The sequence below is a fragment of the Vigna umbellata genome, chromosome 4 (assembly GCF_029865625.1).
Source record: "Vigna umbellata cultivar VRB3 chromosome 4, Vumbellata_1.0, whole genome shotgun sequence".
Taxonomy (NCBI): Eukaryota; Viridiplantae; Streptophyta; class Magnoliopsida; order Fabales; family Fabaceae; genus Vigna; species Vigna umbellata.
In genome coordinates, this window is record NC_142168.1 from 21,667,157 (window position 1) to 21,811,335 (window position 144,179).

Sequence of the window (144,179 nt, forward strand, 5' to 3'; positions counted from 1 at the left end):
TTAACAAGGCTGCCCATGGACATAGGATTCTTCCCAGACAGTTTATGGTTGCTTAAATTAAAAAAAAGTAACCGATCTACAGATTTCCAATGGGAGTCGTCCCTTCAATTGATTATTCGATAAATCTAAAATGGCAATTGCAGAAGTGCTTCGGTCACATATGAATGAAAACAAATATGAAATTTGTTGTTTGAAAGCCAACTTTGAAGATTGTAGGAAAAATGAAGGAATTTTGCCTTCAAACTAATTTGAATTCAGAATTATAAATGGCTTATTGAGAAGCTTCAATGATAAATTAGGAATTGCACCAGTGAGATTATTCTGAGCCATATTCAAATATTCCACATTTTGCAAGTTGTTCCAAAACAATTTTGGTACTAAACCATTAAGCCCATTATCAGAAATATCCAGAAAAGCTAAGAATCGTTGAGTCTGGAGCCAACTAGAAAAAGTGGGGCCCATCATGCATGAATTTAGTCCCAAGTTTATTATTTGAAATGGAGAACCCAATTAGGAAGAATGACTTAATTGTTTACTTGGTTCCTACATTTATTGGTTTTTTCACTTTAGTATCCAATTTTAAAAGTGTATAGATTGTGTTCCAAAGTTATAAAAAATGTATCAATAAAGTTCTATCCGTTTAATTTTGTTGAAGTTGATAACATTGACTTTATTGTGGATTGAGTTGTGCAAGCATTGCTTTCGTGACATTTAGTTAGAATAAATTAAGTTGACGTGTCAGACAGAGAAAAGGTTACATGTAAATTGAATTTTTTAGGGTTTTTAATTGGAAAAAATAATAATTATGAAAATTAGGTCTTATCTAGACAACAAATTGGAGATTTTTGATCGAGGGTTGATTTGGTGTGAGAATTGGTTCTGTAGGTAAAGGTGGATGGTCAACGAAGGAGTTTGGTAATCGAAGGAGGTTCGTGACCGAAAAGGCTTGGTGAACGAATAGGGTTTATCAGCGACTACGGTTCATGACCGAATAGGGTTCGTGAGCGTGGTATTTCGAAGCAAAAAGGTGCAAGGTGCGTTTTTATCAATTATTTTATGTAGTTGGGGTCCCCCAAATAACGTTGCCTTTGTTGTGGTCTCGTTCTTTATTGTGTTTCATTTTGGTGGCGTACTATTGTTTCTTTGTTTTTGGTCCCCCATTTGAAAATTAAATTGTTTATTGTATGGTTGTTGTTGGTACGCTGCATATAGTTGGTCTGTGTTACTCAGTGAGTCATATTGTTAATGCATATTGGTTTAAGGATTAAGACAAAATGAAATGTTGTAGGTGAAACACTCAGTGCGTGTGGTTAAGTTGTTATAACTACACGTGTAATAGTTGTTGGTAATGTGGCATGTTTAGAATGTAGATGCATGTGAAGGTCATTAAATGATAATAGATGCATGTGAAGGTCATTAACCAAGTGCATGTAGTCTGACACTTACTTTTATATAGGATGGTGAAGGGGATGGTCAAGATGATGTTGTTGGTGGTGAAGGGGATGGTGGGGATGATGTTGTTGTTGGTGAAGGGGATGGTCAAGATGAGTTTGATGTTAGTAGTTGGATTGGGTCCGAAGAGGATTTTGTCAGTGAAGATGATGTTGTGGATGTTAGTGTGCATGAAGATGAACAACCCCAAGAACAACAGTGCCAAGGTAATGTGTTTGTTGAAGTAGGTACATCAAGTGGATCTATTACTCCATGGAAGCATGTATAGGCTAGGGGATTATCTGACAGTGAGTGAGAATTTGATACCTGTCACTAGTAAAAAAAGTGGTTTCTAACACGCCATATACGCTTCGGTTACGCAGAACCCGAAACATAAAAAGCTATATACCTCGGTTGCACCTTGACCCGAGGCGGAATGGTGATATTGTCTCGGTTAGTAGAAAATCTGAGACCTATGCCTCTGCACTAAGCATTGCAAATCAAACCTCTTTGTCTGACATCTTTTTAAAAAGACCCTATTGCCTCGGGTTGCCAGGCAACCGATGCTAATACACATGTCCAAGTCAAACTTTTCGCCTGAAAGTCCTCTGCAAGTCATGTTTTTCGCCTGAAGCACTGACAACTGGCTTATTGCCTCAGTTTTCTAGGCAACCGATGCCTATACGCTAGCCTATTGCCTCGTTTTGCTAGGCAACCGATGCCTATACCCTGGCTTATACGTTTCATTTGCACAGCCCAACAGCTTCTTCCTCGTGCTCTCCCATTCTTCCTCTGCGGTTTCGTCCACCACTACCACTCCTTGCCTCGCCGAGTCGCCCCCTGTGCTGCCAGTGGTCTCGCCTGCTTCCTTCTTGCCAGTGCTCGCGCCATTTGTGCCCCACCGTCGTGCCATTCCTCCCACATCTTCATTCAGTCTTTCTCGAGGTTTGTCTTCGTGCAAACCCTATTCTTCACCTCTGTCTCTCATCTAATTTCTTCCCATTTTGGTCGTTTCAACCATTGAATATCTCCATCCCTACTGATTAAATGCCTTCCTCCACCGATTTATTTCCCCTTTTTCATCTTCCATGGCCATCTTCATGAAGCGCCATTGTCACGGATGACGGCCTGTCTACTGTCATCGCCAAGCCCAACGACTACGGTGGCGAGTTCTTCTCCTCCTTCATCGTCACTGCCAAAGGATGGCAGATCTAGTTCGCGTTCTGAATTTCTAGCGGTGGTGCAGCGTCAGAGTTTCTCGTTGGCGAATCTAGGGGTTTGTCGTTTTGTAACTTGAGGTCTTGGTGGAAAAGGTTGGAGAGGGTGCTGCGGACGTGGATGCGGATGTCACAGGATTTGCGCTGGGTTCGAAGGACACAGATGTCGTACGATGTGGACGTGACGCAGACGTTGCACATGATGTGGAGCCATAATGGCCAATTTGTTGGCCTATATGTCTATGACTTGGAGCTCACTACAGTGAAGGACAACACAGAGTTGAGGAAGCTTCTGATTGAGACAACAAGTAAGTCTATAATTTTTATTGAAGACATTGATTGCTCTCTTGATCTTACAGGGCAGAGGAAGAAGAAGGCAAATAAGTTGTTGGACGAGGAGACTGATAAGGATGTTGTTGGAAGGAAAGAGGCCAAGGAAGAAGGAGGGAGTGGCAGCAAAGTCACACTCTCAAGGTTGTTGAATTTCAATGATGGGATTTGGTCTGCTTGTGGATGGGTTGATTGTGTTCACAACCAATTATGTGGAGAAACTTGATCCTACACTCATTAGAAGGGGGAGAATGGACAAACACATTCAACTCTCCTATTGCCCTTTTGATGGCTTTAAAGTGCATGAAAATAATTACTTGAAGCTACAAACTCATCCATTGTTTGACTCCATCAAGAGGCTAATAGAGGAGGCCAACATCACCCCAACTGATGTTGCTGAAAACCTCATGCCCAAGTCCTCACTGGATGATCCTCATGAGTGCCTCTCCGAGAGTTGATAATATTTTGATTATCCTCATTACAGGTGAAACTTGTTGAATGGCTCAAGATGATGGTGGGGAGGAGAAGGGCCGAGGAAGTTGTGGGTTCAAGGCTTGAAGTGAAACCATCAACACGTGCTTTAAAGCGTTCTCTTCTGGTTGCACTTAAGTGTGTTGATCCTGAAGTAGAAAAGAGGCCTAAAATGAGTCAGGTTGTGAGAATCCTTGAAGCTGATGAATATCCATTCTAAGAGGTTCATTCTTTGTCTTATCTTCTCATATAACTTTTGCTACATAATCTGATTTTTTATCACAATTTAGGACTCTGGATGTTTGTTTCGCTCCTTGCTACTTGACAAATCATTGGGAGTACACACTAACTCAATAGCCTTTTTGTAATTCTAGTGTGTTAAGCTTCTTCTCTGTGTGGAATTATTTTTTGAACTTGATATTTTGAATGACTAGTAATCAATAACATGTTCCCAAATTTATTCTCAGAATTCATTAGCCAGTATGCATGCCCTTTTCATGATTAGTTACCAGTTACTAAATGTTGAATGCCATGGATCCTTTGGTTTTGTATGTGCATGCTTGAATGTATGATTTTCTGGGTATTACATGAACTTTTCATCAGTCACTTCTATTGGATTTATTAATTTAAGGCAAACATATATTCTATATCACTTCCAGGATCGAAGAAATAGAAAGAGCCACACAACCAGCATGGAAATTGAGTGTCTGAAGGATATTTCTGGCCCATCTGATGCTGAAAAGGTGAAGGGTTCTGAAGGCCATGCACCAAAAACAACTCAAGCGTAGGATTGATAGCCACACTTGACTTAACCAGCATGTACAATCGACATTGTTTCAATTTCTATAACCAATCAAATACCATATATGTTCGATTGTACATTGTTTCAATTTTTGTAACCAATCAAATACCATATATGTTCAAAGCTTGTCTTGAGATTTTTCTTTTGCCGCAAATCCGAGAAGATAATGAATTCTGATAGGAGAATTAAGTTGGAGATAGCTTATTTGGACAATAAAGCATTTTTTTATATATAAAAAAAAACCTTATACTGCCTCGGTTGAACTCCAAACCGAGGCATAAGACCCAACCACGAAAATAAAAGTAAATCCTATACTGCCTCGGTTGCATTTGAACCGAGGCAAAAGCATACACTTTTTTGCCTCGGTTGAGAACCGAGGCAAAAAGTGATAGACTTTTTACCTGGCCTGTATATGCCTCGGTTACAGAACCGGTGTCTATAAGCAAAAATAATCGTTGTCATTTCCCTTGACGACACTAGTGTGTGCCAGTATTTATTTAAGTGATTTGTTAGATGATGAAACAACCCGATATGAAGATTATGGGATTTTCTCAGAGCCCATAAGTATGAAAGAATATGAATGGCAAGTGGAGACATACTTCCCTGAAAAAAAAGACTTCATTGATGCAATTAGAACTTATGGAATACATAATGGTAGGAATTTGAAGATTTGTAAGAATGACAAGAGAAGAATATGTGTGAAATGTTGTGGCTCAAAAGGGAAATGTCCATGGTATGCTTATTGTGGATATAGGGCTACCCAAATTACATGGTAGTTAAGGAATATTATAGACAACCATACATGCAGTAGAGAATTCAATATTGGTTTAGTTACCTCGAAATGGTTAAGTGGAAGGTTAGAGAAGAGCATGAAAGGAAATCCATATATTAATCTCAAAATTCTGCACAATAAATTTTGTAAAAAATGAAACATTAGTGTGTCTTGGTCTACAATAAGTAGGGCAAAAGCAATGGCATCTGCCAACATTGATGGTTGTTTCAAACAACAATATGAAAGATTATATGATTATGCACATGAGTTACTAAGGTCACCCTAGCTCAACAGTCAAACTTAATGTAGAACCTAATGAGGATAAGGCTATATCAAGAAACTGTATGTGTATTTCAAAGCATGTAAGGACAACTTTGTATCATGTATGCCTATTATACATTTGGATGGATGTTTCTTAAAAGGTAAATATGGAGGTGAGCTTTTAACTGCTATTGGAAGAGATGATAATGACCAGATGTGTCTGTTGGAATATGCTATTGTTGGAATAGAGAATAAGGAAACATGGACTTGGTTTGTAGAATGGTTAATTGATGATCTTGGAGGTGGTGAATTTTGTTCAAGATGTACATTTGTGTTAGATCAACAAAAAGTAAGTAAATGTGAACCTTTTATTCATTACTTTGATTGATTATTTTGTTCAACATGTTCAACAAAAAGGGATTTGTGCATAAAACAATTGTCATGTTTCCGTTATGTAACATCCCAAAAATATAGCTTAAAACTATATACAGGTGTCAACAAATAATAATATGATAGAACAATTGCTGCATTAATAAAGTTAAACTTACAGTTATTACAAAATAACCATAAAATTTAAAACTTTACAAAAGCTTCCTATACTACTACAAAACTACACACATAACCGATCGGTTATTTACATGATTAAAGTGGTGACCAAATGGTTCACCCAAAACTAATACTACTCACATGACCGATCGGTCATGATCTATTCAACAGGATTTTTGACATCCAGCTCCTACTCCAACATACAATCTTCCCCCTCTGCTCACATCCAAAAAGGATTATCATGGCAAGAGAAAACGGACGGAAACATGAACGAAACAGGAAATAAGGGTAAGCTACTATAATTTAATTGGGCATACATACATACAATTCATACAAGTACATATGATACAAAACCGAACACTATAGCATACCAAAACCATTGCAGATAGACATATACAAATTGAACCCTATATTACATGCATAAATCGAACACCTGACTTGACCATCCGGATTGTATGAATATGTAGCTTGAAGTCGTTCATGCACTCGAGTGGTGTAGTAACTGGAAAATCATCAGCTTCCACCCGAGGTTAGTCCGTTATAACTCACTCAAGAACCTATAGGCTAGGACCTCCTGCCATTCTCACACAATGCATTACCCATCTCTACTTGAGAATTAGTAATCATCAGAATATCAGGATGAACTTCGTGAATTTCACTATCCATATTCATACTTTACCACCTCAAGACACATTTTACTAAGACATTCCTCCTTGGAATTCTCTTCCACATTACATGAAATATATACCTTATTTTCATAACAATATAATTTCTCATGCTCAATAATCCATACAACTCTCTCAAAGAATCATAGTCAGATGATAGAATTAACACATAAAGATCAAACCATTATTCATAAAGAAAAACTGAACGATAACAAAACAACCCACTGAATACGACCGAACGGAAATTCACGATCTATTACTAAACTGAACACTAGAACTTTGACCGAACACTTATAATTAACTGAACCCTTGTTGTAAGACCGAACGTTGTTTCACTATTCATCAATCAGGATCGAACGGTATTTTACTATCCATAAAACAAGACCGAACAATATTTCATACTAAGTAAGGATGAGAAATAGCTAAATACTATAACTAAATAAAATACTACCACGAAACCAAACGCTATACTCTAAGACGAACCCTTACAGTTTAGTCCAACCACTTAGCATTAATCTTACATATTATTAATCAAACCTAACACTTTTAAGGAAACCGAACATTAAAATAGTATAACCGGATTATGTACAGAAACCTTTATCTAATAATAACCGAACATATTTTTAAACCTATTACACTTATAAAGTCTAACTCTAGTATAAGAATGATCGTTAACAAAAGACTACTAAATCTGATAATACCAACCATTATTCCAGAACTAATTACAATTAGGAGGCCGACCACTCAACTAAAACCGAGCGGTCATACTCAGATAAAACCCAAGGAATATAATACTCATTGAAATCTTATTGTTTTGACCATGACCGAGCGGTCAGCATCGAATACTCAGTTTTCTGCATAACTCTGCAGAACCCCTACAGACTTATACAAAACCACCCAAAACCCATGAATATAACAATTCACACAAACATATACAAATCATCAAATCATTCAATCTCACACATACAAGAATCATCACACAAACAATTAAATTAAATAGCTTCCCTTACTTCGTAACAGAAGAAACGCTCACAGTACATAAATTTGCCCAACACCAAAATTCTCAAAAGCCAAGATTCACTATTTGAGAAAAATAGACCAACCACAAGACCATAAACGTGATCATAATCTTAGAAGAAGAAGAAGATAAACACATGCAAACAGAAACTTGGTTTGCATGTGCCAGAAACTAGATTTTCTTAGAAATAGAAAGACCTACCAGCTCAAACCACCACTTGATCGTTTGAAAAGAGTACTCCTGCTACCAACCAATCTTAGACACAATCTGATGAATGATCAGATGAAGAAGAACGTGAGAATTTTGTAGAGAAAAGGAGGATAGTTTAGAGAGAAGTTAGAGAGAAGGAGGAGAAAATGAGAGTTTAGAAAGTTGGGGAAGAAAGTGCATGCAGAAAGTGGCACCAGATTTGAAATTTTTACTTAAATACTACCTAAAAAACCGATCGGTCCACTCTACTGCTCACACCTGTCTTCCACTTTCTGAATTTCTAAATTCTCACCCCTCCACCTGGCTTCCACTTTCTCTACAGAATTTAATGGTTCTGACACTTTATACTCATCATAAATTGGATTAATTTTTTCTTTATACTGAATTAAATACTCATGTTTCTTTTATATTCATCATAAATTAGATTAATTGTTTCCTTTATACTTCGTTAAATAATTTATACATGATTTAAATAATTTACACTCATGTTTTCTTTATATTTGTTAAATATAGTGAAAAACTATATATGGGATTAATCTCCCTTATGTTCAATATACACATAGAGTCCTTTATTTATAATAGAAGAAATATGGGCTATGCCTAAAATACAAATAAAAAATAATAACAAACTAACTAAAGTAAAAGATAAATATAAGGTAAAGATAATCTAACACTTCCCCTCAAGCTACCAAGCTTGTTACTAATATAATTCATCAAGTCGTAGTGAAAATACATGCTTCTACACCCGAGTGACACCAAAGTGCTAATGATTTGAAGACAACATAGAAGACGCAATACCAACCCAAAAGACTCCCCTTGAGCAACAAATATGGGAGGTTGCTCCATGTAAATCTCTTCTTGCAAATCGTCGTTGAGAAATGCCACTAGTGGATAAAGAGATAATTGTTGGAGAGTCACCACGACTATAAATAAACTAACAAAAACCATATTTTCCACGGAAAAAGAAAGCATATATGAATGGGTCAAATGCAACTGTGACAAAAGAGAAGTCAAAAAGAGACAACAACAGAATAAGTCATGGATGAATAGGAGAGAGAAATTATAAAAATCCAAGATTCTCTAATCAAGACACCTGAAAAAGGAAAAAGAGCAACCTAGATGCTCTAAATAGCTGCTTGAAAGGAGATGAGACATGCAACAACACATGATGAACCTGAATGAGGAAAACGAGCAACCTCGACGCGTTAAATTACTACTAGACATGCCACCATGTTTAATTTATATACTGAATTTAAATTCTTTATATTCATTATAAATTGGATCAATTTTTCATTTATACTTAATTTAAATAATTTACTTGACTTGACGTCTAATTTCGAAACATACAGGAAAATTCTTCATAAAGTTGAAGCTGAACATACAACACATGATAAGTGTTGGCATATATGAAAGCAGGAGATGAAGAAGAGACTTATGATCATAATGGTTGGAATGTTGAATATTTGGATTGAAATAGTGTATTTTGACCAAGAAGATGAATCATGAGTACATGAGCAGTTTCATTATTTAATTCAATGTATCATGTTATTCACATGTGAAAAGGCTTGAAGGTGAGAGCACAGGTGGGAAAAAGAGGATTGAGAAAGTCTACACTGCCAAAGCATGAGAAACGTTGCTTAATTTGCTTTTATACAAAGAAGTCTATGAAAGACTAACAATTTCGTGCAATTCTTTTAGTTTCCATTTTATGTGATTGATGACTCAATTTTCTAAAACGTTAAAACCAGTTAGAAAAAAAAATTATAATGTCTGATCAATTATTGTATTTTTTCTATCATTTACTAATTTTAAAAAAATATAAAGTATGATAATAATAATATATAAAGATAAATTAACTTAGATAAAAAAATAAAAAATAAAAACCTCTATTTTGAAAATAAACTTACCCAAATTTGGAAAAAAATAACCTTTTCGGAAAAATCTTTTCCTTCCTTAAAACATTTTTGAAATGATTATTTTTTAATATAAACTAACAATCGGACTAAGAACTATTATACCTAATGACTAATTTTTTAGTGATACAAAATTTTACAAATGTAAGTATTTTATCTTTTAAGAGACCTTATAACTGTAAGAAGTATTCGCTTTATATGTTTTTATTCCATGTATTTATAATCATTCTCTACTTAATTAACCCCGTAATCAAGTACATATATACATTTAATTTCCTTAATTTAGGACTCGATATCCCTAGTATTTTGTTTTATCCTTCAATTCCTTGATTTGTTGAAATACTAGTGCATATATCCGTGTTTAATAAATCTAAATTTAATTTACTTCATTTTAATTTTTTAATATTTTAATCTGAGTTTATAATTGTTTTCTTAAAACAATATAATTATATGTGAAATTAAATTATTATTATTTTCATAATAATTTCAATAGAAACTATTATATTATTATCGTTGTGTTATTATGAAAAAAACTTTTTAAAGGTAATAGAATTTGTAACATCTCAAAAAATACAGTATAAAACGACACAATAGAATAATCACATCTAATAATATTACAACTCAGTCTTCCAAAAGAGATTCAGTAGAGATATGGCCGAACGGCCTTACAATATAACGGGAAGTTAAAACTGCACACTAGCTACAACTAGGCTGAACGGTTTACAAAAGAAAAAGGGATAAAAAATGATCGAACGGTCATCGTACAATTAAACTAACTAATGACCGAACAGTTCTACAAAAGAAGTAGCCAAGAGAGGTACAAACGGTAATACAAAGAAAACCAACAGCTGACCGAACACTTCTACTGTTCGGTCTTAACTTCCACCTCGACCAGATTTTCTTATGCTAGCGTTTCTTCTAGCAACTCATCTCCTTCTGCTCACATCCACACGGATGATCATTGCAACAGGACAAACGACCGAACGTACAAAACAGACAAGACAGGAAAATAGGGTAAGCTTATGTAATTCAATTCAAGTATCAACATAGATTTCACACAATTTAATTAAACGAGCTAGTTCATTCACTTATACATGCAAAGCCTAATACTAGAGTCTGACTGTCCGGACTGTATGAACTCTGTGTAGCTATGATGTTCGTGCACCCGGGTGATGTACTAACTAGGATACCCTCAACAGCTACCACCCGAGGTTAGTCCTATCTATCCAAATTTACCATAAGGACTAGGACCTCCTGTCATTCTCACACATGACTTACCCTTCTTTACGTGAGAACGAGTAATCACGGAATATCAGGATGAACCGCCAACTTAGCATGTCCATATTCATACTTTACCAATTCCAATATACATTCATGAGATATTCCTCCCCGGAATACTCGTTCATAACCATACTCATTTCTTCAACATCATATTCCATCATCTTTCATTATAATTTAATATATATATATATATATATATATATATATATATATATATTATATTTTATATATTTTTTGTAATTTTATTTAAATTTTATTATAATATTTTATAAAAATATATTTTTTTAAATATTTGTGGGGTATCCGCGGGTATCCACGGATATCCGCGGGTTTTAAAATATCCGCGGATATTTTTTAAGCGGATATCCGTGCGGGTAGCGGGTCGAGTAGCGGGTGGATTTTTTTTTGTAGGGTCGGATTGCGGGTAGGCACTATCCGTGCCCGACCCGCCCTATCTACGTGAGACGTCATCAACAAGATAAGTATGTTTTGAAATATGAATATTTCATAAAATATCTAATTAATAATAGATATTATAACAACTATTTTATATAGATATTTTAAATATATATAGTATATAACTATAAATATAGTTATCTAATTATTATAACCGAAACATTTTTTGGCATGATTAAAATAGTCAAAGAAATTGTTGTGTTAGAGATAACTATCAACAGCAATATTATAAAATCTCAAGATGGTTTTTATACCTTATTTATTATATATGTTATTTATTCGGTGCAATTCATAATATCTGGTAACCGAATCATTTATTATACGGTTATATACCATAATATATATCATCATGAGAATTTCAGCAAGACAACATCTTGAAGAAATATATATCAAAATCCACGCCATCAACTATGCAAGTGCGGACTAAGATCTTGTCATAACTTCATGCTTAAAGTATCATGGAATTCAATTAACGAAGGGGAAGTCTCCTATTGCTGTTAGTTCCCTAGGAAGCACTCCTAGCTCAAAGCAGAGAGGTAAAGCCCTCTCAAAGCTGAACGGTAAAGCCTGTTCCCTATGAAACACTTCTAAGTCAAAGACCAAGCGATAAATCCCTCTCGGGAGAGAGGTAAAGCCCTCTCAAAGCCAAACGGTAAAGCCTGTACACTAGGAAGCACTCCTAGCTCAAAGCAGAGAGGTAAAGCCCTCTCAAAGCCGAACGGTAAAGCCTCTTCCCTAGGAAGAACTTCTAGGTCAAAATTAAAGACCGAGAGTTAAATCCCTCTCGGTTCATGTTGAAGGCCGAGCGGTAAATCCCTCTCGGTTCATGTTGAAGGCCGAGCGGTAAATCCCTCTCGGTTCATGTCGAAGGTCGAGCAGTAGAACGCTCTCGGTTAATGTCGAAGGTCGAGAGGTAAAACGCTCTCGGTTAATGTTGAAGGCCGAGAGGTAAATCCCTTTCGGTTCATGTTGAAGGACGAGAGGTAAATCCTTTTCGGTTCATGTTGAAGGACGAGAGGTAAATCCCTCTCGGTTCATGTTGAAGGCCGAGCGGTAAATCCCTCTCGGTTCATGTTGAAGGACGAGCGGTAAATCCCTCTCGGTTAATGTCGAAGGTCGAGCGGTAAATCCGTCTCGGTTATAGTTTTTCAATTGACATTCATATTATAAATTAAATACAAATAATTATTAACTTTAAAGAGATCTCGTGGTATATATATATATATTATATTTATTAGATTATTAGATATTTTATATAAATATTTAATTTTTAATTAATTTGTTATTATTTTTTATTTGTAATTTTAGTTTAACTTATATTTTTTTTATTATAAATAAAATATCTATATATATATATATATATATATTGTATCGTATAAAATATTAACCGAGCGGTTGGTGACTAAGACCGGTCAGTCCATCCACTCAGGTCAAAGATTGGGTCGCAATTGGGTTAGCACTTAAGCTATTGTTGGGTCAACAGTCCAGCAGATGATAAAATAATCAAAGAATATCTAATTAAATATATTGATAAAGCAGGTTATAAACAATCAACCGGATTTTCAGGTAATCTGTTTATATCTTATTCTGTTTATATTTTATTGGGCTTATATCAGCTTAGGATCCATGAGGTAAATTATAAATACAAAGCCAAGGCCGAAAGTCAGGGCTGAAAGTCAGGTAGGTTCCACCTACGCATTATTCACTCTACGCTACTCTCAAATACTCAATAGTGATAATCATTCACTAAATATTCAACTAAGAGCCGAGGCTCTTCAAATCGCACGCCTAACTTGAGCGTCGGAGTATCTTTTGCAGGTACATCCTCCCTCGTCAAGAAGGAGACCGATCGGTTTTTGCCAACACCGATCGGCCAATAGTAGGAGACGTCAGCAGGTTAGTCTCTCAGTCCCAAAAATATCTACCGAAACATATATATATTCAATCCAAAAAAGATTAATGTTATATATAGTTTTTGTGATATTAAATATTTACCTTCATGTGTATCTCTTACAGTTTATGAATAGCACATGTTTTACCTAGTTCATTTAAAAAGAACACTCTCATAACAATGGCTAAATACTAGTTTTACTGACCTCGAAGAATATGCCCAATTGGCCTTCTAGTTGCATAGGAAGCATCTATTACCAGAGTTGTTCTCAAGTCCGTATGTCTTCTAGTAGCAAAGCATTGAAAGACAAGGCAAGCAGAGACACACTCTATAAGGCCTTGAATGAAGCCATTATTCGCAACATTCAATCTATTTGCAAACTAAAACAACATACTAGTAGACAATATACATTTTATAACTATCTTTTATACTTATCAAAATTCAGCCACTATAGAAAGTGGTATAATGGCAATTTTGTAAATATAAAAAACTTTTTTACACCGGTTACAATAAAAATAAATATAAAAAGTTTCTTTATAGCCGTTAATTTTAGAGGAGGTATAAATTATTGATTTACACCGGTTAAATATTATATCTGTAAGACTCGTGAAAAATATTTATAATAATAAATTTTAGCATTTTATTTGTAATAATAATTTTATGGACAGAAAAAAATTAAATTTTTGGATATAAAATTATTGTAATTTTAGAAGGAGAGGTTCAAATTTTTTTTTTAACTTATTCAGGATTTTTTTTAAGAAAAGTGAATAGTGAATAGTGAATAGTGAATAGTAAAAAGTGAATAGTAAAAAAAAATAAAAAAATAAAAAAAATTGAAAGGATAAGAATTCCTACGTAGCATGGAAGGAGTTGGATCAGATTGATCAAGTTGTTCATTAAAATATTTTTTTTTAAAATAATATTAAAATAATAAATAATATTAAAAAATTAATGAATAGTAAAAAATTTTACCTATAAATAGAGATCAGAGGAATGGAGTTTTTGCACCAAGAAGTAGAGAGAATTATGAGAAAAGAAGAAATTAGGAAGTTTTTAGAGTAGGAAGAAATTTTAGAGTAGAGGTTCTGAAGAGTTTTCGAGGAAACAAATTCGGAGCAAGAGAAGTCTGGAATAGAGGTAGGGGAGCTAACCTTTCTAAACTTTTATATTCTGATTTAGTATTGTTTTATTTCTATTCATGTCTTGAAATTTTGTGTGAATACTCTAGATGCTTACTGTATATTTTATTGAATTTCTGTGTCAATATTATATGTTGTTATTTTGAATTTGTATATAAGAAATTTGTTAAAACTAGTTGAGGAACACTTTGGCTAAGGAAAGACTTGGTACTTAAGTTGTCCATTGTGACGCACCTCTCTTTCCTGGAAGTCTACTCCACAAACTTTTAACTTAAATATTATTGAACAGGTTATGTACTGTTAAACTATTGTGTAATATATCTCGTTGGAATGAATTCATGTTATTGTGGTAGATACGAAATTATGAATTTTAATTGTGATGATTGTAATTTATTATAATTGAATTTGTGCGTCTGAACATGGTATGAGAATTATGGGGAGATTTCATAATGGTATAATATGAGTTGAGGAATGTGAGCATGGTATGAGTCTCGTGGAGAGATTCTGTAATGATGTGGTAATTGTGTATATGTTGATGTTGAGGGTCATGAAGTTGGAGGTTATCCTGATACTCTAATAATCATCCAGTCTCAAGTAGAGAAGGATGAATTATGTGGTGAGAGGAGCAGGAGGTCCTGGTCTATGTGCCGGTTTTGGACATAGTGAGGGGACTAACCTTGTGAATGGTATGGAGGGTAGGATGTCCTGGTCTATGTGCCGGTTTTGGACATAGTGAGGGGACTAACCTTGTGAATGGTATGGAGGGTAGGATGTCCTGGTCTATGTGCCTGTTTTGGACATAGTGAGGGGACTAAGAATGACAACACAAGTGCGGAACCTCCCGTTGATCGCTCATCAACATATCGTCGGGATAAGTGCTTATTGGGTATTGTGGTGTTTATTGGGTATTGTGGGACGAGTGTCTAATAGTAATTGTGGTATGATGGTATGAGGGTGTATGACATAATTATTATATGATGTTAGTATCAAAGCAACTATGCATGTTTTATAAATGATTTGTTGCATGTTAGCTCACCCTACTTGTTTGTGTTTGGGTATGTACGATGATCGTATAATTCGTTATACGGGAGTAGATGAAGGAATGTCGTCTGATCCAGTACCGATGAAGAAAGAGATCGAAGAATAAGTTAGAAGAATTCGAGTTATATTTAGGAGTTTATAGTTGAAATCTGAGTTTAAAATACGTATAGACATATATCAACTATGAATTTTTAAGTGTGAGATTACGGGATGTTACCGTAAATCTAATGTTACAATATATAAATTATGAATTATCCATTGTGAGATATTGGGATGTTACATTAATGGTATCAGAGCAGTTCGTCCTTAGGATGACCTGCGGGTTGTACGTTTGACCTGTCTTTCAGTGAAGAGGGCTAAGTGACACGATTTGTCATGTGTTTTTAAGTTTAAATCGTAGAGTGAGTGCAACCCACTTAAGGTTTTAAGAACAGAAAAACGTCTTGATAAGAGTAATGAGGGTGCACACTCATGACTTTATCAGAGACGAATTTCCTTTCTTAATTCTTAAGGTTTCGGGAGGGAAGAGTTATGGTCTTAGTTTTTTTTTGTGTGGTGGGCTCTATAGTGGTAGAGAGATACATATTCAAGGATAACTTGACCTGTATACCTTTATTAGATTTAAGCAAAACCCTCTGAGACAAGTTTTTTCTTTTTCTCGAAGATGGGTAGATGCGGTATGCTAGAGCTTAGAAGTCAAAACATCAGAGTTTTGGTCTTGAAGTATAAAACCGTCGTTTTTACTTGGAAGTGTTTCAAGAACCGAGCAAGAGGGTTAGATATCAATGGTTGTATAATAAGAGTTGAGTTCAAAGGTTTAAATGAGAGGAGTTTTGGGTAAACATTAGTGTGACAAGGTTTGAGAAATCAACTTAATTCTTCATATAGGTGATGCTTGAAGATTGGAAGAAAGAAAATGATGGAAGATTTGAAGATAAAGTTAAAAAAAAAAGGGGGGGGATAGGTATACTGAAGTAGATTAAGGATAAATCAAATATTAGACGAAGAAGAGTAGAGGAGAAGTTGTATAAGGCATAAAGCGGATTGAGAGAAAGTTTAATAGGAGGAGAAAGTTATAAGTTAAGAGAACACGATGTCTTTAGAGAAGAATGAAGTATTGAAAGGATTCTAAGCTAAATGGATGATTAAAAGGAGATGGTTAGATTTTTCATGTATTGGAGATAAGTATTGAGAGTATGTGATTTTGGTATGATGAGCAGTGGAGAAAATCCAGGTACGAAAATTTTGGCTTTCGGCCTATGCAAATTTTTGGTATTTTTATGAGAGGATTAAAGGGTCATGATTTATGGTTTAATGGTTGTAAATCTTATTGATTTTGGAATATTAAAGTTAGTAGATGTAGTGTAGGTTGAATTAATATTATTATGAACATGGCAAGATAAGGAAGAAGAAGAGTTTGGAAATAGATAAAAAGAAGGGTTACAAAACTGATGTGATTAGGGAATTTGGAATAATTAAGAAGTTGTAGGTTGTGTTAGAGTAGTTTTCATCAGGTATAGTTATATGGTAATATTCAAACCTTAATGGTGATGTAAAGGATGGGTAAAGATTTATATGTCTCACCTTGATCTCTGGCCAGTGATGCGTGTGTTAGTAAACTTGTTTATACTTACTTTTAGTTCGCATAAGATAAAAATTTGAGATTTGGTTAACACTAAATATCCTTGGGATATGGTTTTGATCTCGGGAAGCACGTTATAATTGAGGTTGCGTTGTGGTTGATGGCCCTGATAAACTCACTAGATGAGAGGTGGGAGTTGCCCTGATAAGCTTTTTGAGTGGTGGGAATTACCTTGATAATCTCTCTAGTTGAGTGGTGGGAAGTAACATGCTTAAATGATTCGGAAGTGTACTTTCGTGGAGAAGCTCTTGAATAGAGTGATGGGAAGGGACACGATTTAATACTTGTCAATGAAACTATTGAATAAAGTGGTGGGAAGGGATACTTGGCACCATGGTTTTGTGCTATGACATGTTTTGATGACCCATAAATTCTTTATATCTATGGGAGTTATTGCAAGTATTAGAGGATTAATTAGTATAACCATTAAACTATACTTTAATGTCATAAGATGGATTTGACTTATGTGGCATAAGTGGTTTATTTAAATGAGTACGTGTAGTACTGATAAGGTATGATAGTTGGAAGTTAGTTAGTTTTAAATTCGGCCTTATTGAGATAAAAATAAGTGGTTTCAGACTTTATAATATTGTTGATTGAGTGATCTGCTGAGTCTTATCAGATATACACAATTGTTAGGTACTGGGTTACAAACAACATTAAGTTTGTGGATTCATATTAGGATAAGATGTGGGAAGGTATTTTGAGGACAAGGTTTATATTCCTAAGGTTTAGAGTTTATAAGTTAATTCTTAAAGAATGATTTAAGTTAGGCTAGTAATGTTTGCTAGGAAAATAATTAGATGAAGATTGAAGTAATTTGGAGTATAATCTTGAAAGAAGCTTGATTATTCTAGTTTTGTTAAGTATTTTAGAAGTGTTTATCAGGGAAAGAAAATAGTGGTTCAACATTTAGTGTGGGTAAAATAAAGGATGAGGATAAGTATTTTAGGGATATATGACCAATGCAAGTGAAGGATAGACATTGTAGTCTAGGGTATGATCGAAAGGATGGTTTGGTCATGTTTCAATATGTTTTTAAAAGTTTATCGTCTTCAAGAATTGTTAGTTGATTGTTGAACATTAAGTGTAGTTAAGGGTGAAGGCAATATTACTGAGAATCAAATAAGTTCATCAAGGACGAATGAAGGAAATGATGCATGATCTTAAGTATGGAAGAGTTTCTACGGATATTATAAAACATACTCAATATAGGTATTATTTTTGGACAAGTTCTTGTTAAGTGGGTATAGAAAAGAAAACATAAGGATGAATTGTTTAGTAATAGTGTTTTGGACTTCGTGTAATCATTAGAGTAGTTATAAATTTTACGGAGAATAGAAATAGAGGGTAAGGTGGAGCAATCTAGTATAATTTTTGGTAGACATAAGTGGCTTTTGGAGGCGTACGATTTCTATGAGTAGAAACTGTGTTGAGAAAATAGAATGGAAAGTTGTTACGGAAAAAGAATGATTCTTAAAGTTTTGCAGGGTCATGAAAGTCTTAAATAAGGATCTATAAGGGGAATCACTTTCTGGTTATAGTGGGTATGAAAAGTTTTCTGGAATCTTGTGATTAATAGTTTATGAGTGATGAGTTCTTTTAAAACATTAATGGATTATTTTGAGACTAGTGAAGTATGTTTAATGGTGGTTTTGATGGGGCTAAAAGTGACAAGTAAGAGTGTTCTGAAGGTTTATGATTTTAATTTTTTCGTGAGTAGATTTCAATTTGAGATGCTAGAAATTTTATGCATGAAATAAGTAGAAAAATGATTTAGGTTATGAGTGTGAGACTTTTCTAGTGGAATGCGTGCAAATGAGTATTAAAATAAAATTTTTGTTGTCGAAATTTTTTTGTATACTATTGGTTTTGTTTTAGACAATGTTTTTATAAAATGTGCATTTTCTTAAGGCTGTGTACATTTAGTATGTTCATACATAGTTATATGTTGTAATTATAAATGTGAAAAAAAAAAGAAAAAAAAAAGAAAATTTTCAAACATTCATTCTGTTTAGAGGATGATTTTGAATATTGGATCCTTAATACTGTGGGATTGTGAAACGGTTGTTGTGATGGTTGATAGTATATGATATTTGATAAGTAAAATTGGATGTTATCTTTAAGAGGTATAAATGGTCTAAGGCATGCGTATTGTGGTTGAAAATAGAGATTTCAAGGGACAAATATGTGAGATTGAGGTTATTTAAGTAATCTAGTTTCCTAAATTTGTTTTGGTTTCGAAGTTTAAAAAAAAAAAAAAAATCTAGAACCAAGGGTAGTTCATTAGAGATTAGAGTACAAAGTTGGAAGTTTGTAAATTGAAGGTTTTGAGTGATAGGTGATTATTTGTCATAAGTTATTACTATGACTTGTTAGGTTGCAGAAATCAGGTGTGGAAGCTAATGGTTGATTATTTTGGTGTTGTTTTTAGGTGATGAGATTTTGAATTAGAAAAATTTTGCAAAAGGAGGAGATTTGGAGTCTATTGTTAAGTTAGTTATGACTTAGGAATCTTAGTAGGTAGAAGTCGTGTGTTGATCTTGGGAAAAGACCATTAGAGTTTGTAGTTGGATAATGTTTTCTTGTGGGTGAATTCAACCACGGATGTGGGGGAACCTATTCACTTGAGGAAATTTTCTCTTAAGTACATTAGTCAACCTTCATTTAGTTTTTAATGTTACTTAACTAAGAAAGTATGTGTTGGATCTTTCTCACATTTTAGAAGTAGATGCGACTACAAACAGAGAAGATATCTCATTAGAAGGGCAACCCATAAGTATAGAAAACCATCAAACAAAACGACTTAGATGAAAGATCATCAACTTAGTTTAGGAAATTAGAATGAGTAAATTTACAAGGAAACTAGAAGATAAGGTGAAATAATTTTATATTGAATTTTCGAGGTCGAAAATTTTTGTTGTTTGAGAGAATGTAACACTCGTGAAAAATATTTATAATAATAAATTTTAGCATTTTATTTGTAATAATAATTTTATGGATAGAAAAAAATTAAATTTTTGGATATAAAATTATTGTAATTTTAGAAGGAGAGGTTCAAATTTTTTTTTAACTTATTCAGGATTTTTTTTAAGAAAAGTGAATAGTGAATAGTGAATAGTGAATAGTAAAAAGTGAATAGTAAAAAAAAAATAAAAAAATAAAAAAAATTGAAAGGATAAGAATTCCTACGTAGCATGGAAGGAGTTGGATCAGATTGATCGAGTTGTTCATTAAAATATTTTTTTTTAAAATAATATTAAAATAATAAATAATATTAAAAAATTAATGAATAGTAAAAAATTTTACCTATAAATAGAGATCAGAGGAATGGAGTTTTTGCACCAAGAAGTAGAGAGAATTATGAGAAAAGAAGAAATTAGGAAGTTTTTAGAGTAGGAAGAAATTTTAGAGTAGAGGTTCTGAAGAGTTTTTGAGGAAATAAATTCGGAGCAAGAGAAGTCTGGAATAGATGTAGGGGAGCTAACCTTTCTAAACTTTTATATTCTGATTTAGTATTGTTTTATTTCTATTCATGTCTTGAAATTTTGTGTGAATACTCTAGATGCTTACTGTATATTTTATTGAATTTCTGTGTCAATATTATATGTTGTTATTTTGAATCTGTAAATAAGAAATTTGTTAAAACTAGTTGAGGAACACTTTGGCTAAGGAAAGACTTGGTACTTAAGTTGTCCATTGTGACGCACCTCTCTTTCCTGGAAGTCTACTCGACAAACTTTTAACTTAAATCTTATTGAACAGGTTATGTACTGTTAAACTATTGTGTAATATATCTCGTTGGAATGAATTCATGTTATTGTGGTAGATACGAAATTATGAATTTTAATTGTGATGATTGTAATTTATTATAATTGAGTTTGTGCGTCTGAACATGGTATGAGAATTATGGGGAGATTTCATAATGGTATAATATGAGTTGAGGAATGTGAGCATGGTATGAGTCTCGTGGAGAGATTCTGTAATGATGTGGTAATTGTGTATATGTTGATGTTGAGGGTCATGAAGTTGGAGGTTATCCTGATACTCTAATAATCATCCAGTCTCAAGTAGAGAAGGATGAATTATGTGGTGAGAGGAGCAGGAGGTCCTGGTCTATGTGCCGGTTTTGGACATAGTGAGGGGACTAAGAATGACAACACAAGTGCGGAACCTCCCGTTGATCGCTCATCAACATATCGTCGGGATAAGTGCTTATTGGGTATTGTGGTGTTTATTGGGTATTGTGGGACGAGTGTCTAATAGTAATTGTGGTATGATGGTATGAGGGTGTATGACATAATTATTATATGATGTTAGTATCAAAGCAATTATGCATGTTTTATAAATGATTTGTTGCATGTTAGCTCACCCTACTTGTTTGTGTTTGGGTATGTACGATGATCGTATAATTCGTTATACGGGAGTAGATGAAGGAATGTCGTCTGATCCAGTACCAATGAAGAAAGAGATCGAAGAATAAGTTAGAAGAATTCGAGTTATATTTAGGAGTTTATAGTTGAAATCTGAGTTTAAAATACGTATAGACATATATCAACTATGAATTTTTAAGTGTGAGATTACGGGATGTTACCGTAAATCTAATGTTACAATATATAAATTATGAATTATCCATTGTGAGATATTGGGATGTTACAATATCAGGCATACATTATTTTACATTTTCAGTTTGTTTTTCCCGCAATACTTTCTTTTCTGTGCAAAACTTCATTTCGATTACCATTGTTGTATGTTCAGTCGTGTTGAGGTGGTTGGGTAAAGCTCTTGTTCCCATTTGAAGCTGCTCGTGTTTCTCATTCACTGTGCGTTTCTCATCTTCTTTTTCGCGTTTGAAGTTGTTCACGTTTGGGTAAAGCAACATTTCTCTGCGTCGTCTTTTTCTCTTTCGCACATCAGAGAGCATTTCTCAGCGTCGTCTTTTTCTCTTTCGCACATCAGAGAGCATTTCTCAGCGTCGTCTTCCTCACTTTCAATGGCTCGAGAGCTCATCCTTCACCATCACAAAGCATCTTCCTCACTTTCAAGTTAGGGTTTCTCCCGCACTTCCTCATCTTCCACCGATTATAATCTCATTCTACCAATTATAATCGCTTTCCACCGTTTAAAACCCCTTTTCCACCGATCAATCGGTCCATTCTAGGGTTCCTTCACGATTTTGCATTGATTAAACAAGTTCTCTTGGGGGTCTGAGGCAAACATTTTGTATTTTAGTTTCTTTTTGCCGTTTCAATTTACGGTTAGAAGGTGGTCGTGAGCGTGTGCTACCAGGGAACAACTCTTACAACTCAGAGAGGTATTTTTTATGTGATTGCTGCTTTAATGATATGGTTAATTAATTATACTTTTTCCTGAGAAAATATGTTTATTGCATCTGCTGCCTAGATGTTATTCTTTTCCTTTTAATTTGAAAATTGTGGCTAATTAAAATTCTTTGATGTTTACTGATTGGATTCTTCTGTGCGTATTGCTTTCCTTGATTACCCTGTAAACATGATTACAGATATATAAATCCACTTCCATTCACATTTTCTAGATATATATGAATGATTTCTAGAAAGCAACGATATATATTAAAATATTATTCTTATTAGTATATAATAGAAAATCAGTTTTTTTATTTGTAGAGTTATAATTATATATTTTACAGCATGTATCATGAAAATTTTAAAACATATGTATTCCATCTGGTTAGATGCATGAATATGTTTTACTGCTATGTGTTATTTACCTTAATTATGGTTGGATGGTTTCTTCGTTCTGTATTAGAGAAAACTATGAATTCTTCATCAAGTTGTAGTGGAATTTGTTTCCTTGTGACATCTTGAATTTTGAGGATAAGATTGTCATACATATCCTGCAGTTACAATAGGATATGGAAGTGACATCATTCATTGATTGAAGAGGAATAACCCATATAAATCCTAAAACCATAACAAATAAACAAACCCTAAAACCCTAAAGTATAAACTCTAACAGACAAAATCCATAAAATTAAAATAAATTAATAAAACCATAAGCCATTAAAAATAAATTAAAACAAAATTTTAAAAAAAAAATATTAAAATAAAAATTTTATATATATATATATATATATATATTTAAATCCTTAACCCATCCTAAACCCTAAACTCTAAACAACAACCTATAAAATAAATAAAATTAAAAATTTAACAAAACCATAAGCAATTAAAAATAAATAAAAAAATTAAAGAAAAATTAAAATAATTATTATATATATATATATATATATATATATATATATATATATATATATATATATATATATATATATATATATATCGGACTTTTTGAAATTTAGTCTAATTATTATCGAATTTAGAGATAATATCATATTTTAAATAAGGAGTTCATTGGTTCTCAATGAAACATGATAATAGTTTAGGAAACGAAGGTACCTTATATAGTTTGGTGGCACGAAATGCTTGAAGGTTGATTGTGGGAGTGTATGAAGATGTGCTATGCAGAGTAAGTGAAAGAAGTGATGAAGAGGAAGAGGAAAAGGAAGTAGGTGATGCGACACTAGAATTTAGGAGAAAAGATGAGTAAATAAAAGTGAATGGGTGAAGGTAAATATAGAAGAGAAAAATAAATTGCCTCTGTAAAAAGGACAGTTTAAATATTTCAAAAAGTTTGAAAGTATATGAAAAAAAACTTCCAAGTACACAAAGAAAGTCCCAGAAAATAAATGTGTAGAAACCTTTCTATCCTCAAATCCAACTGCCTTTTCATCTCATAATACCTCTTTCCTCTGTTTTTTTTTTCAACAACAATTCCATTTTTGCACGTACCACCAAATAATTCATATATCCTCTGCCAAAAATTAAACAAATAATTAATTTGGCCAAAAATAGAAACCATAAAAAGATAACGTAAAAAAACAGAAATTCAAAGAAAACTCATGTTAAAAGGCAAAGAATAGAAAACTCCAATAATTTAAGTGACTACTAATTAAATTCTTTTAGTTTTTTTTATACTTTGCAACAACAAAATTTTTTCATAAGAATTATCTTATATCATTAAAAAAGAAAATAAAAAAAGTACTTTTACAAGCAAAATTAAGACTAGAAATCATCTAATTCATATCGGAGATCTTTATTTGAATTACAACTTACCATTTACTATAAAAATGTATTTATACAAAAAAAACAAACATACTGGATTTATCACACATCACATTTCACACATCACATTTCATACAATAGTTAAACAAATATCCTAAAATATACCATGAACCTAAACCCAACCATCCGGATATATGTATTGATGTTAAACTATGATAAGTTTTTGCACTTGTAGTAGTGGAACAACTACCCCCCTCCCCCAAGCTACCACACAACGCTAATGTGTTTACCACCTATGGACAAAGAATACTAGACCATAAACTAGGACCTTCTGCTACTCCTCATCACATAATCCCCTTCTCTATCTGAGATGGAGCGATTAATATTAGAGTGTTAGGATAAATTCCAAAACTGAGTCCCTACATCAATACATCACTTTACTTGAAACCACCACCAACCATTTCACCCTACAATTCTTGTCCAATCACTCCTCAATTGCATACTCAACATCAAGTATAAAACATCATACAATTCCATAATTACTTTTAAACAAACTTAAGTCCATAGTATAGTTCATAATTACAAGAAATTAAAAGAAATAGAACTTCCAATCCACTTTTAAACAAGTTCCTCATTGTATGCATCACCCAATTCCCCCTTGCTCAACGAGCCATCACTCGCTCTACGAATAGCAAAACAGAGGGTTCTCGTTGCTCAATGAGAACTCTCACTCAACCACTGCTATACTCATATTTTTCACCCAAACCAACTCGCCCAATAATATGGCTCGCTCTATGAATGCAGAAATAGAGAGAGTTGCTCGCTCAGCGAGCCTAGACTCGCTTAGCGAGTTTGCAAAATTATGCAGAACCTGCACTCCCTAAACCTCACATATCCTAACTTATACACTTCTACAAACATCTACAACTTTCATATGATATTTTAAACCTCAATTGACCTATCCAAATGTGCATTATCCAACTTAAACCTTATTAAACTCATTTTACCATGAATTTCCAAACTCACTCCAACTAAAACACCACTCTATAGTCCATAAATCAATCCCACTCATCTATCATCATAATTTGTTAGTTCAGACTCTAGAAAAGTCACAATTGACCCAAAACCAGATCCTAAACCCTCACTTTCATCACAAACCCTGTACTTTAAAATCTCACTAGTCAAAACCCCTAAAATGAGCCAAATACCATACAAAATCACACCCTATTAACCACCAACCAATTCGACGTCAGATTTCTACTAATTTAAAGCTAGAACAAGCTTTAAATGACCCTAGAACAAACCCAAAAACTCAATTCTTCCCATTCGACCCTTACATCAAAATCTCACCTATCAAAACCTCCTCTTAAGGTTCAAAATCAACCTACAATTTAGCCTACTCTTTACTTCTCAATACAACATCAAATTTTTAACATTGCTCTTCAAAACCGATAGACGCACAAGATTAATCAAGTACAAATCAACATCATCCATGGCATCATACATCAAATAACCAAGTACTATCATTAAAGAACCAATGACACTAAAACAATCATTGTAATTAAAACCAAATTAACATAACTTCGTATCAACCACCACTCATACCTGTAAATTAAATTTATAAAAATCACTAGTTTCCCTCACCTGATTGGGAAAACTGTCACAGCTCTATACAACGTACTACCCCTACCTTAGCTCAAGAAACTCTAAAAACACCTACAAACCATATATTCATGATTACAGCAAGTCCTTAGGACGTTTGATCGATATGGAGCTAGAAATAAAGATAAGATGACACATGCGTTCAAACTATTTGATGTGCTTTAAACATAAAAATTAAAGAAAAAAAGAGTAGAAACTAACTTACTCAATAGGAAAAACTGATTAGTAAATAATAGAGAACTCACTGTTGTTATCTCCTAGACACTTTATCATCATCAAATAAATGTCTCAGAAAGCTTATAGAGAAGGGAAAATAAATTCAAAAAATGAGTTAGAGAGACAACAAGTATTTCAGATAATGAGACGCGTTTATGAAATCTTATTTATATTATTGAATTATTTTAACATTAAAATGTCCGGTCTCATTATTTTAAGATACCTATAATACTCTATTTTCTAGGTTCTTACAAAAGTAAAGTAAAGAGACTAAAAATATGTCTTATACTAACGATTTTTTATTATATTATTGTATCCATAGACACTAGTTATTATGTTTAAATATTCTTATTTATAATTACATTGATAATCTTTCAATAAGTTTCTTTTTGTCCAATAAAAAATCGATTTAACCATGATATTTTTGTAATTGTTATTATATGGAAATGTGAACCATTTATGACAAGAAAATTATTAAATCAAATTTAGAAATCCAAATAATTAGTCACTATATTAATTATGTAAATATTAATTAAAATTTTTTGGTGTGTAAAATAGTCTTTTTTATAAATAAAAAAATTATAATTAGTTAGTTAATTAGACTTTAAATTGGTTATTGTCATGAGTTTTAAAAGTTTTAGATATTTAATATTATTGATTTTAAATTAGTCTCAAATTTTAAATTAAAAACTAATTTAGTGACAAAAAAATGTAATAATATTAGAAACCAATTTACACTCTAATTATTATGAATAATAATAATTTTTTTAGTTTATAAAATAGTATTTAAATTAGTTAATGTAATGACTAATTATCATTCATTTCTTAAATTAATTATTATTTATAAAATAGTATTTAAATTTTTTTCTTTACGCTCCTAAAATTTTGTTTTCTATGTCATATATTTTCTATTAAATGGTGATATGCTGAATTAGAAAAATCACTAAGCCATCACGAAATACAGAATAATAAGAAAAATAAAGGATAAGGAAAAATAATATGGATGAATACACCGGAAAGAAAAAACATATTTTAATCTAAAATCTTTAGTTACTTTTTTTTTTTTTTTTGAGATTCCATTTACAAGAATTATTTCTATATTGAAAAAAGTATACGAATATTGAAATTTACCATAAGAATGGTCAATATTGATCTTAATATCACAGGAGAGTAATTCCTATTATAAGGAATATGAAAATTATTTATTTAAAATAATAATAATAATCATAATAATAATAATAAGAAAAAAAAATCAAAATTTAAATACAAGTTTAAAATAATGTTACCTGCTTTAGTTTGTACCGGATCTTGAAAACTTTCACTATTGTCATGTCATAAAGAGCGTCTCCCAAATTATTTAAGAAGTTAAAATATGCATCACACTAAGAATGTCTTATTAAGATTGAGCCAAACACTCCCCCAAAAGCTTATATTATGTCATTAATATAATATAAGTTTTTGGGGAAGATTCATTAATCACATGCAAGAGAAAGAGAGGAAGGCAGTAGAAAGGAAAAAAACACATAATGTATTAATAGAGAACATGACTCAAAAATCAATAAATGGTTAGAAATCTTCCTCAGTTATCGATATCCAGAGTACCTCTTTCCTCTGTTTTTGTTGTCCTTTGAGCATGGTACCCTCACAATCATTCTAATCTTCAAATTCCATTTCCTCTGCCAAAAATTAAGCAAATTATATTAATTTTGCCAGAAATAGAAACAATAAAAAGATAACGTAAAAAACAAATTCAAAGCAAACTTATATTAAAAGGCAAAGGAATAAAAAACTTCAATAATTTAAGTTATTACTAATTAAATTCTTTCAATTTATTTTATACTTTGTAAAAAAAAAATCATTTGTCATAAAAGAATTATCTTGTATGATTATCAAGGAAAATAAAAAAGTGTTTGTAGAAGCCAAATTAAAACTAGAAATCTTCAAATTCATATTGGAGATCTTTACTTGAATTACAACTTACCATTTATTATAAATAATGCATTTATAGAAATAATTATATCTATCATCCATGAAACTAATATTGCAATGTTTAAAAATACAAAAGAAAAACCAACTTATTATGAGAATGTCAACAATTTTGAGACAAGATTGAAAGAGATAAAAATAAAGAGACTGAAAATATGTCTTATGCTAACGATTTTTTATTATTTTATTCTATCCATAGACATTAGTTATTATCTTTAAGTATTCTTATTTTCAATTACATTGTTAATCTTTCATTAAATTTCTTTTTATCTAATAAAAAATCGATTTAACCATAATATTTTTGTAATTGTTATTATTTGGAAATGTGAATCATTTATGACAAGAAACTCATTAATCAAATTTAGAAATCAAAATAATTAATTATGTGGATACCAATTAGAAATTATTAGTATGTAAAATAGTCTTTTTTATAAATAAAAAATTATAATTAATTTGTTAATTAGACTTTAAATTGATCATTGTCATTAGCTATCAAAGTTTTACATATTTAATATTATGAATTTTAAATTAGTCTCTAATTTTAAATTAAAAACTAATTTAATGAAAAAAACTTAATAATTATAATAATAATAAAACAAACAAAAAAATCAAAATTTTAACACAAGGTTAAAATAATGTTACCTGTAGCTATGTTTTGTAGCAGATTTTGAAAACTTTCACTATTGTCATGACATAAAGAGTGTCTTTTAAATTATTTAAGAACTTGAAATATGCATGACGCCAAGAATGTACTATTAAGATTGAGCCAAACACTCCCCAAAAGCTTATAGCAAATCCAATTGTCATACTTATATAATATTCACGATTGAAAATCAAATTGTCATCCTCTTGAAATTTAATAATTGGTCCTTGTCTTGCCACTCCATCAATGCACAATTCCTTTAATGGTGGTCCACAGAGATCAACATTATCTTCATATTTCGGTGCATCGAAACTCTGTAATTGTGTGCCAGTTGGAATTTTTCCAGATAAATTATTATGTGACAAATCTAACCCAGTGAGTCGGTCAATTTGAGCAAGACTCGAAGGAATAGAACCAACAAGTTGGTTTCGTGACAAATCAAGAAATTCAAGTGATGTTAACTCTCCAACCTTTGAAGGAATATTCCCTGTCAATTGGTTTCTTGATAGATTCAATGACACCAATCCAAATAAACCCTCTATTTCTTTTGGAATTTCTCCTGATAATTCATTGCTTGAGAGATCAATGCTATTTAAAAGTGACAATCCCCTGTTTGTAAACATTTGTTCTGAACCTTTCCACATCAATAATGTATTCAAATTGTATGAAAAGTTACTTTTTATAGCACTAGTGTTGATCAAATATTGATGACCTTGATAATAATCTCTCAAAGAAGCCATTCGAGTCATTAAGGAAAAATATTTTATGCATTTAGGAATTTGTCCAGATAGGTTGTTTAGCGAGAGATCTAAGAGTTGAATGCTTTTTAGATAACAAATTTCCAATGGTAAACTTCCATTCAAATAATTTCTTCTTAAGCTTAAAAATTGCAACTTTGATAATTCCTTCCCAATCCAATTTGGGATATATCCTGATAATCTATTTTCTGATATATCTACCATCACTAACTTTGTGCAGTTCCTTAGGGAGGAAGGGATTTCACCTATTAAGTTATTGCTTCTCAATAACAAAACTTGAAGTTCAAGGACTGATCCCATTGAAAAAGGAATCTCTCCTGAAAACTTGTTGTGACTCATATTTAAGTAAGCCAATGACTTCAAATGGGTCCAACAGTCTGGAATTTGTCCAGAAAACTTATTATTTGAAAGGTCTAATTGGTATAAAGATTCAGCTACACCATTAGAACATAAAAATGAAAAAGAATTTGTGAATTTATTGTTTGATAGAACAAGAGATATTGAGCCTCGTAAAAATGGCGGAACATGACCTTCAAATTGATTAGATGCAAGACTAAGAGAATAATAATGATTCTCTATTGACAAATTTGGAATCGTACCTTGTAAATTATTAGATGAAATATCAATACTTATCCAATTTGACAATCCAAATTTGGTCCAAAACCATTCTGGAACCGTACCTGATATTCCACTATTTGAAATGTCAAGGGATTGAAATACATTTTGTTTCTCTAGCCATTTGGGAAACAAAGGACTTGCAAGACCTCAATTCAATATTATCCAATTGAAAAGTTGAACCCCAATTTTGACTAACTTCTAACGTGAGTGAGTTATCTGACAACATCAATGTCTTTAACTTCGTCATATTATAGAAATGGGAGTCAGATAACACACCTTTCAAAGAGTTTGACATCAAGGATAATTCCTCAAGTTGTGTTGGAAATCGAAGATCTTCAGAAATTGTCCCATTTAGCTTGTTATTATCAAGGTACAATTTTTTTAATGATGGGAACAATTTGAGGGTGTTAGGCAAAGTACCGCTAATTTGATTGATACTGAGATCCAACGTTTCCAACTTTGCAAATATTGAGAAATCAGGTAATGTGCCATTGAATTTATTTTGATGAAGATATAGTTCTGGCAATGAGTATCTAGAACATCCAGACAAATGATTAAATATCACTGTGAGATCTTCACTCAACTTATTATCAGACAAATCCAATAACTCCAAAGTACATGTGCTCCCAAATGATTTTGGAACACCACCTTCTAAAGAGTTAGAACTAACTGATAACTGCTCCAAATGAGATGGCAATCTAGTGTCTTCAGGTATCTTTCCACTCAATTGATTGCCAGAAAGATCCAACGTGTTTAAATTTGAAAACGCTGAAAGGTCAGGTAGGGAGCCTCTGATTTTATTGTTTCTCAAACTCAAATCTTGTAGTGAGTATCTAACACAACCACTGGAGAAATTATGAAGAATTAACGAAAGGTCTTCGGTCATATTGTTTCCATACATGTACAATAAACGTAGGGTGCATATATTCATGAATGATTTCAAATCTTCACCCTTGAACACATTTCTAGACAGGTAAAGGTGCTCAAGCGAATTCATGGCCAAGCCAAAATGATTTGATGTCAAACCCTTCAAGAGGTTCCAACTAAGGTCAAGCTCAACAAGGTTGGAAGTGGTGTTTGACAGCCACGGGAATATCATCGGTTGTGTGAAGGAGTTACGAGAAAGATCAAGGACAGATAGAGAAGTAGAAAAATTGAAGTTGGAAGGGTTGAATGAAAGGAGGAAATGATCGGAAAGGCCACATTCAATTAAACTCAGTTCTCTTAGTTTTGGTAGCTTGGCAATGGTTCGAAGGCAGCTAGGAGAAGTGTTAAAATTAGATATGGAAATGAAGGATAGATGGGTTAAAGAATTAAGATTAGATAACCATTGATCACTACTGACAATCTTGAGAACACTATCATATCCTCCAAGATAGAGTTTATTCAAATTTGAAAGGTTTCCAAGTTGGGGAGGAATGTATCCTTCAAAAGAATTGTAGCTGAGATCAAGATATTGCAGCCGAGAGAGATTTCCAATCTGAGATGGCACACTTCCCTCAAAATAATTGCCACTGAGAACAAGATACTGCAACCGAGAGAGATTTCCAAGTTGAGGAGGAATTGGACCCTCCAAATAATTATGAGCAAGATTCAAATATTTGAAATGAGAAAGAGAACTTATCTGAGTTGGAATTTGTCCGCTAAAATCACATGAAGAGAGATCAAGATATCTCAAGTTGGTAAGAGAGCCAAGAAACTCTGGAATATTAGTGTCGAAAAGAATTGAAACTGAGGTTCAAATACTGTAAGTGTTGTAACTCCATTAACGACTTGTGGATCTCTCCGCTGATGTAACGCTGAGAGACTTCATAATAACCACCAAGAGAAAAATATTCATAATGAACTTCTGCGTGAAGGTCCAGGCTTATAATATGAGCGGTGAGGTTGGTGCAGCGAATCCCCTCCCATTGGCAACAGTCGGGAATGGTCCAAGACGAGAGCATGCCGTAATCATCAACAATGGCAGCCTTGAATTGAAGGAGTGCTTCCCTCTCCTTTGGAAGGCATCTGATATGGTGTTGTTCATAAGCAACCTGCAACACCACACTCACCATAAACATAAACATAATTACTTTGAGAATATTCATGATGATGAAATAGAGAGAGTGAATAGTATAGAATTAGATTGATATGTGTTGTGAATTAAGCACTCCCAATACCCACATTTATACTCACACCAACTCCTTCATTACTTTATTCTAAGTCCTCGTCAGTGTCGTGTTTGCCTGTTTTCATTCATCATATCAAATAATTTTTGTGGTCCATAAATAACTTTATTATGCATTTCATTAATGCATGCAAGATTTCAATAGTATCAATTGACTTCGAAGAAAACTTATGTATTTTTATTTTAAACGACAATATTATATGAAAAAAAAAACATCAAACTCGACCTTACAAATAATTAATGAATTGGAAGTTAATATTTGAAAACCAAATTAAGAAAGTGCTCTGAAAATGCACTTCAAAATCACTAGTAAAAAAAGGACTAGAAATCGCCATATACGCTTCGGTTTAAGCGAAACCGAAGCGTATAAAAGCGCAGTGACAGGTTCGTAAATATTTATAAAGAATATGCCTCGGTTGCCATAAGACCGGTGCATAAAGCCAGATACTAACTCGGTTCTTCTTAAAACCGAGGCATAAACCTCTAACCCCAGTCTGACAGTTGATGGGACTTCCAACCCTGATGGAGCTACTAACTCGGTTTCCCAGAAACCGGTACCGAAACTGCACTACTAACTCGGTTCTGGGCAAAACTGAGGCAGATAACTCTGCTCCAAACCTGTCAGACCTGCCACTGCCAGACCTGCCACCTGCTTCGTCATCCAGCTGATTCAAAACAATGGAAAATTATTGATCAAGAATTCCCCCAATTTGGTGAAGAATGTAGAAATCTAAGGTTTGGCTTAGCTACTGATGGAATGAATCCATTTGGTAATTTAAGTACCAATCACAGTTGTTGGCCCGTCATACTGATAATTTACAACTTATCTCTTGGATTGTGCATGAAAAAAAAGTACATAATGTTGTCAATGTTGATATCTGGTCCAAAGCAGCCTGGAAATGACATCGATGTTTATCTAAGGCCACTAGTTGAAGACTTGAAGTTGTTGTGGGTTGATGGGGTTGAAATATTTGATGCCTTTGCTTCAGAAATTTTCATGATGCATGCCATGTTATTTTGCACCATTAATGACTTCCCAGCTTACGGTAATTTGTCGGGATACAGTGTGAAAGGTCATAAAGCATGTCCTATATGTGAAGAAAACACTGCAGCTCAACAATTAAAACATGGAAGGAAGACAGTGTATATGCGTCATCGGCGATTTTTACAATCTAATCATCCATATCAAAGGTTAAAGAAAGCATTCAATGGAGAACAAGAGAAAGACAATGCACCCATTCCACTTACTGGACTTGAAGTTGCTGAGAAACTTAATATAGTACATCATATATTTGGGAAAACGTCGAAGAAGTCTTCTGTAACGACCCCTTGGAAGAAGAAATCAATATTCTTTGATCTTCCATATTGGTCAAAGTTAGATGTTAGACATTGCATAGATGTCATGCATGTTGAGAAAAATGTTTGTGATAGCTTGATTGGTACACTACTAATCATCCAGGGAAAAACAAAAGATGGAGTGAATGCGCGTTTGGATTTGGTTGACATGAAGATCCGAGAAAAGTTGGCACCAAGAGAGATTGGTAAACGTACTTATTTGCCCCCTGCATGTTACACAATGTCCAAACAAGAGAAAATAAGTTTTTGTCTTTGTTTAAAGAGTATCAAGGTACCACAAGGATACTCTTCAAATATCAAGAGCTTAGTGTCAATGCAGGACTTAAAGCTTGTTGGACTGAAGTCTCACGATTGCCACGTCTTAATGCAACAGTTGTTACCAGTGGCAATTCGTGGAATTTTTCCCAAAAAAGTTAGGCTGACCATAACTCAATTGTGCTCATTTTTCTCATCAATTTGTAGTAAAGTCATCGATCCTACAAAGTTAGATGAACTTCAAAGCGAAATTATCATCATCTTATGTCAACTAGAAATGTTTTTCCCTCCATCCTTTTTTGACATCATGGTGCATTTACTTGCTCATTTGGTCAGAGAAATAAAGTTGTGTGGACCAGTATACTTAAGATGGATGTACCCTATTGAGCGTTATATGAAGATTTTGAAAGGGTACGTCAAAAATCAATATCGTCCAGAAGGTTCAATGATTGAAAGATATATTGCTGAAGAAAGTATTGAGTTTTGCTCTGAGTATATGACTAAAGCAAATCCGATAGGAGTACCTCGGACATCATGGTTGAGTAGATATTCTACAAGTAAAAGCATCCGAGGTGTGAATGTGGTGACGAAAAGTCGTGAAGAATTGATGCAAGCACATCTGTACATATTAAACAACACAGATGAAGTGATCCCATTTTTGGAAGCACACAAAGCTGTTGTAAAGGACAACTATCCACGACAATCAGAGAAATGGCAGTTGATGGAGCATAACAGAACATTCTTGTCCTGGTTCAAATCTGAAGTTTTGAAAGAATCACGGTCCTCTAAGACTTTGTTGTGGTTAGCAAATGGCTTGAAGTTTGATGTTGTATGTTGTACAGGCTACGAAATTAATAATTGCACATTCTATACAAAGACTTTGGATGATAAAAGCACAGTACAAAATAGTGGCGTCAGTCTAGAAGCTGAGTCGCTACAGTTTTCCACATCCAAAGATCAAAATCCTATAGTTGGATCCATGAGATACTATGGTAGAATTGAAAAGATATTTGAAGTTGATTACACTAAGTTTTCCGTTGCACTCTTCAAATGTAAGTGGGTAGACAATAAGAGTGGTGTCAAAATAGATGAATCTGGTATGACACTTGTTGATTTTCGAAAGGTTGGTTATAGAGATGAACCGTTCATCATGGCATATCAAGCAAGTCAGGTTTTTTATGTCAAAGATCCTGCATCTGACCATTGGTATGTTGCTCTCCAAGGAAAAAGGAAAATTGAAGATAAAGAAGAGAATCTAAGTAATCTTCATATCGCTGACAGCCATCCATTTAAAACGACAATAAATTTGGATGACGACCCTCTAATTGATGATATACAAGCAATACGAGAAGATCACAATGAGGGAATATATATATGACCAATCCATATGATTATGTATGAATTTCATGTTTGTGTAAATATATATGGCTTTTGTTAAATAATATATGTTATTTTATAAGTGCTTGATAAATATTTCATCTTATTTATCTTGACAGATATATGGCTAAGTTACCTCATTCGTCAGGCGATGAAGTCCCCACCACTTCTAGACGGACGAGAGGAGCAACGAGGTTACGACAGCTTATACTTAGAAGAAATGCAGGTGAGAGGACACCTGTCATTATTGACGTGGTCACTAGAGTTGCATCTGGCCCAAATGCAGATGTATTTATGTCTTACCTTGGAGTACTAGCACGTGATCGTATCTCTATACTTACTCCATCCTTTGACCATGTTTCTAAGGCTGATCAGAATCTCATCTGGCAAGATCTATTGGTAAGTTAAGCAATATTGCTCCGAATTCTATATTCATTATATTGATAAATCTGTATTGATATAAGGTTATATTTCTTTGTTGCAGATAACATTTGATATGCCAAACGTCGAGAGCTTAAGGAATAAGTGTTTATCTGCAATTGCAGAAAGATTTCGAGGGTTGAAGACAAAATTGACGTCTAGATATATATTTGGACCAAAAAGTAATGAAAATCCATGTTCCAAATATTCAGCACTTGACGAACAAACATGGCTTCAGTTTGTAGAGCTTCGTTCATCCGAGGCGTGGCAGGTAAGTGCAGTAAAATCATTCAATTCATCATTCATAATTGTCTACCATAACAATTGTTTCATTTTGTCACAGGAAAAAAGGTCAAAAGCACAGGGAATAAGCGCTCAGAATAAAAATCCACACCTACTGTCTCGTGGTGGATATAGGAAGCTGGAAGAAAAAATAATGAAGCAGAAGTCAGATAATAGACTTCCACTTTTTGAGGGTGGTGACCCTCCTCCTCCTCCTTCACCACCATCTCGGCACGACAAGTGGAAGTTAGCCCGTATAAGACCATCAAGCTCCTACACTTCCGAGTCTGCCAGATAAATATCTGAAAGAATTGTAAGATGTCATTTCTTCAATCTGTACATATTAATTTTGTTATATATATTACATAGATCTTTCAAATGATTTTGAACTTTTGTTATGTGACAGGACTCCTTGGTTGAGCAGAGTTCCCAAGGTCAATTCACACAAGAAGGTCGTCAAGATATTCTTGCCACAGCTATTGGACGACCTGAGCACCCAGGACGGGTGCGTGGTGTTGGGACTGGCATAGGCATACGAAAATTTTTTGGGTCTTCCTCGCGTCCATATTCATATGAAAAGATGAAGGAGGAAATAAGAAAAGAGATGACGCAGGAGATCACAAAGAAGGTTCGAGCAGAGTTGTATGATGAAGTTGCTGAAATGGTTGTGCGCCAGTTCAGCAGCATTATAAGGATTATGGCAATCGTCCTCCGCCATCTCCTGTAGCGGAACATGTTGTGCCCCCTACAAGTAAACTTATTTATTTTTGGTTACTAATTTACTTTTTGCATAACCTAACATTTAATTTGACAGGTAGAAGCGGTAAAGGAAGTTGCTCAGCTGCTGGTGCCCCAGGGGACGACATGGATGACACTCGTCCATGTCAGTTATATATTCTCTCTGATACTGGGACCATGCTAGTGGCTCGTGGTACAGTTTATGAGACAGCCACTGTAGTGCATGGTGTACAACTTTCAGAAGATGAGGTCAAGGTCACGGTGGATGAGGTTGTCATAGCGGATGTCGTTCTTCTTGTGCCTACAGATGAGTTCTTCATTGTGGAAGAAGCATTTAAGTCCTTTATCGCCTGGCCTAGACATTTGGTTGGTGATGTATCTAATCCCCCGGTAAACACTCGTACTATATACTTTTCAATTTTAATGTTTACTTCTAATTGACGTTATAACATAACTATTTTTGCATTTAACAGCAGATAGGTCAAGAGGGAAGTCCTCCACCGAAGAAGACTCATTTATCTGAGGATGACCCTCTTGGTGCGTTAGACGAGCTTGCTAAAAACATTTCAGATGTGCCGATGAATGTATACTGGGATTCTACTACATTTGGAAGAGAAGCTCAGATCCCATTGTACTTGCATCATCAAGATGTTAAGGAGCTTGCGTCGGGTAGAGAAGAAATTAATATTACACTCATTCAGCTGTGGATGATGTAAGTTTATGAAAACTTTTATATATAATTCTATTTTATCAACTTACTTATATCAGATTATTTCTTCATTTTAGGTATATGTTTGATGTTAGTAACAAGAAGGGGTTCAACGATGTATATGGGTTCATTGACCCCTCTATGACTCATGAAAGAAATAAATTTGATGATATCCAAACATACATCACCACCTGCTTTGGAATGGGGAAGGAGATATATTTTCTCCCTTATATACATGGGTAAGTGAAGTTTGTTAACTTCAACACATTCATTTATTAATTTTGGTATATGATTCATAAGTTATTACCAATTTCAGGTGTCACTGGCAGCTACTTGTGATCTGCATACCGGAGAACACTGCTGTCTAGTTTTGTTCATTGCAAAAGTCTCCTCCCAGCCCTCTTAGACATGTAGTAGATTGGTAAGAATCTCAATGTGTGGAATTTTTTGTTATATAAATGTATGCTAAAGGAATTTTTTTAATAGTTCCCTTGCAACACATATGATGTTATCTGGGAGATCTACTGCTACAGCTAAAAAGCTTGCATGGGTTGCCCTTAAGGTTTGATATTTTAGTCCATACTTTGTTACATTTGGTTCCATTCAAATGATGTTACTTAACATTTTATAATTATGATGATATATTGTAGTGTAATAGACAAATGGGGTCATATGAATGTGGTTACTACGTTATGTTTTGGATGATGACCATCATTCGTGCACATTACACCACTGGATGGGAAACGGTAATATTTAGGTTTGAATTTTATTTTCTCTATATTTGGATTTCATATACACTAATTGAAATCATTGTGTTTTATGTAGAGATTTAATAGGACTGCTCCAATTCCAGAGAAGTCAATTCAACTTGTGAGGAAAACACTTGCTAAATATGTAATTCATTTATATAATAGTATGTAGTAGATATTAGGATATAGTAAGTTCTAAGTTTATGTTTCTAAGTTGTTTTATGTTTTTCTACATTATTATAAGTTTAACATGTACATTGCATTGACTTATGCTTGAAACTTGATTTATGATTACATTGGATTGATTTATGTTTCTAAGAAGTTGATTTATGATTCCATTCAATATATTTATGTTTTAATATAATTTTAATATAAAATATACGTTTCTGCATTATTCTGGACTGTTCTGGTTATAAAAATATATGCAGGTCTGTTTCTGTGGTTGGGAATGTTGCAGAAACAGACATCATTTTAAAAAAAAACGTACTTATATGCCTCGGTTCAGGTCAAACCCGAAGTCGAAAGACCACTTACGGCCTCGGTTATGGTCAAACCCGAAGCAGAATGTGTTGCGGATGAGAACAAAAAAAAAAGAGTCTACTGCCTCGGTTGTAGCCTGAACCGAGGCAGTAGACTGGGACTAACTGCCTCGGTTAAAGGGAACCGAGGCATAAAGTCCTACGAAAAAAAAATTAAAAAAACCAAAAACTTTATTGCTTCGGGTATGGCTGAACCGAGGCCAAATCCTCTCTTTTTATGCCTCGGTTTCCAACCGAGACCAAAAGTGTTAGACTTTTTACCTCGCCTGAATATGCCTCGGTTCAGAAACCGCTGCCTATAGACAAAAATAATCGGTGTCATTTCCCCTGACTGCACTAGTGAATGCAATTGTGTCGAACAAATTGTACTATTTGCATTATATTTATTTGTGGGTACCAAGATGGTTAATTTTTCCTAACGACATAGAAAGAGTCCAAATTCATAGTTTTACATAAATAATAAATAATGTTATTTATTCTTAGTGACAAAACATTCTATGAAAATAGATAGAATTATAAATTCGTATATTGTTTGTGATGTTTTTTACAAAATTCATAAAATAGATATTTTTCTTTAACGAGATTTTAAAATATTTGTAAGTCCAGCTAAATATTAAGAAAATATTTTAATAGTGAAAGCTTATGTCACCATTTATATCTTGTTCCTATAATATTGTCATCTCATATTACTAGCAAATGACTTTGTTAAGTAAACTAGTTTGGGGTAATGGGACAAAATGTAAAAAATATTTCCAAATTAAAAAGGAAACATCAATAAATATAGTCATTATTGGAAAATTACACATTGGTCTTTATTCAAATAAAATGACAAGGGAACCCTCCACCTTTCCACCTTTGTCACTTTCCTCATTATCAACGGTGGGAAATTTTTTGGGATGATAATTCTATTTCAATCAATGACTTATTCAAAGACTTGTGAAAACAATGGTAACAAACATGAAATTGGAATTTTTAGATTAAAATACAATTTTATATAAAAAATAATCGATCAAATGTTAATAATGAAAGAATTATAAGTCAATATTCTAAACATAATAAAATTAAAAAAGTACTCTGAAAATGCATTTCGCAAGGCAATTGTTTTGTTAAGAAGTTGTAATATTTGCAATAGCTTCTTTTATGAATAGCAAGTTGGTTTAATTTGACATAGGAAGAGTTCAAAGACAGTTCAACAGTTTACATAGGAGTAAAAAATAAGTTATTTATTTTTATGTAGAACTAAAACATTATATAAATAAATACCATTAGAAAATTTTATATTTTGAGTGATTTTTTATAAAAAAAATGTTGAAATTATTCTTTTTTATTTTTTTTATTAATTTTTTAAGTTCTACCAAATTTTTTTATTTAAATAATAAAAATCCAGATTCGCTATGGTAAATTGTCTTAATTACACATTATAAAGAAATATTGACAAATAAAAAAGGAAACATCCTTTTTTTTAAGAGAACAAAATATAAATTAATTAATATTTAAGACAACAACAACAATTCTTTGTTACTTTTTCAAATATCAAAATTTGTAAACCTTGTGAATTTCTACTGTAACAATGATTTAAAAGTGATATTTCTAGACATTTTCTATTTTATTTTCATCATTTGTTTTACATGTAAAATTACTAATTAAACACGGATGATATATTTTTAATTTTAACTATTTTTACATTATATTTGAATATTTTAGTTTATAAGTGTTCTATTTCCCGTTCAAATGACAATGTTTTTCTTTTTTGTAGTTATATAAATGTGAGGGTCATTATACACTAATACTTTTCATTGTTTGTCATATCATACTTATGTGATGGGTTTACTTTAGAATTTTCCAAGTCCTCACCCCAAATGTCACTCCAACTTCTATATAATATTTAATTAGTTAAATACATGTTTATCTATTATAATTAAAACTGGTAAGCAGCAAACTTCGGATAAAATTTACTGTGGATTAATGTTTTTCTTTTTAAAAATACAATATCTATTCAATTTACATATACGTGATGCATAAAATAAACTACAAATTATATGGTGTATACTATGATATATAGACCAAATGGTAATCATCAAAGACCGATCGGTCAATCTACTGTAGTAACGTTTGTCAACCAGGTTAAACCGCGACAATTCTTGTCAACCAGGTCAAACCGGGACAATGCTCGTCAACTGTGTATTATACCTAGTAGAGATCAAATGATCATACACTCAGCATCGTTCGGTCACCACTATGGCCAACCAGGACAAACGGTTCTATTAAAGCTAAACCACAATTCGGCCAGTGCTTATATTATTATTGGGCCCGATGTCTAGCGGATGATAAAATAATCAAAGATATCTGATTAAAGATCTTGATAGGCAGTTTATGAGCAACCAATCGGATTTTAAGGTAAGTCTATTTATATTTTATTGGACCTGTGTCATTTTAGGGTCCATGAGACAACTTATAAATATAGGGGTCAGGACCAACAACCAGGTACGTTTCACTTACGTTCTACTCAATCAAAAATATTCCACAGTGATAACAAAATCACTTTCTTGAGAGCTATGGCTGCATAACCTACACCTAACTTGAGTGTCGAAGTACGTCTTGTATGTACTTCCCCTCTCTGTCAAGGAGGCAACTGAGCAGTCTTGAAGCCGAATAGTCTAGGTGGAAGGAGAAGGTGGAACACGTGATTCAAGCATCAGAAATGTCAGAAATGTTAGTGTCTCAGTCTTATAAAATCTCTACCGAAACATATGGCATCTACAATGAATTTGTTATCAAATGAAATGTTATTCGTTTTATAGAATGAACACAAATTAGATCGTCAGAAAAGTTTTAGAGCAATAATTCTATTCCAACGGACTTATCAAAAGCCTTTTGAAAAGAAAGGTAACTTACACTTGGAATTTTTAGATTAAAACATAATTTTATATTAAAAAATAATCCATCAAATATTTTCTTAAAAAATATTGACAAAATTATTATAAGTGCCTTTGTAATAAGTGCCTTGTAAAAAATAATCCATCAAATATTTTCTTAAATAATCATTTGGCTTAACAAAATTTTGATAAGCTGCTTTATAAAAGAAAACTATAAAAGTGTATTAATAATATGATAAAGTGTCAATATGATGAAGTTAACTATAAAAAGTAGTATATGTTGTATCCGATATTTATATATATATATATATATATATATATATATATATATATATATATATATTGTAGTTGTACCTAGTCATGCATAGTTAATAACTTCTTCAATAATTCATACATTAATGATTTCTTTACAAGGACTATGTTGAATAACCATTTTCTTTTGACATTTCTTTTTGGTGCACACATTCATTTGTATTATTCATCTTTTTTGTTTTAGATTGAGTGAAATCCTAAAACAATATCAATTAAACAAGTTAGGTAATAGATAAAATATCTTCATAAATATGAATGAATATAATTGTATAAACATACCTTATCAACAACCTGTATGAGATTGATTAGTCATGTCATCATCGACAATAGGTATAGGCAAGGATACATTTAGCTCCAAAGCAATATCTATACTAACTTTTACATGTCCCTTAGGCAGATTGAAAGTAATGTAGATTAGTTAGTTACCTCAACAAAACTATTTGATGACAATGTACAACTCTCTTGGCCACTATTGAGACCAAAATGAGCTTCTTCAATAGTATTTGGTGTATCAATTTTTCGAAGTGAAATAATCTCATTTTTCATCCATGTTATTCTTTCAGTCACGTCTTTTATTTGAATAGTCACTGTATCATGCTCATGATGTGTATGTCACTTTATTGACAGAAAATAATCTTTATAACTGACTCCAAATCTCATCCCCTAACATGACCTGAATACTCTTGGAGACATAAAGTTTGACTCAAAATGTGAGAGTAATCATTACTCATCTCTTCTGAATTAGTTTGTGACAATATCATCTAAACAACAATGAAACATATCACATTTATTCTCATTTCACGCACACAAATATATAATATATAAATATATTTTACTTACACATTTGTCCCAAACTTGTTAAACTTTTTCTTTTTCAATTATTTCGCTTTTATTCACATAAGCATGCTTCCACACTTGACGGAAACGTTACTAACATTAATTCTGATTTCTTTATCTAATTATTGTGAAAAAAATCAAACTAGTTAAAAAATTGTAATAACTGAAATTGGCAAAATTTGTAGTCTGTCACGTAACAAGTATCTAAAGTATGGATAATGGCATAAAAAAACCATATTTTTAATTGGACTTAAGGTAGAAGGTGTGACCAAAATAAATTAGTATCATACACCATTCGGTTAAAAAAATACTACACTAAGTGGTATTATTCAAGCATTGCAGATTAGTCTTGATATGTAACAGCTAACTTTTCATGTATGTTATTTAACTAACACAATAAATTCAATTAGAATTTACATCATACTGCATATTCAATAATATTCACCAGAAAGCCAGAGACAGGATATATAGGATCACAAGTATTTCATCCAACGAATACACACAGGCTAAATGTAATCTAATTAAGTTTATGAGCATGCATTGTGACACTTCAAAACAGTTTATTTCAGTAACTCAGATTTCCAAAACAATTTCCACAGCAAACATTATTAGTTGCATCACACTAATTGGAATTCACGATCATAAAAGACAATATCTCGTTTTATACCACAGAGAGAGTTTAACTTCTACTTACATATGTTCCAATCAACCATAATTACACCCAATTATTGTAAATCCGCTAAAATCTTTAAGTTCAAATCAGAATGGGACAGAACATATCACAAAACCCAGTCATACAAATTTAATCATCCAGTGCAGTTAACCTTGTTTAAATCTTTCTAATATATTTCTATTCAGTCTTTTCCATATGCCTACTAAACATCATGGTTTTATCACTTCATAACAACATACACAACATAAACTAGACCCTCAATAATCCCATATTCATCAAGTAATGCAGCATAACATTTTCACACATGAAATAAAATTCTGAACTCAAAACTGACGAAGAATGCTGTACAGAACCACCAAATCCTATAGGTGCACCTAGGCCAGAATCACTAACAACAAACTGTCATTCAGCCAATCATTGTAATAAAGAAAAAAAAAAGGATTATCAAAGTTGAAACTACATACATCTGTGTAAAGATCGGAAACGTATGGATAAAATCTTAATAAAAGAATAGTGCATTAATGTATGGTTGAATAATAGAATGTCATATTAACATATGTTTTGTAATAATGCTTTGAAAATACAATGCTCTATCCTTTAATTATACTGATACTTGATAGTCTACTAGATTTCCAATCATAATTAAGTAATTAAAAAAAAATTATATTTTATTGTTATAATCACATATTTCTTTTGCAAAATTGTCATCATAGTTTTCAATTAATGATAAATGATCAATGTCTCTTTATTTATCAATATTCTACATTTATATAAATTATTTAACAACCTTTTGCTAATGTATCCTAAATTTGAAAATCATTGTTGTGTCCCTGTACCGTCCTAATTCCATATTGTACCGTCCTAATTTGAAAATCATTGAAAATCATTGTAGGTTGTATATGTGCTTCATAGAATAGAAGGAAGCAAGATGACTGCTATTTTAAATATTACATACAACCTAAAAAGTTTACTCTTCATGTGTAAGTATTGAAGAATTAAAGAGAACCTCAACCCCACAAAACCAGATTATAAGATGAGGTTTACCCACTTATATACTCTAAATTGGTCTTATCTCTAGTTGATGTGAGACTTCCAACAAAAGAATTAAAAGATAAATATATATTGTATTTAGATAGTATACATTACCTTGAAACTTTTATCCATACGTTTTGCAATAAACTATCTCCAAATATTCACACTAATCATGGATGCATACTTTACAGAAGGTTGATTAGGAGGATTCTCTAAATAATCTTCATTGTCCTCCTTTAGATATTTATGGGCCAAGGAAGTCCTAAAACTCCTAAGCAACAACCATGTCTCCCTTAATACATACGTCTTGTGACATGTATCTACATTAAAAGTTAGCTATCCAAAAAATAAAATTAGTAAAAAAAGTTTGAAAATCATAACACATACTTTAAAATAAGTAGATTTAAGTAGTAAACATTACTTGTATATCATTCCAAATGATCTCTTTATAGGCATCCAAACTTGAATCTTTCAAATTATCACAAGTTATAAGCACATTTGATCGAGCAATGGATCCAAGATAACTGATGAAGTTTCTGCCACCAGGTAATGGGTTGACCTTTTGCATTCCATGAAACCTAATAATATGAATAAGTACATATTGAACAATAATTAGGAAAGTAACATATCTAATATACCAAAAAATAAAATATGTATATAACCTTTAATTTGTTCCCTTTAGCTTTGATGGGAGAAAGAATACCATCTTCAGTAAAAGTTGTCATTTACCTGTAATAAAAGTGATTCAGATAATAAAAAGGATAACATAAGTAAAAAGGGATAAACATACAAATAAAAATTTATAAATCCAACCTTTTCTTCTTTGAAGTGAACTTTACAGACTTAGGTTTCTTATGGACACAAAATGATAGATTTATCCAAATTCCTTCATCATGATCATCTCTCCTATACAAGATATCATCTATTATTGGATGATCATCCTATGATATTTCATACAAAGATTATCTTCAATATTAGTATCTTCATCTTCTATTTCATCATTGGAAAGATCGTTTATTTTATTAGTCAAAAACACAATTGACCAATTGACATCAATCAGACCAGTGACAAAAAAATTGTTGAGCTTGTGATGCTAAAATTAAGGGTTAAATATGTTTTTAGTCCCTTAAGTATCACACAATTTTAGATTTAGTCCCTACTCGAAACTTTGATGGCTTTTAGTCCTCATAGTTTTGAAACTATTATAAATAGTCTCTAATTTTGGATGGCGTTAACTTTTGTTTGACGTGGCTAACGGTCAGCCCACGTCTGATGCCAGGTATAAGTTTATTCTCTGCCACGTTTTCTTTTCTTTTTATTCCAAATTTGCACACAAATCCCTAATTTCTTCAATGTTTACACTTCAGAAGGAACACTAAAATTAGGGTTCAGAAGGAACACCGCAATGAGGTCCAAGAAGGTGAAACCCAAATCAAAGGGGCTCCAATGAAGAATTTTGAGGTTGAACAAAATAATTTTGAGGTTTCACTTTCAAAACTTCATCATCATCACCTTGTGGGAATGCTACAGATCATAATAATAACCCTGTTGGGCATTCTTATGATCCTAGAATAAGGACTTCTGCAGCTTCTAGCTCCTCATCAGGGATGAGTGATGGACCAAATATTGATCTTCCATTAGTTTATGCAAATTTCCTCAACCAAAACCCTAGTTCTGAATCTGGGATTGAGAGCAGTAATCCAGATCAAGTTCGAACAGCTTTTGATCCTTCTCTGGAGAATAATTCAAGGCTATCAAACACAGATGTTTCTGATCCAGGTACTTTGCCTGAAGAAATTGCTCTTACTGGGTGTTTGAATCTTCCAAAACAACTATCCACACATTCTGTTGAGGCTAATAATGGTGGCCAAATATGCTATGGTGACTTCAACTCTATGCAGACTATTCAAAAAGGTGGAATTCAGTAGTGTAGTGGTCATGGTGGTGTTGTGAATTTTGAGCTGCCGCCATTACCTGGTGAAGTGGAAGCGCCACCGACATCTCCTTCAAATCGCGTCGTCATCGTCGAGAGAGAAAACCAAAGCCACCAGATGGCGGTTTCATCTTCACCGGACCACCTCGTGCAAGCCAACGCGTCAACCTCCAAAAACCTGTAGGAATCAAACCAAGAAGCCAGAGACACAAAAACCCCATCACGAAGCCACTATCCCCATTCTCGCAAGTCATCAACCTCCAGACCTAAGAGAGATTTGCGCAGCAACTCGCGCCATCTAAGCAACCCTAATTTCAGTGTTCCTTCTAAAGTGTAAACATTGAAGAAATTAGGGACTTGTGTGCAAATTTGGAATAAAAAGAAAAGAAAACGTGGCAGAGAATAAACTCATACCTAGCATCAGACGTGGGCTGGCCGTTAGCCACGTCAAACAAAAGTTAACGTCATCCAAAATTAAGGACTATTTAGAATAGTTTCAAAACTATGAGGACTAAAATCCATCAAAGTTTCGAGTAGAGACTAAATCCAAAATCGTGTGATACTTAAGGGACTAAAAACATATTTAACCCCTAAAATTAATGGCTCATCTTTATACCCACTTTATTAAAGTTCACTTGCATAAATCATGTCTCATCTTATCAAACTCCATTATTGTTATCAACCCACTTGCAACCAAATATGGGTACCCGAAATGTGGTGTGATCCAATTCTCATATGTTCAATTACCCTAAAATACAAAATATTTTCATACATAGGACTTCTATCTTTAGCACTTGATATGTGCATAGATTCAGCCACTAAACTTACATCACTATTTTGTTAAAACAACGTGACCCACACAAATAATTTGACTCTTGAATTCACTATGGTTATTTTCATTGAACCTTGGTAGCTTTTAAATAAGTGCAAATAAGGTCTTGGACCAAGATCAAATAATAAAAACTAAAAACAAAATATAACTGAATCAAAATAAAACTACTATTTAATCTATCTCTATCTTATATCAACAAACTAAAATAATATTGCACCTAAATAATATCCAGCCAACTCCACGGTCTCCAGCACCTATCACCGCCACTGTCGCTACAGTCGCCGCCGCCGCCGCCGCTGTCGCTACAGTCGCCGCCGCCGCCGCTGCCGTTGCCAGAGTTCCAGAATCGACTGACGACCACACCATCGGAATCGTCTCGGCCGGGCGACCACCGTGGTACGAAGATCGCGACGAACGGACCACCCACGCGCCTCCACGCGCTGCCGCAATAGTCACCGCTGTCGCCACTTCCCGCCGCGCGTTGCCTGAGGGTTCTACTGCCGATCAGAACCGTCGTGATCGCATCCTCGCCCTCTTTCTGGATCTGTGGTCGTTGCGTCAATTGAAGCACTTTGAATTTTTAGGGTTTCCCCCTCTCCATGGCGTCTTCCTCGTCTACAAACACCTCTGTTGGTGGCTCATCTTCTGATCCTCAATATATACCAATTATGTGAATGTACACTTGTCCATTGACAAGTTAGATGGCACAAATTATGCAACATGGGCGTCTGACATCAAACTTTGGTTGAAGAGTTAGGGGAAACTTAGATCACCTTACTCAAAATGTGACTACTGCTACCATAGATGACACTTCCCGCTGGATGAAAATTGATGCTCAGTTATGCATTGTTATAAAGTCCACCATTCACTCGTCACTGAAACAAATGTTTTGATCATATGAAACATGTTCAGAAGTATGGGTACAAGCGAAGTTGTTATACACAAATGACACTCAGCGTCTTTATGGTGTTTGTCAGGACCTATTAACTGTTATTGGTCCGCGCAATCCTAGTCCCATGGCAGAATATTTGGGTAAAATTCATGCCCTTCTTCATGATTTTAATGATATATTACCTTCTGCTTCCACTCTTGTTGAAGAATTGGAACAACGATCAAAGTTCTTCATGTTGTTGGCATTATATGGACTCCTAATGATGTCTCTCATGTCCGTGATCAGATTTTGGGTTCTCCTGTCATACCCAACTTTACTTCTACTTGTTCTGCTCTTTTGCGTATACCGAGCAAACCCATCACTGAGACATCTCCTCATACTGATGATTCCTCTGTTATGGCTGCCCAACGTGATGATCGAAGTCAGTCTCGCAAGCCAAGTAAAGGACGTCCAAAATGTGACCACTGTGGCAAGTTAGGCCACAAAATTGATAGATGTTATGCGCTTCATGGACGTCCTCCTCGACCTGTAGCAATGGCTAATTCTGATCCACCTCCCCGATCACCGTCTGCAGACCATCCTACTTCATCTAATACCATAGAAAAACCTGCAATCTTTAACGAATTTCTCAGGTGGTATGAGGATCGTCAACACTCTAGTTTCACTACATCTGCATCTGTTGCACGTACAGGTACACCTTTTGTTGGTCTGACTCACTCTCACTCCCTCGGACCTTGGGTCCTTGACTCAGGCGCCACCGATCATATCACTGGTAACAAGTTCTTGTCATGTCCGGATAATTTACCCTCGGTAACAATGGTTGATGGGTCTAGAGTTTCATCTCATGGTGTTGGTACTGTTAATATGTTTCCATCAATATCCATTGATCATGTACTTTATGTCCCTGGGTCTCCCTTCAACTTATTGTCCATTAGTCGTCTAACTCGTACTCTTAATTGTGTTATTTCATTTACTAAAGATTTTGTTTGGTTACAGGACCGGAGTTCGAAACACATGATTGACACAAGTTGTGAGTCTCATGGCCTTTATCATCTCCGCCCTTCTCCACATGTTGGCGTAATCATGGAGTCACCATCCCTTCTTCATGCTCAGTTAGGTCATCCTAGTCTTGCCAAACTACAACAACTTGTCCCGAGGTTGTCAAAATTATCAAGTTTGTCGTGTGTGAGTCTTGTCAATTAGGGAAGCATACTTGTAGTTCCTTTCCTCGTAGTGTCTCACAACGGGCGTCGTCCCCCTTTTCATTGGTTCATTCTGACATTTGGGGACCTAGTCGTGTTAAGTCCACTTTAGGTTTTCAGTATTTTGTTACCTTTATTGATGACTATTCCAGATGTACTTGGTTGTTTTTAATGAAGAATCGTTCTGAGTTGTTTTAATTTTCCAATCTTTTTTCAATGAAATAAAAATACAGTTTGGGGTTTTTATTCGAAATTTACGCAGTGATAATGGTCGTGAATACCTTTCTCAACCGTTTAAACATTTTATGGCTTCTCATGGCATTCTTCACCAAACCTCATGTGCTTATACCCCTCAACAAAATGGGGCGACTGAGCGCAAGAATAGACACCTTATTGAAACAACTCGTACACTTCTAATTCATGGTCAAGTACCCTCATGTTTTTGGGGTGATGCAGTTCTCACGACATGTTATCTTATCAACCGCATGCCATCTTCCGTCCTAGATAACAAAATCCCTCATTCTATCTTATTTCCTCAAGACCCTCTGCATCCATTACCTCTTAGAGTTTTGTCCTAGATAACAAAATTCTCACGTATTTGGTCTACATGTTTTGTTCATGATTTTAGTCCTGTTCTTGATAAGTTATCTCCTAGGTCTCACAAATGTGTCTTCTTAGGATTTCCACGGTCACAAAAAGGCTATAAGTGTTTTTCCCCTTCCTTCAATCGTCATTTTATCTCTGTTGATGTCACTTTTGATGAATCTTCTTTTTACTTTTCACATCTATCTTCTAGTTTTGTACCTCTACCTGTTACTGTTGATATTCCTCTTATCTGTGATCCTCCTGGTGATGCTTCACCCATTTTGTCTCCTCCTTCTTTAGACTCCCATTCACCGCATGATTGTCCTTCACCACCACCCCTTCAGGTTTATAGTCGCCGCAATTGTCTCTCTCATGACTCACTTCCAGTGCCGCCTCCTATGTCTCCTCTGGCTCTAGCAAATGAGTCTGACCTGCCAATTGCCCTCCGTAATTTATACGCTCTACCCATAACCCTTCCCCCCATTATACTGTTCTTAGTTACCACAGATTATCTCCATCTTTTTACACTTGTCTCTCATCCATTTCTTCTGTGTCAATTCCTAAGTTTGTGGGTGATGCCTTAACTCATCCTGGCTAGCGTCAAGCTATGCTGGATGAATTAAGTGCTTTACAGAAAAGTGGAACTTAGGAGCGTGTCCAATTACCATCTGGAAAGTCTGTTGTTGGTTGCAGGTGGGTGTATGCTATCAAGGTTGGCCCTGATGGCACAATTGATCGTCTGAAAGCTCGACTGGTTGCCAAAGGCTACACACAAATTTTTGGTTTGGATTATGGTGATACTTTTTCTCTAGTGGCAAAAATGACCTTTGTTCGCCTATTCATTGCCATGGCCGCTCTTCGACAATGGCCTCTTTACCAACTTGATGTCAAAAATGTTTTCCTTAATGGTGATTTGCATGAAGAAATTTATATGGAGCAACCGCCTAGCTTTGTTGCTCAAGGGGAGTCATCTGGATTGGTATGTCGTCTTCGCAAATCCTTATATGGCCTAAAACAGTCTCCTCGGGCCTGGTTTGGTAAATTCAGCTATGTTGTTCAACAATTTGGTATGTCTCGCAGTGAAGCGGATCATTCAGTGTTCTCTCGCCACTCAAGTGCTGGATGTATCTACTTAATAGTGTATGTCGATGATATTGTTCTCACAGGAAGCGACTATCTTGGCATCACTCAGATGAAACAACACCTTTGTCATCATTTTCAAAGCAAAGATCTTGGCAAACTCCGGTACTTTTTGGGTATTTAAGTAGCACAATCCAATGATAGTATTGTCATATCTCAGAGGAAGTATGCGTTCGACATCTTGGAGGAAACAGGGTTAATGAACTGTAAATCTGTTGAGACACCTATGGACCCTAACATCAAAGTCCTACCAAATTAGGGGGAGCCTTTCTCAGATCCTGAACGGTACAGAAGATTAGTTGGTAAATTAAACTATCTTACTGTTATGCATCCTGACATTTCCTTCGCAGTTAGTGTGGTGAGTCAATTTCTAAACTCCCCATGTGAAGACCATTGGGATGCATTTGGCCCTAATAACGATCACCTGGAAAAGGTTTGCTATTTGGCCCTAACAACGATACAAAAATTGTTTGCTATTCAGATGCTGATTGTGCTGGTTCCCCTTCTGATAGGAGGTCTACTTCTAGATATTGTGTCTCTATTGGTGGCAACCTGATATCTTAGAAAAGTAAGAAGCAAAGTGTTGTGGCAAGGTCCAGTGCAGAAGCAGAATATAGAGCTATGGCATCAGCTACTTGCGAGCTTGTGTGGCTTAAAGAATTGCTTAGTGAATTGAAATTTGGAGATGTCACTCACATGACACTTATATGTGATAATCAAGCTGCTCTCCATATTAGCTCTAACCCTGTCTTCTATGAGAGAACCAAGCACATTGAAGTTGATTGTCATTTCATTCGAGAACAAATCATATCCGAAGATATCAAGACTGAGTTCGTTAACTCAAGCAACCAGTTGGCAGACATATTCACTAAGTCCTTACGAGGACCTAGAATTGATTATCTTCGTAACAAGCTTGGAACATATGATTTATATGCTCCAGCTTGAGGGGAGTGTTAGATGTTAAGATGTGTGTTTCTGTTATTTGGGCTCAGCCTATTCTTTATTAAGGGCATTGGCCCATATCTTATAATAAATAAACTATCCTATGTGTATATAAAACACACAAGGGATATTTTCTCCCAATCTTCTCTATTTCTCACAAAGGGCATTGGCCCATATCTTACAATATAAATAAACTACCCTATGTGTATGCAAAACACACAAGGGATACTTTCTCTCAATCTTCTCTATTTCTCACAAGTAACATATGGGAGGCTTTCAAAAGCTAACAACCATAAACCTGTAGGGACTTTAACCACCCTGAACAACAACAAACCTTAAGGGACTTAACTGCCCTAACAACAACGAACCTGCAGAAACTAAACTGTCTGCAGTGGCTAACAACAAAAAAGCTATAGGGACTTAACCACCCTACAGCAGCTGAAACAACAACAAACCTTCAGGGACTAACTACCCTGCGGTGGCTGAAACTTTTCTTCCCTTCACGAATGAACGGCATATGCACGTCAATGACAAAACGTGAAGGTGAAAGAACTAGTGAGAATCGATCCGTACTTGGGGACAAATCTAAAACCTCTAACATCGAACAAGCCAAATCAGCGGGCAGTCTCATAAAGCAACTCTCAATGAGCTGTTATAACAAAGCATTGACAGAAACCAAAAACACCAAAGATTGGGACTTATGATGGCATCAAAAGGCCAAAGACAGGTTAGAGGTCCAAAGTTCTCTGCTGGACTACTCCAAAAAGGTGATACTTAACACTGTATCACAAGAAGTATGGGCTAAACTCTAGACCAAAAAGAAAGTTCTCTACAGGGGTTGAAAAATATTTCCCCTCACGGTAAACAGCAAGAACGACGGCTAGTGCAATTCACGAAACACTCTTAATCTTGACCAAAGAAAATATGGTAGCTTATGGAGGCAACAACAACAAATTGCAGAGGTTACAACAACTGACTGCAGCGACAACGACATTAAAGCACCCGCCAACAAGGCTGATGAATTGTTGACTGGAGCTTTACAGCTACAGAAATAGACTCCCCTTCACCCTTTTATACAAACAAAGTAATTCATGTTGTAACATCAACACACGTCAATCAGATTCTATTAATTCTAAAAACACAATATATGTATACATGTTTCAAGAGGTTTAAACAGCGTAGGTATATAATCTGGTCCTTATAATATATACTTCCAACCAATTATTTAGAATCACTATATTGTACTACAGACATTAACAACAACATAGTCCAAATCGTAATCATTACAACACCTGTACATGCTAACTTAAACATAATTTACATAAAATCACTTCACCTACTACCCATAATTGATCCCTGGGACCATTAACCCTTACAAAACAAGTTATCACAGAGCAATATGACACACTGTCACACATTTCAGACCGTGAAATCAAGTTTTGTTATTCAAGTTGAGTGTTCTAACGTCATTTTCAATCAAAAGTCAGAACATCTATACTGATTCAGAGTGTTGAAGCAACATAATACTAGTTTATGATCATGCCTAAACAACCTAATGTTTAACAATACAGCAGGGCCAACATCCAGAGTATTCATATATCAGCAAGTTGACTAAAGCCCTGATGGAAACCCATTTAGGATTGCCGAAGCACCTCTTCCATTGCTGGGTGCTTCTATGGTCCAAGTCAGAGGTGCTTCTCTGAACAACCTTCAACCCACCAGAAATGTTCACAGCAATTTCACCACCTATAACAATTTAAAACCTAGTTCACTCTTATCATTCAATCATCTAGGAATTAAGTTCTGAAATAAACTTAAGCATGCACTGGAAATTCTTTCACACCAATAATTTCAGAGAAGACCATTTACCACCTCAAAGCACAAAACTTCCAGCAATTTATCATTTAAAAGCATCCCTCCTAATTAATCTACTCCTTATTGACACCCAAAATCATACCAATATAACATTTATAAACATATTTACTCTTTAAAACAAAATAGTGAACAGAAAATATGTTTTTATGCATTCCAATTAACATTCATTATTGAGATAAATACCTCCACATAGGTCTTGTTAAAAAATATCACTCAAGTTAATCCATAAATTATTTAGGCTGCTAGACAGGAAATCATCACATAAATTGGTTCATGTATAACTCTAGTTTCTCGAAAACGCATTTTAAACATTCCAAATTTATGAATAGAGCGTAACACTAATTTTGTTGTTCAGAAACATAGACTTCGGTAAGACAGTCACATTCACACTTAAGCAGCAAACATATGCAGATCATTTCTGACTCGAACCATTTGTACTACATACCACATTATATCCTAAAACCATACGAACATTATCATTCATAAGTCGAGGAAAAACATAAAATTTTCAGAAACAACCCATCACACACGCATACATCATGTGACCAGACCAGTGAAAGCAACAGACCATGATTCAATAATCTCGTGTAGTCAACAGAATTACCACACTCACAGCCATGATAAACCTTGGCAATCACCCATACAACTTTAGCATATCAAATTGATACTGCATGCATTGCATCAAGCCTGTCACGAATCAAAACATGAACACAACATATATCTAATGTTTTTATAACAAAATAAAACTATAATTACTTTCAGTATATTGTAAATAGCATGATAACAATGGCAGAGTAGCTTAATGTCAACCACGACATAACAATGCAATTCAAATAAAAATAAAAGAAATCATTAGCAGAGCATACCATTCAAAATGATAGATTCTCCATCCAACTATATTTTATCATCGAATCAAATTCCAATATTAACCAACCATTATCAAAAGCAGAGTAACAATGTGAGACTTAGACAATGCAGAATCAATCATATTATCAACACTCATTCAAGCAAGAAGTCGAAACACACAAAGGTTAACTCCCCCATACCCAGTTCTAGCTCTTCTCACGGTCAATACCCGGACACCAAAAACCTTCAAGCCTCTATTATCCTTACCCCCAATGAACTTCCGCCAGTTTAATACCCTCATTGCAGTAACAAAATACTCTGCAACCCTCACTTTCGTGCCTCTAGGGTTTTAAAAAAGAGAAAACAAAAGAGAAAAGAAGGAGGGAACATACCTAAACCCAGTACACGAACAGAGCAAAACGAAGCACGAAGAGAAACGAGCGAAACCAAGCATGAAGCGAAACCAAGCATGAAGCGAAACGAAGCAGGAAGCCGAACGAACGAAACGAAGCAAGAAGCTGAACGATCCTATTCGAACCACAAGCCAAACGAGCGAATACGAGCACGATGTTGAACGAGGAAAACAAAAACCAAGGAAACGAAAAAAAAAGAGGAGAACGTAAAAGAAGCATGAAGATACCACTAAACTAAAAACCTTTTTTCAAAATTTTTTTAAACGCCAAATAGGACTTACACAAAGAAATGTTATCTAGTGTAATAAACAGCATTTTTTTTAGAGGATATTTTTTTCTCTATTTTAAATTATATATTAAAAAAATAATATTAATTACTTATAAATAGTACTTTTCTCAAAAAGTGTTATTTATTATCATAGTAATTTTTTAAATAAACATTATTTATTGTTTCACATATTCATGAATAATATTTTTTTATATAAGCGTTATTTATTTATGTTAACACTTTTTACATCAATTAAATATAAAATTGGTATAAAAAAATATTTCAAACAGTAATATCTTTCTTTTTCAATCTTTCAATACTTAGTTGGATTTCATCAAAATTGTTTCTACCAAGCAAATAAGATATCTTCAAATTATTTCAACACAAGTAATAGCAAAATCCAAATCACCATTGAAACATAAATTCCCAAATAGGTGAAGAATATAAACAAAATTTGTTTTGGCAGTTTTGGGATGCTAGGGTTTTGTGAGGAATTGAATAGTTTTCAAATAAATAAAAATAAAAAACTAATTTCTATATCTATTATAATTAAAACTAATATAGAAAGTTTTTTTATTTATTACAAAAATGTTATTATGTTCAATTTCTATACAAGTTATAATTAGAATTATTATAAAAAAAATTTTATTTATTACAAAAATGTTATAACGTATACTTTCTATACGTTTTATAACTAAAATCAATATAGAAAGTTTTATTTTTTATTACAAAAATGGCATCGCACCCATTTTTTATACTTGTTATAAATATAGCCGTTATAAAAGTGTTACCATATTTATAGTTATGTCACCATACTATTTTTTATACATGATGGATTATAACTAGGATAATTAGTTGCTATAGAAAGTATTTTCTTTGTCTTATGTAAATGCTAAGCTTCACTTATAATATACTAAATAAGAAGTTTTTTTTCATTCTTCGTAAGGATTTAAAGGTATAATGATAAAATTCATAAAAGTTATAGAGAAAATAAAAATGGAAAACAACTAATTTGGTAAATTAGTACGAATGAGAAGTGAGAAAATGAGATAGTAAACTTTTGACACCTCCTTCCATAGGTGCATTGAGTTGTTAATTTGACTCATGGCCTAGGATCAGTCTTAACCCACTCTTGAAAAGGCCTTCTTTTATGAAGTCCTCTCAAGTGAGGGCTAGAAAAAAGTCGCAACCCCAAAAGCACCCTCTCAAGCGGGTTAGGATTAGGGTTAAGGTGGATTTAGTTTAGGGATGACAATGGGTCGAATCGGGCACAAATAGTGCTTACCTGTAGCCCGACCTGCAAAACGAAAATCCAATCCATTACCCGCGTGGATACCCTCTTAAAAAATATCCGCGGATATTTTGAAACCTGCGGATATTTTAAAACCCGCAGATATCTACAAAAGTTTTTAAAATTATATTTTATACATTTTAAAAATAAAGTTTAAATAAAATAATAAAAAACTATATATATCGCGAGACCAAGAACCCGAAAAATTCTTGAACCACAAAAGAAGATAAAAAACTCCAAACTCGCTAGAAGGTCAGGAAAAACCCTAATTGCAAGAACCCTAATCCTAAATCGCGAGAAACAACAACCCTAAATTCCCAATTTTAAAACTATCAATCCTGAATAAGAACCCCAATATTTCACCATCACCTACAGGGAAAAAACAAAGAAAAATCAATCCCAAAATCGTGAGCCAAACACGAAAATCGAACCCGTGTGCTGTGAAGTCGCCCCGAAATGTAGAAGTCCTCTCCCTCTGCAAGATGAACCAGAAAAATTGAAGGGAGAGGAAACTTCCCTCCTTGCACAGCGAACCATCACGAAGGGAATGAGAATAACAAGAAGGGCCATGTGCCCTTGTGAGGCACCAAGGAAGACAATAATGTCACCGGAGTCGTGACATCGTTGCACCGTCGTCTTTGCCACCACAAGGCCACCTTCTTTGCTTGAGCCACAGATAATTTTCCCCAAGCTAAGTTGTCTGTGTGAGAATTATTATAGAGAAGAAGCTTGAAACTTCTGAGTTTGCTCGCGAGAAATGTAAAAAAGAAGAGATTAAGGAAAGAAACTCTAAATAGAGCTTTTGAGAGAAACCAATTAATTTGACAATTAGGATTTTTAATTAAGGTTAGTAATTTTGAATTGAAAAACTTTCCCTTTTCTTAAGAGTAATAAAAAGAAAATTTAATTTTAAAAAATATAAATTTTTATTATTATTTTTTGTGCATAACGGGTACTCGCGGGTCGGATAATATAATAGCATCACCTAACTCGTTTAGAAATGGGTATTAAAATACTCACTATCCACTACCCGCAAATAATAAATATCTGTGTGTAATAACTATCCACCGCGAGTTTTATTTGTGGATACTTGTGGGTGTGGGTTATTTTTGCCTTCCCTAATTTAGTCTCACAACAAAACTTTAATTAACTTTTAGAAATAATATCATTTATATACACATATAAAATTATACATTTTATTAGATAGTTTAATATATTATAATTTTATTATATTTAAATCAATATTTTTATATCATACTTTTTATTTTATTATTAAATAAAATATATAATAACATTTTATACTTTTTGAATTTTTATATATTAAATAATATATATATATATATATATATTTATATATCATACTCATATTAACCATCTTCATGTATGAAATAACACTTCATATGTATTTTTCATATAGGTTTAATTGTTTTCTTTGTCCCTAGTCTCGGTGCAGTGTGTCAAGTTGGTCAAACCTTTTAAAAAGAGTTTCAATTTTGTCTAAACGTAGTAAAAAAGTTTCAATTTTTTCTACACCTGACATAATTTGCCGCAACCAAAGTCTCTTCCGTTAAATATGCAGAAATAGTATTAACTTTTTTTTTCTCTCTTCTCTACTTCTCTACCACACAACAGTTTTTTTTTTCAATGCTATCAATACTTCAAAATCAATCCTCTCTCTGTCAGTGTTATTAATATTTCAAAATTACTCCTTGTGGAAATTCTGTTTATTTTAAAAGCTAACTTTTTTTTTCTCTCTTCTCTACTTCTCTACCACACAACTGTTTTTTTTCAATGCTATCAATACTTCAAAATTAATCCTCTCTCTATCAGTGTTATTAATATTTCAAAATTACTCCTTGTGGAAATTCTATTTATTTTAAAAGCTAATTCTTCTATTTCATTTAAAAAAGTTTTAATCAATAATTATTTTCAACATTAATCTCGGCCAAACATGCTATACAAGACCAGTTATTTTGCCTAGTCAAAGGAAAATTAGTTACAGAAACCATATGAGACGAACATTAGTCTATGATGGTTGTCAGGACTTAAAAAAAAAACGTGCGCTAGTGGAGTCCACGTGGCGATCGCAGAACGAGCCACCTCAGCCGCGTACGTGGAGACAGCAGCGCCTGTCGGATGCCAGGGTGTGAACGTGCATCCGACGATAGTGGATTACACGTGTCCGGCTCAGAGTGGACGACCGTCCGGCATGGCCGACAGGAGCGTAGTGGAGTGCGCTGGCAGAGTGGGGACGTGCGCTGTCAGATTGGGAAGGTGGCTGCCAGACTGGACGTGCGCTGGACGGGAGTGGAAACAATCTGAGATTCTGAACTTATTCTCCACTCCCTCTACACGCACCTCTCTGTTTCATTTCTGAGAATTCTTTCTCTCCTTCTCTCTACATTCTCCGCACCTTCTCTCTAAGTAAACCCCCGTTAATATCCTCCGACCAGTATTCCAGCACCGTTGAAGGATGCTCAGCGTCATTGGCTTCCAGAGGAACCGTTCGGTTGGTGAAGCTGAACTGGTAAGTCTTTCCTCTCATACTGTCGTTCGTTTTCCAAGCAAGTCCTGAGTGCGTACGTTATTCACCATTCTTAAAAATGAGTAGATCTGATAGTGTTGGGTGTCACTCGTTGTAGATAGATTTAACGAGCGTTGACTGGCAGAGTCAGTGGTGGAGAAATTGTGTATGCGTTTGAGAACGTTCGGTCATCTAAGAGGTAAGGGAAGCTTATTTAATTTAATTCTGTATGATGTGTTTGTATGAACGATCGTATTTGACTGCATGAGTAAAATGCATGATATTTGATGTGATTAAATGGCATGAACGTTCGTTAATCTTGGTGAAATGAAATATATGAATTTGCATGTTATGGATCGTGTGAACCGTGGAAGTTGATTTTGATATGAACAAATGAAATCTATGAATATGTATGATAAGAAATGAACTAGAATATGAACATAAGAACTTGTTGTACGTTCGTCACTGAACGGTCATTGACCGTTCGGTTTGTTCCTTGTAATATAGTTGAAATGTTGATTCCCTTTTTCGAGTAGAACCCTGGTTGAGGACGAGCGTCCTCGTGTTAAAATACTATGCTTGAGCGTTCGGCCAAGCACAGTTGTATTGGGGTTTTCTGTGATAAATACTATTCTTTTAGTACATTTTACCGTTCGTAAATATTTCCTCAGTATTCGTTATTTTAAGATGATTGGCGCTCGGTCTTATACCCAGCGTTCGCTCTAATTGGTGCTCGGTCTTAAACCAAGCGCTCGTACTGAATAGTGCTCGGTCTTAAACCGACCGCTCTTACTGAATAGTGCTCGGTCTTATACCAAGCGCTCGTATGAATAGTGCTCGGCCTTAAATTTAGCGCTCGTCCAAATTGGTGCTCGGTCTCAAACTGAGCGTTCGTTCTCAGTCTCATAAAATTAGTCTTATTGAAATAGCGTACGTCCAACTTCGGATTACCACGTTCGGTCATTGACTGGCAGTGGGTTTCAGTATGAGAATTTTTATAAAAAACGTTTCCTGGAAGTCTTGAGAATTTTATTTCCTTGATGTAAATAGCGTTCGACCAATGAAGCAGGACATTACTTGGTTATTCCCCAACGTTAGTCATGCGTCTAGTACATTTATCTGAACGTGCGTCTTTTGGTCTCGTACACAGCGTTCGTCCTCGGTCTTATTGGGGACAGAACGTTCGATTTTTGATGGTCTTCAAAGTAATGATGAAAATGACTATGTGAATGCATGATGAACTGTTATGTTACGTACGTTGAATTATGCTTGTATGATGAACTGTTTACATGAAATTGTATGTGAATGCATGAATTAAATTACATAAGCCTACCCTGCGTTTTTCCTTGTGTCGTCTCGTTTTGTACGTCCGTCTTGTCATTGCAATGATCATCCCTGTGGATGTGAGCAGAAGGAGACGTCGTTTGGAAGAGGCGCTGAACGAAGCGAATCTGGTGGACGTTGAAGTGAAGACCGAACAGTAGTACGTTCGGCCAGTACTTATAGATGTTGGTTGTAGTGGTCGTTCGACCATCTTATCTTTTATTTTATCTAAATTCGACCGATCGGTATTTCCTTTGTAAACCGTTCGGTCAAGTTATCATTATGTTACGGTTTTTAGTTTGTAATTGTGGACGTGCGGCTTTGAGCGTTCGTCCTTATTGTTGTAAAACTGTACTCAAGGACGTTCGTCCTTGAGCGTTCGCTCTTTTTAGTAAAAAAAAAACTGTGCTGAATTATTATTTAAGTGATTTTTCAATTATATGGTTTATTATTGTATTTTTGGGATGTCACATTAGTGGTATCAGAGCAGTTTTGTTCTCTTAAGGACACTGTAGGTTATGAGTGCACTATATTTTGCTGTGTGCTTAATGTGTGTTTAATGAGTTATTCCTTCAACTCTTTGAACATGACTAACGCTCATTTTTCTCTATTTCCAGAGAACAAATGGCACCTAGACTTCCTCCTCCACCACAGCCCAATGAACATGATGCACCCAACAACACTAGATTGTTGGAAACAGTGATTGAGAGGCTGCAACGACAGAACACTATACTAATGGAGCAGAACGCAGCTGTCCTACAGAGTCTGGAGGCCGCTCACGCAAATTCTGAATCGACGCAGAGGCAATTGATGGAGATCATTGCCGCCACCAGAGGCACACCAGGAGCGTCCTCTTCTAACACTACCCAACCTGCTGAGTGGAGCTTGGAGAATTTCCTTCAGCATCGCCCCGCCAAGTTCGATGGGAAATGTCTTCCTGATGAAGCAGATCAATGGCTGCGTGACATGGACAGGATTTATAATGCGAAGAGGTGCCCAGATGAAAATCGTTTGGCTTTCACAGAATATCTTCTGACTGGAGAAGCGAGCCACTGGTGGGCGAGCGTGAGGGCTATATTGACGGATGCTCACAGTCCTATTACTTGGGAAGTATTCAGAAACAAATTCTATGAAGAGTATTTTCCAGACAGTGTTCGTTTTGCCAAGGAGGTGGAGTTTTTACACTTGGTACAAGGGGGAATGTCTGTTTCTGAGTATACTAACAAGTTCAAGCACTTGGTTCGTTTCAATACCATGGAGACCAGTGAGGAGTGGCAGTGTAGAAAGTTTGAAAATGGGCTGAGGAGTGATTTGAAGGTGTTAATTTCCAGCTTATGTATTCCGTCATTTCCTACAATGGTTGAGAGGGCCAAAGTATTGGAGAAAAATATGGCTGAGGCAGAACGACAGAAGAAGCAACAAGCAACCAGAGGACCAATTCTATCAAGGGCGAACCTGAATCGGAATAGGACACCGTACGCTCGTCCAGCTCAGTCTAGTGGTTCTCAAGCTTTGGTGGTTGCTGGACAATCAGGACAACAGGGGACGGTCAGATGTTTTCAATGTGGGGGACCTCATTTTAAATCCGTATGCCCTCAGTTGGGTGGAGGAAAATATTGCACTCGGTGTAGAAGAAACGACCATCTGGAGAACGAATGCAATATGGGCGGACGTGCTGTTATGAGGCCACCGAACACTGGAAGGACCCAACAAGGGAGAGGTGGTCGAGCCCAAGCTGTTGGACGTGTGTATGCAATTACGGGAGCGGAAGCAGCAAGTTCAGGTACGCTCATCACCGGTATCTGCTTAGTTTATGGAAAATCTTGTTGTGTGTTGTATGACTCGGGGGCAACACACTCCTTCATCTCGAAGGCGTGTGTTGAGAAATTGGGATTAGCAGAGAGTGAAATGCAGTTTGACTTGGTGGTGTCAACCCTAGCAGCCGGTGAGGTTAGGACGTCTACTATGTGTGTGAGATGTCCTATTGAGATAGAAGGGCGTAGATATAAGGTGAACCTCATATGTTTGCCTCTCAAGGAGTTAGAAGTGATTTTGGGAATGGATTGGCTAACTACCAATCACATTCTCATAGACTATGGTGCTAAGGAATTAATTTTTCCTGAAGAAGATGAAGAAGACTTGAGTGTGACGCCTGGTCAGTTGAAAGAAGATATCATGGAGGGCGCTAGCTGCTTTTGATGGTATCGGAGGGGGTATTTTTCGAAGAGTATAGCGCAGCGGAATTAACACTCAGAGAGCGGAAAGCGTATTCGATCACAATTAAACTTAATTTGGTCCTTTTAGTAAAAATAATTTTCTTTCAGAAAATTAATCAAACATTTGATATACGTAAAATAAAATGAGTGTAGGGAATAAGAAGATCAACACAGAGTTTTTATCCTGGTTCGAATCAAAAGATTCTACGTCCAATCGTTAATCACTATAAATAGTGATTAACCTTTTTCACTAAAAAATTGTTTAACAGATTACAAGATAATGAACAAGAATAAAATGAAAAGAACCACTCAACCAACTTGAGGAGAACCGCTTCAGCAATCGACCAACGATACACAAGCTTCTCCTTTCACAAGACCAGGCAGAGCACCTTGCTAACTTGAAGAGAGTCTGCTCCGACTATCGACACACGATACGCGAGCCTCTCCTTTCACAAGACTAAGCAAGGGAACAATGAACAAAAAGCTTTTCTGAGAACGTTCCTCTGACACACAGTGTTCTAAGCTTTCTCAGTTCAAAAAATGTTACTTTCTAATTTCTCCAAAACAAAATATATAGCCAAGTACACTGAGTGCCAAAGGTCAGCTCCCAACTGCCATGAATAATCGATTATTGTAAGTGATAATCGATTATTCAAGTCCGTTATAGGTTTTCAAAAATGTGATAATCGATTATACGAAGTGATAATCGATTATTCAAGTATGACTTGTGATAATCGATTATTGCTTAATCATAATCGATTATTGTAGTTAAAAATGCAAGTTTACAAGGTTTACAAGAATTTCCTACTACATTTAATTTCTACAAATTGCTTTTAACTAATTCTAATATCTTCTGCAACTAAAACTTCTTGTAGCATCATCAAAACAAATTTCTTCAAGATTTACCAATACTCCTTATTGGTAACAATCTCCCCCTTTTTGATGATGATCAAAAATTCAATTTTAAAAGCAAGTTTGGCTTACCTGCAAAACATACAAGCTAACAAACAACAACAAGGTTAGCAATACCTGTAATAATTTATACTTCTCCCCTTGTATTATTCTTCTCCCCCTTTTTGATCAGAAGCAAAAAGATCGGATGTTAAAGGCTCCCCCTAAATATGATGTCCCCCTCAAATAAACAAAGTATGCATATACTCAAGAGATCATTTTATTTATTGAAAATAAAGATTACATTATAAGAAGACACATAACAAACAGAATTATAACATAGATGAAATGGCAAGTAAACAACAAAACAGTCTAACATAGAACCTATATCTAAAACTCAGGACTAGGAGATCTCTCGGGAGGTTGAATGTTGAGATGATTCTCGATGTTAGATAGACGAACATCAAGATCAAGAAATTGATCAACCATGTACTCATCAACAGATCGTTGCCACTCATAAATCTCCTCAAAGTGAGTCTTTTGTGCAAGACTCATATCCTCCAATTGTTTAGATAACCTTGCAAAATGTTCTTCCATAGAAGTTGAGGAAGAGGAGGGTATGTTGGATGGTCCAGCATCAGACGGAGCAGCAGCACTTACTGGGTCAGCCATATGAGTGTCCATGTCATCATCTTCATCTACATCAGGATGATCATCATCTTTGTGAATAAGGACTCTTCCTCTAGTAATGAATCCCATTTGACGAAAGGTTGTATCTCCAATTTCTGATCCCACAGCTTCAATATTTTGAACTAGTTCTCCTTCAACAGGTACACCTTTGAATTCTAAAATCCTAGAGATAAGAAGAGCATAGGGAAGTTGATATGAATGGGATTTCTTGGCTTTTACCATTGTGTCAGCAATGAGAGCAGGCCAGTCGATGTGTATGTGATTTAGAATCCCGTACAATAGAAGTAAATCCTGCTCAGAGCATTGAGCATGGTTGGTTGCTCTAGGACATAAAATCCAGACAATCAAGTAGTGGATCATCCTTTCTTCAACTTTAAAACCTCCAACCAGTAATTGCCTTCTATTTGTTTTTCGTTCAAGATGACGTAGGAAGGATTGAAAAGTCATCATCCTGTTAAAATCTTCAAGTCCTAAGTGGACTTTGACAGCATCATCCCAGATGGGAAGTTGAGCAACATTGGTCCATATGTCATCATCTAAAATGATGCGTACTCCCTTGACCTTAGTAGATATGATCCCATCTCGATAGCGCATGTTGAAGTAGAAGACTCTTATCAGATCAGGATAAATGCAACCTTTTTGTTCTAACAGATGCGTTAACCCCTGCTCAACAAAAGTGTTTGGAAATTGAAAGCCATAGAAGCGGAAAAAGTCAAGACGAATAAACTTTACCGCCATGATCTTCCTTTCTTGCCAAGAATTAACAAAGTCTGCGTGTTTCCCTTGATCTGAAATCCATCCATCTATGTTTGCAAGACGTGGTTGAGAAGAAGAGGAGGCTCCAGCTGTTCTGCGACGGTGCCTTCTTGAGTCAGCCATGGAGGAAGAATGGGAAAATGAGATTTTGAGAAGGTGAAGGGAAATGAAGAAGATTTGAGCTCTAGATTTGATTTCAGCAGTATTTGGGTGCAAAGGAGTGTCTAATAATCGATTATGGGGGCTATTTATAAGAAAAATGGACAAACTAGCCGTTTATGGTCGTTTATAGCCGTTATGGGATGCTCCAACGGCTCTATTTTTGAAACTGTCAGCGTGATAATCGATTATGGCTCGTGATAATCGATTATCAGTTCAATAATTACTGCCCAGAATTGCATGATAATCGATTATGCATAATGATAATCGATTATCTGCTCAAGATTTTCCAGAATTGAATTTGATGCATGAATAATCGATTATAACTTAGTGATAATCGATTATGAAGCGTTAAGTTTACGAAAAATGCAAAAATTCGCATAGATTTTGATTCTAAGATATGTCTAACACTCCTAACTCTCTTCTAAGCTCAAAAAATCTATCTTTAGGTAGAGCCTTGGTAAAGATATCAGCTAATTGATGTAAAGTATCAACATATTCAATTTGACAATCCCCTTTTTGAATATGATCTCTTAAGAAATGATGCCTAATTTCTATATGCTTAGTTCTTGAATGCATTATGGGGTTCTTGGTCAAATTTATCGCACTGGTATTATCACATTTTAGAGGAATTTTGTCAAGGAAGATATCAAAGTCTTCCAATTGTTGTTTCATCCACAAAATTTGGGCACAACAGTTTCCAGCTGCAATATATTCAGCTTCGGTGGTAGACAAAGCTACACATGCTTGTTTCTTTGAGTGCCATGACACTAAAGAACATCCCAAGAAATGACAGGTTCCACTAGTACTTTTTCTATCAATTTTACAGCCACCATAATCTGCATCAGAGTATCCTATTAAACTAGGTGAGGCATCAGAGGGATACCAAAGTCCAAATGAAGTAGTTCCCTTAAGATATTTTAGAATTCTCTTAACTACAGTCAAATGAGATTCTTTAGGATTGGCTTGGTATCTAGCACATACACAAACACTCTGCATAATATCTGGTCTACTAGCAGTTAAGTATAGCAAGGATCCTATCATGCCTCTAAACATGGTTTCATTCACTCCTTTTCCAATTTCATCCTTATCTAAATAACATGAAGTACCCATGGGTGTACTAGCTTCTTTGCAGCTATCCATACCAAATTTCTTAAGAATTTCTCTACAGTATTTAGTTTGGGAGATGAATGTTCCACCATTCATTTGTTTTATCTGTAGTCCTAAGAAAAAGTTTAACTCACCCATCATAGACATCTCAAATTCACCTTGCATTATTTTTGCAAACTCTTCACACAAAGAATCATCAGTTGACCCAAAAATGATATCATCTACATAAACTTGCACGATTAAAATGTGTTTTCCTACTTTCTTAATGAATAAGGTTGAATCAACCTTTCCTCTAGAAAATTCATTTTCAATTAAAAAAGTACTAAGTCTTTCATACCAAGACCTAGGTGCTTGTTTAAGACCATAAAGGGCCTTTTTCAATTTGTAAACATGATCAGGAAATTTAAAATCTTCAAAGCCAGGAGGTTGACTAACATACACTTCTTCTTTTATAAAACCATTCAAGAAAGCACTTTTTACATCCATTTGATACAGTTTAAATTTCATCAAAGATGCATATGCAAGTAATAATCTAATTGCTTCTAACCTGGCTACCGGTGCATACGTTTCATCATAATCTATACCTTCCTCTTGACAGTATCCCTTAGCAACTAGCCTTGCTTTATTCTTTGTAATGTTTCCATCCTCATCCAACTTGTTCCTGAATACCCATTTTGTTCCTATGACTTGGAATTCTTCTTGTTTTGGAATAAGTTCCCAAACTTCATTCCTTTCAAATTGATTTAGCTCTTCTTGCATAGCAATGCACCACTTGTCATCTTGAAGAGCTTCCTTTATATTTTTAGGTTCTACCTGAGACACAAAAGCAACAGTTAGACAAAAATTATTTAAATTATTTCTAGTAGTTACCCCTTTTGATATATCTCCTATGATGTTGTCCAAAGATAGTCCTCTTGGTTGTTGATAGCTTTTGGAATCAACGACTTGTGGTGTTTCTTGAAGCTCCGGAGGATAATTTTCATTTAGATACATCTCCTCAAGGGCTTCTTTTAAGTAATCCTCATCACCTGCAATGGGTCTATTTGACTCAAGAGGATTTACCTCAAGGTCTACAATCTCATCAAAGACAACATGTACTGATTCTTCAATTTTTAGTGTTCTTCTATTGAACATTCTATAAGCTTTGCTAGTCAAAGAATATCCTAGAAAAATTGCTTCATCAGATTTTGCATCAAATTTTCCAAGATTATCTTTTCCATTATTTAATACAAAGCATTTGCATCCAAAAATTTTCAAATGGGATATATTTGGTTTTCTACCATTCAACAGTTCATATGGAGTTAATTTTAGAATTGGCCTAATAAGCATCCTATTTAACACATAACAAGCAGTACTTACTGCATCAGCCCAAAAGTATTTTGGCACATTAGATTCATTCATAAGTGTTCTAGCTAATTCTTCTAATGATCTATTTTTCCTTTCAACAACACCATTTTGTTGGGGAGTTCTAGGTGCAGAAAAGTTATGTGCTATGCCATATTCTTCACAAAATTTATCAAATGACTCATTTTCAAATTCTCCACCATGATCACTTCTCAAAGTTTTGATTTTCAAATCTTTTTCATTTTGAATACGTTTAGCAAAAATTTTAAATGCTTTGAAAGCTTCACTTTTCAGAGTTAAAAAGAAAGTCCAAGTGAATCTTGTGTAATCATCAACAATTACAAGAGCATAGTAATTTCCACCAAAACTTTTAATTCTAGATGGACCAAATAAGTCCATATGCAAAAGTTCTAAAGGTTTTGATGTTGAAATCATGCTTTTGGATGAAAATGAAGATTTGGTTTGTTTACCTTTTTGACATGCAGTGCATAATTTGTCTTTCTCAAATTTCAGTTTAGGCAAACCAATCACAAGATCTTTTGAAATCAATTTATTTAAATGTTGCATATGAATATGTGCAGCTCTTTTATGCCATAGCCAAGGATTTTCTTCTTTAGCAACTAAGCATGTTATACTATGATTAGATGCACTTTCAATATCAATCAAATAAATATTGTTATGCCTAACACCTTGCAAAGCAATATCAGCAGAATCTTTAAAGTAAACAGTGCATTTATCACTTTCAAAAGTTACCTTAAGACCTTTGTCGCATAATTGACTTATGCTTAAGAGGTTATGCTTGAGGCCTTCAACATATAGCACATCTCTTATTGTTAATGTATTTCCTCCTCCAATGTCTCCGGTACCCTTGATTCTACCTTTGTTGTTATCCCCATAAGTCACAAATCCTTGCTTTTTCTTCTCAAAAGAAATGAATCTTTTCTTGTCACCGGTCATGTGTCTTGAACATCCACTGTCAAGATACCACAATGACTTCTTTGACTTAGTAGATTCCTACAAAACAAATTAGCAAGAGTTTTAGGTCCCCAATCTAATTATGGGTCCTTGAGGTTAGTTCATGCAAGTATAAATCATTTTACAACTTTAACCCATGCATATTTACCATTTGGAACACCAAAATGTTTAATGTTGCATTTGTTTGATGTGTGTCCATGCTTCATACAGTAAAAACAACAAGCATTGATTACTTTGTTTTTAATAAAAGTCCCTTTTTCAACCTAAACTCTACGAGTTCTTCTTACTTTGGACTTATTTATTTGATGCATATTTCTATTTTTAACATTTCTTCTCTTAAAGTTTGTCTTAGCATGTGAATTAGTCTTGGTTTCCTTTGCAAGTAAGTTTTCAAGTATGTCAATATCAAACATATGATTCTTACAAGACAAACATTCAACAGGTTCAACAGTAGCATTTGCATCAGATAATTTTGTTTCTAAAGAACTAACTTTATTTCTTAAGACAACTTCATCATCAAGCAACTTTTCATAATTCAATTTTAATTCATTGTGCTCTTTCTTAAGTTTTTTATGTGCAGCATCAAGCTTTTCAGATTCAATCAACAATTCATAGAAAGCCTTTTGCAAGTCTAATTCACTAGATTCAAAGCTGGAATCACTTACTTGGCTTCCAGTATCTTCTGATTCAGCCATTAGACAAATATTGGCTTCTTCTTCTGTGTCACTTGAACTTGTTGAACTAGAGGCATTATCCTCCCAAGCTATGTATGCTTTCTTTTTCTTTTGAAATTTTCTCTCCTTCTTGTCTTCACTTTTCCTGCTTTTTGGACACTCAGATTTTACGTGCCCTCTTTCTCCACAACCAAAGCACTTTACGTTTGATGGAGATTCTTGACTTTCTTTCCTATCTTTGTGAAACTTGTCCTTTCCCTTTGCTTTCATGAACTTTGCAAATTTCTTTATCATCAAGCTCATATTTTCTTCATCATCAGAATCATCTTCTTCGATCCTCTTAGAGCTTTTTCCTTTAGAAATTTCAGACTTGAAAGCTAGAGTTTTCCTTTTGCCTTGATCCTCTTCAGCAGTCAATCTCCTCAGCTCAAGTTCATGCTCACGGAGCTTTCCAAACAAGATTGGCATTGACATCTGAGTAAGATTTTGAGATTCCGAGATGGCAGTCACCTTTGGTTGCCAAGACCTGTCCAGAGATTTCAGAATTTTCACATTAAGTTCATCAGTATCAAAAGTCTTACCCAACCCTGTTAAATGATTCACAATATGAGTGAATCGTTTTTGAACATCAGAGATCGTTTCTCCAGGTTGCATTCTGAACATCTCATATTCCTGAATGAGAGTGTTCTTCCTAGCACGCTTTACGTCCTCTGTTCCTTCATGAGTGACTCTGAGGACTTCCCACATTTCCTGTGCTGTCTTACACACTGAAATTCTATAAAATTCATCAAGTACAACAGCAGATGAAATTATATTGCGAGCTTTAATATCAAACTGAGCTCGTCTATTTTCTTCAGCAGTCCAATTAAAATAAGGTTTTTCAGTCTCTACACCATCAACAGTATTCATAGGAATATAAGGGCCATTTTGTACAGCTTCCCAAATACCTCTATCAACAGACCCCATAAAAATCTCCATTCTAACTTTCCAAAAAGCATAGTTATCACCAGTAAACAATGGAGGTCTGTTAATAGAAGCACCCTCAGCATATACATGGTTTTGATTGTGACCAGCCATTTTCGCAAATTTTGAAAAACTATCAAAGCAAGCTCTGATACCAATTGATGGTATCGGAGGGGGTATTTTTCGAAGAGTATAGCGCAGCGGAATTAACTCAGAGAGTGGAAAGCGTATTCGATCACAATTAAACTTAATTTGGTCCTTTTAGTAAAAATAATTTTCTTTCAGAAAATTAATCAAAGTTGATATACGTAAAATAAAATGAGTGTAGGGAATAAGAAGATCAACACAGAGTTTTTATCCTGGTTCGAATCAAAAGATTCTACGTCCAGTCGTTAATCACTATAAATAGTGATTAACCTTTTTCACTAAAAAATTGTTTAACAGATTACAAGATAATGAACAAGAATAAAATGAAAGAACCACTCTACCAACTTGAGGAGAACCGCTTCAGCAATCGACCAACGATACACAAGCTTCTCCTTTCACAAGACCAGGCAGAGCACCTTGCTAACTTGAAGAGAGTCTGCTCTGACTATCGACACACGATACGCGAGCCTCTCCTTTCACAAGACTAAGCAAGGGAACAATGAACAAAAAGCTTTTCTGAGAACGTTCCTCTGACACACAGTGTTCTAAGCTTTCTCAGTTCAAAAAATGTTACTTTCTAATTTCTCCAAAACAAAATATATAGCCAAGTACACTAAGTGCCAAAGGTCAGCTCCCAACTGCCATGAATAATCGATTATTGTAAGTGATAATCGATTATTCAAGTCCGTTATAGGTTTTCAAAAATGTGATAATCGATTATATGAAGTGATAATCGATTATTCAAGTATGACTTGTGATAATCGATTATTGCTTAATCATAATCGATTATTGTAGTTAAAAATGCAAGTTTACAAGGTTTACAAGAATTTCCTACTACATTTAATTTCTACAAATTGCTTTTAACTAATTCTAATATCTTCTGCAACTAAAACTTCTTGTAGCATCATCAAAACAAATTTCTTCAAGATTTACCAATACTCCTTATTGGTAACAGCTTTTTGATAATGACGCACAAAGACAAGGAAGTTGGAGATGTGAGTTTGGAACGATCGTCCAACAACGAACACAGTGGAAGACAATTGGTTGTGAGCGAGTTTCTAGACGTTTTTCCGGAGGAAGTGCCCGGACTACCTCCCGTTTGTGAGGTTGAGTTTACCATTGATCTGGTGACAACTGCAGCACCCATCTTTGTTCAACCATATCGAATGGCACCAGCGGAGTTGGCTGAACTTAAGAAGCAAATTGAAGATTTAATGGACAAAAAGTTCATACGACCGAGAGTATCACCGTGGGGAGCGCCTGTACTGTTAGTGAAGAAGAAAGATGGCAGCTCTCAGCTCTGCATTGATTATAGACAATTGAATAAGCTGACCATCAAGAACAAATATCCCCTGCCTAGAATCGATGACCTGTTGGATCAGTTACATGGTGCGAGCGTATTTTCAAAGATAGATTTGAGATTAGGTTACCACCAGATTCGAGTCAAAGAAGAAGACATTCAGAAGACGACATTTAGATCTCGTTACGGACACTACGAGTATGTAGTGATGTCGTTCGGTGTGACGAACGCCCCAGCTGTTTTCATGGATTACATGAACCGCATTTTCAGACCGTATTTGGATAAGTTCGTGGTGGTGATCATTGATGACATCCTTATCTACTCCAAAAGCTGTGAAGAACATGAAGGGCACTTGAGACTGGTACTTGGAGTTTTGAGAGACAAAGAGTTGTACGCTAAATTGTCCAAATGCGAGTTTTGGATGAAAGAAGTGAAATTCTTGGGGCACGTGGTTTCAGCTGAAGGAATCTCAGTAGATCCGACCAAAGTACAAGCGATATTAGAATGGGAGAGTCCACGCTCGGTTACCGAAATTCGCAGTTTTGTGGGACTCGCAGGTTACTATAGACGATTCATTGAAGGATTTTCCAAGATAGTAGCTCCGCTGACTCAACTGACCAGAAAGGATCAACCGTTCGCTTGGACCGATCGGTGTGAAGCGAGTTTCCAAGCTTTGAAGGAGAAGTTAACAAGCGCCCCAGTGTTGGTCATTCCTGACACGTCCAAACCGTTCGAAGTATATTGCGACGCTTCTCATCAGGGTTTGGGTTGCATGCTCATGCAAGAGAAGCGGGCGGTAGCGTACGCTTCTCGACAATTGAAAGTTCACGAGAAGAACTATCCAACGCACGACCTGGAATTAGCAGTGGTCGTCTTCGCGTTGAAGATTTGGAGGCACTACTTGTATGGATCGACATTCCAAGTGTTCAGTGATCACAAGAGCCTCAAGTACCATTTTGACCAGAAGGAATTAAACATGAGACAAAGGCGTTGGTTAGAGTTCTTGAAAGACTATGACTTCGAACTACTCTACCATCCTGGAAAAGCGAACGTTGTAGCGGACACTTTAAGCAGAAAGGTCGTTCATGTCTCGTCCATGATGGTCCGAGAATTGAGTTTGGTGGAAAGTTTTAGAGATCTAAGGTTGACGTTCGACTTAGGAACGAACGGTATCAGGTGTTGTAACCTTAAGATATCCAGTGTCCTTGTTGACCGGATCAAATGAAGCAGCGAGAGGATAAAGAGTTGGTGAAGATCTTAAGCGCGCTCGGTACAGATCAAGCTAAACATTTCAACACCAGAACAGACGGTCTTCTACGCTACATGGATAGGACGTGCGTTCCGAATGATGGCGAGCTGAAGAGGATTATTCTTGAGGAAGGACATCACAGTCGTCTTAGCATACACCCTGGTATGACTAAGATGTATCAAGACCTTAGGAAGTCGTTCTGGTGGCCAGGAATGAAGAGTGATATCGCACGTTTTGTGGCATCATGCTTAACATGCCAACGAGCCAAGGCTGAACATCAGAGGCCTGGCGGTCTACTTCAGCAGTTAGAGATTCCAGAATGGAAGTGGGACGGTATTGCGATGGACTTTGTGACTCATTTACCACGAACGGTCAGGAATCACGATTCCATATGGGTGATAGTGGATCGAATGACGAAGAGCGCTCACTTCCTAGCGGTCAATCTGAAGATGTCAATGACGAACCTTGCTAAGCTATACATCAAGGAAATCGTTCGTCTACATGGAGTTCCATCCAGCATTGTTTCAGACCGAGACACAAGGTTTACCTCTCGGTTTTGGCAGTCGTTACAACACGAGCTCGGTAGCAAACTCCAAATGAGTTCGGCGTATCATCCTCAGACGGACGGTCAGTCCGAGAGAACCATTCAGACGCTCGAAGACTTACTTAGGACGTGCGTCCTAGTTCACATGGGCGTCTGGGACGAAGTCTTGCCTTTAGTGGAGTTCACCTACAACAACAGCTTTCAAGCCAGCATAGGAATGGCTCCTTTTGAAGCTCTGTACGGAAGGAAATGCAGAACGCCCTTGTGTTGGTTTCAAGAAGGAGAAAAGGTCTTAACTGGACCAGCGCTCATTCAGCAGACGACCGAGAAGGTGAAATTGATTCAAGAAAGGCTGAAGGCATATCGGAGCAGACAAAAGTCCTATGCTGATAAAAGAAGAAGGTCGTTAGAGTTCAATGCCGGAGATCACGTCTTCCTTAGACTACATCCGACCACTGGAGTAGGGAGAGCCGTTCGACCCAAGAAGTTGTCTCCCAAGTTCATCGGACCTTATCAAATCTTGAGGAAGATCGGACCTGTCGCGTACGAGTTATCCTTGCCGCCTCAATTATCCAACTTGCATCCAGTCTTCCACGTTTCTCAACTGTGGAAGTACGTAGCCGACCCTTCACACATACTGGAGTTGGAATACATTCGCCTTCGTCAAGACCGAACACTAGAAATGCGACCGGTACGTGTGGAAGATAGCCGCACCAAGTACTACAAGAAGAAAGCAATTCGATTGGTGAAAGTCGTCTGGGACGAGAAGACGGGCGACTCTACATGGGAAGTGGAGGATGCCATGAAAGATTTGTATCCCCATCTGTTCGAATCTCAGTCTTAATTTTCGAGGACGAAAATTTTTGTAGTTGGGGGGAATGGCAGGACTTAAAAAAAAAACGTGCGCTAGTGGAGTCCACGTGGCGATCGTAGAACGAGCCACCTCAGCCGCGTACGTGGAGACAGCAGCGCCTGTCGGATGCCAAGGTGTGAACGTGCGTCCGACGGTAGTGGATTACACGTGTCCGGCTCAGAGTGGACGACCGTCCGACATGGCCGACAGGAGCGTAGTGGAGTGCGCTGGCAGAGTAGGGACGTGCGCTGTCAGATTGGGAAGGTGGCTGCCAGACTGGACGTGCACTGGACGGGAGTGGAAACAATATGAGATTCTGAACTTATTCTCCACTCCCTCTACACGCACCTCTCTGTTTCATTTCTGAGAATTCTTTCTCTCCTTCTCTCTACATTCTCTGCACCTTCTCTCTAAGTAAACCCCCGTTAATCTCCTCCGACCAGTATTCCAGCATCGTTGAAGGACGCTCGGCGTCATTGGCTTCCAGAGGAACCGTTCGGTTGGTGAAGCTGAACTGGTAAGTCTTTCCTCTCATACTGTCGTTCGTTTTCCAAGCAAGTCCTGAGTGCGTACGTTATTCACCATTCTTAAAAATGGGTAGATCTGATAGTGTTGGGTGTCACTCGTTGTAGATTGATTTAACGAGCGTTGACTAGCAGAGTCAGTAATGGAGAAATTGTGTATGCGTTTGAGAACGTTCGGTCATCTAAGAGGTAAGGGAAGCTTATTTAATTTAATTCTGTATGATGTGTTTGTATGAACGATCGTATTTGACTGCATGAGTAAAATGCATGATATTTGATGTGATTAAATGGCATGAACGTTCGTTAATCTTGGTGAAATGAAATATATGAATTTGCATGTTATGGATCGTGTGAACCGTGGAAGTTGATTTTGATATGAACAAATGAAATCTATGAATATGTATGATAAGAAATGAACTGGAATATGAACATAAGAACTTGCTGTACGTTCGTCACTGAACGGTCATTGACCGTTCGGTTTGTTCCTTGTAATATAGTTGAAATGTTGATTCCCTTTTTCGAGTAGAACCCTGGTTGAGGACGAGGGTCCTCGTGTTAAAATACTATGCTTGAGCATTCGGCCAAGCACAGTCGTATTGGGGTTTTCTGTGATAAATACTATTCTTTTAGTACATTTTACCGTTCGTAAATATTTCCTCAGTATTCGTTATTTTAAGATGATTGGCGCTCAGTCTTATACCCAGCGTTCGCTCTAATTGGTGCTCGGTCTTAAATCAAGCGCTCGTACTGAATAGTGCTCGGTCTTAAACCGACCGCTCTTACTGAATAGTGCTCGGTCTTATACCAAGCGCTCGTATGAATAGTGCTCGGCCTTAAATTTAGCGCTCGTCCAAATTGGTGCTCGGTCTCAAACTGAGCGTTCGTTCTCAGTCTCATAAAATTAGTCTTATTGAAATAGCGTACGTCCAACTTCGGATTACCACGTTCGGTCATTGACTGGCAGTGGGTTTCAGTATGAGAATTTTTATAAAAAACGTTTCCTGGAAGTCTTGAGAATTTTATTTCCTTGATGTAAATAGCGTTCGACTAGTGAAACAGGACATTACTTGGTTATTCCCGAACGTTAGTCATGCCTCTGGTACATTTATCTGAACGTGCGTCTTTTGGTCTCGTACACAGCGTTCGTCCTCGGTCTTATTGGGGACAGAACGTTCGGTTTTTGATGGTCTTCAAAGTAATGATGAAAATGACTATAAAATGATAAATGATGAATGTTGATGAGTATATATGATGGAAAGAAAGTTGTGATTTTTGAACGAGCGTTCCAGGGTGGAACGACTCTTGAATGATTATGAGAATGGTAAAGCATGAATGTGGACAGCTTAGCAGGCGGTTCATCCTGATATTCCGTGAGTGTTCGTTCTCACATAGAGAGGGCACGTCATGCGTGGGAATGGCAGGAGGTCCCAGTCCTAGACTGTACTTAGGACGGAACGGACTAGCCTCGGGTGGCAGCTGATGAGAATGCCAGTTACCACACCACCCGGGTGCACGAACGTCGTAGCTACACAATTCATACAGTCCGGACGGTCGGTCTAGTAATAGGCATGTTATGTTACGTACGTTGAATTATGCTTGTATGATGAACTGTTTACATGAAATTGTATGTGAATGCATGAATTAAATTACATAAGCTTACCTTGCGTTTTTCCTTGTGTTGTCTCGTTTTGTACGTCCGTCTTGTCATTGCAATGATCATCCGTGTGGATGTGAGCAGAAGGAGACGATCGTTTGGAAGAGGCGCTGAACGAAGAGAATCTGGTGGACGTTGAAGTGAAGACCGAACAGTAGTACGTTCGGCCAGTACTTATAGATGTTGGTTGTAGTGGTCGTTCGACCATCTTATCTTTTATTTTATCTAAATTCGACCGCTCGGTATTTCCTTTGTAAACCGTTCGGTCAAGTTATCATTATGTTACGGTTTTTAGTCTGTAATTGTGGACGTGCGGCTTTGAGCGTTCGTCCTTATTGTTGTAAAACTGTACTCAAGGACGTTCGTCCTTGAGCGTTCGCTCTTTTTAGTAAAAAAAAAACTGTGCTGAATTATTATTTAAGTGATTTTTCAATTATAAGGTTTATTACTGTATTTTTGGGATGTCACAATGGTTAATAAAGAAAATTCACATAACAAACGCACATGGAAGCAGAATTTTTGACACATAATGCATGAGAAAAACTGAAAAAAGTCTATATATACATAAGCAAACATAATACAAGCCCTAACATTGCGTCGAAAAAAGTTTAGTAAAATACCTATTTTTTACATTGAAAACGTCTTTTTAACAATTCTTTTTACAACTTTTTTATAATTGTGATAGATTGTGATTAATCCATTTTAAATATATGAATTAATAAAATAATAATATATAGTCTATTATCATAAAGTTATTTTGTGGTAATTAATGTTTAAAAAATGTTTAAAAGCATATTTTAGTTCTATGATTCCATCATGTTTAAAACCACATTCCCGATTAATTATTTCTTCAGGGTAGAAAATTAAAACATGGTTTAACAGTAATATATAGCCTAATACATGTTAGTAACACTGCATGTTCATCATATTGACATTATGTTGTAGTACTATAATATAGAATTTGCATAAGAAAATATGTTGTGTTCTCCTTGTCAACACTCAATTTGGTCTGGATGACTAGATAACAAGATAATAATGTTTTTATTATTATTTTATTTCGTATCTAATTTTATTTCATTTTCATTTTATATTATTTTATTTTAATTCCTTTTCATTTTGTTCCACTTTACTTTATTATTTTAATTATACTTTTTATCATATTATACTATATAATTATTTTATTTCATTTTATGTTATTCTTCTGATTTTATTTAATATTAGTTTATTTTATTGTATTTTATTTATTGTCTTTTAAAGAAAAAAACAAAAAAAGTGATCACTTGCACTTAACGTTCATCTCTGTTTTCAATGCTATCAACTTTTTTCTTTTTTTTTTTGGTCTTAAATCTTTGCGCATCTATCATTTTTTGGTGAAAATTTTTGGCTCAGACCTATGCTGCAGCAAGAAGTAATGGCTAGAGCTGTCAAATGAGCCCCTTTAATAAGATTTGGCCCTAACCCATGTGGGTTGGGCCAAAAAAGCCCACAAGGCCAAAAAAACTCTTTATTAAAAAAGCCCACAGGGCTAAAAACCCCTAAAGCCCTATAGGCCAGGACCAGCCCATGGGCTTTCCTTTTTACAAAATTTAACGTCCAGAAACATAATATCATCATACAAGTAATCACAAATCATGTGTATTTTTTATCCAGCTTTCATTTTATCTTTGTTAGTAATAACTTATAACCATAATTGATTCATGTGTAATTATATTTTTTTACCAATAAAATTAATTTTCTACTTCATAACTGTTTCTATATTAATTAGTTTAATAATAATGCTTTTATATAACTATTCCTTAATTTCCAAATTTTGTTTTGATAATTTTTTCATCTTAATTTTGGTTTGTAAATTTGACGGTTCAGAGATATCCACATAAAATAGGTTTAAAAGTTAAAAAATTTAATTTAATTTGTAAAATTTTAATGGACTAACGAATTTATTTATAGATGGTAATCTATTTTGTCACTAGTTTAAATCAATATCATTCGATTAAGATTTGTGATCAAAATTACATTATTTTTAATTGGTGTGAACATGTTAAAATTTTGACTTAATAACTTTTTAACTTTTTTAATTTTCCAAATTTAATAAAATTAATATTTATTATTTACAAAGTTATATAATTCTTTTAAAAAAATTTATGAAACGTATAATTTAGTCATTTACATCAATTTATATATTTTTATGTCTTTTTCATATATTTTATATTATATTCATTTGTCTTTTTTATTAGTTTCTTATTAAGAGACATTGATGTAATTTATTTATTATTATAGTTATTATAATTTTTATTTATTTTATATGTTAATAATTAAATACAATAATAATTTTAATTTTAGTATTATAAATTATAACATTATATTTATTTAAAAATAATGTATCTATTATTTAATTATTTTTTATTACAATCGGCTCAATTATGATAAATAATTCAATAAAAACGATCTTTGTAGGATAAAGATAAGTCTGATTTTAAAATATTAATTTAATCTAAAAGGTTAGAAAAAAAATCTGATTTTATAACCACTAGGATTACATCTAGATCTTGTATACTAACATATATGATATTTATAACAATTTTGCTTAAGAGGAATTTTCACTAAAAAGTTAGTTCTTTTATTACGTGAAATTAATTTTAAACTTTATAAAGTTTGTGGTTTAATTTTTTAATGTATATATATATCTATACAAAACATTCAACAAAAGAATTTTATACGACAAACTATAAAAAATAAAAATTTTACACCGATATTAAAAATTCATCCAATCAGTAGATTTGAATTTAAAATCTATCCATAATTAATATTTCAAATATTTATATAGATATTAGAATTCGATTATTGAAAAATTGAATTTTCAACTGTGTTACTTTTATAGTTTCTTTTTTGAAATTTTTTTCATTTTCTTTTAAATAAAAATAATAATAATAATTTTCTTTTTTAACTTTCCAAAATAATAAAATTATATATTTAAAATATACTTATAATTAAAAAATTATTTTAAAAAGTTTTATAAAATCAATATTTATACATATTTATATTTAATTAAAAAGATATTAAATATCATGTAAATTTTAAAAATTATTGAACTTGCAAAATAAATAAAAGAAATAACTAAAAAAACATTAAAAGTGAATTAATTTAGTTTGGGGGCTAGCCCCATCCTAACCCTACCCCAGCCCACTTTATGTGAGGCTTTAGAGGTTGGGGCTTTTAAAAAGCTCCCTATTAAGTGGGCTAGAAAATTGGGGCTTGATTTTAGAAGGGGCCAGGATCAACCCATGAGCCAGGGGCTCAAATGACACCTCTAGCAATGGCTTTAGCCAGTTGCAGTAAGAAGAAAGGCTGGCAATAGGGTGGCATGAAGCAGTAGAGTGTCGGGAGGCTGAAGTCCTCACACAAGGAAAAAGACAAAAGAAGAAAAGTCAATCAAAAAAAAGAATGATCCTGGGAGCAAGATTCCTTGAGTCCGGTACTCACCCTTCACAAACTATTCATGTGAGAACCATCAAGAATCACGGGGCACACATATCTGGGTCTTCCCAAAGAAGCTGAAAAAAAAAGAACCCCTGGCCATTCGTTGAACAAATTCATCTTGCATTCCAATAACCATTGCCAAGGCCTCAACACAAAGAAGCGTATATGTGAACATCTGATGAACCCACTTTCTCCTCCATTACATCCACCATTCACCTCTCACCCTCTTCACTATTCCCTCAACCCACACCATTAACTGCAAAAAACAAAATCCTCCTCCTTTCACTCGTTGGATATCACCATCAACTGGAGTTCACTCTCATGACCATTCTCCCTGGTACTTCCGAAGCAGAAAAATAGTGTTTCTTTAAAGTGCCTCCCTGTGTCTAATGCTGAGGGGACTGAAGAAAAGAAGTGAAGTTGAATCACAAGAAAAAGGATTACAAGGACTTACGAGAGAAAAATGCAAACATAGAAGGTAAGTTCTCCTTCGCTTCATCTCTCGCAAAAGTTATGAACGTTAGATGGTTACAATCTACTCTTAATCGGGTTTCTGCTTCCCTTTTGACTTGATAACTCCTGGCTTTATCTGCTCGTATTGAACTTGCAATTATATTGAGTATACATGATTTGCTTCTATACATTGTTTGTTATTCATTCATCCCAACAAACAGAAACCCAAATTTGCTTCAGCTGATTCCTCCATTCTCTATCAACGCCCACGGCCCATATCCATCCACCAACCACCAAGAATCCCAAGAGCCAAACTAGATATTGATACTAAGCCTTCATGCCTCCTTTCATCTCCAATCACCAACGAAGGAGTTGAATCCTTGAGCAAGAAACACATACACAACAGGAACCAGAAAACCCATCACATAGAATTCCCAAACATCGTCTTGGCAAGCCTCAGTGGCCGTTATGTATGATATACAAACCGTGGGACCACACTAGTGGTGGCCTCGGTAGCGGCAGTTTCCGCCTCGGTGATGGCAGTTTCCGCCTCTGTGGTGACGGCGACTACGGTAGGAGAAGAGGGAGAAAAGAGTTACGCGTGCCGGCAGCGAGTTGCGTCACCGGCGTGACCCTGGTTCGCGATTTGGAGGCGGCGGCGGCGGCCAGTTTCAGTGGAGGCGATGTCCGGCGGCAACCTTGGTCGGGACGTGCAACGCCGGTGATGTCTTGGTTCGAGACGTCTGGGCTCGCTCAGGCGGTGTTCGACGGAGAAGGAAGAGAACTTCCCGCGCGCGAAGAGGAATGGGGAAAGAGTTGGCGGTGGCTCCGGTGGCGCCTGGTCGCCGGTGATGCCTTGGACTGAGCAAGGGTCCATCAAGGTGGTCGGCCGTTTGAACGGAGGCTGAGGCAGAGTGAGTGGTGAGTGCCTTTAGGGTTTCTCGTCCATGGGAAGAAGCTTGAGTCTTTGGAGTGCATTGGGATGTGAGAACCCCTAGGGGTTTTCCAGATCTGAGAAGCGAAAAGGGCCTTGGGCCTTCTGATCCAGCTTACAAAAATATAGAACCTTTTCTCCTACGCGCACTCCCCATTTCTCACCCTTACACCCCTACGTCCATCCCCTGCCTTGGGCTCAGGCCCGTTTTGTTCCTACAAAAAACAGAAAGACGAATTTCTTTCCTGTGCCCCCTTATTCTCATTTTCGCACCCCTCTCCGCCTGGGCTTTGGCCCAGTTCGTTTTTTTAATTGTTTTTCTTATTTAGCACCTTCGCATCCCTCTTTTATTTACTTATTATTTTACCTCTATTTTATTTTATCCTTTTACTTTTTACTTTATTTTCATTACTTATTTATCTATCCTTTTATTTTCTTTTTTATGTTTTTTTTTCTTTTTTCTCTTTTGATTTTAAATATTTATCTACTTTTTAAATGTACTTTTATAAAAAATGACAAAAATATATTTTAAAGGTTCAGACACATGTCTGATCGCCCGCATCGTCCTTGTGCTGAAATCTTTTCTTCTTATCTTCTAAAAATAATAAAATATTTTAAAGGTTTAGGCATATGTGTGATCGCACGCATCGTTCTTGTGCTAAAACTTTTTCTTCTTTTCTAAAAAATAATAAAAATATTTTAAAGGTTTAGCACATGTGTGATCTCACGCATCGTTCTTGTGCTAAAACTTTTTCTTCTTCTATTCTAAAAAATGATAAAAAATATTTTAAAGGTTTAGGCATATGTGTGATCGTTCGCATCGTCCTTGTGCAAAAAAAAACCTTTTTTCTTTCTTTTATAAAAATATAAAAAAAATATAAAATCTTTAAAAACTAAAATCATCAACAATTTCAAACAAACAATATTTCTACCCAGAACTACATGATCCTTGATTCTCCATCAAAAGTGGAGATACGTAGGAGCAAGGTTAACTCTTGTCAGGTTCACTTCCCCAAAATCCAAAATGACTTCAAAACAAATTTTCAAACAATTTCCAAACAAGTTTCTCAAACAGATTCAAAAGAACTACGTAACCCTGATTTCTCATCTTAATGAGAATACGTAGGAGCAAGGTCAATCCTTGTCGGGCCCAAAAAACTAAAAAATATATTTTGTTTCTTTAGAGTTTTATTTTAGGAGATAGTTAAACATTTTGAAAACCACATCATATTCGCGTATTTAGTTAAAGGTACTGCCTTAGGGCAGGCGTTGTAGGGTGCTAATACCTTCCCTACACGTAACCGACTCCCGAACCTAGAATCTGGTTCTTGTAGACCATTGCCTTATCATTTTATGGTTTTTCCGTAGTTTTCCAGAATAAACTATGGTGGCGACTCTAAATCTCTTTTCAAAACCCGTTCCTTTTTTTGGATCGTTGTTCCGTCGCGATTCTGGTTGCGACACTCCTTGACCAATAATTTCGTTTATTATGTTCAAGAATATGGCATCAGGTGGTTGTGACCCTCCTGATCCATCTTCAGGAAAATCAGATAAGGAAAAGGGAAAGGGAAATAAGAAATCTTATGTGGTGAAGTTGTTCTCCCGTTTAAATAAGAAAAATGCTTCAAATAGTCAGCCATCTACACCTACCTCTACCTTCACCTTCATTACAAGTTCCTAACTTGACACCTACCTCCACCTTCATTACAAGTTCCTAACTTGACACCTACCTCCACCTTCATTACAAGTTCCTAACTTGACACCTACCTCCACCTTCATTACAAGTTCCTAACTTGACACCTAATCCACAATTTGTTCCACCTTCATTGTAAGTTCCTGGTTTCACACCTAGCCCACATCAAGTTCCTGTTGATCAATGGATATTACTCTCCCTCTATGTTGGTTCTAACCCAACAACTCCCACAAATAATGCACCATCACCAAGTATAGAGGATGCATATCTACATTCAAGTTCAGCCGTGAATGAGAATATGGTTCCAACAATTGTCTAATCGTTACACCTATTGGAGGAGGGTAACAAAAAAATTAGATAAATTCATGTACAAAATCAATTTAATGTTGCTACAATTGTATAATGTATTGTTCTAAAGTTTGACTTTTATTTTGGTATAGGTTTTATCCTTCAAAAACAATATCCAAAGCAATCACAGCCACGATCAAGCAACAGTTTGATAAGTCATGACTGACATGGGAACAAATCCCTTAGAGAGAAAAAAGTGTTTTCTTTGAGTGTTTTAAGATACACTTGAGTTTGAATAAAAATTTACATTATGTACCATACTTTATTTTAAATGGTTGTATATTTTGGCTGGACAATGTCAATTTCACGGTAATTTAAAGTGGTTGTGTGATTCAAAGTTTTACTTTTGTGTATGTTTTGATTGCCCATTCATGTCTCTTTGGTAATCTGATACAGAGGTTGTTATTAAAGTTATAATTTTATGTTAATTTTTATTTGGTGCGACTGTTTTATTTAAGTTTAATGTTAAAATAGAAGACACATAAATCTCCACAATTTGCATGTAATTCAAGATCATATCTTAAAGGTTAGAGTTATAAGATTGTCATATATATATATATATATATATATATATATATATATATATATATATATATATATATATATATATATATATATATATATATATATATATATATATATATATATACCAATCTGATTCAATGGAAGTTGCCTTCAACCTTTTGTTTTTCTTCACCAACAAAACCCACATGGTCCATTTAATTTTCTTTTTTCTTGTTTTTGTATCTAAGTTACTGGCCACAAAATAGAGCATTTAGACACAGAAGGATTTGACATGTTGCCTGCACCTTTTGATGACTAAATGACAAAGATGTACCCTACTTTAACTTCTCCTTTCTCTCCACCTTTGTCTCCCTAGTTATATGCTACTCCAAACCACTACCTAAAGGCATAAACTTCTACCTTATCTTCACCACTAATTATATTAACAAAAATAAAATAAAATTCTGCTTTCTTTCTGTACCATAAGTTCATAACCATGGTTTTCTATCACCAGAAATTGTTTGAATAATCTATTTCACAAACCACTGATATTGAAGCCTGGTCCTTCATCTGAGAGAAACTTTGGTCTCTATTACCTTGCTGGAAACCTAGTTCATTTGGATTATAGGTTATATCTCCCACAAATAATTTGGGAGTTTAAGTCCAAATCTAATGTGTTGTCCATCCCCTTTCTTTCACTAATTAGGAATATAACAAAACAAAATAATTTTCTACAATTCATTTTTTTGTTAAAGGAGACAAATTGAAGGCAAACCACTGGTTTTTAGTGCACAACAATGGTAACAACCATCTCTTTCACTATGTCAATTACATTAATTATGTTCTTCTTATCATGAAGAACAACTTAGTTCTCCTTCTTCTTCATCTGCATACAATATCTAAGCCAACATTTGTAAGATTTTATCTCTAAACCAATCACACATCACAATTTAACATATCCATCCAAGAACTCTATCAAAATCCAAGTTCCCAACCAAGACCACCTTCAATCCTTCTTCTATGTTGTTTGTGATTTTTATACTTAATCACACATGTAAATACTTATCATTCAAAATATAATACAAGATCACTTAATAATGGAGATTATTACTAAGATCAAAACATACCTTTTACACCACCATCATGCAAATTATCTTTCACTATCCTACCTCCAATAATGCCCAAAACTAACTCAATCATGCAAACTATCTTCTACTATCTTTTATATCAATTTAAACCTAACCTATTAATTGTAATAACAGAGAAAGGTTTCATGGAAGAGTGAGGGTGAGGAAAAGGTAAAAAAAAATTCACATTAAAGCATCTCACAGACTGTCAAAGATGTTTAAAAAAACTCGAACAGAAGGGAAAAAAACCTGATTGGATGGGGGACATTGTTTGGAATGGTCTTTTGGAGAAGTGGAACATGCTACTTTATAGACAAAAGTGTGATACGACCAAGAAGAACATGACATCTGAAAAGGATGACTGTTTGCACATTATCCATTAGTGTGCATGACCATGCTATTTGTCTGGTATGATGACATGTACATTTATTTTTTAATTTCTATTCATAAACTTTACAAATATTTGTTGTTAACAACTTATATTTTGTTTGCAGTCACAGGAGCTTGGTCGGTTAGTGCATATTGACGAAATCTTTCAGTAGACACATATTCGTCAATCAACAAGAGAATTTATTGATGAAAGGTCTAGGCGGACACATGTTAGTTTCTACTAACTCTATTATATTCCTTATTACGTTTTAAACCTTTCTCAAGATGTCAGTTCTCAAGATGACTATGTCGATAGTTACATACGACAAACACATGCATCTTTTAGTCATGAACCGATTGCATAAGACATTTTTAACCTCCAAACACAAATAACAACCCATGATCAACAACATTGACAAATGACCTCTCAATTTCAAGGCTTTATTGGCACCATAGTGTAGTACCTTCCGCCTCCAGCAGCCGCAGCTGCACAACAATTTTTTCAATCCCAAAATCATCCACACAATAATGTTCAACCACAACAAGATCAACCATAACAGAAACCACAAGATCAAGCAGAAGATGGAAATGGTTATTGAGATTATTAATCATGTTTAGATTAGTGCATGTATGACTCTAAAACTTATTTATAGAACTTATTTATATAGTTTAGAACTTATTTGTTGTAATTGACAATCATGTAAGCAATATTATTATGTATTACTAAATGCTTGTTTATGGGTTTAATGTATGTGAAATGGTTGTTGGTGGGTTAAGAGTTACTCTATATGTCAATTGTGTGAATGGATATAATGTCTAGGTCTGTTACTCATGCCATGTCACGCAATCTTTTCTTGCCATCCTCTTACGTGATGACATATTGATATAGTTGTATGTAATTACATACGAATATATTCGTATGTAATCTGTATGTAACTTATCTACACTGTTTTACATACAGAGTTTTGTTCGTATGTAATCCGTATGTAACACCACTTTATATATGGATTTTAGTCGTATGTAACTACAAATTTTCTTGTAGTGAAGTCGGGTGAAGAAGGTGACCAACCAACTCTATAAGAATGGAGATCAAATGCCACCTAGCTGTGTGGTGGGAAAAATCTTGAGATCAGTCACAAAAGATTTCGAAGGTATCATGTGCGCCATTGAAGAATAAAAAAACTTAGAAGTTCTCATAGTGGATGAATTTGCTGGGTCATTAAAAGTTCAAAAATAAAGGGAATGAACTGGGATGAATAGGTTGAACCTCTTCACCAAGAACAACAGGTACAATTTGACTTGAATGGAAGTCAGAATATTTAGAGCCAAGGTCCTAAGAGTGTAGGACGAGGAGGCAAAAAATGAGGTGGACGTGCCCAAGGTAATTTTAAGGATGATAGTGAAGAGCAAACCAGCCAACAAAATTGGCGTGGTCGAGGACAAGGGAAAGACCAAGGAGATCGATCAAGAGTGAAGTGTTTTAAGTTTGGCAAACACGACCATTATGCAAACGACTATAGATCAAGGAAGTGCTAAAACTCTGGTAAGCCTGTCACATTACTAATTTTTCCAATGTGAGAAGAAAAGTGAGAGAAACCTTCTTATAAAAGAAGATGAAGAAGAGATAAGGATTTTGTTGTTTTCAATAAACTCAGACACGTTCAAGACCAAGCTATCCAAGGTAGTGCAAGAGGTGACCAAGCAGCTTGATGCCGAGCAGATTCACACTAAGTTGTTTTAGGTTGAACAAGAGTAGATCGGGTTGTTTGAAGCCAAGGGAGTGAAGGCTGATTTGTTGAGTGTCGAGTTGTCAAAGAACTCGGCAATGCTGATGAAGTACTCAGTAAATGGTGCGACAAATGTGGAGAAGGCAAACCTAGAGAAAAAACTTAGGCAAAACGATGAAGAGATTCAACGGATAGGGAGGCTTCTCGATGAAGCTAATGGGATTATGAATAAATAGAGGACTGAGCTTGAGGAGATGAAGAAGGCGGATGAAGACAAGGAGGAGGAAACATAGTGCTCTTGAACGACATAAAAATAGGAAAGAAGACACTAGTGTAGAAAAGGCTTTAAACGTCTGTTATTTTGGGTTTGTTACGTTTGATCCCGGCCTGACGTCTTTACGGGTGACATTGATGGGACGTCGGTTTGCATTATCAGACGTCTATATAGACGTCTGACACTACAGATCAGACGTCTATATAGACATCTGACACTACATATCAGATGTATAACACTACAGATCAGACGTCTAAAGTATCGTCGTATTTGATTGGATCTTTCTCCGCTTGAGGCCTCTTGGGTTGCTCTTGGGGATTCGAGGTTACAACTTTATATTTTAGTTGAAGAGAATGCATTGTACCTTTTTTTGTATTGGATGGTTTTAAAAACATAGTGGAGGGAATACGAGGAGTGCAAAACGCAAGAAATCGTCGCTCAAGAACGCTGCCAAAGGACATGAGCAAAAATGCACCAGAACCCAACGAAAACACATTTTAATCAGTTCAAACGAAAGATAATTCATTAAAGAGTAATGTAATCGGAGTAAAACTAATTTTAAACGGTGCAAAAGTGAGAAAATGAACTTGAAAAACGTAACCCGTGGAGAGAAAACGCGAGGAAGATGATGAACATTAAGTGCGAATAACTACTGCCTCGCGTTTGCGGTGTTTTAATGCAGCCATATAAAAGTTTGTTTCCCCCACAACAGACGTCTATATGGCTTTAGAAGTCAGACTAGAGGGATATGACGTCTAAATCTAGTCAAAAAGTGACTTTTTAGATTTAAAAAATGAGTATATAGAAGTTTGTTCTCCCCACCACAGACGTCTATATGGCTTTAGAAGTCGGATTAGAGGGATCTGACATCTAAATGGAGAAAAAAAATATCTTTTTTAATTTAAAAAATAAGTATATAGAAGTTTGTTCCCTTACATTAAACGTTTGTTCCCCCACATCAAACGTCCATATGGATTTAGAAGTCGGATTGGCGGGATCTGACGTCTAAATGAAGTTAAAAAGTGACCTTTTAGATTTCAAAAATGAGTATATAGAAGTATGTTCCCCAACATCAGACGTCTATATGACTTTAGAAGTCGGATTGGCGGGATCTGACGTCTAAATGGAGTCAAAAAGTGACTTTTTAGATTTCAAAAATGAGTATATAGAAGTTTGTTCCCCCCACATCAGACGATATGGCTTTAGAAGTTTGTTCCCTCCATAACAGACGTGTATATTGTTGTTTTATTTACAGAAAATGTCACCGGTCATTTTTTACGTTGGATACACTAGTGTAAAAAAGACTTTAGACGTCTGTTATTTTGGGCTTTTAACGTCTGATTTCTGTCCGACATCTATATGGGTTACGTTAATGAGATGTCGGACCCTTTAGGTCAGACGTCTCTATAGACGTCAGACCAATATAGGTCAGACGTCTATATAGACGTCAGACATATATAGGTCAGACATCTATATAGACGTCCGATCCATACAGGTCAGACGCCTCTAAGGTTGCTCCTGACTCATGGTGATTCGAGTTTACAACTTTATATTTTAGTTGAAGAGAATGTATTGTATATTTTTTTCATTGGATGGTTTTCAAAACGTAGTGGAGGGAATTGGAGTACAAAACGCAAGAAATCGCCGACATAGAACAACGCCCAAGGACATGAGAATAACTGCACAAAAACCGAACAAAAACGCATTTTAATTGATTCAAATGAAAGATAATGCGTCAAAGAGTGATGTAATGGGAGTAAAATTCATTTAAAACGGTGCAAAAGTGTGAAAATGAACCTGAAAAACATAACCCGTAGAGAGAAAACGCGACAAAGATAATGAACAATGAGTGCACGTAAAGGTTGTCTCGCGTTCTCGGTGTTTTAATGCCGAAATTTAGACGTCGGTTCCCCCAATAACAGACGTCTAAAGACATGTTAGAAGTCGGAGTTGCGGGATCAGACGTCTAAATGGAGTCAAAAAGTGACTTTTATAATTTCTGGGTTTAGGGTTAAGACGTCGATTCCCCCAATTAACAAACGTCTAAAGTGCTTTAGAAGTCGGAGTGGCGGGATCAAACATTTAAATGCAGTCAAAAAGTGACTTTTTAAATTTCTGTGTTTAGGGTTTAGATGTCGGTTCCCCCAATTAACAGACGTCTAAAGTGCTTTAGAAGTCGGAGTGGCGGGATCAGACGTCTAAATGGAGTCAAAAAGTAACTTTTTAAATTTCTGTGTTTAGGGTTTAGATGTCGGTTCTCCCAATTAACAGACGTCTAAAGTGCTTTAGAAGTCGGAGTGACGGGATCGGATGTCTAAATGGAGTCAAAAAGTGACTTTTTAAATTTCTAGGTTTAGGGTTTAGACGTCGGTTCCCCCAATTAACAGACGTCTAAAGTGCTTTAGAAGTCGGAGTGACGGGATCAAATGTCTAAATGAAGTCAAAAAGTGACTTTTTAAATTTCTAGATTTAGGGTTTAGATGTCAATTCTCCCAATTAACATACGTCTAAGTAGAATAAAAATTATTTTTTTATTAACTTTTTCGTTTAGTTTTGGCATCTATTCGGGGGAGCTGACGTATATAAGTATTTAGACGTTGGGCCCCTCCATAGCCGACGTCTAAATAGTTGTTTTATTTACGAAAAATGCCACCGATCATTTTTTACGTTGGATATTTGAGGGTCAGACGTCTAAAGGGTGACGTTAAAGGTCTTTTCTGCACTAGTGATATTCGAGGGTCGGTCGTCTAAAGGGTGACATTAGAGGCCTTTTCTGCACTAGTGAAAAGATGAAGATATTGAGAAGAACTCTTGTGTGAGAAGCTCGAATACTAAGATAAGAAAAAATATGATGAGTATTATTTCAGACAAGATGAAGAAGTCAGCCAATGTTGCTAAGAGGTTAGTTAAGATTGTTGAGAAATTGCCTAATGTCAAAAACAAGTTGGTCGAGGTTATTGAGAAGTTGGATAGAACAAAGAACAAGTCAGCCAAATCATTAAAAGGTTCAGTTAAGGTGAAAGTCAACACGACCAACATGAAGAAAATGAAGAATCCAAATTTGATTGAAAGAAGCAAGCTTGATTTGGGGTGATGCACATGGAAAGCCAAATAAAGGATGAAAAGTTTAATTTTATAAGAGAGTTTTGTTAGGATAAACTTAAATTTTAGGGATTTACTAATAATTTTGTTTGAGTCTTATTTTATTAGTAATATTTATTTTGATTTTGATAGAGATAAAAGAGGGATCAATAATTTTTATTTTTCATGTATTTAGGTGCTATATTATTTTATTTTGTTGATAAAAGATAGAAATAGATTAAGTAATAGTTGTTTTTATTTTGAATAAGTTATATTTTGATTTTAGTTTTATTCTTTGTATTTGGTCAAAGACCTGTTTACACCTATTTAGAGACTATCAATATTTAATAAAAATCACCACAAAAGATTGACCTCAAGGACAAGAGATTTTATGTCATTGTGGAGTTGTAAAAATTGATGTTGGATAAGAGAAGACACATGGTGTATGATCATAGTCACAGGTTGAATATTCCTGAATCTCTTTACAAAAACAAAGGCCACAATTAGTGGTTTAGGTCTTTATTATAAGAAAATTCATACGTGTCGGAAAGATTGCATGTTATTTGGGAAAAATAATTACAAATTTGAGTTCTATAATATTTGTAAATCTTGATGATGGAAAGAATTTTCTAAGTTTGTTCTGTGTTTGAGGAATTAAAATATGTGCAAAAGTTTCTGCGAAAGTTTTGTGGCACTTTTCATTGATTTGTTAGCCTTGAAAGACTATTTATGTGTTCAAAAACTACTTAGTAGATGAGGTGGCATGATGAAGAATGATGGAAAGATAGAAACTTGAGATATCCTAGTGATGGTGAAACTTAGAAGGACATTTTTATTATGAATTTGCCTTTTACTAGCGAAATGTAAGACTTGTCTTATAAAGGACTTGTCATGATGGTCGTATACAACTTATCGTCTTGGTTGTGCATGAACATACAATGTTGTCATTACAATTGCCAAAAAATCATATAGATGTTTGTTACCTGCAACCATTAATTGAGGTTCATGTTCAAGACTTAAAAATATTTTGTCTATTTTATGGTTCAAGACTTAAAAATATTTTGTCTATTTTATGGTTCAAGACTTAAAAAGATTCCACCTGTTCTCCATCATGGCCCTTGTGGGCATATAATGAATTTCTACCTACCTCTTTCAACATATTTCTTATAACAACTAAACTTAATTGATTCGCTTTTAATCACTTACATACCAATTCAATATATTATCAAACATAATCGTAATTACTTTTTCTTATATTTATTTTCATATACAAAGAGTCGAGAAATCTATCTAATAATATCCTTCAATGTGTCGTAAAGTCTTTTTCAAATCTATTTTCATTAATTTAAGTATATTTTAGCTATTTCAAAATTATTAATCAAAATGGTACAACTTTTACATTTGTTTGAGAAAAAAATAACAATTACTTAAAAAAATATATGTGGTGCGAAGTAATTCACAAAATAACATTTATAAAGAAAAATAAAAAGAAGTGCATAGAAATAAAAGTAGAAATGAAAATGGAAATTGGGATTTTTATAGCGTTTTTTACGTAGGTCTTATGAAACTGACAGAAGAAAACGTTTAATAAGTCGATTCCGAACTGACGCATATCAAAGACGATCTAATTATAGGTCTTTAAGCACCTTTAGCTTAACTCATATCTTGAACATCTTTGGCTTGAGTTGAAGCCTTGAGCATCTCTAATGTTGAAAATGTTGGAAGTGTCACATTGATTAGAGATAAGACCAATTTATAATATATAAGTGAGGTACAAACTTTACTTTATAAGCTGGTTTTGTGGGGATGAGTTAAGCTTAAAAATCCACTTTCATAACATGGTATCAGTTAGAGCCTATCCTAACGAGTTCTAAGTAAGCATTTCTGTTTTCACATGTTATCGGACCGCTATCACATCACCCATTAATTTCTAATATCACGCACGAAATGTTTATACTTCAGCATGATATTGGCTTAAAAACTTACTTTCAAATATCTAAGTCAACTTCATGCTTGAAAGCATGTTTAATTTGACTTCGTGATTTCTCGGTATTCTCATCTTTAAAAACTTTATCTCTTGATGAACACAGGCTAAATGGTAAGATTCCCAAAGATATTCGATTTCCTATTGTACCAGAATCCGGCCGCCCGTAGTACCTTATGAGACTTAGGAAACTATTCTTCTACTTACTGATAGGAAGGGCCGGGTACTGAAGGGGCGGACGCCCATGTGCCCCATGATCACTCACTATTGTGAAAGGTTGTATGGCAGGGCGGACACCCGTGCACCTGTACCCAAGACTCACCCGAAGCCGGCCGTCTAGGCCGCGGACCCTTCAGGACCGGCCGCCCTCGAAGATAAGACCGATGAGGACGGCCGGCCGCCGTATTAATCGCCTTGGTTCAAGGTAAGCAGGGTTTAAAAGCTATTTGGGCTAAATTGGGCCGTGATTAACTTTTCACTAATCCCAAACCCATAGCGAAAACTATAAACACAGATCCAAGGTGAGGGGTAGATAGGTTGCATTTACTGCACATTCATTACTGTCTAAGAAAAACGCCTTAGCTCTCAACTGACTTTGGCATCGGAGAATCTTTTGCAGGTCTCCCACCGTGAACTGAGAAGCTAGCACAGGAGGTCCGACGTACAGAAGACGAGAAGCGAGTGACGTGGAGACGTGGGACCCGCACAGCCCCTCACATCTGAAACATTTGGCGCCCACCGTGGGGCCGTGTGATTTTAAATACCCAATGGTGACCACGAGAAACATGAACACTAACGACCCAATCGAAATGATGAGAGTTCTACAACAGAAAATGGACGAGATGCAACAGCGTCATGAAGATGAGATGGCGGCGGTGAAGGCCGACTGTTAAGCCCGAATAAGCCGGGAGGTTGCCAGGAAGGACGAGGACGAGCGAGCGAAGAAGGGGAAAGCTGCCGCGAACGAACGTTCGGAACAAAATACCGAACGCGACGAGACCTGGAGGCCGGCCGGCACCGAGGCCGAGGGTAGTAAGGCCAAGTCAGTACACACGGAGAGCGCGGCCGAAGATAGGCAAATGGTGGTCAAACCAGAACCCTCCTCCACGCTGTTACTCCCCTTCGCGCAAAACATAATGGATGTTCAAATTTCTGAACAGTTCATTGCTCCCCAATTCAAAATGTACGACGGAACCACCGATCCTGAGGGCCACATCAAAACCTTCTCGAACGCAATGGCATTCAGAACGGGCAATGACGCCATCTGGTGCCGGGCGTTCTCGTTGTCTCTGGAAGACGAGGCCCTTGAATGGTTCAACAACCTGCCTTCCAATTCCATAGAAAATTTCACCGGACTAAAGCAGTTGTTTATCCGGCAATTTGCGGCTAATAGCACGCAAGACTTGACCATATTTGAATTAGTCACCTTGAAGCAGGGAAAGGAAGAAACGCTCAGAGCATTCATGGACCGGTACCAGAAAACTGTCCGGCGGGTAAAGGCGTTAAGTCCGGAACTCGCCCTTCATTACATCCTACCCGCCCTCAAGCCTGGACCATTCAAAGACAACGTCTGTCGGCGAGCCCCTAAGACTATGGAGGAGTTAAGGGAACGCGCGGCAGACAAGATCAGGGTTGAGGAGATGAAGTTATCTTACAAGAAGGAAAGTCAGGTGTTGGGGAGCGAGAGGGCGGACGGGGGGAAACCCGGTAATTCGGGAGGAAAATCGGGCGACAGCAAGCAGAAGGAACCGCGCCGAGGGCCCCGTTTCCAGCACTATACCCCGCTGAACGCCCCCCGGGAGAAGATCCTAAGGGAGGCGCTCAGCGCGGACCTGCTTCCAGAACCAAGCGACCGACACCACCCGGCGCGGATGGAAGTAAACACTGTGCTTACCACAGGAACATGGGTCATACCACAGAGGAGTGTGTGACCCTAAAGGACAAAATTGAAAAGTTGATCCAGGCGGGGAAGCTGAAGAAGTACATACGGAGCGATCGTCCTCAGGCGCGCGTTGAGAGGACTGCCAGGCGGCCCGCATACAGGTCCGAGAAACCTAGAAACGATAGGAATGAACGTCCTCGTTCTAAGCGAAGATGAAGCCGGAGCCAGAGTAGAAGTCGCGAACGTCCGCTGAGGGGGCACATCAACACAATCTCCGGGGGGTTTGCTGGGGGAGGATCATCGTCGTCCGCCCAAAAGCACCACATACGGGCACTACATTCAGTGCATTCAGTAGATAGGCCCCGGCGCACTATGCCCCCCATCACGTTCTCGAATGAGGATTTCCATGCACCCGATCCCGATCAGGACGACCCCATGGTGATAACGGCCGAGATCGCCCGCTACGGCGTCGGAAAGGTCTTGGTTGATCAGGGGAGCTCAATGAATATCCTCTACTGGAAAACTTTCCAGCAGATGGACATCTCGGAAGATCTCATCGTTCCTTACAACAGCCAAATCGTAGGGTTTGCGGGAGAGAGAGTGGACACTCACGGTTATCTGGAGTTAAGGACGAGGCTGGGAACTGGGCGATCAAGTGAAGAAAAGAGAGTCCGGTATGTGCTGGTCGAGGCCAACACCTCCTACAATGTGTTGCTCGGCCGGTCGTGCCTGAACGCGTCGGGGCAATCGTGTCCACACCCCACCTGACTATGAAGTACCCCTCCGACAAGGGAACCTTATGCACGGTCAGGGCGGATCAGAAGACAGCCCGGGAATGCTATGCAGCCGGTGTGAAGCTGCACACCCATCAGGGGAAAAGGAGGACGACCGGCTCCGAAGTCACCATGGCCGACCTCGATCCGAGGACGAATACTGAAGACCGGTTGGAGCCTATGGGAGAAACCCAGCCGGTCCTAATAGGGAAGGAGCCCGCCCAGACGACCACCATGGAGAGGGGATTGGACCCTGAGGTAGAGAAGGAGCTTAGATCGCTCCTGTGGAAGAACAGGAACTTGTTCGCCTGGACGACAGTCGACATGCCGGGGATTCACCCGTCAGTTATGTCCCACAGGCTGGCCCTGTTCAAAGAAGCCCGCCCGGTAGCACAGAAGAAGCGGAGACTAGGCGACGAGAAGAGAACAGCTGTAGAGGAAAAGGTAGGGAAACTAAGGGCGGCCGACTTTATCAAAGAGGTCACCTATACCACTTGGCTGGCCAACGTAGTAATGGTAAAAAAGGCCAGTGGGAAGTGGCGGATGTGCACGGACTATACTGATCTAAACAAAGCCTGCCCGAAAGACTCTCATCCCCTGCCTGAAAGACTCTCATCCCCTGCCTAGCATTGATGCATTGGTAGATGGTGCGTCCGGACACCGGATACTTAGCTTCCTGGACGCGTATTCTGGGTATAACCAGATACCCATGTACGGGCCTGACCTGGAGAAAAGGCCTTCATGACAGAGCGGGTGAACTTTTGCTACGAGGTGATGCCCTTTGGCCTGAAGAATGTCGGGGCCACTTACCAACGATTAATGGACCGGATCTTCCAGGAGCAAATTGGCAGATGCATGGACGTCGATGTGGACGACATGGTCGTCCGATCGGCAGACGGTACGGGCCACATAAATGACTTGAAGGAAGTTTTTCAACAAGTCAGGAAGTTCGGGATGCGCTTGAACTCGGCCAAATGTACGTTCGGGGTACCCGCCGGCAAGTTCTTAGGCTTCATGCTTACGACGAGAGGGATCGAAGCTAATCTAGACAATTGCGAAGCGGTGCTTCAAATGCAGAGCCCGGCCAGCCTTAAAGAGGTACAAAGACTGGTTAGGCGGCTCACGGCATTGTCCCGATTCATCCCAAGATTAGCCGAACGAGTCAGACCCGTCCTACGAAGAATGAAGAAGGGCGCCGGCTCGGTATGGGACGCTGAGTGTGAACGAGCGTTCCAAGATGTCAAAACCATCCTGCTCAACCCACCCATCATGAACCGACCGGCGCCAGGAGAAGACTTGCATGTCAGTACCGTGTTAACACAGGAACGGCCCCAACCAAAGCTCGTATACTTCGTCAGCCAGACGCTCCTAGAATGAGAGACTTGTTACCAACAAGTGGAAAAGGTGGCACTCGCTCTGATAAACGCATCCAGACGCCTTCGGCCATATTTTCAGAGCCACCAAATAGTCGTCAGAACCGACTTCCCCATCTCAAAAATCCTAAGGAAGCCAGACCTGGCGGGACGCATGGTGGCGTGGGCGGTAGAGTTGTCCGAATTCGGCTTGCGCTACGAACCAAGAGGGCCGATCAGGGGCCAACACCTCGCCGACTTTGCAGCCGAACTACCTCCCACCCGCCAGGACGAGTGGAATTTGTATGTGGATGGGGCGTCCGGCAGATCAGTCTGTGGGGCCGGCATCGTGTTGGAGGGCCCTAACGGATTCCTGTTAGAGCACTCCCTGATATTCAAGTTCAAAGCCTCTAATAACCAAGCGGAATACGAAGCCCTGGTGGCCGGCCTAGCATTAGCAAGGGACATGGTTGCAAAGCGAATCACCTGCCGGACGGACTCCCAACTGGTCGTCGGCCAAATGAATGATGACTTTCAAGTAAAAGAGGAGCACTTAATGCGATACTTCCAACGCGCATCGGAACTGGCAAGGGCGTTCGACCAGATCACCATCCAACATATTCCAAGGGAGGAAAATAGCCGGGCGGATATGTTGTCCAGACTCAGTTCCGGAAAAGAGAGGGGACAACTAACGACTATCGTACAGCAAGTGTTGTTCCAACCCTCGATCGACTGTTCGGCAGTGACTACCGAGCACGAGGATTGGCGTTCCGAAATCAGAGAGATTATGTCTCGATAGGACGACGGGCGCCCTGTCCAGCCCAGCAAAGCAAAAAGGATTGCCCGCTACCTGTTAGTGGGGGATAGTTTGTACAGGAGGGGGTTCTCCACCCCACTTCTTAAGTGTCTGGGGGAGCAGGAGGCGCGCTACGTGATGAACGAACTCCACAATGGCATATGTGGTTTTCACACGGGTGGACGAACGTTAAAAGCCCGAGTTAAAAGGGCCGGCTACTATTGGCCGACCATGGAGGCGGATACAAAGACGTTCGTCCAAAAATGCATTAGTTGTCAAGCGCATGCCAACAACACTCACCTACACCCTCATACTCTCCACACGATCGTATCGCCCTGGCCGTTCGCTCAATGGAGGGTGGATATCGTAGGACCGTTCCCCATAGGCCGGGCTCAGAAGAAATTCCTGTTGGCAGCCGTGGACTACTTCACTAAGTGGGTAGAGGCCGAACCCCTAGCGACTATAACAGCCGCCGAGGTCCAGAAATTCTGCTGGAAATTGATATGCCGCTTCGGCCTCCCGCGCACGATCATAACGGATAACGGCCGACAATTCATAGACAGAAAGCTGACCGAGTTCTTTGATGGGTTGCGAATTAGGCATGTCACCAGCTCGGTAGAGCACCCTCAGACGAACAGTCAGGTAGAAGCGATGAACAAGACTGTAGTCGCTGAGCTAAAGCGGCGCTTAGGAGATCGAAAGGGAGCGTGGGTCGACGAGCTACCCGAAATCCTGTGGGCCTATCGATGCACGCCTCACGGAACAACCGGGGAGACCCCCTTCAACTTGACATACGGTACGGACGCCATGTTGCCAGTCGAGCTGGGAGAGCCATCATTACGGCGACAGGTCGAGGACCTGCAGCTGAATAGCCAGGAACTAAGGATCGAGCTGGACTCCTTAGACGAACGGCGAAACCGGGTGGCCTTAAGAGCTGAAGCATGCAAACGCATGGTGGAAAGAAAGTACAACTCCAAGGTGCGGCCTAGAAGTTTCCAGGAGGGCGACTTAGTATGGAGGAAGGTTGGCGAAGCCCGCCGAGTAGCCGCGCATGGCGAATTGGCAGCAAAATGGGAGGGACCTCCCCGGGTAGTTGAAGCGCTCGGAAATGGAGCATACAGGATACAAAACTCGAACGGACGCCCTATCCCAAACACTTGGAAAGCCACTCATTTGAAATTTTATTTCAGTTGAATTATGATTTGTATTTTCGTTATTCAATTAATCGAATGACAGGACGCCCATTTCCTCTAAAGATTAAGTCTCAAAGAAGTAAAAACGTCAAGTTGATGAACGGAGAGTTCCCCAGGAACCACTATCAACTAGGCCGGACGGTGAACGGAGAGTTCTTTCCGAAGAACCACTGCCGTCCGCGCCCCAAAAGTCCAAGTTGATGAACGGAGAGTTCCCTAGGAACCACTGTCAACTTGGCCAGACGATGAACGGAGAGTTCTTTCCGAAGAACCACTGCCGTCCGCGCCTCGAAAGTCCAAGTTGATGAACGGAGAGTTCCCCAGGAACCACTGTCAACTTGGCCGAACGGTCAGCAAAGATTTCTTTTCCGAAGAAGTCATTGATCGACTACGCCTCGAAAGTACAAGTCGGTTTGGGGCGGGCGGTTAACGAAAGAATAAAGCTAAGTTCGTTTTGGTTTACCTCAAACGAAAATATAAGCATACATCGAAAAACGCGATAGAGGCAAAGAAAATGAAGTTGTGTATTAATTGGCAAAAGCACTAAAACGCGCCAGCATTTACAAAAGGACCGCCCGACCAACATCTCGACAAACCAATATGTTGGGCGGGCGGCCACAGGAATACACGTTGCAAAAAATTAAGTACGAAAGGAAATATCTATTTGTTTCTAGCAACCTCCTCTTCAGCCCACCCAGCTTCGATGGCTTTCTCAGCTTCGGAAGGACCTTCAACAGCTGGATCTTCGTTGTCCAGAGTGTTGAGATCCACAAGGACGCCATCAAAAACGTCCTTCTCGATGTCGAAACCCAGGGCGTACGGTTCCGGAATACCGGCCAGAAGGGACGCTTGTCGAAGGACTTTATTAAAACCTTCCTCATGCTCAAAGACAATAGTCGCCTCGAGCTCGGCGACCCTCTCATTGGCCTTAGTCAGCTCACCCTTGGTCGTAGTCAGATCATCGGTCAGAGCCCGATTTGCCTTGTGGAGCTCGGCCTCAGACTTTTGTTGGCAAGAAATCTTGACCTTTAGTTGACTACACTCCCCCAGTAGCTGCACATGATCGCCCTGGGCGACTGCCAGACGGTAGTTGGCTTCAGCGACCTCCTTCTTCGACTTCTCAAGATCGGCTTCTAACTGCTCGATCTTTTCGTCGTACTCGTCTTGATTCAGGAGCAGCTGCTCCATCGCTGATTGGAGGGAGGACGAGTTCTTTTTCTCCGCCAATAGCTCGGCACGCACCTCCTCCACCCCCGGACGAACGACAGATTCCTTCAAGTACCAAGCCAGGGAGGCCGCCCGAGTCGACATCTCGAACATGGCATTAGTTAGCTCCACCTCAGAAAGAGGTTCAATCAGCGCCCGCTGAGAGGAGCTCATGTGGAACTTCGTCCAGTCGCTCATGCTGAAGGCCGGACTAAATATGCCGCCCGACAGGGGCATCACGGACATCCTCCCCTTGTCCTTCTCCTTCTCTTTGCCCTTGCGGGCTCTCTTCGACGCCGACCGCGACGATGAGCCTTCCCTATCCTTGCGGCCCTCAACCGCAGGATCCTTCCTTTTGCGCACAAAAGGGGCTCCAAAAGTAGTGGTCGCCTCGGAAGCAGGATCCACCCGAGCGGCTGCAAGATCAGGAAGAGAATCCGGACCCGACCCCCGGCCTCCAGATGTAGTACCCCCAGCCTTTTCAAATTGGGGGGCTTGCTGCGTCTGCGTGGGGCGCACTACGGAAAGGCGTCCGCCCGAGGATCCCAAGGGCGGAGGACGGGGTGCGTTCGGCGCAACTTTCGGCCGGGCGGAGGATGAGCTGGCTCCACCCCGCTTTCGGGAAGTTAGGAAGTTGGATTGACGGGGAGCAGGAGTCGTCATAAGTTCTGGCAAAAACAAACATTCAGAAACGTTAAGATCAATGTACTAAATACAAACAAAATCAACATAAAAATATCATACCGAACGCCTTTTGTCCACAATCCTCAAGACTAAGGCATTCGACCAAGTGACGGGCGAAAATCCGGCGGGGGAGGGCATTGATGGTGCGTACGGCCTCTAAGTCGAGGGGACTCAACGCTCCCACAGGGGACGCCTTTATTCTCCCGGGCTCCCTCGTCCAGTAAAAAGGGAACAACGGTTCCCCCTCGCCATCATGGAATTCATGGCGGCTGGCGGCATCGATGATTATTTTAAAGTAGTGGTGCTTGAAGTTCTTGAATGAATCCGAGAAGGGGCGAAAGAGGGCCCTTTCCCGGACGGAGGTGAAGGACACCCAACCGCCAGTGGGGGACGGACGGACTTCGAAATAGTGAAAGAAGACAGGAATCGTGGGAGTGACGCCCACGGCCAGGCACATAGCCAAGAATTCCTGAACGGCCGCCCAAGAATTAGGATGCAGTTGCGCAGGAGCCACGTTAACCTCCCGGAGGACGGCCATTTGAAACTTGGTAAAGGGCACCCGGACGAAAAGATGGGTAAAGAAATTCACATACATATAGAAGAAATCGTCCGGGCTTGACCTCTTCTCGTAGAAAACTCTTGCGTTTCTCATGCTGACTCCCGCCCGGATCAATCGTGAGTCCTCTATATCCCGGACGATATGCGTACGATTGACCCTTCACTCTAAATCCTTACGGGAGCCATACGCGAAAGCATACAGGTCGGGGACGTAGGGAGCCCATTCAGATACCACTACCCCGTAACCGTCCGGCTCGTAAGGAGAACCCTCTACCCAGACACCGCCTTGGAGCAAGAAGAGAGGCACGCCATGAAATATCCGATCGCCCGCCGCACTCGACGCCCTCGGAGTCGGCCTCGAGAACTCAACAACCTCATGCAGGAAGCGAGAAGAAGCCGAACTGGGAGAATCGCCGCTGCTCCTTGTCGACCCCCCCCCCCCCCCCCCCCCCCCCCGGACTCCGCCCGACGACTCAGAACCAGAAGACTCAGTATGGACAACGGCCATTTATTACCTGAGGGAAAAAGAATTTAAATTCTTGAATGAAACGGAGAAAAGTGAAAATGACACAGTTCCCATCCGCTATTTATAGAAAAATTTAGGTGACCGTTGAAGGCATACGTGCCGTCCAGATCCAACGCAATCAACGCCCCAGATTTGAGGACTTTTCACCTTCCGCCAGTGTGGATGTACCACGTGTTTTCCCGCGAAAAGTCCAAACTAAAAGGCCCACCAGATCTGGCCCAACTACGAATTGTTAGCCCACGCCATGCATCACTCGAAGTCCTACGCGCACTACGTGCACTAGGACTTGGGGGACTTATGTACCAGAAGGGACCGGCTGCCGTACGGAAGGACACCCACGTCATGGGATCACCAGACGGACCGGCCGCCCGTAGTACCGTATGAGACTTAGGAAACTATTCTTCTACTTACTGATAGGAAGGGCCGGGTAATGAAGGGGCGGACGCCCATGTGCCCCATGATCACTCACTATTGTGAAAGGTTGTATGGCAGGGCGGACACCCGCGCACCCGTACCCAAGACTCACCCAAAGCCGACCGTCCAGGCCGCGGACCCTTCAGGACCGGCCGCCCTCGAAGATAAGACCGGTGAGGACGGTCGGCAGCCGTATTAATCGCCTTGGTTCAAGGTAAGCAGGGTTTAAAAGCTATTTGGGCTAAATTGGGCCGTGATTAACTTTTCACTAAGCCCATAGCGAAAACTATAAATACATATCCAAGGTGAGTGGCAGATAGGTTGCATTTACTGCACATTCATTACTGTCTGAGAAAAACGCCTTAGCTCTCAACTGACTTTGGCATCGGAAAATCTTTTGCAAGTCTCCCACCGATGAACTGAGAAGCTAGCACAGGAGGTCCGACGTACGGAAGACGAGAAGCGAGTGACGTGGGACTCGCACAGCCCCTCACATCCGAAACACCTACTCAGCTGGAGACTCTCAAAATGAATTTGAACTCTTTGGGAGATGTGATCAGTGACTCTCATTTTGCTAACATGTCAAAGTTGTATGGCTTTGGAATTTAGCCAAAACTGGACTCCGTCCTTTCAATTGGGTTATATAGGGTTGAGATCTTGAAAGTTAGGTCCAACTTTTCCTATTACACACACAAAATGACATTGAAATTCTTGACATTTCTTGTTATAAAATAATAATAATGGTAAAACAACCGTTAGTTTTAAATGTTGACAACAATTTTTATTTTTTTCATTAACTTTTATAAATGTACAGTTTTTTTAAATGTTAACAACAATTTTTATTTTTTCATTAATGTTTATAAATGTATAATTTTTTTCTCATTAAAATTTATAAGTGTTAACCGTCAGATTTTATTATTCATTAATGTAGTAACGATTTTTTTACCAAGTTTATGTTTTATAAAGAGAGTATTTCCTGCATTCTAAAATGAATTATCAAGAAATTTAATAATCAATATATTATTTGACAAATGACAAAAGAAATGCATGTCGTGCTTCTATAAATCCTTCAACATACAATCTAATTTCAATTTCATTTAATTCATACCATCTTACTCAGATTAAGTTTAAGGTAAAATTTACTAAAGTAATTAACTTAAAATTAATTGAAACATAAACCCTCTTAATCACATGCAAGAGAGGAAGGTAGTAGAAAGGAAAAAAACACATAATGTATTAGTACAGAACATGACTCAAAAATCAATAATTATGTCATTTCCAACGTTTTGAAGATTCATCAAATTATTGTATGACTAACAACTTCACAATCACAATAGGCTTCTGAACAACCATTACAAAATAAAAATGGAAAAGAAAGAAACATTTAAAGAAAATAAATGTTTAGAAATCTTCCTCAGTTATCGATCTCCAGAGTACCTCTTTCCTCTGTTTTTTTTTGTCCTTTAGCATGGTACCCTCACAATCATTCTAATCTTTAAACTCCATTTACTCTGCCAAAAATTAAGCAAATTATATTAATTTCGCCAGAAATAGAAACAATAAAAAGATAACGTAAAAAACAAATTCAAAGCAAACTTATATTAAAAGGCAAAGAAATAAAAAACTCCAATAATTTAAGTTACTACTAATTAAATTCATTCAATTTATTTTATAATTTATAAAAAAAATCATTTGTCATAAAAGAATTATCTTGTATGATTATCAAGGCAAATAAAAAAGTGTCTGTAGAAGCCAAATTAAAACAAGAAATCTTCAAATTCATATTGGAGATCTTTACTTGAATTACAACTTACCATTTATTATAAAAAAATGTATTTATAGAAATAATTATATCTATCATCAATGAAACTAATATTGCAATGTTTAAAAATACAAAAGAAAAACCAACTTATTATGAGAATGTCAACAATTTTGAGACAAGATGAAAAGAGATAAAAGTAAAGAGACTGAAAATATGTCTTATGCTAACGATTTTTTATTAGTTTATTCTATCCATAGACATTAGTTATTATCTTTAAGTAATATTCTTATTTTCAATTGCATTGTTAATCTTTCATTAAATTTCTTTTTATCTAATAAAAAATCGATTTAACCATAATATTTTTGTAATTGTTATTATTTGGAAATGTGAATCATTTATGACAAGAAACTCATTAATCAAATTTAGAAATAAAAATAATTAATTATGCGGATATCAATTAGAAATTATTAGTATGTAAAATAGTCTTTTTTATAAATAAAAAATTATAATTAATTTGTTAATTAGACTTTAAATTGATCATTGTCATTAGCTATCAAAGTTTTACGTATTTAATATTATGAATTTTAAATTAGTCTCTAATTTTAAATTAAAAACTAATTTAATGAAAAAAAACTTAATAATTATAATAATAATAAAACAAAAAAATTCAAAATTTTAACACAAGGTTAAAATAATGTTACCTGTAGCTATGTTTTGTAGCAGATTTTGAAAACTTTCACTGTTGTCATGACATAAAGAGTGTCTCCTAAATTATTTAAGAACTTGAAATATGCATGACGCCAAGAATGTACTATTAAGATTGAGCCAAACACTCCCCAAAAGCTTATAGCAAAACCAATTGTCATACTTATATAATATTCATGATTGAAAACCCCATCCTCTTGAAATTTAACAATTGGTTGTTGTCTTGGTTCTCCATCAATACACAATTTCTCTAATGGTAATCCACAAAGATCGGTATTATCTTCATATTTTGATGCATCGAAACTCTGTAATTGTGTGCCAGTTGGAATTTTTCCAGATAAATTATTATGTGACAAATCTAACATAGTGAGTCGGTCAATTTGAGCAAGACTGGAAGGAATAGAACCAACAAGTTGGTTTCGTGACAAATCAAGAAATTCAAGTGATGTTAACTCTCCAACATTTGAAGGAATATTCCCTGTCAATTGGTTTCTTGATAGATTCAATGACACCAATCCAAATAAACCCTCAATTTCTTTTGGAATTTCTCCTAATAATTGATTGCTTGAGAGATCAATGCTATTTAAAAGTGATAATCCCATATTTGTGAACATTTGTTCTGAACCTTTCCACATTAATAATGTATTCAAATTGTATGAAAAGTAACCTTTGATATCACTAGTGTTGACCAAATATTGATGACCTTGATAATAATCTCTCAAAGAAGTCATTTGAGCCATTGAGAAAAAGTTTTTTATGCATTTAGGAATTTGTCCAGATAGATTGTTTAGCGAGAGATCTAAGAGTTGAATATTTTTTAGATAACAAATTTGCAATGGTAAATTTCCAGAGAAATAATTGCTTTTCAAGCTTAAAAATTGCAACTTTAATAATTCCTTCCCAATCCAATTTGGGATAGATCCTGATAATCTATTTTCTGCTATGTCTACCATCACTAACTTTGTACAATTCTTCAAGATAGAAGGGATCGTACCTGTTAAGTTATTGTTTCTCAATAACAAAACTTGGAGTTCAAGGAGTGATCCCATTGAAAAAGGAATCTCTCCTGAAAACTTGTTTTGACTTATATTTAAGTAAGCCAATGACTTCAAATGGGTCCAACAGTCTGGAATTTGTCCAGAAAACTTATTATTTGAAAGGTCTAATTGGTATAAAGATTCAGCTACACCATTAGAACATAAAAATGAAAACGAATTTGTGAATTTATTGTTTGATAGATCAAGAGATATTGAGCCTCGTAAAAATGGCGGAACATGACCTTCAAATTGATTTGATGCAAGACTAATAGAAAAATAATGATTCTCTATTGGCAAATTTGGAATCGTACCTTGTAAATTATTAGATGAAATATCAATACTCATCCAATTTGACAATCCAAATTTGGTCCAAAACCATTTTGGAATGGTACCTGATATTTCATTATTTGAAATGTCAAGATAAATAAATTCATTTTGTTTCTCTAGCCATTTGGGAAACAATGGACCAAGCTTGCAAGACCTCAATTCAATATTGTATAATTGAAAAGTTGAAGCCCAATTTTGACTAACTTCTAACATCAATGAGTTATCTGACAATATCAAGCTCTTTAACTTTGTCATATTATAAAAATGAGAGTCAGTTAACACACCTTTCAAAGAGTTTGACATCAAGGATAATTCCTCAAGTTCTATTGGAAATCGAAGATCTTCAGAAATTGTCCCATTTAGCTTGTTACTAGCAAGGTACAAATCTTTTAATGATGGGAACATTGTTGCGAGGTCGCGAGGCAAAGTACCCCTAATTTGATTCATGCCTAGATTTAAACTTTGCAATGATGAGGATAAGTGATGCATTATTGTTGGAAGGTTTTCACTTAAACTGTTATTAAATAGGTTCAATGAACGCAAAACAGTACCATTGTGAAGTAATTTTGGAACTCCATCCAATCGATTTCCTGATATATCCAACGTTTCCAACTTTGAAAATATTGAAAAATCAGGTAATGTGCCATTAAATTTATTTCGACCGAGATATAGTTCTCGCAATGAGTATCTAGAACATCCAGACAAATGATTAAACACCACTGTGAGATCTTCACTCAACTTATTATCAGACAAATCCAATAACTCTAAAGTACATGTGCTCCCAAATGATTTTGGAACACCACCTTCTAAAGAGTTAAAGCTAACTGACAACTGCTCCAAATGAGATGGCAATCTAGTGCCTTCAGATATCTTCCCACTCAATTGGTTGGAAGAAAGATCGAACGTTTTTAAATTTGAAAATGCTGAAAGGTCAGGCAAGGAGCCTCTGATTTGATTGTATGCCAAACTCAACTCTTGTAGTGAGTATCTAGAACATCCCGACAAATGATTAAATATCACTGTTAGATCTTCACTCAACTTATTGAAAGACAAATCCAATAACTTCAAAGTACATGAGCTCCCAAATGATTTTGGAACACCACCTTCTAAAGAGTTAGATCCAATTGACAACTGCTCCAAATGAGATGGCAATCTAGTGCCTTCCGATATCTTCCCACTCAATTGGTTGGAAGAAAGATCGAACGTTTTTAAATTTAAAAATGCTGAAAGGTCAGGTAGGGAGCCTCTGATTTGGTTGTGTCTCAAACTCAACTCTTGTAGAGAGTATCTAACACAAGCACTGGAGAAATTATGAAGAATTAACGAAAGGTCTTCGGTCATATTGTTTCCATACATGTATAATAAACGTAGGGTGCATATATTCATGAATGATTTCAAATCTTCACCCTTGAACACATTGTAGGAGAGGTAAAGGTGCTCAAGCGAATTCATGGCCAAGCCAAAATGATTTGATGTCAAACCCTTCAAGAGGTTCCAACTAAGGTCAAGCTCAACAAGGTTGGAAGTGGTGTTTGACAGCCACGGGAATATCATCGGTTGTGTGAAGGAGTTACGAGAAAGATCAAGGACAGATAGAGAAGTAGAAAAATTGAAGTTGGAAGGGTTGAATGAAAGGAGGAAATGATCGGAAAGGCCACATTCAATTAAACTCAGTTCTCTTAGTTTTGGTAGCTTGGCAATGGTTCGAAGGCAGCTAGGAGAAGTGTTAAAATTAGATATGGAAATGAAGGATAGATGGGTTAAAGAATTAAGATTAGATAACCATTGATCACTACTGACAATTTTGAGAGCACTATCATATCCTCCAAGATAGAGTTTATTCAAATTTGAAAGGTTTCCAAGTTGGGAAGGAATGAATCCTTCAAAAGAATTGTAGCTGAGATCAAGATATTGCAACCGAGAGAGATTTCCAAGTTGGGAAAGTATATTTCCATTTAAAGAATTGACACTGAGATCAAGATACTGCAACCGAGAGAGATTTCCAAGTTGAGGAGGGATTGAACCCTCCAAATAATAATTTGTTGCAAGATTCAAATATTTTAAATGAGAAAGAGAACTTATCTGAGTTGGAATTTGTCCGCTAAAAAAACATGAAGAGAGATCAAGATATCTCAAGTTGGTAAGAGAACCAAGAAACTCTGGAATATTAGTGTGTCGAAAAGAATTGAAACTGAGGTTCAAATACTGTAAGTGCCGTAACTCCATTAACGACTTGTGGATCTCTCCGCTGATGTAACGCTGAGAGACTTCATAATAACCACCAAGAGAAAGAGATTCATTATGTTGTCCAGGAAGGTGGAGGCTTATAATATGAGCGGTGAGGTTATTGCAGCGAATCCCCTCCCATTGGCAACAGTCGGGAGTGGTCCAAGAAGAAAGCATGTCGTAGTCATCGACAATGGCAGCCTTGAATTGAAGGAGTGCATCCCTCTCTTTTGGAAGGCATCGGATATGGTGTTGTCCATAAGCAACCTGCAACACCACACTCATCACAAACATAAACATCTTCACTTTCAGATTCTTCATGATGATGAAATAGAGAGAGTATAGAATTGGATTGATATGTGTTGTGAATTAAGCACTTCCAATACCCATATTTTATACTCACCAACTCCTTCATTACCTATTCTTCTCACTCTTCTGCATTTCAATAATATCAATTGACTACGAAGAAGACTTGTGTATTTTCATTTTAAACGACAATATTATATGAAAATCAAAACATCAAACTCCTCTTTACAAATAATTAATGAATTGAAGTTAATATTTGAAAACAAAATTAAGAAAGTGCTCTCAAAATTAAAAAATTGTAAGTTCCACTAAATACTTAGAAAATATTTTAATAGTGAAAGCTTATGTCACCATTGTTATAAAATTTGAATACAATATTTCGCAGGATTGTATTTTTTATTTTTCTGTTCCCGCAACGCTTGTGATTGAGTTGTTGAACTCTTCCTTAAGCCACGACGTATTTTTCTGGTTTAGTAGGCATGTTGACTCATTCCTAACTCTATAAATAAAGACTTTCATTTTTAAAACATCGTCAGAAATCATTTTTCTCTCATCTTCTCTTCTTTTAGTTTCATTTTTTTTTTAAATATTTTGGATTAATTTTTATTTTTTTTTTAGAATTCTTGCTACGACTTTTGTTCGTAATCTTATTCTTTTTAATTTGGGGTATTGGGACAAAATGTAAAAAAATATTGCCAAATTAAAAAGAAAGATAACTAACATGAACTTGGAATTTTTTGGAACAATAATTCTATTTCAATCGATTGACTTATCCGAAGACTTGTGAAAAAGAAAGGTAACTAACATGAACTTGGAATTTTTAAATTAAACGACAATTTTATGTGAAAAATAATCGATCAGGTAATTAAAAAACGACACATTCATTAAACGAAACGAATGTACATGATGTTTTTTCATGATCATTTGGTTAAGGAGGTGTACATGAAAGTTCCCCAGATTTTCAAACAATTGACCCAAATTTAATTTGAAGGTTGAAAAAGTCATTGTTCAACTTGAAACAAGTTCCTCGGTATTGGTTTGTATACTATATGAAGTATATCGATCGAAATTGATTGTCATTAAGTAGATACTAATAGGTCATATTCAGATTTTACCAACTCTTAATTTTAAATTATAAAATATGATGCAGTTCAAAGCTTCGTTCAACCTTGTCAAGTTCTAACAACTCTTAATTTTAAATTATAAAATATTATGCACATGATGGTTCAGAGATGTGTTCAACCTTGTTATGTTCTACCAACTCTTAATTTTAAATTATAAAATATTATGCATAGGATGGTTCAGAACTGCGTTCAACCTTTTTAGGTTCTACTGACTCTTAATTTAAACCTCAACTTGGTTAGGTTATAATGGCTGCTCGGGGAAGTCAGAAAAATGACTTCAGAAATCTCCGTTCAATGCAGGAAGTCAGAAAAATGACTCTTATCTCAAGATCGCTCAAGGAGAAGTCAGAAAAATGACTTCAGAAACCCCCGCTCAACGTAGGAAGTCAGAAAAATAAGACATGCATCAGGACCACTTGAGGGGAAGTCAGAAAAATGGCTTCAGAAATCCTCGCTCAACGCAGGAAGTCAGAAAAATGAGTCATGCCTCAAGCCGCTCGGGGGAAGTCAGAAAAAGGGCTTCAGAAATGAACGTTGGCAGCAGCATCTGGGGCCGACAAAAGAAGCAGTGGAAGTGAAGGAATGATAAGGAGAGTAATGAGAAGAAAGGTTTTGCTAATGCGTTTTCAAACAATTGTTTCCTTCAAATTAAAAGAAAAAAAACAATAACAAGCCGGATAAAATACTCGTTATTGTAATACAAACAGTTTATGTCACAACTTTTACCTCGGTTGAAAAAAAAGTTAACAATTACATTAAAAATATATGGTAAGTAATTTCCAAATTACATTTATAAAGAAGAATGAAAAGAAAAAGTGCATAGAAATAAAAGTAGAAATGAAAGTAATTTCACATTTTATTATATTAAAGATTGACTTATATTTAAAGTATTATTTTTTATATTATTTTTTTCATTTTTAGTTTTATTTTTTTTATTTTAATTATAATTTAAAATAATTGTTTATTTAAATTTATCTTTTAAAAAAAGATTTTTCGTAAAACACATCTCTAATTGAATACTTAATTATGTGAAACTTTTGAGTAGTTGAGTATGTTGAGGGAATAACTCATATATTGATGACTTATGAACAAAAACTAATGAAAATATATTTGAGAAATACTTTACAACACAATTGAGGATACTATTATACAAACTTTTTTCATCGTTAAAAACTGTAGTTATGGAACATCGTTACATCTTTTGCCCATGTAAACCTTGCCGTGTGCCCACTTAGAGCCCCGTTGCGTTCAATCTTCTTCTTACGTCTTCTTGATTTTTTTTAAATTCCAATCTTACTCTTTTTACTTTTACATTTACATACTTTATATTTTATTTTCCATTTATTTTTATCAAAGTCACTTTTTATACATAGACCAATTCACTGAATAAGTGATCAAACATAAAATTTAAGATTATATACTACACTGATAATGTAACACTTATGCAGCATAATGTAAAAGAAAAAAAATCAACCACAAATATGTATAAAAAATTCAATAAACGAAGAGGCATAGAACTCAAATTTCAAAATTATTTAACAGAAAGATTTCACATACCTCAACTCAATGAATAGAACGACCTTACAAAAATTATGTGATTACAAAATAATACAAGAAAATATGAAAAATAATATTAGAGCACCTTTATCTCCAGAGGCAGACTTTGCCTTCATTCCTGTAACAAAAAAAAAATTACAAGGCTAAATGCAAATATTTTAGTTCTAAATGCAAATATTTTAGTTCGAATCATGGGCGTGTGGTGACCGACCATAAATCTCTCCAAAAGTGTTTTGTTTTGATCGACAAACAACAGAAACTTCAACTATATTTGTATAGGGTGCGAAACATTGATGCATGACTAAAAAAGATGCAAGAAGACAAAAGCTTCAGATCATCCGAAAGGGTTTCCTCCTACCTAGAAATTGTTTGGGGTAACAGTAGTTGACAACCTACTACCACTCAGGTGCTGATTTGAATTTGAGAAGCCAAAAACAGTTATCTTAGTAGTAAAATTTCCAAATCCTTGAAATGCACTAAAATTCTCTTCCACCACAACTACACTATATTTTGATGGCTCATCCACCTACACAAGTAAATGAAAAATTGTGTTGGATTCTCCAATTTCAAATGTAGAGTCTCTCGCATGTAAAAAATGAGATTTACTTTTTGTCAGATCCCTTACCTTTGTCCATAGGAACTCTAGTGTGAGTGGTGTAAGTAGGTAAGAATCCGAAATCGATGTCCATATCCGTTTACGGATGTCGGTATCCGTTGAAGACCAAAGGATATCTGACTTTTGTTACGCACGAACCACCATCGGGTCGAACCACCACCATCACGAACCGCCATGAATCACCAACGCACCACCAACACAAAGAATAAAGAGTTAAGAAAAACCTAAAATGGAGAATGGTGTGAATGAATAATGGTGTTAAGGGATGTAGAAATGAAAAGAAAGAGAGAAAGTGAAAGTGGGGGTGAAGGGTGCGGGTTTGCAAGAGAGAAAGAGTGAAAGTGAAAGGAGATTAAGGTTTTAAAAAATAAAAAGTAAAATAGATAAAGATAAAAGTAAAAAGGGTAAGATTGAAATTTAAAAAAAATTTCAAAAAATGTAGGGAGAAGATGGGTGGTAGAGAGAATAACACTCTAAATCTTGCCGTGTTTGCCCACCTGAGCGTCATCACGTTCAAAAATACAAAACATATTGAAAATATAATCTTTGTGAAATGAAACGAGGATATGGCAGACATGATGAATTATTCAAAAAAATTTATTTGTGAGACGCAATATGTTTTTTTTATGAGTTCATAAAATATTTATAAGCATAATGGTTTTATAGAGGATCATATCTTAATTTTGTCTATCAGAGAATTGGTCACTAGAAACTTTCTTTTTCAAATTATTACTTTAATATATATTCCTCAAGTTTACCTCTGAAGAATTTTTAATCACAATTTATTCATCTTAAGAGCCTTAATTTGTAGAAATATTCTCATTTTTTCATAAGACACATAGATATATACATATGTGTATCTTACGAAATTTCAACATCTTGATTATACCATCTTTATGAAATTGATCCATATGATTGTTTAACATGCATAGTAGTTGTTGGAACTGTAAAAACAATACTATGATAGAAGAAGTTTGTGGTTCCCTTTGATGAAGCTAGCAAAGATGATCCTTGTCCTCTAAATGTCACTATCTTATTTTATTATTGCAATATTGAAAATGTTGTGTTCCTCACTACATAAAATTGTCTAACAAATGGAGATGTCAAGTATCTATATTTAAAATCTCTTTATTTGTTATAAAAAGAAAATAATAGACGTGAAAAACAAACAAAGCAGACACAATTATCAAGTAATAATTTGTACGATACAATTATCAAGCAAACACAATTATCAATGTACTTCATAAAAACTTGTTTTCTTATAAGTTTTATACTTTTTTTTTTCATTTAACATATTATAACAGGTAATATCAGGTATTTAATAGAAAAGATTGTCTTTTTTTCTTTTAAGTTATTCTCTGTTTTATTATTCAATTAATTTAGGCTTAATACCTCTTTTGGTCCTTTTTAGAGGAGTAATGTTCAAGTCCGTCCTACTTTTCTAAAAAGTTCAATGTGGTCCCAACTTGTGAAAAAAGTGTGCAATTAAATCCTTTTTGGTCACGGCGTTAATTTTTTAACGATACAGCTGACAACGTGAACAAAACATAATTACGTGTCTAGTTTATGTCATTATGTAGAAGTGACGTGTAAAATTTAAATTTTATAAAAAAATATTCTGACAGAGAATAGAGCTGCTTGCTTGCGTTGAAGATGGACTAAGCCCAAACCCCTCTTAGGGTTTCCTCCGTGAGAATGAGCAAGAGAAGAGAGGCCTTTACGAGGTGGCAAGGTGACCTGCCGCGAGTTAAGGTGTTGGCCGTTTGGCCTCCCGAGAAGAACGAGAAGCAGGCCGGAGACACCATGTCTCCAGCGACGGTAAGCTTGGTGGTGGTTTGTGCTGGCAACGGTAGGCTTGGTGGTGAGCGACGGCGGTGGGAGCTTCACGGTTGCGGTGGAGACAGGATGTGGATGGGAGTTGGGATGGCTAGTTTAGAGTTTGCCAACTAAGTGGAAATTGGGAGATTGGGGATGTATTCTTGGGTTGAATGTACTGAATTTGAGAGATTTGTTTGTGCTTTGATCCGTTTTTTTTTGTACAGATGAAAGAAAATCTTGAGATTAGATGAAGATCACGAGTTCGTATCTTGATGTTGGGTATCTATTGGTATTTAAAGTGGTTGAGAATGAACTTGATGCATTGTGTAGGATGGGTAGGATGAGGCGTGAAGTTGAACCTAAATGGGTATGATGAAAGTCACCCGTCGCGAACTCTTCGAACCTGCAAGTAAATCCTTAATCGTCAGTCTTCCATCAACATCTGCATCTTCTTCAATACAGAGCAAACAACCCCTGCACCTCAAAATATTATTTTTACACGTTATTTAACCTCAGAAAGCCAACATTCACATAAAACAGACACGTCGTACTGTTCAGTCCATGCTGTCAGTTACACCGTTAAAAAATTAACGTTGTTCAGTCCATGTTGAGATTGACCCCAGATCAGGTCAGGCATCAGGACCAAATGATGATAGGTTTAGGAGTTATCTGGGTAAGTTAGCAAAAAGCCATGTCTCTATCCTTCATGCAACTTGGGATGACGTCCCAGAGGTCGACAAGAACCTCTTATGGCAAGATATTTTTACTTACAACACTGTTGATATACTTATTTCTTTCATCTTTTAAAATCAATAACATGTTTTCTGTTTTAAACAACAACATTATGATATTCCAAACACGATACAAATTAGAAAGAAAGTGTTATCGCATATCGCGATAAGATGGAGGGATTTCAAGACAAGGCTGACACGACTATATGTCTTTGGAGACAGACAAGATCAAAATCCATGTCAGCAGTATACCTTCACAGAGGAGGACTGGATACAGTTTCGTGCATCTAGAGAGACTGAGGAATGGAAGGTCTATTTCTTAGCAACTTAAAAACCTTTCATTGAGTTCTTATGATTTTACACTTATTTATGTACATGGTTTGACAGGGTAAAAGGTTAGCCGTCCAAGAAAGACAACGACTAAACGATGCACCACACTTGTTATCACGAGGTGGCTGTGCAAAATTGGAAAAAAAAACTTAGAAAGTCTAGAGCGGATGCCTTGGGACTTGAGTCACCGAACCTAGCACCTACACCTGCTAGGTACGAGCTGTGGAAGGCTGCTCGGACTAAATCTGATGGGAACATGACATCTTCCTCAACAGCCTTGATCTCACAAAGAATTGTAAGTTCAAATTCTAAACATTGTTTGATTATGAATCTATCACATCATGTCTTCTAAGTGTCTTCGTTTTTGTATATGCAGGATGAGTTGGTTGAGTAGCAGACTCAGGGAACATTTGTTGGCCAAGGTAGGGACGACATTCTAACAACGGCCATCGGAAGACCCGAGCACCCAGGACGTGTACGTGGAGTTCTTGGGGCGATTGGTCTTCATGACTACCTTGGCCCCACACAAAAAACCACTCAATCAATGAGTCAGGAGGCACTGAGGCAGATGGATCTTCAGTGGGAGGAAAGACTCAACCAAAGCATGAGATCAATGGAGCAACGATTCATGGAGCAGCTACAAGAACAAAAAGAAATACAAAGAGTGCTTGAACAGAAGCTGAATTCCATGACGGAGGGCAACACGGGGCCCGATGAAACTCCCACGCCACCTCGTGTCAGCATTAGAGGATCATGCTCTGCTGTTGAACCGTCTCAATACAACGGTCAATATGAGTTGTTAGTTGATGGGGATCCCCACGCATTGTGGCTGTCGAACGAGTGCTTAAGGGAGGGGTCACTATTCATGGTGTTCCCATATTACCCCACCACGTGCGTGTGACGATTGACGAGATTCGGGATCCCTAGGCTCAGGTGCCTGTACCCACTCCTGAAATTAATTTTGTGGGGGAGGCCATAGGCTCATTTATAGCCTGGCCTTGAGCATTGATCATGTCACACATCGCTACCCCACAGGTATAATGTCTTCGTTATTAGTATTTCTATGTTAAGTATAAAAATATTTGTTGATAACTCTTTGATGAAATTGTTATCTTCAGTTCACACGTCCTCAGAAGCAGTCGATTCATGAAAAAGTCATACATGAAGATGATGACATGGCTGAAGCAGAGGATGATCCTCTATCAAAGCTAATGACAAGATTACCCAGGTTGAAGAGAGCACCATTAGAACTATACTGGGATTTGAGAGTATTTGGTTTGTCCCCCATGTGTCAGTATATATCACATTGCCTGATGCATTGGAGGTGATTGGGGGAGACAAGATGTTGAATATTTCCATCATTCAACTGTGGTGCATGTAAGATAATTAATTTTGTCTTCCATATGTCTTTTTCTTTGATTCCTATACTTTCTAACAACTTAACTTTGATCATTTAGGTACATGGACACAATCGTTGTAGACCAAGGTCGGTCTTCCATGTACGAATTTGTTGAACCTCAGACCATTCAACCTTCTGGTAACACACTTGTAAACAGACAACATTATTTGCAAACATGGATGGATGAGTCAAAAAGATACGTATACCTTGTGCCATACATTGATGGGTAGGTGTTGTTATATGTAAAAGTTCATTATTAAAGTTTCCTTAATTACTTAGTTAAATAACTATTTGTCCTTTGTGATAGGTCGCACTGGCAACTGATGGTCATCATTCCCAAACAATGTAAAATTATATGGTTTTATTTGTTGCACAGGAAGATGAGAAATGACTTGAGGACCATGCTTCAAGGGTAAGTGCTTCTCCAACAATGACTTTGAATTTGATGTTCACCTTAAACTTTTATGATCAATATAGTTATGATAATTTTACTTTGTATTTTTAATCTGTACAGAGTTATTGGTAAATCTCGAGGTCAATTAGTTCAAATTTTATATCCAAAGGTTGATTGTCATTTATAGTTATAATTCATTATGTATGTTATTGAATGATCTAAATTATTGACGATTTAGTGCATCATTTTAGTGTAACCAGTAGTAGGATTCATGGGAATGTGGCTTCTATGTCATGTGCTGGATTAAGATCATCATTCGAGCTGCCACTACAGATGATTGGAATGAGGTAATGATGCATACCTTGAAGACATTACAAATCAAATTCAGCTTTAAACATATATGAAACCATAATGAATCTTTCTTCAATTTTGCAGCGCTTCAAGTTAACATCTCCTATACTAGAGGAAACGATTAGGCAAATAAGGCAGGAGCGAACAACTTATCTTCTGCAAAGATGGAGTTATGAACAGTTTTATTTGTTGTTGAACATTGATTAGTTTTCGTTTTATAAGTTTATATATTTATAGTTTTGGTATTGGATTATTTTGTACATTAAGTAGAAATTTCTTTATATGAAACGGAAATATACTATATACTATATACTATATAATGTTCTGGGACAATTTTTTGCTTTTCAGGTGTGATTTTAATGCAAAAATAAATTCATTTTAAAAAAAAAACGCCCAGTAGACGTCGGTTTGTGCACTGACGGACGTCTATAGACGTCTGGAAGTGCACAAACCCACGTCCAAACCCCGTAACCCTAAACAACTTATTCAGACATATAGACGTCTGTTCTTGCACAACCAAACGTCTATATAGATGTCTGTTATGCCTGTTAGAACAGTCGTCTATATAGACGTCTGGTTGTGCCAGAATAGACGTCTATATAGACGTCCATTTGTGTCAGAACAAACGTCTATATAGACGTCCATTTGTGTCAGAACAGACGTATATATAGACGTCCGGCCTGACACAACAGACATCTGACTAACGTCACCCACATAGACGTCGGGGGCAGATTGGACGTCAAAATGCCATAATAACATACGTCTAAAGCCCTTTCTGCACTAGTGTTAATTGCACACTTTTTTCACATGTTGGGACCACATTGAACTTTTTAAAAAACACAGGACGGACTTGAACATTGCCTCCCTAAAGAGAGACCAAAAGAGATATTAAGCCATTAATTTACTTAGAAATCAATAAATTTAACCAAACAAATAATCTATGAATTCATTTCATAATTAAATTAAATTGTCCACTAATATTTAAAACATTATTTATACATAAAATTATGTATTCAATCCAAATATTATATTAGTCTACCAAGCTAGTTAAAAAACATATTTTTTACCAGTGAAACGAGAAAAATAAAATGATAAACAAAACAATCAATATGTGAGATAATAAGATAAAGGAAGAAAAAAGAAGCACGTTTACTATCACCACCGCTTGATCTGCAATATCACAATAATAGTAATAATCAAAATAAAGAAAGCGAAAGAAATAATATTCCAATAACTACATGCAATTGTTCCAGTCAACTTTATTAAAAAAATCCAAAATCTAGAAGTTCTTTAAAGAATTTGGTTAATTTATCTCAAACAAAAAAAATTAGTAAATCAAAGTCGAAAGCAAGTTCTGAGGTCGAATTTGAGGTTCTGAATGAAATAATTACTATATATGTCTTATTACACATACTGTGTGAATTCAAATCATGTCCAAAAATTCAAAGATTCTTAACAATGAATTATTGCAATAGGTGCACCCATGCCATGTTTACTAATAATAGCAATAAATAATCCATAGATTATAAAACAATTCTCACCCATTACACTCATCGAAACTTGGTTTGAACAACAAGTACCATTTTATTTATTTTATTAATTAAAAATTATTTTCTTAGTGTTAGCACTTATAAATTTATATTGAAGAGTGACCTGAAAATGAATCCTTTTAACTAGCATAATATACGATGCTTAAAGTGATAGAAAGGGCAGATTAAGTAGATGATAGATAAACAAACAAAAGAATTAAAAGTTTCAAAATGGTGAGGATAAATCTTATCATATTAGCGTTATTGCGAATCATGAAAGCTTCTCCGATTGAATTTCCAAAATATTAAAGAGGAATTCCCTATAACTTACACAAGCAATGATAATGAATTACTGTGGAAATTGTTAGTAACGAATGGTTATTTGCTAATGTTTTAATAGACAAATTAACATGAAGTACGATTAAGGGAAGGGTGACCGAGGGAGGAACTAGTGACAGTGCCAAACAATAAGGTATTGGAAAAGATAAATATTACATTTGTTCTTTGCGTAATGGATGTAATATATTCTTTTATATTAATGAAAATACCATCGTGTCGTATTTGACATCAGTTTTAAAAATTCTCCAATATAAAAAAAAGCCCCAATTAAACCCTAAAACTTATTTTATAGTTTTTTCATTTAAAAGTAACAAATGAAATAAAACACTTAATTAAAACGGGCCATGTAAAATCAAATTATCACCCTATACACCATGTTGTTGACTATGTAAACGAGGTTAAGAAGAAAAACTAAATTGTATGAAATTAATGAAAATTAAGATCTGATTGAAACAAAAAATATTATCACCGAATTGAAAAAACTCAATAAAAATAGGAACTAAATATTTAAATCATTATTTTATTATAATTGAATAGTATAACCCCATTTTAAAATAGGTATCTATTGAGGGAAAAAGTACCAAAATGGTCCAATTATTTTCAAATTCACAAAAATAATGTAAATTTTTAAAAAATTAAAAAAAAGTAAGTTGTGCTAATTTAGTATAATTTTAATGTATTATGATATAAATTGAAGTCATATCAGATTGATACCATTTTAATGTATGGTAATTTTTGTTTTAATTGAAGTCGTGCACTTGAGACGACTTCAATGTATTTTAATATAAAGTGAACTTTTGTTAACTTTGTAAATAATTTTTTTAAAAAAGAAAATTAATTGTTTCACATTAATAAGTCAAAATCATATCAAGTTGGCACCTTCTTAACTATCAAATCACACAAAGCTAACATGATTTCTTCATTTTTAAAATTGCACCATTTTTCAGTAATTTTAAAGACAAAATTACACCATTTTAGTGCTTTTGTAGAGAGTTATTGTTCATTTATCATCAAGGTAGACCTTTTTCTTCAACAAAACTTAAATTTAACTTATCTTAAAGTCCCACGTTTATAAGTACTCAGAAATGTTCAAATTATGTTGAAAACACGATTAGTTCAATGAAGTTGATAAAATAGAAGTAGAAATATATTTCATCTTATTACATAAAAGTAAATTACAAAAATGACCATTGTGCCTTTTATTTAATGAAAAAAGTAAGGAATTACGGGTGATGTGATGAAAGATAAAAGAGTTTATAAAGGGATGAATTATTAATGTTAAATTGGAACCCTATAGGGTGAATTGGATTTAAACCAGTTTTTCATAATTCTTTAAAAAAACTTAAGTTTTTGAAATCTGTTTACAAATGATTTTAACCAACAAAAAAAATGCAGAAACTTAAACAGAAACACACCACTATTTTATACTAGATTGATTCTTAATCTAAGTCTAAATCCAGTCATTTTCCAACAACCTGATTTAGAGAGACTTCACTATATTGTAAAGGTCAAGAAAATAAAGAATTTCTCAATTGTATCCTCACATACTCTAATATACAGAAATACAAACAAGAGAGGCTCAACACACTCTTTCACAGCCCTGCCTCTCTAGCTAAGGCAACTACGAAATTTATACAAGAAATACAAAACTTGGGTGCACCAGTGTGTGCAGATCTCATAGATGAAAAACACAACAACCCTCTTGACTATTCTTTCTTGAAACCTTCTAGATCTTGAGATCCTTCAAAATGTTTAGTTGATTGCTCCAAGAATGTCTCAAGACAACTCTTTGATGTGTTCTTTTGTTATTGTTTCACTTTTTTTTTCAGAAAAATAGAATCTACTTCATTATTGAAACAAGTTAGAACACATATATATACGATATACAAAAATTAATGCACTTAATCGATTAATCGATTAGGTTAATTCCGATTAGGCCCAACTATCTGTTTTAATCAATTCAATTAGGTTATTAAAACAAACGGTACAGTCCTGACTCACTTTAATTGAATTGATTGTGGACTTTGTTTAATTGATTAGTACAAAAGCATTTCACCATATTTATGCACTCTTGCTATCTCATGCAACTAAGACTCTATCATGAATTATGCATCCAAGACTCTATCCTATATGAGTTTAATTTTAATCTAACAGTTTAAGCACTTAAGAAAGAACATTTTCAGAGTTCATCATCAAAAACAATTTTACCATACTTATTCTAGAAAGAAGTTATAGTCCTTGTTCTTGAAAGAAGTTTCTAGTCCATAGAGTATGTTATATATAAGGCCATTGGCATTGTGATTCTTCACGGTATCAGCTTATCCGTTTGTGAATTTCACAGTTTTCATGACCATAATTTAAAAAATGATGCCAATTTATATCAAATTTATTCTGGTCTTAATTTTTGTTTGTTTGCTATCTCAGGATTACCGTGTTTGTGCAAAAGGGGTGAGCTGCATGCAGAGGGAGAGGCTGGAACTTCTCCACTTAAAGGTTGGCTTTGTTGATAGATATGGCATGCTCTCGTTTTGGACCACTGCTAATTGCCAATGGAAAGGTATTGATGGCTTTATATTTTTATCTGAGGGGTTATTTGGAAAAGATTATGTTTATATATATGTGTGAGACATTTATGAGATATTGAGTTTTATCTCATATTCTACAGTATTTTTAATTTAAAATCTTAAAATTATAGTTTATAGATTTTTTTTGTCCACTTTCACTCATCTTATTTGAATTGTTCTCTACAGGTATTCTCTACAAATCATTGGAAATGTACAAAAACTCGGAGAATTAAGCTTGTTTGATTGTAGCCTTTCTGATCATTTCATCCATTCATTGAGCCCTTCAAAGTTAAATTCTTATACTTCCCTTTCAGTCTTTGACCTCTCTTGGAACAAGTTTACATCATCCATGATATTCCATTTGGTGTCAAATATCAGTTACAATCTTTTTGAGCTTGACCTCTGTGGTAAGAACCTCTTGGAGGCTCCTGCATCAAATCATTTTGGTTTGATGATGCATTTTCTTGAGCGGCTAGATCTCTCCTCTAATAGACTTAAGGGTGGGGCGTTAGAATCCTTCATAGATAGGTGCACCTTACAATATTTAAACATATATGGAAACAATACGACTGAAGACCTTTCATCAATCGTTAATAACTTGGTGTTTCTCCATTCAAAACTAGGCTAGCTAATACTAGTACAAGAGTTCCCATAATAAGCACCGTAGTTTGACCGGATCAGCTCAACAGCTCTGCCAGATAAGCTCGGCAACCCCACAAAGAAGATTGGCGGCCTAGCTAATAAATATTTTATTGACGTGGTATGCTTATACAATTATATTAATTTATAATTATTTATTAAGATATTTTATCAATTAGCTAACTTGTTTAATTTATAATGTTTTAGGATTCTACTTTATGTAAAAACGAAAATCAATGATAAAAATGAATTTCTCATTCCTAAAAGGAAATGTCAAGGAAAAATATCATTCAACATGTAAAATGATTCATCCTAATTTTCTTGAATGGTGCAATTATCCTTCATAGTACATGAAATTAAAACCTGTAAAGTCACTTTCCCCAATAAAAATGGAAAAAGACATATCTGTTTGGACTAGATGAACATAAAAAATTGTTAATACAAAAATTATTAAAGAAGTTATTGATTATGTATAGATAGATGCAATTACAATTTTTATATATGCAGAGTAATATACTACTTTTTATCATTAACTTTGTTTTTTTATTAATAGCTTTTTTAATATATTACTAATGTATTCTTATATTTTTCTTTTATACAATACTTATATCAAAATTTTATTAAGCCAAATCATACGTAGTTCTTTTTATCAACCAAAATAACAACACATGAACTACATACCAATGAAAGAGAGAATACAAAAAATAGTCATTATTTTTCTTGATAATGGAGTGATTGATAAGTTTCTTCTTGCACCTAGGGATGACAACGGGTCGGGTCGGGCACGGATAGTGCCTATCTGCAATCCGACCCGACAAAAACAAATACACCCGCTACCCGACCCGCTACCCGACTCGCTACCCGACTCGCTACCCGCACGGATATCCGCTTAAAAAATATCCGCAGATATTTTAAAACCTGTGAATATCCGTGGATACCCGCAGATACCCCACAAATATTTAAAAAAATATATTTTTATTAAATATTATAATAAAATTTAAATAAAATTACAAAAAATATATAAAATATAATATATATATATATATATATATATATATATATATATATATAAAATTAAAGATGATGGAATACGATGTAAAAGAAATGAGTATGGTTATGACCGAGTATTCTGGGGAGGAATATCTCATGAATGTATATTGGAATTGGTAAAGTATGAATGTGGGCATGCTAAGCTGGCGGTTCATCCTGATATTCCGTGATTACTCGTTCTCACGTAAAGAAGGGTGAGTCATGTGTGGGAATGGCAGGAGGTCCTAGTCCTTATGGTTTTCTTTGTACTACCGTTTGTACCTCTCTTGGCTACTTCTTTTGTAGAACTGTTCGGTCATTAGTTAGTTTAATTGTACGATGACCGTTCGATCATTTTTTACCCATTTTTCTTTTGTAAACCGTTCGGCCTTGTTATAGCTAGTGTGCAATTTTAACTTCTCGTTATATTGTAAGGTCGTTCAACCATATCTGTACTGAATCTCTTTTGAAAGACTGAGTTGTAATATTATTAGATGTGATTATTCTATTGTATCGTTTTATACTGTATTTTGGGATGTTACAAATTCTATTACCTTTAAAAACTTTTTTTCATAATAACACAACTATAATAATATAATAGTTTCTATTGAAATTATTATGAAAAAAATAATAATTTAATTTCACATAGAATTATATTGTTTTAAGAAAACAATTATAAACTCAGATTAAAATATTAAAAAATTAAAATGAAGTAAATTAAATTTAGATTTATTAAACACGGATATATGCACTAGTATTTCAAGAAATCAAGGAATTGAAGGATAAAACAAAATATTAGGGATATCGAGTCCTAAATTAAGGAAATTAAATGTATGTATGTACTTGATTACGGGGTTAATTAAGTAGAGAATGATTATAAATACATGGAATAAAAACATATAAAGCGAAATACTTCTTACAGTTAAGGTCTCTTAAAGGATAAAATACTTACATTTGTAAAATTTTGTATCACTAAAAAATTAGTCATTAGGTATAATAGTTCTTAGTCCGATTGTTAGTTTATATTAAAAAATAATCATTTCAAAAATGTTTTAAGGAAGGAAAAGATTTTTGTCGAAAAGGTTATTTTTTTCCAAATTTGGGTAAGTTTATTTTCAAAATTGAGGTTTTTATTTTTTATTTTTTTATCTAAGTTAATTTATCTTTATATATTATTATTATCATACTTTATATTTTTTTAAAATTAGTAAATGATAGAAAAAATACAATAATTGATCAGACAATATAATTTTTTTTTTCTAACTGGTTAACGTTTTAGAAAATTGAGTCATCAATCACATGAAATGGAAACTAAAAGAATTGCACGAAATTGTTAGTCTTTCATAGACTTCTTTGTATAAAAGCAAATTAAGCAACGTTTCTCATGCTTTGGCAGTGTAGACTTTCTCAATCCTCTTTTTCCCACCTGTGCTCTCACCTTCAAGCCTTTTCACATGTGAATAACATGATACATTGAATTAAATAATGAAACTGCTCATGTACTCATGATTCATCTTCTTGGTCAAAATACACTATTTCAATCCAAATATTCAACATTCCAACCATTATGATCATAAGTCTCTTCTTCATCTCCTGCTTTCATATATGCCAACACTTATCATGTTTCCTGGATGTTTCGAAATTAGACGTCAAGTCAAGTAAATTATTTAAATTAAGTATAAATTGTTTAATTTAGTATAAACGAAAAATTGATCCAATTTATCACTAGTACAGTCAGGGGAAACGACAGCGGTTATTTTTGTGTATAGGCACCGGTTTCTGAACCGAGGCATATTCAGCCGAGGTAAAAAGTCTAACACTTTTGGTCTCGGTTGCGAACCGAGGCATAAACTCACCCCCTACTGCCTCGGTTCATTTCTAACCGAGGCATAAACATTTAACGTTTTTTAATTTATTTTTTTTGTAGCACATTAGGCCTCGGTTCTTTGTAACCGAGGCATAAAGTTGCACTCTACGGCCTCGGTTCATGCTACAACTGAGGCAGTAGATTCATTTTTTGTTTTTTTTTTCTCCTCCGCTACACATTCTGCTTCGGGTTTGACCATAACCGAGGCAGTAAGTAGGCTTTTGACCTCGGTTTTTACCAGAACCGAGGCATATAAGTACGTTTTTTTTTTAAAGTGGTGTCTGTTTCTGCAACATTCCCAATCACAGAAACAGACCTGCATATCTTTTTATAACCAGAACAGTCCAGAATATTACAGAAACGTATATTTTAAATGAAATTCATATTAAAACATAAAATATATTGAATGGAATCATAAATCAAATTCTTAGAAGCATAAATCAATCCAAAATGTAATCATAAATCAAGTTTCAAGCATAAATCAATGCAATGTACATGTTCAATTTATAGTAACGTAGAAAAGCATAAAACAACTTAGAAACATAAACTTAAAACATAGTATATCCTAATATCTACTACATACTATTATATAAATGAATTAAATATCTTGCAAGTGTTTTCCTCACAAGTTGGGTTGACTTCTCTGGAATTGAAGTAGTCCTATTAAATCTCTGCATAAAGTACAAGGATTTCAATTAGTGTATATGAAATCCAAATATAGAGAACATAAAATTCAAACCTAAATATTACCGTTTCCCATCCAATGGTGTAATGTGCACGAATGATGGTCATCATCCAAAACATAACGTAGTAACCACATTCATATGACCCCATTTGTCTATTACACTACAATATATCATCATAATTATAAAATGTTAAGTAACATCATTTGAATGGAAGCAAATGGAAGCAAATGTAACAAAATATGGACTAAAATACCAAACCTTAAGAGAAACCCATGCAAGCTTTTTAGCTGTAGCAGTAGATCTCCCAGATAACATCATATGTGCTGCAAAGGAACTATCAAAAGAAATTCTTTTAGCATACATTTATATAAAAAAAATGAGCAGACATTGAGATTCTTACCAATCTACTGCATGTCTAAGAGGGCTGGGAGGAGACTTATGCAATGAACAAAACCAAACAGCCGTGTTCTCCGGTACGGAGATCACAAGTAGCTGCCAATGACACCTGAAATTGGTAATAACTTATGAATGATATACCAAAATTAATAAATGAATGTGTTGAAGTTAACAAACTTCACTTACCCATGTATATAAGGGAGAAAATATATCTCCTTCCCCGTTCCAAAGCAGGTGGTGATGTATGTCTGGATATCATCAAATTTATTTCTCTCATGAGTCATAGAAGGGTCAATGAACCCATATACATCGTTGAACCCCTTCTTGTTACTAACATCAAACAGATACCTAAAATGAAGAAATAATATGATGTAAGTAAGTTCATAAAATACCAATATATATAAAAGTTTTCGTAAACTTACATCATCCACAGCTGAATAAGTGTAATATTAATTTCATCTCTCCCTGACGCAAGCTCCCTAACATCTTGCTGATGCAAGTACAATGGGATTTGAGATTCTCTTCCAAATGTAGTAGAATCCCAATGTACATTCATCGGCACCTCTGAAATGAGTTTAGCAAGGTCGTCTAACGCACCAAGAGGGTCATCCTCAGATAAATGAGTCTTCTTCAGTCTAGGACTTCCCTCTTGACCTATCTGCTGTTAAATGCAAAAATGGTTGTTATAACGTCAATTAGAAGTAAATATTAAAATTGAGAAGTATATAGTACGAGTGTTTACCGGGGGATTAGATACATGACCAACCAAATGTCTAGGCCAGGCGACAAAGGACCTAAATGCTTCTTCCACAGTGAAGAACTCATCTGTAGGCACAGGAAGAACGGCATCCGCTATGACAACTTCATCGACCGTGACCTTGACCTCATCTTCTGCAAGCTGTACCCCATGCACTACAGTGGCTGTCTCATACACTGTACCACGAGCCACTAGCATGGTCCCAGTATCAGAGAGAATATATAACTCACATGGACGAGTGTCATCCATGTCGTCTCCTGGGGCACCGGCAGCTGAGCAACTTCCTTTACCGCTTCTACCTGTCAAATTAAATGTTAGTTTATGCAAAAAGTAAATTAGTAAGCAAAAATAAATAACCTTACCTGTAGGGGGCACAACATGTTCTGCTACAGGAGATGGTGGAGGACGATTGCCATAATCCTCATAATGCTGCTGGAACTGGCGCGCAACCATTTCAGCAACTTCATCATATAACTCTGCTCGAACCTTCTTTGTGATCTCCTGCGTCATCTCTTTTCTTATTTCCTCCTTCATCTTTTCATATGAATATGGACGCGAGGAAGACCCAAAAAACTGTCGTATGCCTATGCCAGTCCCAACAGCACGCACCCGTCCTGGATGCTCAGGTCGTCCAATAGCTGTGGCAAGAATATCTTGACGACCTTCTTGTGTGAATTGACCTTGGGAGCTCTGCTCAACCAATGAGTCCTATAACATAACAAAAGTTCAAAGTCATTTGAAATAGCTATGTAAGATATATAACAAAATTAATGTAATATAATAAGAAATGACATCTTACAATTCGTTCAGATATTTCTCTGGCAGACTCCGAAGTGTAGGAGCCCGATGGTCTCATACGGGCTAACTTCCACTTGTCGTGCCGAGATGGTGGTGAAGGAGGAGGAAGAGGGTCATCACCCTCAGAAAGTGGAAGTCTACTATCTGACTTCTGCTTCATTATTTTCTCTTCAAGCTTCCTATATCCACCACGAGACAGGAGGTGTGGATTTTTATTCTGAGCGCTTATTCCCTGTGCTTTTGACCTTTTTTCCTGTGACAAAATTAAACAATTGTCATGGTAAATAATTATGAAGGATGAATTGAATGATTTTACTACACTTACCTGCCACGCCTCAGAAGAACGAAGCTCTACAAACTGACGCCATGTATCTTCGTCAATTGCTGAATATTTGGAACATGGATTTTCATTACTTTTTGGTCCAAATATATATCTAGACGTCAATTTTGTCTTAAACCCTCGAAATCTTTCTGCAATTGCAGATAAACACCTATTCCTTAAGCTCTCGACGTTTGGCATATCAAATGTTATCTGCAACAAAGAAAGTAATAACCTTATCACAATACAGATTTATCAATAATGTGAATATAGAATTTGGAGCAATATTGCTTAACTTACCAATAGATCTTGCCAGATGAGATTCCGATCAGCCTCAGAAACATGGTCAAAGGATGGAGTAAGTATAGAGATACGATCACATGCTAGTACTCCAAGGTAAGACCTAAATACATCTGCATTTGGGCCAGATGCAACTCCAGTGACCACGTCAATAATGACAGGTGTCCTCTCACCTGCATTTCTTCTAAGTATTAGTTGTCGTAACCTCGTTGCTCCTCTCGTCCGTCTAGAAGTGGTGGGGACTTCATCGCCTGACGAATGAGGTGACTCAGCCATATATCTGTCACAATAAATAAGATGAAATATAAATAAAACACTTACATATATTACTTAACAAAAGCCATAAAAATTTAAACAAACATGAAATTCATACATAATCATATGGATTGGTCATATATATATTCCCTCATTGTGGTCTTCTCGTATTGCTTGTATATCATCAATTAGAGGGTCGTCATCCAAATTTATTGTCGTTTTAAATGGATGGTTGTCAGCGATATGAATATTACTTAAATTCTCTTCTTTATCTTCAATTTGCCTTTTTCCTTGGAGAGCAACATACCAATGGTCAGATGCAGGATCTTTGACATAAAAAACCTGACTTGCTTGATATGCCATGATGAACGGTTCGTCTCTATAACCAACCTTTCGAAAATCAACAAGTGTCATACCAGATTCATCTATTTTGACACCACTCTTATTGTCTACCCACTTACATTTGAAGAGTGCAATGGAAAACTTAGTGTAATCAACTTCAAATATCTCTTCAATTCTACCATAGTATCTCATGGAACCAACTACAGGATTTTGATCTTTGGATGTGGAAAACTGTAGCGACTCAGCTTCTAGACTGACGCCACTATTTTGAACTGTGCTTTTATCATCCAAAGTTTTCGTATAGAATGTGCAATTATTAATTTCGTATCCTGTACAACATACAACATCAAACTTCAAGCCATTTGCTAACCAGAACAAAGTCTCAGAGGACCGTGATTCTTTCGAAACTTCAGATTTGAACCAGGACAAGAATGTTCTGTTATGCTCCATCAACTGCCATTTCTCTGATTGTCGTGGATACTTGTCCCTTACAACGGCTTTGTGAGCTTCCAAAAATGGGATCACTTCATCTGTGTTGTTTAATATGTATAGATGTGCTTGCATCAATTCTTCACGACTTTTCGTCACCACATTCACACCTCGGATGCTTTTACTTGTAGAATATCTACTCAACCATGATGTCCGAGGGACTCCTATCGGATTTGCTTTAGTCATATACTCAGTGCAAAACTCAATACTTTCTTCAGCAATATATCTTTCAATCATCGAACCTTCTGGACGATATTGATTTTTGACGTACCCTTTCAAAATCTTCATATAACGCTCAATGGGGTACATCCATCTTAAGTATACTGGTCCACACAACTTTATTTCTCTGACCAAATGAACAAGTAAATGCACCATGATGTCAAAAAAGGATGGAGGGAAAAACATTTCTAGTTGACACAAGATGATGATAATTTCGCTTTGAAGTTCATCTAACTTTGTAGGATCGATGACTTTACTACAAATTGACGAGAAAAATGAGCACAATCGAGTTATGGTCAGCCTAACTTTTTTGGGCAAAATTCCATGAATTGCCACTGGTAACAACTATTGCATTAAGACGTGGCAATCGTGAGACTTAAGTCCAACAAGCTTTAAGTCCTGCATTGACACTAAGCTCTTGATATTTGAAGAGTATCCTTGTGGTACCTTGATACTCTTTAAACAAAGACAAAAACTTATCTTCTCTTGTTTGGACATTGTGTAACATGCAGGGGGCAAATAAGTACGTTTACCAATCTCTCTTGGTGCCAACTCTTCTCGGATTTTCATGTCAACCAAATCCAAACGCGCATTCACTCCATCTTTTGTTTTTCCCTGGATGTTTAGTAGTGTACCAATCAAGCTATCACAAACATTTTTCTCAACATGCATGACATCGATGCAATGTCTAACATCTAACTTTGACCAATATGGAAGATCAAAGAATATTGATTTCTTCTTCCAAGGGGTCGCTACAGAAGACTTCTTCGACGTTTTCCCAAATATATGATGTACTTTATTAATTTTCTCAGCAACTTCAAGTCCAGTAAGTGGAATGGGTGCATTGTCTTTCTCTTGTTCTCCATTGAATGCTTTCTTTAACCTTCGATATGGATGATTAGATTGTAAAAATCGCCGATGACGCATATACACTGTCTTCCTTCCGTGTTTTAATTGTTGAGCTGCAGTGTTTTCTTCACATATAGGACATGCTTTATGACCCTTCACACTGTACCCCGACAAATTACCATAAGCTGGGAAGTCATTAATGGTGCAAAATAACATGGCATGCATCATGAAAGTTTCTGAAGCAAAGGCATCAAATATTTCAACCCCATCAACCCACAACAACTTCAAGTCTTCAACTAGTGGCCTTAGATAAACATCGATGTCATTTCCAGGCTGCTTTGGACCAGATATCAACATTGACAACATCATGTACTTTCTTTTCATGCACAATCCAGGAGATAAGTTGTAAATTATCAGTATAACGGGCCAACAACTGTGATTGGTACTTAAATTACCAAATGGATTCATTCCATCAGTAGCTAAGCCAAACCTAAGATTTCTACATTCTTCACCAAATTGGGGGAATTCTTGATCAATAATTTTCCATTGCTTTGAATCAGCTGGATGACGAAGCAGTCCATCAGTTGTTCTCTCGTCTGCATGCCATCTTAGGTTTTTAGCGTCTTTGGGATTTGCGAACAAACGCTTAAGTCTGGCAACTAGTGGAAGGTACCAAACTACTTTCAAAGCAGAACCATTCTTTTCTGTGTGACCACCATCTTCACCATTGGTTTTTGACTTGTATCGTGATAACCCACATTTTGGACACTTTATCAAAACTTCATTCTCATTCCTATATAATATGCAATCATTCGGACATGCATGTATCCGTTTGTATTCCATACCCATCGGACAAAGAATTTTTTTTGCATCATAATTACGATTGGGTAACGTATTTCCATCTGGCAGCATTTCACTCAACAACGACAACAATTCTGTAAAACTCTTATCACTCCATCCATTGCTCGCCTTTAAATTCATGAGCCTTAACACTGCTGACAACCGTGTGAACTTAGTTGAACCCGCATACAAAGGAGTCTCCGCATCAGTCGACATCGTTTCATACACATGCGCTTGGGCAAAAGCTTCTGCGCCAACATCGCGGATCATGTCCTCTAAGTTGTCTTCTTCTACTTGATCTTCTATATCCATTGTGGAATCATAAACATTTTCAGTTGGAAAGTCTGTTAATTCGCCGTGCCATATCCATGTTGTATAACTTCGTATGAAACCATCACAGATAAGATGTTCCCTAATATCACTTGCGTTCAACTTCCTCCCATTCAAATAGTTCACACAGGGACATCTGAACTTCACTTCATTATCACCACTTGTACTCGCATTACGTTGCGCAAACTCTATAAATTCTTCTATCCCTCTCTCGTACTCAGTGCTGATGCGCGGTAAATTAATCCACCCTCTATCCGTACGCATCTTTACGGAAATTGTTTACCACATTTCAATAATCTTGAACGATCACTTTGATCGTGTTTGTATTGAAGGTGTGACCCTATCCCATTCAAGAAGATTCACTTTTTTTAGTTTATTAAACATATCAATTTTAAACAACATATCTCATATTTCACGAAATTTTGCCAGCATTTCGCATTGGTCTTCAGGTTACACGAAATGAAAGTGATTATAAATCACAGTCAAATATGCACCCGAAGATCAATACAAAACACACCGACAAATTTTCGTGAAATTTAAGAAATGTATATTAAAATTGATATGTTATAATAAACTATGAAAAAGTTATTACTCTTCTTAAACTGTCCAACCGGACAATTCAAGATTCAATACTGTAAATTATTATTACCATCTCCTATATTTTCATTTGTAAAAAGTATGTTTGTTCAAAAAATATGGAGATAGTAAATAATTTTTGTATTGAATCTCAAATGGGAATCTAAGGCTAATTAAAACAGAAGGATATCTCATACACAAAATAGAATAACAAAGAATACAAATTTTATGCCTCGGGTGCTTTTATAACCACAGTAGTATCATGTATAGGCACCGGTTCTTCTAAAACCGAAGCATATTAGACGCGTTCTAAAGATGTTTTTTTTACTAGTGTTATAAAATAATTGATTAATTAGTGTTATATTAATTGTTAGAGATATATGAAATTTTTATAACAAGGTTAATATATTTAAAATCAATAAGTTAACGATAACTTATTTGACTAGCTTATAAGATGTAATTAACTAATGATGTCCCGGTATTTAACTAATAAATTAACTATTAGCCTATAAACATATAATCTATAAGTTATGAAATTCTAAATTAACTATTAACCTATGAATTTATAATCTATAAGTTATGATATTCACGTACTCATTAGGCTGGAAAGAAGAGTGCCCATCTTGTCTTATTTGGTGAGATAAATTTAAAAAGGATGATAATGGGAGACAAAAGGGAGGAGGCGACAAGCATAAATTCCCTGTCATCAGATAGACCCACGGCTGTAATGGTATTGAAGAAGAAGACAAGATTAATTGGCAAAAATGGAGGGCCCTCACCGTCTTTTCTCACATCCAAGGAGCTCAGCAAATGTAAAAACAAAACCAACGTGGAGGTGGCTGGAAGAAACACAACACACGGTGCATTCATTATTGTAAGCATTACATGATTTAGATGGAATTAAAGGGCGCCACCACTTGTTGGAAGCTCATGGGTTTGGGAGGCCAGCAATTCACGTCCTGAAAGATTGGCTATAAAGGACCAGCAGGTAGAGAAGAAAAGGGAGTAGATTTTAGTAGGAATTAGGAGTAGTTTAGGACAGCCCTGGAAGAGGCTCTCGCCTCTTCCTCTTTCTCTTCCTCTCTGGATTTCCATTTTAAACAAACACCAACAACCTTCGTATTAGACAACTATGCCACAGGGCATTCTGGCTCTCAAAATCAGTACATTAAATCAGTTTATAATTTTCTCTTCATATATATCAATGTTCTTATTGCACCAAGTCTCAAACAATATACCATTCTCAACATTTGTTCCAACTCAAAAATCAAACACAAAATAAAGAAGGTTTGGACAACTTACCGTGCAGCACCAACGGCAGGGACGAAGGAAGCACCAAAGGTGAGAAAGACGATGACGGCACAAGCAAAACCAAGGACTCCCGGCGGAGCGGCGGTCACGGTGGTGGAGCCAGCCCTTGGAGACAATAACGTCCGTGACGGCAAAGGCGGAAAACAAAGGCCTCTGGGAAGAAGACAATGGCGGTGCAGCGCGAAATAAATGAAGAAGAAAATAAATGAAGCAGCGTGCACGAAGATGAAACGAAAAAGCCTCTGGGAAGAAGAAACCGTGCAGCGCGAAGAAGAAACGGTGCAGCGCGAAGAAGAAAAGAAAGGGTCAGAACTTAAAAAAGCTATACTACCTCGGTTGGCAGTAATACCCGAAGCAATAAGACACTACCACCTCGTTTTTTAACGTAACCGAGGCATATAGTGTAAAAAACTGAAGCTTATATGCCTCGGTCCCTGGGAAAACCGAAGCCTAAAAGGGATTTCACACCGGTTGCAACCTACCCGAGGTCGTTCCTCTTGACCAGACTTGACCTTTCTGCTTCGGTTCTGCGCGCAACCGAAGCAATATCCGCTTTTCAGACTTTTTGGCACCGGTCGTATCAGAACCGAAGCCTATACTGTCAGCAAAGTCACATCTGGCAGGCGTGGCAGGCGGAGCAGGCAGGCGTGGCAGGGTGGACCACACTTTTTGGCTTCGGTTTTGCCTATAACCGAGTCAGTAGGGTGCTTTAGGCACCGGTTTTGATTCAACCGAAGTATATACGTTGATACGCTTCGGGTGGTGTACAACCGAAGCCTATATGGCGATTTCTAAGCCTCTTTTTTTACTAGTGTATAATGAATATAAAGAATTTAAATTCAGTATATAAATTAAACAACAATTCTAATTTATGATGTAAATTATTTCAATTGACTATAAAGAAAACAATTGATCCAATTTGTGATGAATATTGTTAGCTATATTATCTTTATCTTTTATCTTTAGTTAGTTTGTTATTATTTTTTATTTATATTTTGACTTTAGTCCATATTTCTTCTATTATAAACAGAGGGCTCTATGTGTATATTGAACACAAGGGAGATTAATCCCATATATAGTTTTTCACTATATTGAGCATGGTATCTAAAGCCTAAGGTTCTTTTGAGTAAAAAAAATTCTAGTTGCCTCTATCGCTACACCCGTCGCCGACAATGACGACGCCATTTACCGTTGTCGGCGCCATCGTCTACCGTTGTCACTACCAAAGTTCTAGTTTCGACCGACGATCACATGGTTTTGACTGTCTCGACCAAGCGACCACCATGCCATTAACGACGCCTTTATTGAAGCTCTTACGCGCTCTCAGCGTCTTTTGAAGTTATGGATTTGCTCCCTTTTTTCCATCACGCATGGTGGCATGTCTAGTAGTAATTTAGAGCGTTGAGGTTGCTCGTTTTCCTCATTCAGGTTCATCATGTGTTGTTGCACGTCTCATCTCCTCTCAAGCAGCTATTTAGAGCATCTAGGTTGCTCTTTTTCCTTTTTCAGGTGTTTTGATTAAAGAATCTGGGATTTTTATAGTTTCTCTCTCCTATTCATCCACGACTTATTCTGTTGTTGTCTCTTTTTGACCTCTCTTTTGTCACAATTGTGTTTGACCCATTCATATATGCTTTATTTTTCCATGGAAAATATGGTTTTTGTTAGTTTATTTATAATCATGGTGACTCTCCAACAATTACCTCTTTATCCACTAGTGGCATTTCTCAATGACGATTTGCAAGAAGAGATTTACATGGAGCAACCTTCCATATTTGTTGCTCAGGGGGAGTCTTTTGGGTTGGTATTGCGTCTTCTATGTTGTCTTCAAATCATTAGCACTTTGGTGTCACTCGGGTGTAGAAGCATGTATTTTCACTACGACTTGATGAATTATATTAGTAACAAGCTTGGTAGCTTGAGGGGAAGTGTTAGATTATTTTTACCTTATATTTATCTTTTACTTTAGTTAGTTTGTTATTATTATTTATTTGTATTTTAGACATAATCCATATTTCTTCTATTATAAATAAAGGATTCTATGTGTATATTGAACATAAGGGAGATTAATCCCATATATAGTTTTTCACTATATTTAACAAATATAAAGAAAACATGAGTGTAAATTATTTAAATTATGTATAAATTATTTAACGAAGTATAAAGGAAACAATTAATCTAATTTATGATGAATATAAAAGAAACATGAGTATTTAATTAAGTATAAAGAAAAAATTAATCCAATTTATGATGAGTATAAAGTGTTAGAACCCTTAAATTCTGTAGAGAAAGTGGAAGTCAGGTGGAGGGGTGAGAATTTAGAAATTCAAAAAGTGGAAGACAGGTGCGAGCAGCAGAGTGGACCGATCGGTTTTTTACGGTAGTATTTAAGTAAAAATTTCAAATCTGGTGCCACTTTCTGCATGCACTTTCTTCCCCAACTTTCTGAACTCTCATTTTCTCCTCCTTCGCTCTAACTTCTCTCTAAACTATCCTTCTTTTCTCTACAAAATTCTCACGTTCTTCTTCATCTGATCATTCATCAGATTGTGTCTAAGATTGGTTGGGAAAATTTCTGTACTATGAGTGTTTCTTCTGTTACGAAGTAAGGGAAGCTATTTAATTTAATTGTTTGTGTGATGACTCTTGTATGTGTAAGATTGAATGATTTGATGATTTGTATATGTTTCTGTGAATTGTTATATTCATGGGTTTTGGGTGATTCTGTATAAGTCTGTAGGGGTTCTGCAGAGTTATGCAGAAAACTGAGTATTCGATGTTGACCGCTTGGTCATGGTCAAAACAGTAAGATTTCAATGAGTATTATATTCCTTGGGTTTTATCTGAGTATGACCGCTCGGTTTTAGTTGAGTGGTCGGCCTCCTAGTTGTAATTGGTTCTGGAATAATGGTTGGTATTATCAGATTTAGTAGTCTTTTGTTAACGATCATTCTTATACTAGAGTTAGACTTTGTAAGTGTAATAGGTTTAAAAATATGTTCGGTTATTATCAGATAAAAGTTTATGTACATAATCCGGTTATACTATTTTAACGTTCGGTTTCCTTAAAAGTGTTAGGTTTGATTAATAATATGTAAGATTAATCCTAAGTGGTTGGACTAAATTGTAAGGGTTCATCTTAGAGTATAACATTTGGTTTCGTGGTAGTATTTTATTTAGTTCTAGTATTTAGCTATTTCTCATCCTTACTTAGTATGAAATACTGTTCGGTCTTGTTTTATGGATAGTAAAATACCGTTCGATCCTGATTGATGAATAGTGGAACAACGTTCAGTCTTACAACAAGGGTTCAGTTAATTATAAGTGTTCGGTCGAAGTTCTAGTGTTCTGTTTAGTAATAGATCGTGAATTTCCGTTCGGTCGTATTCAGTGGGTTGTTTTGTTATCGTTCAGTTTTTCTCTATGAATAATGATTTGATCTTTATGTGTTAATTCTATCATTTGACTATGATTCTTTGAGAGAGTTGTATGGATTATTGAGCATGAGAAATTATATTTTTATGAAAATAGGGTATATATTTCATGTAATGTGGAAGAGAATTCCAAGGAGGAATGTCTCAATAAAATTTTTATTGAGGTGGTAAAGTATGAATATGGATAGTGAAATTCACGGAGTTCATCCTGATATTCTGATGATTACTAATTCTCAAGTAGAGATGGGTAATGCATTGTGTGAGAATGGCAGGAGATCCTAGCCCATAGGTTCTTGGGTGAGTTATAACGGACTAACCTCGGGTGGAAGCTGATGATTTTCCAGTTACTACACCACCCGAGTGCATGAACGGCTTCAAGCTACATATTCATACAATCCGGATGGTCAAGTCAGGTGTTCAATTTATGCATGTAATATAGGGTTCAATTTGTATATGTCTATCTGCAGTGGTTTTGGTATGTTATAGTGTTCGGTTTTGTATCGTTGTACTTGTATGAATTGTATGTATGTATGCCCAATTAAATTGTAGTAGCTTACCCTTATTTCCTGTTTCGTTCATGTTTCCATTCGTTTTCTCTTGCCATGATCATCCTTTTTGGATGTGAGCAGAGGGGGAAGATTGTACGTTGGAGCAGGAGCTGGATGTCAAAAATCCTGTTGAATAAATCATGACCGATCGGTCATGTGAGTAGTATTAGTTTTGGGTGAACCATTCGGTCACCACTTTAATCATGTAAATAACCGATCGGTTATGTGTGTAGTTTTGTACTAGTATAGGAAGCTTTTGTAAAGTTTTAAATTTTATGGTTATTTTGTAATAACTGTAAGTTTAACTTTATTAATGCAGCAAATGTTCTATCATATTATTATTTGTTGACACCTATATATAGTTTTAAGCTATATTTTTGGGATGTTACATAACGGAAACATGACAATTGTTTTATGCACAAATCCGTTTTTGTTGAACATGTTGAACAAAATAATCAATCAAAGTAATGAATAAAAGGTTCACATTTACTTACTTTTTGTGATCTAACACAAATGTACATCTTGAACAAAATTCACCACCTCTAAGATCATCAATTAACCATTCTAAAAACCAAGTCCATGTTTCCTTATTCTCTATTCCAACAATAGCATATTCCAACGGACACATCTGGTCATTATCATCTCTTCCAATAGCAGTTAAAAGCTCACATCCATATTTGCATTTTAAGAAATATCTATCCAAATGTATAATAGGCATACATGATACAAAGTTGTCCTTACATGCTTTGAAATACACATACAGTCTCTTGAATATAGCCTTATCCTCATTAGCTTCTACATTAAGTTTGACTGTTGAGCTAGGGTTTGACCTTAGTAGCTCATGTGCATAATCATATAATCTTTCATATTGTTGTTTGAAACAACCATCAATGTTGGCAGATGCCATTGCTTTTGCCCTACTTATTGTAGACCAAGACACACTAATGTTCCATTTTTTACAAAATTTATTGTGCAGGTTTTTGAGATTAATATATGGATTTCCTTTCATGCTCTTCTCTAACCTTCCACTTAACCATTTCGAGGTAACTAAACCAATATTGAATTCTCTACTGCATGTATGGTTGTCTATAATATTCCTTAACTACCATGTAGTTTGGGTAGCCCTATATCCACAATAAGCATACCATGGACATTTCCCTTTTGAGCCCCAACATTTCACACATATTCTTCTCTTGTCATTCTTACAAATCTTCAAATTCCTACCATTATGTATTCCATAAGTTCTAATTGCATCAATGAAGTCTTTTTTTTTCAGGGAAGTATATCCCCACTTGCCATTCATATTCTTTCATACTTATGGGCTCTGAGAAAATCCCATAATCTTCATATCGGGTTGTTTCATCATCTAACAAATCATTTAAATAAATACTGGCACAGGTATCAAATTCTCACTCACTGTCAGATAATCCCCTAGCCTATACATGCTTCCATGGAGTAATAGATCCACTTGATGTACCTACTTCAACAAACACATTACCTTGGCACTGTTGTTCTTGGGGTTGTTCATCTTCATGCACACTAACATCCACAACATCATCTTCACTGACAAAATCCTCTTCGGACCCAATCAAACTCATCTTGACCATCCCCTTCACCAACAACAACATCATCCCCACCATCCCCTTCACCACCAACAACATCATCTTGACCATCCCCTTCACCATGCCTATATAAAAGTAAGTGTCAGACTACATGCAGTTGGTTAATGACCTTCACATGCATCTATTATCATTTAATGACCTTCACATGCATCTACATTCTAAACATGCCACATAACCAACAACTATTACACGTGTAGTTATAGCAACTTAACCACATGCACTCAGTGTTTCACCTACAACATTTCATTTTGTCTTAATCCTTAAACCAATATGCACTAACAATATGACTCACTGAGTAACACAGACCACCTATATGCAACGTACCAACAACAACCATACAATAAACAATTTAATTTTCAAATGGGGGACCAAAAACAAAGAAACAATAGTACGCCACAAAAATGAAACACAATAAAGAACGAGACCACAACAAAGGCAACGTTATTAGGGGGACCACAATAGAAGACACTAAGGGGAACTAAGAAGGACAACAAGACAACAAACTTCCATTGGGGGACCCCAACTACATAAAATAATTGATAAAAACGCACCTTGCACCTTTTTGCTTCGAAATACCACGCTCACGAACCCTATTCGGTCATGAACCGTAGTCGCTGATAAACCCTATTCGTTCACCAAGCCTTTTCGGTCATGAACCTCCTTCGATCACCAAACTCCTTCGCTGACCATCCACCTCTACCCACAGAACCAATTCTCACACCAAATCAACCCTTGATCAAAAAACTCCAATTTGTTGTCTAGATAAGACCTAACTTTCATTATTATTATATTTTCCAATTAAAAACCCTAAAAAATTCAATTTACATGTAACCTTTTCTCTGCCTGACACGTCAACTTAATTTATTCTAACTAAATGTCACGACAGCAATGCTTGCACAACTCAATCCACAATAAAGTCAATGTTATCAACTTAAACACAATTAAACGGATAGAACTTTATTGATACATTTTTTATAACTTTGGAACACAATCTATGCACTTTTAAAATTGGATACTAAAGTGAAAAAACCAATAAATATAGGAACCAACTAAACAATTAAGTCATTGTTCCTAACTGGGTTCTCCGTTTCAAATAATAAACTTGGGACTAAATTCATGCATGATGGGCCCCACTTTTTCTAGTTGGCTCCAGACTCAACGCTTCTTAGCTTTTCTGGATATTTCTGATAATGGGCTTAATGGTTTAGTACCAAAATTGTTTTGGAACAACTTGCAAAATGTGGAATATTTGAATATGGCTCAGAATAATCTCACTGGTGCAATTCCTAATATATCATTGAAGCTTCTCAATAAGCCATTTATAATTCTGAATTCAAATTAGTTTGAAGGAAAAATTCCTTCGTTTTTCCTACAATCTTCAAAGTTGGCTTTCAAACAACAAATTTCAGATTTGTTTTCATTCATATGTGACCGAAGCACTTTTGCAATTGCCATTTTAGATTTATCGAATAATCAATTGAAGGGACGACTCCCATTGGAAATCTGTAGATTGGTTACTTTTTTTTTTTTATTTAAGCAACCATAAACTGTCTGGGAAGAATCTTATGTCCATGGGCAGCATTGTTAAATTGAAAGTCTTGGTTTTGGGAAACAATAACCTAGCGGGTAAATTAATTTCTACTTTGAAGAATTGCAGCAATTTAATTATGTTGGATGTGGCTTAAAATATGTTTTATGTGGCTGAAAATATGTTTTATGGCCCAATACCATCATGGATAGGAGAAAGTATGCAACAATTGATAATCTTGAACATGCGAGGGAATCACTTCTCTGGACATCTTCCTATTCAACTTTGTTCTTTGAAGCACATTCAATTCTTGGATCATTCGAGAAATATGTTATTAGAAGGAATTCCATCTTGCTTAAAGAATTTGACTGCAATGACTGAAAAGAACATCAACAAAAGTGACACTCTAAATCGTATATATTCGATCAATATCACTTATCTTGACTGCCAATACTTTTGTGGCGTTATTGGAGGATTGTTTATATTTAATTTTAATTATATTTAACTTTATAAAATATAAATTAATGTTAATTTTAATTAAATTTAACTTAATAAAATATAAATTAAATTTTTATTTTTATTTTTTGCGGGTAGTGGATATCGGCGGGTACGGATAGTATAATACCCGAACCCGACCCGTTTATAAGCGGGTATTAAAAAACCCACTACCTACATCCCACGAGTAGTAAATATCCGCGGGTACCAACTATCCGTCGCGGATTTTATCCGCAGATATCCACGGACGCGAAATTTTTTGCCATCCCTACTTGCACCTATCAATACAGGATAATATCTTTCTTTTCAACTTTATCAACAATGTATTATTTTCAAAGTTAGATGAAAGAAATGTAATTTTATTTATTCATTTCAAATTTTAGCCAACATTGGGTCTGGTTTGAAATCAATCTGGAGTTAATTCATTATCTTGATCCATTGAGGAAAGATATTAGTACGAAACAAGATTTTGAAGAAACTTTTTAACATGTAAAAATATACGATAATTCACATATATATATATATATATATATATGTATACTTTTAGTTATATTTTTTTACTTACATATGTTTTATTTTTATTTATTAACTAGGGATATGTAAACCTACCAAGTTCAAAGAGATATATGGTTTCAAAGTCAAAGTTAAAAAATATCAAGTCAACACCAATTAAGATAGATTACAATTGTTTATTTATAACTACACTATTATAATATGTTTATATATGTTTGCTCCCTCAGCCTGTAAGATCCATGAAAAATATTTACCTTAATAGTAACAATTTTATTACTAGTAATAATATATTTCTTTGTGAATGAAAAATATAATAAGTTTATAAAATGTGGAAAGCTAAATAAGAAATTTTGGTAGCTTAAATGGTAGAAAATTGTGGGGATTTCAAGAATATGGGTTCAAACTCTTTTCTACCTTTTTCTTTAAAAATAATTAAAAATATTGATAGTGGATAAAGCACTCTAGGTTTGAAGGCATTATTGAGGGATCCAATATGTCAAGTGGTGATTAAAATATTAATATAATAAAATAATATTAAAATAATAAATAATATTAAAAAATTGGTGAATAGTAAAATTTTTGGACTATAAATAGCCATGAGAGGGGAGGCTATTCTGCACAAAGAGGAAGAATCAAGTGAGAAAGCTTGAGAAATAGAGAAGAAAGAGTTAGGAAGAAATTTTTAGTTGCAAGAAGAGTAGAGGTTCTGGAGGGTTTTCGGGGAAACAAATTATGAGCAAGAGATTAAGTCTGGAATAGAGGTAGGGGAGCTAACCTTTCTAAGCTTTTATATTATGATTTAGTATTGTTTTATTACTATTCATGTCTTGAAATTCTGTGTGAATACTGTTAATGAAAAACATAGGTGCTTGTTATATATCTATCTATATTGAATTTATGTGTTAATATTATAAGTTGTTGTTTTTAATCTGTAAATAAGAAATTTGTTAAAACTAGTTGATGAACACTTTGGCTAAGGAAAGACTTGGTACTTAAGTTGTCCATTGTGACGTACCTCTCTTTCTTGGAAGTCTACTCGACAAGTTTTTAACTTAAATCTTGTTGAACAGATTATGTACTGTTAAATTATTGTGCAATATATCTTGTTGGAATGAAAATTTCTGATGAATTCATGTTATTGTGGTACATATGGAATTATGAATTATAATTGTGATGGTATGATAAAGGAATCTTAAAAACCGGAGTTGGTACATCCCTGATCATAGAGCAATCCTAGTCAAATCCAACAAGTTGTGACTAGTCATATGTACTGGCGTTTATGGTGAGTTTGATTCGTCAAACATTTGATTCTTCTCCAGTGACCATTTATGGTGATATTTTAGTATTGTTAATTTATTTTGTGATATATTCATTTTGTATGATTTTTGCGATGATTGGATTTTATTGGATTTGAATTTATGCATCTGAACATGATATGAGTATTATGGGGAGATTTTGTAAGGGTATAATGTGAGTTGAGGAATATGAGCATGGTATGAGTCTCGTGGAGAGATTCAGTAATGATATGGTATTTGTGTATATGTTGATGTTGAGGGTCCTGCAGTTGGAGGTTATCCTGATACTCTAATAATCATCCAGTCTCAAGTAGAGAAAGATGAATTATGTGGGGAGAGAGGCAGGAGGTCTTGGTCTATGTGTCGGTTTTGGACATAGTGTTGAGGACTAACCTTGTGGATGGTATGGAGTATTTTGGAAGTGTATTTGTAAGAGGAAGTAGAAGTCATCACAAGTGCATAACCTCCCGTGACCGCTCATCAACATATCATCGGAATGAGTGTCTATTGGGTATTGTGGAATGAGTGTCTATTGAGTATTGTGGAACGAGTGTCTATTAAGTATTGTGGGATGAGTGTCTATTAGTAATTGTGGTATTATGAGATGAGTATCTATGATGCGATTGTTGTATGATGGTATGAGGGTGTCTGACATAATTATTATTATGGGGTTTGTTGAGTGTTTCAAAGTAATGGATGAGTATCTATGATGCGATTGTTGTATGATGGTATGAGTATCTATGATGCGATTGTTATATGATGGTATGAGGGTGTCTGACATAATTATTATATGAGGTTTGTTGAGTGTATCAAAGTAATTATGCATGTTTTATAAATGATTGGTTTGTTGAGTGTATCAAAGTAATTATGCATGTTTTATAAATGATTGGTTGGATGTTAGCTCACCCTACTTGTTTGTGTTTGTGTATGTGCGATGATCGTATAATTCGTTATACGGGAGCAGATGGAGGAATGTCGTCTGATTCAGTGCCAATGAAAAAAGAGATAGAAGAATAAATTAGAAGAATTTGAGTTATATTTATGAGTTTATAGTTGAAATCTGAGTTTAGAACGTATATATATATATATATATATATATATATATATATATATAGGTTTAATACCCAATTTTGTCCCCAGTTTGGTTCGGAAATCTCAATTTAGCCCCTCGTTAGAAAAATAATTGCAATGGATCCTTAGTTGTAAATTTCTGAGTCAAGTTAGTCCCTTCCGTTAAATATAAGCAAACGGAGTTAATGGGATGATGATGTGACAGTAGTTAGTGGTTAGGTGTCAAAACGCAATTGTGTGCATGTTTACGTGTTGTTGAATTAGAGAAGTTTGGGTTTTATTAGAAATTGGGTTTATTTTAATTGGGGATAAATTGACAGCAGTTAGAGTTTTTAATTAATTTTGTGCGGCACAACCTCTGGTTTCTTCCCTTCTCAATTTTCGGCGTCTACTACCAATCTGTAATTTCCCTTTACTCTATTTCTATATTCATCTCACTATTACTAGAAAGTTGGAATTTCCTTTCTCTTCAATTTCTCGTAAGATACATGGATCACGTACTTGTATTGATTTGTTTTTCTCACGCTGATCTTATTTTTCAGTCGATTTTCCCGTCCAAAGTTACCACTTCAAGAATCCAGATCTGAGTGTGCAAGAACCATCGTTTGCATTTGGATAACATTGATTTGGGTTTTGAAGTGCTTTAAGGAAACCGGGGTCCCAAAAATCTGTACCTTTTGTCGAATGAC

The 144,179-nt window shown here is 35.8% G+C and overlaps 4 protein-coding genes, 1 long non-coding RNA gene and 2 pseudogenes across 7 annotated transcripts; 3 read left to right on the forward strand and 4 right to left on the reverse strand.

Annotated features, from left to right (window-relative positions):
* Positions 1-28,701: 28,701 nt before the first annotated feature.
* Positions 28,702-32,147, reverse strand: LOC148199553 (receptor-like protein EIX2; annotated as a pseudogene).
* Positions 32,148-44,455: 12,308 nt separating this feature from the next.
* LOC148199554 (uncharacterized) lies at positions 44,456-55,268 on the reverse strand. 2 transcript variants are annotated; one of them, XR_015785456.1, is made up of 4 exons: positions 55,037-55,268; positions 45,060-45,126; positions 44,819-44,975; positions 44,456-44,733 (listed from the first exon to the last, which is right to left on the reverse strand). It is a non-coding gene; the product is annotated as an uncharacterized LOC148199554 (long non-coding RNA). The 2 variants fall into 2 exon arrangements; XR_015785455.1 differs by having other exon boundaries at positions 44,456-44,975.
* Positions 45,670-46,707, forward strand: LOC148199555 (uncharacterized; annotated as a pseudogene).
* Positions 55,269-61,198: 5,930 nt separating the features above from the next.
* On the forward strand, positions 61,199-62,662 carry LOC124834757 (uncharacterized). Its single transcript, XM_088112701.1, has 2 exons — positions 61,199-62,246; positions 62,364-62,662. The coding sequence occupies exons 1-2, from the start codon at positions 61,199-61,201 to the stop codon at positions 62,660-62,662; spliced, it is 1,347 nt and encodes a 448-aa protein (XP_087968827.1).
* A 34,003-nt stretch (positions 62,663-96,665) lies between these two features.
* On the forward strand, positions 96,666-97,289 carry LOC148199556 (uncharacterized). The gene has a single exon (XM_088112703.1). The coding sequence runs from the start codon at positions 96,666-96,668 to the stop codon at positions 97,287-97,289; it is 624 nt and encodes a 207-aa protein (XP_087968829.1).
* A 7,047-nt stretch (positions 97,290-104,336) lies between these two features.
* On the reverse strand, positions 104,337-108,245 carry LOC148199557 (receptor-like protein EIX1). 2 transcript variants are annotated; one of them, XM_088114665.1, is made up of 2 exons: positions 106,361-108,245; positions 104,337-106,147 (listed from the first exon to the last, which is right to left on the reverse strand). In XM_088114665.1, exons 1-2 carry the CDS (start codon positions 108,243-108,245, stop codon positions 104,337-104,339), a joined length of 3,696 nt encoding a protein of 1,231 aa, XP_087970791.1. The 2 variants fall into 2 exon arrangements, with proteins under 2 accessions (XP_087970791.1, XP_087970792.1); XM_088114666.1 differs by having other exon boundaries at positions 104,337-106,642; positions 106,943-108,233.
* Positions 108,246-126,290: 18,045 nt separating this feature from the next.
* LOC148199558 (uncharacterized) lies at positions 126,291-126,866 on the reverse strand. Its single transcript, XM_088112704.1, has 2 exons — positions 126,719-126,866; positions 126,291-126,655 (listed from the first exon to the last, which is right to left on the reverse strand). Exons 1-2 carry the CDS (start codon positions 126,864-126,866, stop codon positions 126,291-126,293), a joined length of 513 nt encoding a protein of 170 aa, XP_087968830.1.
* Positions 126,867-144,179: the final 17,313 nt, after the last annotated feature.

What these genes read in the sequence shown, in the direction of transcription:
- LOC124834757 (XM_088112701.1), top strand. Translation starts at nt 61,199, where the DNA reads ATGGAGCAGAACGCAGCTGTCCTACAGAGTCTGGAGGCCGCTCACGCA. An exon ending in AGCGGAAGCAGCAAGTTCAG is followed by an intron (nt 62,247 to 62,363) that starts GTACGCTCATCA and finishes TGGGATTAGCAG; the next exon opens with AGAGTGAAATGCAGTTTGAC.
- LOC148199556 (XM_088112703.1), top strand. Translation starts at nt 96,666, where the DNA reads ATGGTGGCGTGGGCGGTAGAGTTGTCCGAATTCGGCTTGCGCTACGAA.
- LOC148199557 (XM_088114665.1), bottom strand. Translation starts at nt 108,245, where the DNA reads ATGAAGAATCTGAAAGTGAAGATGTTTATGTTTGTGATGAGTGTGGTG. An exon ending in ATTGCGAGAACTATATCTCG is followed by an intron (nt 106,148 to 106,360) that starts GTCGAAATAAAT and finishes GTTTAAATCTAG; the next exon opens with GCATGAATCAAATTAGGGGT.
- LOC148199558 (XM_088112704.1), bottom strand. Translation starts at nt 126,866, where the DNA reads ATGACGCAGGAGATCACAAAGAAGGTTCGAGCAGAGTTATATGATGAA. An exon ending in ACATGTTGTGCCCCCTACAG is followed by an intron (nt 126,656 to 126,718) that starts GTAAGGTTATTT and finishes TTAATTTGACAG; the next exon opens with GTAGAAGCGGTAAAGGAAGT.